The sequence below is a fragment of the Anarhichas minor genome, unplaced genomic scaffold (genome assembly GCF_050575085.1).
Source record: "Anarhichas minor isolate MPS153535 unplaced genomic scaffold, ASM5057508v1 ptg000030l, whole genome shotgun sequence".
Classification (NCBI taxonomy): Eukaryota; Metazoa; Chordata; class Actinopteri; order Perciformes; family Anarhichadidae; genus Anarhichas; species Anarhichas minor.
In genome coordinates this window covers 3023767-3165695 of record NW_027466476.1, presented here as the reverse complement: position 1 = coordinate 3165695, position 141929 = coordinate 3023767, and the positions used below count along the sequence as shown (strand labels likewise).

The 141929-nt window shown below is 41.9% G+C and overlaps 10 protein-coding genes across 32 annotated transcripts in view; 7 read left to right on the top strand and 3 right to left on the bottom strand.

The window, feature by feature from the left end:
• The window catches only part of syn1 (synapsin I), an 11221-nt gene extending 5732 nt beyond the window's left edge, over positions 1-5489 (bottom strand). For 4 of the 5 annotated variants that reach the window (XM_076104720.1, XM_076104715.1, XM_076104718.1 and 1 more), the window contains exons 1-11: positions 5250-5489; positions 4519-4988; positions 3420-3477; positions 2426-2517; positions 2104-2260; positions 1897-1986; positions 1306-1368; positions 1068-1210; positions 891-965; positions 698-800; positions 471-608 (exon numbers count right to left, since the gene is read on the bottom strand). In XM_076104720.1, the coding sequence (XP_075960835.1) occupies positions 471-608; positions 698-800; positions 891-965; positions 1068-1210; positions 1306-1368; positions 1897-1986; positions 2104-2260; positions 2426-2517; positions 3420-3477; positions 4519-4880 (1281 nt within the window). In that variant the 5' untranslated portion in view covers positions 4881-4988; positions 5250-5489. Of the gene's footprint in view, positions 1-470; positions 609-697; positions 801-890; positions 966-1067; positions 1211-1305; positions 1369-1896; positions 1987-2103; positions 2261-2425; positions 2518-3419; positions 3478-4518 lie in introns of all 5 variants that reach the window. The other variant, XM_076104717.1, reaches the window with a different exon arrangement.
• vgll4l (vestigial like 4 like) lies at positions 4313-15100 on the top strand. 8 transcript variants are annotated; one of them, XM_076104723.1, is made up of 7 exons: positions 4331-4871; positions 5178-5282; positions 8243-11468; positions 13095-13218; positions 13326-13560; positions 14073-14154; positions 14304-15100. In XM_076104723.1, the coding sequence occupies exons 3-7, from the start codon at positions 11402-11404 to the stop codon at positions 14603-14605; spliced, it is 810 nt and encodes a 269-aa protein (XP_075960838.1). In that variant the 5' UTR covers positions 4331-4871; positions 5178-5282; positions 8243-11401; the 3' UTR covers positions 14606-15100. The 8 variants fall into 8 exon arrangements, 4 of the variants coding, with proteins under 4 accessions (XP_075960838.1, XP_075960839.1, XP_075960837.1 ...); XM_076104724.1 differs by lacking the exon at positions 5178-5282; XM_076104722.1 differs by having other exon boundaries at positions 4331-5282.
• Positions 15101-19110: 4010 nt separating this feature from the next.
• On the top strand, positions 19111-25422 carry slc20a1a (solute carrier family 20 member 1a). The gene is made up of 11 exons (XM_076104371.1): positions 19111-19270; positions 20189-20838; positions 20979-21119; positions 21214-21299; positions 21726-21822; positions 23159-23278; positions 23528-23737; positions 23892-24363; positions 24444-24629; positions 24717-24801; positions 24893-25422. The coding sequence occupies exons 2-11, from the start codon at positions 20490-20492 to the stop codon at positions 25046-25048; spliced, it is 1902 nt and encodes a 633-aa protein (XP_075960486.1). The 5' UTR covers positions 19111-19270; positions 20189-20489; the 3' UTR covers positions 25049-25422.
• Positions 25423-26815: 1393 nt separating this feature from the next.
• Positions 26816-60903, top strand: dtx1 (deltex 1, E3 ubiquitin ligase). Of its 12 annotated transcripts, none has more exons than XM_076104945.1 (11): positions 31900-33729; positions 34698-34830; positions 40737-40891; positions 47841-48588; positions 54406-54467; positions 54767-54928; positions 57260-57321; positions 57476-57634; positions 58595-58756; positions 60088-60177; positions 60423-60903. In XM_076104945.1, the coding sequence occupies exons 3-11, from the start codon at positions 40825-40827 to the stop codon at positions 60645-60647; spliced, it is 1737 nt and encodes a 578-aa protein (XP_075961060.1). In that variant the 5' UTR covers positions 31900-33729; positions 34698-34830; positions 40737-40824; the 3' UTR covers positions 60648-60903. The 12 variants fall into 12 exon arrangements, with proteins under 12 accessions (XP_075961055.1, XP_075961060.1, XP_075961061.1 ...); XM_076104948.1 differs by lacking the exon at positions 40737-40891 and adding an exon at positions 35801-35958 and having other exon boundaries at positions 31901-33729; XM_076104940.1 differs by lacking the exons at positions 31900-33729; positions 34698-34830; positions 40737-40891 and adding exons at positions 26816-27295; positions 27738-28376.
• Positions 60904-68017: 7114 nt separating this feature from the next.
• Positions 68018-81824, bottom strand: rasal1 (RAS protein activator like 1). Its single transcript, XM_076104666.1, has 21 exons — positions 81726-81824; positions 81377-81433; positions 80013-80126; positions 79558-79619; positions 78215-78344; positions 77580-77661; positions 77277-77417; positions 77010-77101; positions 76011-76128; positions 75716-75869; positions 74472-74536; positions 74055-74167; positions 73249-73441; positions 72971-73108; positions 71808-71952; positions 71058-71230; positions 69971-70108; positions 69377-69512; positions 68645-68765; positions 68405-68481; positions 68018-68270 (listed from the first exon to the last, which is right to left on the bottom strand). Exons 1-21 carry the CDS (start codon positions 81788-81790, stop codon positions 68122-68124), a joined length of 2463 nt encoding a protein of 820 aa, XP_075960781.1. The 5' UTR covers positions 81791-81824; the 3' UTR covers positions 68018-68121.
• Positions 81825-82359: 535 nt separating this feature from the next.
• dgcr6 (DiGeorge syndrome critical region gene 6) lies at positions 82360-84587 on the top strand. The gene is made up of 5 exons (XM_076104494.1): positions 82360-82693; positions 82827-82987; positions 83192-83292; positions 83371-83511; positions 83672-84587. Exons 1-5 carry the CDS (start codon positions 82590-82592, stop codon positions 83747-83749), a joined length of 585 nt encoding a protein of 194 aa, XP_075960609.1. The 5' UTR covers positions 82360-82589; the 3' UTR covers positions 83750-84587.
• Positions 84588-86360: 1773 nt separating this feature from the next.
• On the top strand, positions 86361-91289 carry slc7a4 (solute carrier family 7 member 4). The gene is made up of 4 exons (XM_076104695.1): positions 86361-87342; positions 87482-88188; positions 88453-88561; positions 91072-91289. Exons 1-4 carry the CDS (start codon positions 86361-86363, stop codon positions 91287-91289), a joined length of 2016 nt encoding a protein of 671 aa, XP_075960810.1.
• A 6773-nt stretch (positions 91290-98062) lies between these two features.
• ccdc157 (coiled-coil domain containing 157) lies at positions 98063-98314 on the bottom strand. The gene has a single exon (XM_076104270.1). It carries the CDS (start codon positions 98312-98314, stop codon positions 98063-98065), a length of 252 nt encoding a protein of 83 aa, XP_075960385.1.
• A 115-nt stretch (positions 98315-98429) lies between these two features.
• On the top strand, positions 98430-103403 carry sf3a1 (splicing factor 3a, subunit 1). The gene is made up of 16 exons (XM_076104452.1): positions 98430-98491; positions 98616-98698; positions 99333-99442; positions 99532-99733; positions 99823-100074; positions 100167-100241; positions 100333-100483; positions 100578-100774; positions 100958-101075; positions 101162-101469; positions 101567-101809; positions 101893-102094; positions 102234-102388; positions 102681-102782; positions 102878-102949; positions 103040-103403. Exons 2-16 carry the CDS (start codon positions 98651-98653, stop codon positions 103139-103141), a joined length of 2337 nt encoding a protein of 778 aa, XP_075960567.1. The 5' UTR covers positions 98430-98491; positions 98616-98650; the 3' UTR covers positions 103142-103403.
• Positions 103404-103554: 151 nt separating this feature from the next.
• LOC142964229 (TBC1 domain family member 10A-like) lies at positions 103555-112781 on the top strand. The gene is made up of 9 exons (XM_076104453.1): positions 103555-104348; positions 105738-105837; positions 107057-107164; positions 107349-107455; positions 107547-107661; positions 108200-108265; positions 108855-109044; positions 109138-109292; positions 110084-112781. Exons 1-9 carry the CDS (start codon positions 104167-104169, stop codon positions 110747-110749), a joined length of 1689 nt encoding a protein of 562 aa, XP_075960568.1. The 5' UTR covers positions 103555-104166; the 3' UTR covers positions 110750-112781.
• Positions 112782-141929: the final 29148 nt, after the last annotated feature.

Genomic DNA, 141929 nt, shown 5'->3' with positions numbered 1-141929 from the left:
TTAGAGCCAGAATGCTTATTATTTCATTATTCTTAAAACGCAATTCTTAAATTTTTATAACATGTCCAGGGTCTTCACTATGCTGTCTTTTACAACGGTTCCACCAATGTATGGTTCCACCAATTACCTGGAGTTTGGTCAAGGTACACCTGCACGCTTAAAGGTCCTTGCTTTGATATTTAAAGGCTTGCATGGCTAGGCACCACATACACGTGGACATGAATGTGTTTCACTATGTATTTACTCATTATCGGTTTCTCATAGTCTGTATACAGTATGTATGCAGTATATACAGTGCATTGTATATATGTTATCTCATAAGTTTCTGATGTTCTTAGAAACCTCGTGTGTAACTGTGCACGCTAAATAAAAACAGATCTGACTTGACATATATTACTAATAAAAGTGTGAAAAATAAAGACAGGTAAGAGATTTCTGGATCAAAAAAAGAGTATCTGTGGTTTGAGCACCTGTGCAGGCTGCCCTGCTGTGGAAGAGCTCAAAGTGCGTGGAACAGCCTGGTTCATCTTAGAAATCACCAGCTCTGCAATCTGAACACGATCCTCGTCTTGCTGGTCTCCAATCAGCGGCATCGAACAGTCATCAACCTAAAAATCCACACATGATGGATTTAATAGATTTCCCTCATGGTCACAGACAAATATTCCATTGATATGATTTGTCTGCCTTTTAGTACCTCTATAATGTAGTCCATGCCATCTTTACCGTGTAGAGCCTCCACAGCACAGATATCCAACCCTCCAAAGATGTCAGCACAAGAGTCCACCCACAATCTGTACCTGTAATAACATGTTAAACAGATCTATAATAGTACAGGGAGACATTATAGGATTCACCATCTCATCTCCTCTGCATTTATGAGCTCTTACTTGTCTGACATGGCCACCTGCTCAAGCATAGATGAGCCAGTGTTGGTTTTCCAGTTGCCAGAAATTGATGTTCTCCTGTTTATTAGAATTGTTTTAATTATTTTGCTGTTCAACCACTTTCATTTGATATAATAATGTACCGGTGAGTTGGCTCTCTGGCAGTAATCTGAAACTCACATGTAAGCTTTGTAATGGTTGCCGATCTTCTGGATGCGGACATCATACTTTGCATCAATGAAGGGCTCGGATGTGGCATAAGTCTTGGTCAGTGCCACAACACTGGCAATATCTTGAAAATCATATTGATTGTCCACTTTCACCTGGAGTGGCAAAGGTCAACATATAAATATACTGGCATATATTGGTCCAAGAAATATTGTGTTCACACTGAATTGAGTAAACACTCCAGTACTACCTTTCCCATTCCTGAGTGAGCATGGCCCATCTTTACCACTACAGGAAAGCGGGGGGAGGTAATCTGTAACAAGAGAATCATCACATACTCAGACTTATCATAAATTAGCTTCATCATTCATCCCTCTAATCACTAAAACACCATTTTTTAATGCATTTCTGTCAAACAGAAGTGACACACAGCACACCTCCTCTATTTCTGCAGGAGATTCGGATTCATAGTGATGGCTTGAAAGCCAGCCCAGTACTGTCAGCCTGTGACAGCAGGGGTGGAGATGCCTGCTCTGCAGCAACAGACTCGGTATAACTGTAATGTCACTGACTTGGCAGACGAATAATCAGAAACTCTGCATCTACCAGTTACGGACACTCCCCAGAAAATTAGATCGGTCTCAGCTGGTACATGAGATGGGATATTGACATGAAAGTAAATGACCCTCCTAAAATGTGAAGTGGGCCGTGCAAAGGGATGACCTGTTTGTGTGTGAGTCTGTGTGTGTCTCCTTAATGCGTCAGCATTAAGACATACCCATCAGCCCAAGTGGAAAGGGGGGAGGAGAGAGAGAAGGAGAGCAGATGGCAAAGAACTTACCATTTCCTTGTGGTTTGGGTAGTAAACCTGCTCGATCAGGGGGAACTCCTCTGAGCCTAGTTGCTTGGAGATTCTAGACATCTGAGCAAACTAAAATGGACAGAAATGTTTAGGAGAGAGCATTTGTACTCCAAAAAAAAGTTTCATATGTCTATGCAGATGAAATTGTGTTATATGGGTTCAAACTAATTGATGAACAATACTTGCCACCCATGGTTTGTCACAGAAATTGTAGACAGAGTGCAAAGAGTTAACACTTGGCACTCCAGCATACTGCAGTCCAATCACTATGTTCCGGTGGTCTCCATTCTTGTCCATGCTGAAGGCATGTTGTCTGATCAGCACAAAGTCTGGCTTTAAGGATCTGGGTGAGAGGACATTAGCAAAATATTAAACTGCATCGCAAGACAAACTGAACAGTCATGAGGCACTTCCATTCATGGTAGTGGATTTTCAGCAGATTTCAACAGTAAATTTGCAGCAGCACTTTCAAACTTTCTTAACTAGAAATGTTTTGCAGAGTACTTACTTAGTAACCTTATGCCCATTCCTGATTGCATCAATGTCCACATTGTAAGTGCCTGTGGAATTCACCACCAGGCTGATTTCAGAGAATTCTGCCTAAAAAAAAAAGAATTAAAATCATGATCACAGCAGCAGGACAGTGCATGACATATCAGATCGGATGGCAGACTTCATCTGAAGCGTGTTTCTACCTGTTAATAAGAGGCCACGGGGGAAATAATGGAAATGCCAGAGCAACATGAAGTAGAGGGACAAAAATAAAAATGTCTCAGGCAGTGGAAAAGATTTAATAACCATCAGGGTGTCCTCTAAGTGTTGTTGGGTGGATTACAATATAAGTAGTTAATAATATAATAATAATAATAACACATATTTTTACAAGGCTACTCATTACTATTGTTACGTTCCCCTTTTCACAGATTTACCAAAATGACTAGACCACACAAACAACTCATTTATTTCTATAAGAGATTACAGTAAAAACATTTTCTCTTAATCAGACTTCAAGAGAACAGTGTGGGAATGAATAAAGCAGCCCCCTCTCCTATCAATACTCTGGGACATTTATCATTCTAAGGGCTCTCTATGAACACCGTAATAGCACCCATTGTACTGGATGATTCATCTGTTATTTACTGAAGAAACCACAAATGATGTTATGTTAGTATCAGGCCTGTTGTTGATCAGTTTACCCAATATGCAAGTTGACATATTAGTAAGATTTACCCAACAAAATGACTCACCAAAGGACTTAGAGATGTCACTGCCTCAGAAAATAAAGATATCAAACCAAAATAGGATCAAAGGGAAGACAAATGATGCATAATATGGGCAGGGTTATGTAACATCCCTCCAACTGAAGTTCACAGTTTAGTCATGAGGCTAAAGCTGTTTTATTTCAACTAGTCCAGTTATTTTATAAGTTCCCTGTCCTCCTAATAAGGAGTAAAGATTGACACAAACACAGAGTACGGAAAATAGTTGTGTGTAAAACCTACCTGTTCTACCTTGATGTCAAATTCACTGTGGACCTTTCTTCCTCTGAAGACCTTTACCCTGCATGTGAAATGAAGATTTCAGTCCAATTGTTGTTTGTATTCAGACACAAAACAATAATTTAATTTTGCTAATTTCTCCTGTAATTGACAGATGACACTTTCTCCAGCATTTGCAGAACATTTCAGAACTGACCAATGGAAGAGTTATGTCAAATACATAAATAAAGCTGAATTCAATGGAACTAAATGCTATTTCTCCACAGATAAAGTAATAGGTTAGTGGCAGTATGTTATATGCTGGTATGACTGTAACTGCTGGCAGTCATCAGGATTAAACAAAAAGGTAAAGCTAAATTAAGATTCTTAAATGACATTATTTTACTACCTGATGCACAAGGAGATATGAATTGGACATAAGGACATTAATACTGGACCTAGCCTTTTACATCCACCTTATGAAGTATGAATACCCACATATCCTGCATGTGGTGACAGAGTGTGAGAACCACAGGGCCTCTGTACTGTAGCATGGAAGGGTTCTGATGTGATGATACACAGATATGCATAGTTTATTGTCACCCTAGGGTGTCATTTTGGGACAACAGTGCAGTGTTTTATCACCTTTGCTGTGTGTGCAAATCTCCAACAAGCATGCATTACGCACACTGGTGAGGAGGCTTGACTAACCTGATGCAGGCATTTTTCTTGTGCACAATTTGCTCTTACATCCACTCCACTTGAAAATGCCTGCATCATCATTGTGGCATTATAGCCCATCCCTGCATCGGCCATGCAGATATGGCCATAAGCATTTTATTGGCAGAATGCAATCTACACCAGCAACAGCTTATCGTCAATTGAAAATGGCTCCTCTGCCTTCAGTCGGTTGCGCGTTTGCCATGGTGCACTATCGGTACACAAACGCGTTTGCACGGTGTTTCAGGTCTGAGCAAAGCCAACGGCTGTTACACGTGGTATATCTCAATGCACTGGGTGAATCATATGACCTTCTAGATGTTAGGCCACTGCAACCCACAGTCTGCCACACATTTTGGTCTAGACGATGAGGCACCACGCAGGCAATAAGCACTGCTCTTACCAGTCGGTCTGCTGATCGTCGATAACCAGGAGGATCTTGGCACTGCTGGAGACTCCTGCCCGGTCAGCTGCCTCAGATAAGGTAGCAGCCGCCGCAGCTGTGGTCTGTTTAACAGCATTTGATATGGATGAGAAGAAGCCGGAGCCTCCACCTCCAGGCTGTTGCTGCTGCTGCGGCTGCTGCTGCGGCTGAGGCTGAGGCTGCGGCTGCGGCTGGCTGGTGGACTGCCGCCGCTCCGTCGGGCCGGGCGACACTGCGGGGCTTTCCTGCGGCTGGTCGGGGCGTTGGAGATCGGTCATGTAGCCATTGGGCAGGTTGGACATGAAATTGCTGTCCGAGAGTCGTCGACGCAGGTAGTTCATGATGGAGACTTTCTATAGTGACGGAGAGAGGTGTCCAAATATCCTCCAACTGGATGCGACTTGCAGCTTGGCGTTCAGTAACAAAACAGGGGCGGGGATCAATGTTACCTAAAGAGAAACAAGTCGTGTAATATCTATTGGGTGCAGATTTGTAATATCTAATTACAACAGTAAGGAATCGTGACTGTAAAGCTTGATGAATTAGCTAAGGTTAAGCAATCACACAGCCTATTGATAATAGCGGAACAAAATAAGGCTCTATAAATAAAATAATGAATACTATTTACATTTATATAGGATGGATTGTGTAAATAAACCCCACCCATCAAAGCAACCACTACTGTCATAACAAGGCACGATGAAGCCTACCTGGGAGTGTATCCAACCTGATCCGCCCCGAGGGTGAGTTGATGATGCCTAATTATTATCTCTCACAGGAAACCTAAATATAGGCTACTCTCATGTCCTCTGTGCAGTCGGAAAAACGGTGCATCGGGCTTGAACATGTGAAATGAACGCTACAGTCCTTCCAGCATCACCGCCGTTCTCCCTGTCCGTACTCTACCCTCAAGCCCTAGTTTTTTCCGTCTGCCCTGCGTCACTCCCAGTCATCCTGAAGGAAAGTGGCCTGCAAGGCTGCACGAGAGTCAAGTTAGGCAGTGTGCGAAACACGACTTCCGGATGTTGCTTTCAATTTATTTTTTACTTTATAGGTTTTACACCGCCTACGATGAATTCTATAAGAAGAGTATACATCTTGACATTGTAATTCAAAGGTAACACATTATTCATTTTGACACGTTTTTATTACACATAGGGACATCTATTTCTCTTTTGTGAATCAATTTGCCATAACCACTTGATTCTGTAACTTAATATTGTTCTCTCAGCAACGTGTTGAAACGATGACGGGAAATCAACAGATGTTTTAAATAGTTGTTTAAGTCATGTTAGTAAACCAACATGTATGGGTACAGCTTCGGAACGTGATGATGTGTTGCCTTCGTATGTTTTATGTCATTGTAAACTAAATATTCGGGGGCATATAGGTCGTGCAAAACTATAATAAGTCATGTCAGGCTTTGGTAAAAAAAAAAAAATGAAAGAGTCGTTTTGCAGTTTTGACGTTGACCAAACGGTTAATGATTTAAATGAATCGAATCAATGCGTAAATTGAAGTGGAAATAATTTGCAGTTGCACCCATCAAAGAGTGGCAGCTGAAATCACTCAAATGTCTTGCAAATGTTTAAGTCTTTTAAGCTATTAAAAGGAATTTTAATTAACTTCCTGTATTGTTCAGCCTGTGATTGTCTGACTTGACGCAGCTCTCTGTTGGGATATGATGGTGGTGCTGAAGAGAGTGTCAAGGGCGTAGCTCTGTCAGACATTAGCACGCTGTGACTCCACGGGGTGCTTATGGGTGTTGATGTGATATTGCATTCTGTTGTGTTCAATAATGCATCAGTGGCACACTTACTGTTTAGATTTCAGGGCGCTGACACAGTGTGTTACTTTTGATTTTCAGAAGACTCGATACAGATTGAGAGATGCGCCATCTGTTGGTGACACCCAGGCGTCAGTGATCAACACAGACCCCCAGGGAGTCCCAAACCTCTATGGAAACGGTGTGGTGATGACTGAACCATGTTAACAGTGGACACAGACACACAGTGCATTTTAATCAGTTGAATAATGCCTGGTCGAGGTAGATATTACTGACAAAATAGTTCTGCTTACTTAGTTGACTATAATAAAAGACACTCGGTAAAGAAAAAAAAAGTTAACCTCTATTTAAAAGAATGAGTGAGGAGGAACCATCCACAAAGCCAGGAGAAACTGGACAGAACTCGGTCGCACTCGTCGATTACACATGTGCAGTTGACCACTGAAGACAGGTGTTGCATGAGGCGGAATGGCGAATGCTCAAAGCGGGAAGAAAGCGCTGCTCTATTATTTCCTCTGGCTATATATTTAGTAAACTTTGTTGATGCCATATTCTCTATCTGTTAATTAGGGTTTGGAGAATAACTTTATGTCTTTGAGCTAGACCTTCAAGTACGCTGTGTAAAACCCCGCTACAATAAGTGTAAGTTTAGCAACAACTTGAGTTTCAGCTAAAGTAGCGTGCTTATCAGAATCAGAATCAGCTTTATTGGCCATGTATTTGTACACATACAAGGAATTTGACCCCGGTTTTCACTTAATCTCAACGTACATACACAAGTTTACAAACAAGAAAAATATTCAAAATAAAACAAGGACAACAAAAAAAGTAGAACAGATGTAAGTATACACTTTTAACGACTATGTACAATATAAATATAAATATATATCCAAAGTGTATATATATATATATATGGACATAAACCTATACAACAACAATGACAGTGGAATTGAGGTGATAGTGCAAATGGAATGAAGAAGCTGTTCCTGTGTCTGGTGGTTTTGCCGTGCAGTGCTCTGTAGCGCCTACCAGAGGGGAGGAGTTGGAACAGCTTGTGTCCCGGGTGTGATGGGTCTGCAGTGATCTTTCCTGCTCGTTTCCTGACTCTGGAGGTGAACAAGTCCAGGATGGAGGGCAGGCTGGAACCAATAATTCTCTCTGCAGACCTGAGTGTCTGCCTGTAGGTCGGGAGAAGATGAACCAGACAATGATCAGAGAGTCCCAAAGCTGCACGGGGGACTGAGCGATATGCGTCCTTTATGATAGCAGTGGTCCAGTGTGTTTTTGTCCCTGGTGCTACACTTAATATGTTGTCTATTTAGGCAGTTCTTTGCTGAGGTTTGCTCTGTTGAAGTCCCCAAGAACAATGAGCAGGGAGTCTGGGTGTTTGTGCTCCATCCTGCTCAGCCAGGTGTTGGAAGGTGTTAGTGAATCAGGGTTAACACCTAACATTTCTATTTCACTTCGTGTTGTGATGCTACTGCTTCAACCCGTTGCTCTCAGGCCCATCTACCTTCTGTTGTATTTACATTTTTGATTTCATTGTTCCATTCAAATATCATCCTTATATGTAAATACCAGCCCTTTTCAAAATAATCTGTATTGTGTATTATTAGCTGTTGCAACCATTCAGTGAATGAAATGTTGAATCAATCAATCAATAAATGCAGTATTTACTCACTCTGCAGCATCTTCTTTTACTTGATTATCTAATAATATCAGAATCTAGATTCCTCTTAGTGGCTGTTTCTCTTCAATGCTCCAATTGATTGATTTTGTGGAGCCTTGTTTTGCTGTGAGGCACAAATACAACCATTATTTGTTCTACCATAGAAATGCAAAGTAACATTTGACATGCAAATGTGGTTTTAATGCTGCTATTGTCGATGTCTCACACCTCCATGGGGATCCTGACAGTGATTGCCGAAGACAATGTGGCCTCTCCTCACTCGCTGCACCTGGAGTCTACAGCTAATCGTTTTGGATGGAACAATGGTGATGGATGACCTTGAAAGTCTTCCGCATACCATGTGCCTACTCTTTGGAGTTATTTACGCCCTGAATTTGGAGTACCCTCAACAACTGAGGTACACCTTTGAGTTTATTCAAAGAGTGCTTCACTTGGACAGAAATCCCTAAAACCTAAAATACAATCACTCAAAAATCTACTGATGCAGTGAGTGACTGTCTTCACGATGTGAATGGTATGTGACATGCTGGCTCAGGCCTGAGACCTTTACCCTTCCATCTCCAATGGACTAGTGCATACTAGTATGGAAAAGTGATGTTTTTTTTGTCTAGTTGGACTAGACTACATTGGTTTATCTGTTATTTGTTACACACCATAATCAAAAGAGATATTAAGAACAGGGCAGTTCACCATTTTTCATCAGTGTGATGAAAGGCATTTTGATTTTAAAAAAGTTGTGGAAGTTCATGTCAAGATTAAGACATATTGCGGGTAATGGTATGTTATTTTTCTTTACTAATTTGGTAGCTTGGTTGCCAGAAGTTCAGTTAATTCTAGTATTTGAATATAAAAAACTGACAAAAGCCTAAAATACATTTATTGTCTTTTTTATGTAAAAAAAAAATGAAAATGCTTTCCCTTTTTAAGGCAGCAGTTGATAACTTTAAAAACAACTTTGCCATATAAACGTAAACTGTCACTGTATCACTGTGGAATCTTGCAAATGCCGGAGCACTGAAACGAGAGGAATCTGTTTTTTCAGTCTGTCTGTCTCTTTCCTTGTACTAATGTTAGGATATGGAGACAGTTTGTGCAAATATGTTAAAAGGTTGTTTTTGAAAAAGTTACCTTCTGCTGCTCTAAACTGTTACACACGACTAACTAAACTGTGAACAATAGTCTGCATTCCAAAAAAATGCATTTTCGTTTCAAATGTTTACATCATAAGGGGGGACATTAGATCTGTTGTACTACAATTTCATAACGTAATTTGGCAACATGTTCAGCGTTTTGAGCACTAAGTTTGAAGTTAACAAAATGCCTGAGGACTAAAAGTCAAAAAGACATTTGTTGTTCTTATAAATAAACTCTGTCTTCCATTATGGTTTGGGTTTATTCATTTATTTATGAAAATGCTTCAGTTTTGCTGCTGTGTATATACAGTAATGGAACACCTCACTCAAAGAGCAGAAAATTATCAATATTATTATTACAACAATGTCATAATTATATCATTATGTAGTATATGAGCATATTGTAATATGCATTACAATATCCATAGTGTCTATGTTTGTCCTGTTATTACCTCGTACTTTCAGAACCAATTTGATTAGAGAAAAACTATCAGGGTTATAATTAATAATTTATAGAAATGAATGTACTACTATACACTGAATTATTAACGGAGAACTGATGTTCATTTTGAGCAACTCCTTGCATTACATACATGTTGCAGTGTAAACGCTTGAGTCTTCTCAAAGATCTACTCGAGCAATTGTAGTTTCTAATATGGGAGAATTGTATTATCTTGTTTTAGCAGCTGGTTTAGACAGAGCAGATAACTATTGCCTGTGTATTGAAACAAAATACACTAAGAATACAGTAATAGTTCAAAAGTACACTAATATGCAACTGAATAAAGTAAAATGAAGACTATTCAGACTCGAAACAGGTTTGTCTGTGCTGCACTATGATAATCATCTCTCTAGGGTGGCACAATTAATTAATTTTAATTTGATCAAAATTGCAGTATGGCCAAAATTGCAGTAGGTGTGTGTCAAATATCGTTGTGCTGCAGAGGTGTCCTGGCCTACACCTTATATTCAAGACTTCAGAAAAAAAATTGAGGCATACATGAAAATGAATGCTGCAAAACTAGAAAAACAGTCAATCAGATTCCATGCATTTTTAAAATGTTTACACTACATTGCGGTCATTGGGAATGGATCAGTGAGCAAACATGTTTTTCAGGACTAGTACATCATTATCATAAACAAGTTTTTTGATGGTATGCAGTAACATAGTGCAGGTTTTGATGGCATGTTGTTGCAGTGTACTGACGTAGGGGGGCAGTGTGGAGCTTACATTTAGTTCAATACAACACATTTCATGTACGTAGTCACAGTCAGCCCTTTATACGTGCAGCCCTTCTTTAGCAGCTGCTATCACCCTGTCGGGACAATCAGTATAATCAGTATTAAATGGATTGAAACAGGCTAATATATACCAGGGAGGGGCTGAGGATACTTTGTATTGGTTCTAATACACTAATGTCCAAATAAACCGATTATGATTGATATGTTTGCATATATCAACATATGAATCACACTCTTAATGATTTTCCTGCAGATGACTACCAATGCCAGACAGTGTCTGAATGAGTGGCCTCCAAAGACTTTCTACCAGGGCCAAACTCCTCAGGCGAGATTGTTCTCATGGCAGCGGCATTCTCAGGACTTAGGAGTCTTTGTCTGGCCATTAACAAAAGCCTTTGGATTACTGGTGAGGCAGGCTCACAGTACAGCTGCATGCGTGTATGGGCAGGTCAGTGGAATGACTGGAGCTCCGGTGGGCTAAGAGCTCGAAAAAATGCAGTTTGGTGAGATTGCAGATCAGGGGGAGGGGGGGGGGGGGGGGGGGAAGGGGAGTGGGACAGGTGGTGATGCCATGGAGGGAAACAAAAGGCACATTTCCATTTCCTCAGGGAGAAACCTAAAAAGTTGTGTAAAAAGGTGATTAATGACCAAAAGAGGTGTATTATTGTACAAAATAAAGTGTTGAATAACGCAAACGCTTCTCTAATCAGTGTGGATTCTGTGGTGCCATGACATTTAGCAGCTACACTTTCTACCTTTGAGAGTGAACTATACCTGTGAGCTCATTCTGCCTGTAGGGCAATAACAACCCTGGGTGAATGAGGGCCTCTGATTGGCCTCTGCAGCAGCCAATCTGAATGCAAGGAATGGGTCACAGGGAAGCCACTGCACCTATCTGCACTCACCTGATACTTTACCTGTCGGAGCTCAGTCTGAGTCCTGAGTCCTGTAAGCTCCAGCAGACAAGTTGTTCCTCGCTGTTTGGCTTCACTCAGACAAAGACAAGGAGCCATGGCTGTGGCTAATTTCCAATACATTACCCGGATGAGCAGTGGCTTCAAGGTCTACATTCTAGAAGGTGAGCATGATTACCTTTCATTGCCTCACGTTGATTGATGAGAGTGAATATTTGTGTTACCTTGATCAGTCGAATCAAGTCAGTGTGTGTTATGCTTTAACATTTTTGTAGATAACATTTTTGTTTATATGTTTAGATCTTGTGTCATTTCAAAACCATATGTGTTTATTACAGTGGCAGTTACCTTTGTCGTTGACATGGTACTAATGTAGATACAGTTTCAAATACAAATAATTAGATGTGATGGCAGTCACATGGAAGACAAACACTAACAGCTACATTTTAAAATATATTTTGTGAAATATGCTTTTTGGTATATTATCATACAGCGTGTTTGTCATAAAGAAAAGATAAGTGGGTTTCTTAAAGGGAATCTACTTGAAGTAAATAATAAAGGAATCCCTATTCATACTTAATTACTTACGTTCAAGGTCTTCAAGGTTGAACCGAGATTTTGTAAATCGTGTTACTTTGCTGTCTTTCTGTAAACACAGAAAAAACAGAAGGTCAGGCAGCATATTCCCTCCGCAAACAGGGAATAAATATCCATGCCCGAGGCACTAGAAAATCAGCATAGGTGTGGTTGTACCTGCCCCTCCACAATGGCAGCCTGTGTGAAAACACTAGAAAATGTGGATTGGAGCAAGCACTTAACGTGTGAAGACAGGGGACAACTTTCACTGTCTTACTATTCAAAAAACACAATCACCTCATTGTTTGATTTCAATAGATGTTATGTGACTCATTTAAGCACTGAGTGGTTGATTTGACTACAGTTCAAGGAGCTCTGAAGTACTCCCACATCAATGTGGATTTTCAAGTGCTAACTGAGCATACAGTCAAACAATGGGCCACAGTCTAGTTATGCCGCCTTTACAATTTCAAACAATGTGTTTTATTTTGACTGGATGACTTTTGAACACGTGAGCTTACTGCTGTGAGACAGGAGCCAGAAGAGATAGAACGTAACTCCTGTTTTTTTTCATTTAATAAATGACGATCCCTCCTTTATAAAAAACATGGAAAATATTTTGTGGGTTTAACTTGCAACAGTGCATTTTTCCCATCCAACACATCAATGACATCATCAGCGTCTTGTCAATGTGTTTCAACTTGTGTAAACGCAAAAATCCAGTATGTGTGTGTTCACTTTGATGGACCTTTCACAAATGGGTGCCGCCCAAATCAGGGTCCTTAAAGACTCAAAAGCTTTCAGATGTGTGTCACTGCATCACAACAAAACCTGTTGATTGTGCCCTTTGAGCTGTGTGATGATAGGGCTGACTGCCAATATTATGCAGAAAAACAACATTTACCGTTAGCACTGAATCAGCTGTGTAGTGTTGTAACCCTCACTGATCTGGTAGTTCGAGTTCTACAACTTAACGGAGTTTACAATTAATGGCGGCCTGGAAAAATATTTTCCCACGAATAGTAGTAGTCATGCAGGTTTGATCAAAACAAGCAGTTAGTCATTACCACTCACCCTTTGTCACTGTCGTAAAATCACCATTTCCAGGAAATGGCCATTAGTTTGTTTTACATTTTGAACTGGCAAATAATCCATAGCCAAAACACATTTTAAAGCCTCTTATTCTAATTCTGCACTTTCATTTTCTTTTTCAGGTCAGCCCCACCTCAGGAGCGAAGACAGATACAGACATATCGCAAATGATCGCGCCCGAGTCCCCACAGTGCTTCCAGTCAAACGCAAGCGAAGCCACGAGAGAGGTCTCACATTGGAGGAAAGGTTGGTATATTCATGTTTACAAAAGTGATTCAATATTAGAATTATGATTCCTTAAATTCAAATGGTGTCAAAGAGATGTAGCATTTCCTAATGAATAAATGTTTTAGGCGAGAGCGGGTCCTGAGCAGAAGCAGTGGCAAAGCTGCCCAGAGAGCAGCACCAGTGGTGTTCAACAGGCCACAGAGTCCCACATCTACCTGGAGTCCGACACCCAGCCCTCTGCCCACCCACATGTACTACGCACCAGTCATGGATGAACCACTCGCCCTCATCAAGAAACCAAGAAAAGACCCTGAATGCACAGAGGAAAAGACTAAAAGCTCTGCTCCCCCTCAGATCCAGGTAATTTTACCAAAACAAGTGCTGCTTGTGTGCTCGATGTGCTTCTGTCAAAGGTCATGGATATTTGGGCTGCCGTATAGCTTCTGAAAATGTGCAGTCCCTTAGTAATGCCGGTGTAGCTCCAGGCTACCCACAGCAGTGGCACATCTCCCATCTGTAGTCAGTGAATAAAACTACACAGGCATGCTACTCCCAAGAGTGTTCGCAGGCCTGAGCTTGTCCGAGCTATGCAATCCAGCCGGATTCAGGAAGAAAATGTGAGCAATGGCGGGAGGAATTCCATCAACAAGACCAAACAGACTGCTCTCTCTTTGACCTGCATATGCCACCACACTGGCATATGCAGTTTTCAAATGATTCTGTTTTCAAATTCAACTTTGTACACTATTTTGTTGTCATGGGATGAAGTGCACAGATGATAGTAAGACGAAAAAAAGAAGCAGAGCTGCTGTGTTATATTTGCAGAAATACATTGTCTTTTCATTTGATTAATGATCCATCTTCTTTTTCAGATGCGTCCTTCTGTGATCACCTGCGTTTCCTCATCGACGAACCCCTCTTGCAGATCTGAGATCCACAGGAGCCCCACATCAGGTGAGTTTCATAATCTTGTGAATGAGCTCATGCACCAGACGGTCACTCCCTGATCGTCACACATGCTTCATAATATAGATATCCACTCACTTTCCCTGACTCACAGATGTGTGTATTTAACATTGTTATTCATCCCTTTGCCTGTCCAGTGATTTCCAGACGCAAATATGACCATGTCGTTGAGGAGCATTTCCAGAGGAGCCTCGGAGTGAACTACCAGAAAGCTCGCTCCCAGCAGCTCTCCATCAGCGTGTCTGTCGATGACCACTTTGCCAAGGCTTTGGGAGACAAGTGGCTGCAGATCAAATCCAAGTCTTCCTCCTGTTCTTCCACACCTCCCAGCAGCCCAAGTGTCACTCACTCCCCCACTTACAGCCACAGCCCGAATCAGTCCCGCAAAGAGTCCACCAGCAGGTCATCGTCGACTTCCAGCCGCTGGTCTGTCAATTAAATCAGAAACAACCTCTGATATGGGAGGAAACTGTGACTTTTTACTTTTCACTGCGTGCAGCTCTGCTTGTCGCGCAATGGAAATGCCAGTGCTCGTGTTTGCGAGCCAGCAGATTCAGTGCTGTCACGTTGGACCTCTGTGTCCAAATGTAAGACACATTGATGCAGACGAATGTAGCAATAGTTGGGATGTCCGTGTTTTATTACATTTCTACCTTCTGCTTGTCGATAGCATCTGAATACCTGAGATACTGCTGATGGTGATAAGGGATGATTGAAAAATCAGCCAAATAATCCTTAACATTTCTTTGATTTTGTGACGTTTTTTTTTTAATGCCGTCTGAATGCCACAATTTCGTTGTATTATATTTATGTTGTGATAACACTTGGGTTCCTTATAGTCTAAATGACTTGCCTATCTGCTGTATAATATGCTTATCAGCTGTATACAAACATTTAAAAAAAGACTTTGAAAAAATAAAAATGTTAAAGATTCTTTAGTAGCATTGTGTGTTTTCTCGTTTGTAAATAACAATCCAAAAATTGAATAACAAATTCAACCTTTCATATTTTTATTGGACTCTTCAGAGGGAGAAACTACTTCTCAAAATGAATAAAACTCCTTTTAAACTTGTAGGGCATGGCCTAGAGGACACCTTGTAAGAACTGGGCAGGGTGGTGTACCAGACAACCTCATTTCAGTTGTGAGTCAGTGTGTCTCCAACACGTCCGGCGCAGACACAGCATTTACACATAGAGCTGTTGCCACACGCTGAGTGTAAATTAAATGGAGGTATGAGCAACACTTTTGGGACTTTTTCTGGGAAGTTTGAGGGAATGTAGGGTGCATGTACCAGCAGGCACCAGGCCTTGTGTTCTGACATTCCTGTCTCCTGAGAAAATGACTTTGTAAGATCCTACAGATCCTGTTTGGCAAGGGATAGGAGGGAGGGAAGAGGGGAAGGAAGGGTTGGGCTAATATAGGCCTGAGCATGAGAACCAGTCAAGCTCTTCAGTTACTTATTTGCATGTTCTATCTTGCCTAACTTTAATTATGATAAGCCACATAAAAAAATCCAACCCTTCTGTCTTTGAAATTACAGGTTTGGCCATTTTAAACAAGTGGAAATTACCTAAATGTTCTGACAGGTTTAGCACATTGGGAAAAATGTTGTAAATCAGGAAGCAGAATGAGGGAAAGTATAAATGAAGTGTGTTTTTACATTAGAATAGTTAAGGTAAACCATTAAAAGTGTGTAAGCAAATGCCACTGGGTGGTTTAAGTTCAGACATATGGACAAAAACGCTTACAATCTGTACAGTAACATTACGTTTACATCAAACAGATCTTGAAGCAAGTCCAGTCAAACAGAAGACCAAACTGCTGGTTATAGACTGGTATTTCCACATGGAGTATATTCTTTATCCAGCGTAACCTGAACAGGGGCATTGATGCCATCTAGAGGCGCTTAGGATCATGCAACATGACCAATGTTCTCATGTTGCATTATGAAGAGCACAGACAACTAAAACCAGCCACAGCTCTGCTGGTCAACTTGTTGAGTGAGAAAAGTCACGTGACAGAGAGACCTTTAGAAGCTTGAGAGAAAACACCTTGCTCAGCGTACCACTAGGAGGCAACTGCATGACAGGTTTTTACAACTGCATGTCACTCTTGATCAACATTGATTATGTTTCTCATCAAAAATAAAGTTTGTGTCTGGCCTTGATAAACAAATAAAAATCTATGGTCTAACTCTGTGAGTTTATATTAGTAATTATTTGTGTACCGTTTTAAGTTTGAAGGATTTTATCTTTAATTTCAGAATATATTTTAGATTCCTCTATATGTTTATAGTTATACCCTGTATTTGATGTACTAACTAAGCCACAGTTATATGCAAGCTTGCTGTATGAGATAAATGAAATGTGTTTAGTTACAGTATTGGGCACTGTGGTTTAGCACAAGTGAGAGTTCAAATGATATGACACAACATGGCCATGAGAATGTTAAGAGAAAAAACTTCTCAAGCTGCTGCAACACAAATGCACATTGTTGTTTGAGGCAACAATACAAGATAATTACAATACCGAATACCTCAAACATGACAGAAAACAACATTTAACTCAATTTCACTGTGGCAGTAGTAATTAAGGACGCACCACTGTACAAAAGATCTCTGGGAAAGTTCTTGCACTTTGTCTGGTCTGTCAAAAGTTAGATCACTGTCAACACAGCATGAAGCATTTTGTAAATAGTTAAAATTGCAGCTCTAATCTCATGAGAACATGATTGTGTGGAATGATGTGTTTCTGTTGTGGAGGAGTGTATGATTCAATTTCAAGGTTCTTGTTTTAAGCCATTTATTTAAATGATCAAAGATAGCATTCTGGGATTATTGTTTAAATGATGATTGTTCGGTTTCAGACTGCTGGGTGTTCTCATTTCAAAAACTGGCATCTTTATTCAACCTACAATAGCAAGTGAATGTGATATGAAATGCGCCTGTTCAAATTGGGTGCTAAGAGTGGGGGAAATAAACACTTAAAGATAAAACAAAACACCCATTCAACTGGAAAAACTGCTGCAAGAATCTGCTGTAAAGCCTTTGCAAATTCCATTTTGTTATTCAAAAATAAACTTGATGTGTTTGTTATTCATTTGACAATAGAACAAAACCCTAACATGACAACATGTATTTATATAAGACAAGCAGGCAAAAGTTGCCAATGTTTATTAGTATAAAAGTTCTTACCAAATTTTCTATATCTGATACCTTGCAATCAAATAGGGCCTTGAATAATGATTCAGTTTTGATTATCTGGTATTTGGCTTGATTTTAAAAAGCACATGGAGCCCCATGTATCATAATACGTATTTTTAAGCTTATTCAAAGCAACTAAAGAAACCGCCTTAACAAGTAAATTGGACCAAGTTGTAGGTGGATAATGGACATCTATACACAATGCTCGTAGCTGATTGCAGCATTTATTTTTGTGGGTGAATATGTGCATTTACCATGTGACACTCAATGTGAGTAGTGTTGTATAGTACCGGTATGATTACATGTATATGGGTATGCACAACTATGTATGGGCATGCCCATAGAGAGTCCAATGTAGATTTGTTTCCCCCTTGTGTGTATGTTTCTCACTTTACTGTTTTGTTATGTATTATATTTGTGTATTTTTGGTATCTCAGAGCTGGCAGGGATGGGTCTAGGGATATTAATTATATGTTAAAAAACATTGAACAAGTGATAACATAAATGTCTAATAATCTAAATATCTATAAAGATATTTGCCACTTGACAAAATGCTACAGAAAATTTGAAACTGTTGTTTCCAACATCAGTTTACCAACATGAAATGGCGTGGTTATAAGTGCTCATTGTCACCTTTTAACATGATCTGAAGCATATATAAATAGCATGTGGTGGTGCAGGTTAAACTGTGCTGACTGCGTCTGTCACCTTCCTTTCAGTACATGTGTGAGTCACTTCCCTTTGCACTTGCTCCATGCTTTGGAGAGGTCAAAATATTCCACACAGGTAGCATTTGTGCACACGGGTTGACTTGTCAGATGTCACAAAGCCTAACTACATAATCTGCAGGAACTAAATAAATGAGTAATGAAGAGGAACCCATCAGCAGATTTGGAGGCAGTGTAGCATTTCAAAAAAGAGTCAATTTTGCTGATGTTGGAAGCGGCCTCACAGTTTTGTGGAGTTTCTCAGTAAAGTGACAGGTGAATGGTGAATAACAGGTAAATCAGTAACATAGTTTGAGACTGTTGTTTCACATACTGCTTAGCTACACTTGCCAAATGAGCTATCCATACTACAGGTGATTCTCCATCGCCTACACCTTAGTTCAGTGTGATCAATATGTGGCAAAGTACATTTTTCTGTGGTGAGAATTCTTTAACATTGACATCGCGACATGCAGAGAGAGAGAGACATCTAGTGTATAAGCTCAATAATAGCATGTATGTATGTCGTTGATATTATTTGTCTCAATAAAATAAAAATAAAATATATAAATACAGTAAAAAAGAGACTCCTTTTTAAAACCTTATATTAGGTGTGGCCAATAGGTGGCACCAGAGTGGAGGCCAGAGTGGGTCGGCAGTCGCACATGCACATTGTCTTTCTTATTTGTATTTACACGAAATAAGTAGAACTATACATAGTATCCAATTCTGTAAATATTACACATAATGTTACAATAATAAACCTTGATTACCATAAACACACTGCAGCCTGAAATGTAGTTTCTTTCGGAACAAGAATATTTAAGCAAAACAATAGACATCTGTGTGTCTCCATGGTGGTGAGGAAAAACACAAATAGGGATTTGGGGCTCATATGCAGTCAAGCAACGCAATCAAAGACAACTGTAATTATTCCTCCCTGCCAACAAACAAGCTAAACATTAGCTTTAGGCAACAGCGGTCTCATGACCGGTTCGGAAAAGGCGTGTACTCAACCAGCTCAATATATAAACCGACCTCCAACAGGAGCCTGCAAACGTTACAGACTGCGGTCCTCCAACAGTAAATATCATCCTTTCAATTTGCACAAGGCTGTTCCTCACCTCGCAACAGCACACACCAAGTGCGTTGGCCCAAAACACGCAGCGGAAAACTTTCAGTTTGGTCACATATGTAAGTATTTGACTTTATTTTCTCTCGCGTTGCTTCTTCTGTTTCTCTCCTGTAATGTCGCTCCATTTGAATTATTATGCAATGTCAGTTTAGAAGATTAACATACCGCTATTTTCTATACCGGTGTTAAATTTGTTCAAAATGAAGAAATACGCCTATTACTTGCAGCTTTTTGAATTTTTAAGTTGATTTCTTTGTGATTGTACAACGCACCTGGCATTTTAGAAGCTACTAAAATGTTGCGACGCTCATTGTGAACCTGTTTATTGTTGCTACACGGACACATTTAAGTCATTAAAGTCAAATAATTACTGCATTAGCTTTCATGACATTCACGGATTTCATTTGATTTAGCTATATTTTAACAATAGCAAATCCTAGAACATCCTACACTGTTGTACTACAGCCCTACGTCCAACATCATTCAAATGATGACAATACTCATAACAATGGGTACCAGATTTACTTCAACAACCCTTAAAGTATGAGAGCATTCTTTAGTATACGGTGGGAAATGGATACTTGTAAAAAAATGTACATTGCATAATTTAGGCTTCTGTTTTGTCATAAAAATAATTTTGTTATATACCCACACTTCATCTCATGTTATAATTGACTCAGGTCTCTATTACCTCCTGTTCAGACAGATAGGTTTACAGTAATGTTATGCTCTAGAGCAATTTGATGCCTTTAATTAATGTGGCTCACCCTAATGATTTACTACTGATATAAAACACTTTCTCATATCCACTTCCCTTTGCCACAACGTAATAAATCATCCCTGCAGAACAAAATGATATACGCTGTTTGGTCTTGTCAGCTATTTTGGTTCTTGTTAATATGTAACTCAACTTTGTTTTTGAACCAGTAAATAAGGAGCATTAACAACTAACTTGGGTATTTGATGTGCTTTTGCAGTGCGTATCATCAGAGGCTCGCTGCCACAATGGACGTCTCTCTCGTCTCTATAAGCTGTCATTTTATGATGAAGCCTACACACAAACCCTACATACCTAGCTAGCAATACATTTTGATTTCTTCCCATTAGTACTATTGGAAGTAAACTAAGGGGAAAGAAACTCAGGGTATTCCATTTTTGTGGTAGAAATTTATTTATAAACACATATTACCTCATACGTCACCATTAAACCACAATCCATTGGTTTGGATTAACTCTAATTTAAACTCTAATTTTAATTAAATTGAATTTCAAGTAGTGATGGATACAACGACACTAGCAACCCTGGCTGCTGCCACTACAATAGCTCTGGCCTCCCAGTCCACCATGTCAGGCTACTTGTGGCTGCTGGTGTTAGGCTTCATCATAGCCTTCATCCTGGCTTTCTCTGTGGGGGCCAATGATGTGGCAAACTCCTTCGGTACTGCAGTGGGCTCCGGAGTGGTCACCTTGCGTCAGGCCTGCATCCTGGCTACTGTCTTTGAGACGTTGGGCTCGGTGCTGCTGGGGGCCAAAGTCAGCGAGACCATCCGAAACGGCATCATTGACGTCCAGATGTACAACGGCTCTGAACACGTCCTGATGGCAGGATCGATAAGTGCAATGTTTGGTAAGCACTCATATGTATGTGACATAGACATTTCTTTTTAACTTGCTGGAATGGTGCAGTGAAAGTAAAGCAGAGCACATATAAGACAGATATATTTTCAGATTGTGAGAACAGGCCTTGCTCATGTTTTTGTCCTACAGGCTCCGCTGTGTGGCAGCTGGTTGCATCTTTCCTGAAGCTCCCCATTTCTGGAACCCACTGCATTGTTGGAGCAACAATTGGCTTCTCCATGGTAGCCAGAGGTCACCAAGGGGTAAAATGGATGGAGCTACTGCGCATTGGTGAATATATGTTGTTGTTGTCGCCCATATATTTAATCAAGTATCTGCTTAATGTGAAATACAAGTGTCGCTAAAATGTCTTTCCTTTCCAAAGTGGCATCCTGGTTCCTGTCACCTATGCTGTCAGGCATCATGTCAGGAATTCTCTTCTATTTTGTTCGCAAATTCATTCTGAGCAAGGTAAGCCTAACGTTACTGTACCACTAGCCAGTGTACATGGTTGAAATGTGTTATCTGAAGCCATCAATGGTGGAGGAAGAGTTAATATCCTTTACATAAGTTAAAGTACCAGAAGCACAATATGAAAATAAGTAAAAGTCCTTCATTCAAAATGATACTTGCATGCACGTACATTGGCACTATTATCATAATGTATTTTAGTATTACAAATGAAAGTTCTTATTCTGCAGAAATCAGTCTCCGGAGACATTATTAGATGTTTAATACTGATGGGTCAGTGCTCAGGCAGCATTTACATACTGTTAGGTAGTTTAATCCAGTGGTTCCCAACCTAAGAGCCGAGCCCCAACCAAAGGAGTTTAGAGGGGAAATGTCTCTTTGTTGGAACTACTAACAACTCCTGGGCTCATACATCGATTTCCACAGGCTGACCCTGTACCCAACGGCCTCAGAGCTCTTCCCATCTTCTACGCCATCACTATGGGCACCAACCTCTTCTCCATCATGTTTACAGGAGCACCAAGTGAGTACAACGTCCACATGCTACACCCACGCTTCTTTTGATTCACACAGCAGCTGTTGAAATCGCTGGAGCAACATGAGGTCTGAGTAAATGTCACAGGAGACACAGAGGAGAGTTGATGACAGTCTTCTTAGGACAAAGTAGGTGACAAACAAAGAAGAAACATTAGATTTTAAAAACTGTAGATCTTTTTTGTTTTGGTCATTTTGGACCTTATTTCATCCACCAAAAACACGTCTACCCTGGCATTTCTTTGTGATGCACTGTTCTCTTTAAAATAACACCATGTGATAAAACAGTCGGACCCTAATTAAGACAGAATTGCAGAACACTGAAGCCACCAAACACCACAAGAATAAAGTAAAACCAGTTAAATGGAACTTTGAGAAAGAAACAACTTATTAAATGGACGATTTCCACTCCTTTTTGTTTCATTTGCAGGATTGAACTTATCAAGAAGTCAACTGGCCTGGGCCCTTCACTGAAGGCTGCAGGCCGGTGTATGTGGGTCACGAGATATAACACCATAACTCCTGCAATGCAAACTTACAGAGTAATACAGCAGAGTGCGCACACACACACACACACACACACACACACACACACACACACACATGTTCCAGCCAACATTTTGTTTCTGATACAGAGATACAGAAATACATTATTTTATGTAAATCAACAATGTTTGTGGTCATCATGGCTTCACATATATGTTGATAATGAAAGCCCCTTCCTTTACCGTGTGGCTTCTTGTTTGTTGTTTACCTGCTGTTGTCTACATGAGCAAACAGGTAAGTTGTGTCTGTGAGGGAAAATTCAATATTGTCATACTAACCTTCCTTAAGCCATCTAATTCTAGCAGTTACAACAACGGCAATTAAGCTATTCTGTGTAAGCATTGAAAGAATAGTATAGTGAGCATATAATCACTTGATTGCAAGGCTGCTCTTTTGGACACTATCTGCTTGGAGGAGTGTGTACTCTTGCTGATACTGTTGTCTGTAAGAGCATACTGATACTACTACTACATACTGAGGTCGTTGAGACATTTTGACCACAACTCTTGAGACAGGAACGGTTACTTTGGAAAACATATCACTTTTTTTTTTCCTGGAACAATAACATGATACCATATGTATTATGTCAGAGATGTTACAATGTCTCTAAATGTAGGCTAAACATTATAGGAATGTGTAAGTAGGCTACTAACAGATTCTTTTCTCACTGTTTTGAAAGGCTCAGCATCGGTTGTGAATAAATGAAAGAAGCAATTCAGTTTCTGTTTCACCTTATCTGAGACAGAGTTCTCTCTAATGTTCCTGTCTCGCGTAAACAGTGTTGGGTTTTGACGGAGTGCCATGGTGGGGTACACTGTGCATTGCGCTGGGCTGTGGCTTCATCACAGCCTTGGTCGTTTGGTTCGTTGTCTGTCCATACCTGAAGAAGAAAATCGAACGTGAGTTAATCTTACTCTTTATCTTGCACTTTAGCAAAACAAATGTTTTTTGCTCTGTAATGAAAAATGTAGTTATTTTGGCTGAAATTGCACACCAAATTCTTGAGCAGCTAGGAACAATGAAAATAGATTTAATGGTTAATAGGATATTTTGAAGTTAAACTTTTTGTCTTGCACAAACAAGCTTGTATAAGCCTTGCCTGAAATGTGTGTCACTTGATCTCAGTTGAACACTGTCATGTAATTCAGGAGAAACAGCCGCTGCTCCCTGTGAAACTCCACTAATGGAGAAGAACTCCAGCAAACGTGCGCCAGCAGAGCAGCCCTCAACACCTCGTGACCCTAAACACCAGACTCCACCAGCAGACAGTGAGAAGGTGGCTTTCAAACTTGGAGGCTCAGAGGAAGCCGACTTGGACAACAATGACATGGAAACCAAAGACTTGGATTTCAGTAATGGTGAGAAATGAATGGCTTGAAATGAATGACCTAATTTACGCTTTATTCGTATTAATTGTAAATGTCAAAATATTGACCTCACTGGTTATATAACTACAAGTAATTCTGACTAAGTTCACCAATTAAATTACAATATTTTTTTTAATTTTCATAGGTCTAAATGGCACTGTTGGCCCCATGATGATCACTGATCCTCACAGTGGACGGTCCCACACGATCCACAAAGATTCTGGCCTTTACAAAGACCTGCTACACAAGCTTCATGTGACTAAGGTCGGTGACTGCATTGGTGACAGTGATACAGAGGAGCGACCCATTAGGAGGAACAACAGCTACACCTCCTACACCATGGCAATTTATGGCATTCAAGGAGATCCTAAACACAAGGACCAGGATGGTGAGCTGCAAGGAAGACCGAGGGTGGGCAGTTACAGCAGCTACAGCTCAGCAGTGACCAATGGAAGTGCAGTTCAGGAAGAGAGCGTGACTCAGGAAGCTGGCAGGGGCATCGCTCTGGAAGAGGATGAGCTGGAGGTCGACCAACCAGCCGTCTCCTTGCTTTTCCAGTTCCTGCAGATACTCACAGCGTGCTTTGGCTCTTTTGCTCACGGAGGGAACGATGTCAGGTAGGCAAGGGGGGTTTTCTCCTGAGGAATTTATGTATGTGCTGTTTCTGAGTTGTTACATAAGCCATTTCTATCACTAGCAATGCGATTGGTCCACTGGTGGCCCTCTGGCTTGTGTATGAGAGCGGCTCTGTGGTGTCCAGCGCACCTACCCCCATTTGGTTGCTTCTTTACGGCGGAGTGGGCATCTGCGCTGGACTCTGGGTATGGGGACGTAGAGTGATGCAAACCCTCGGCAAAGACCTTACACCCATTACACCCTCCAGGTATGCCACACATTTATATCCTATAACAACTAAAATTCTAATATATTTGATAGTCTAAGCGTACTAACATATTTTCTTCCAATTTAGTGGATTCAGCATTGAGCTAGCGTCAGCACTCACAGTTGTTGTGGCATCCAATGTTGGTCTTCCTGTCAGCACAACCCACTGCAAGGTAACGATACTCAAAAGTAGGTTCCAATTTGAGCCTGTGTTAACACAGTATTGCATATTCATGAACCCAATGTGTTTTTATATTGACACAGGTGGGATCTGTGGTGGCTGTAGGATGGCTGCGCTCCAGGAAATCGGTTGACTGGCGTCTGTTCAGGAACATCTTCATCGCTTGGTTTGTTACGGTTCCTATCTCTGGGCTGATCAGTGCTGCCATCATGGCGCTCTTCATTTATGTAGTTCTGTGAGCCTCACACTGCCCAGCTACGCTGGGACTCCAACTGACGGACTGCAACCAACAGTTTTTGTTTGACTGACTTATTAAACTGTGCCAACAAACATGTTCCAGTTGATTTCTTTTAATGATGTTTATAATATAATTCAAAGTGTTTTTCGAGGTCAAGCCAATGATGTTATCTCATATAGAATATGTCCATGAATGATGTAGGATCTAATAACACTGTTCAAATATCCTATGATTTTGTATATTCCAATGTATATTTGTATAATAGCAATATGTAATAAAAATCAAATAATTCAATTTTCACTGACAAAGAACAAACAGTTGTATTCTATGTTTGCGTATTTGGATGTGATTAAACAACCCGTTGCTTGATTTTAAGGAATTATTAATTTCAATGTATTTTACTCCATTTTCTCCATTTTTGCATATTTTCTTAAATTCCCCTTTTAATGTACTTTCTCAGCCTCACACTTTTTTGTAAAACACACTACTGTGTATGTGCGTGTGCTAAAAATGCCTAAAAATTAGGCTACCCATTATGTAGACTGGCTTCAGGATAATGTATATGTAAGCAGCACTGATGTAGCTGGCAAAGGTGCAGTTACTTTTATTTACTTTAAATACTGCCAAATTAATTCGTAAAAATACATCATCAACCAGTCGCTCTGCAAAAATACCTCTCAAATTATTCCACAAAGTTGGACACTAACTTTAGAGTTTAGTTTCCTGCAGAAGGTTTACTAACACCAAACGGCCACACGGTGGTGCTCTTCTCCAGATAATTGATGCCGTTGGTAGGATTTGAAGTGGATGAGCCTTCGCCATCGTGGTCTCTCCCAGATTCATCAGAAAGATTTGATCTTTCTTGCCCAAATGTAGCCTAAGCAAACCTACATGCACTGGGGGGAGTTCCTTTGATTTTGCACCTGTCGTGCAGAGTAGTATACGATATGAAGCTAGCAAGTGAACCTGGCTTAAGCCAATTTAAAAGCATGCCCTGCAATTTAACAAAGGGGAATACTTCATTAAAATACTTCTATTCTGTACAGTTCATATTCTGTCCCAGTCCACATTCACTGAATATAAGTGTGAGCAGTGACCTTTATCATAAAACACACATATCCAAAGCTATTATCCGAGGGTCTTTCTGTCTGCTGAGGATTGCCAAAAAAATCTTTTTTTCTACCAATTGCAGATACATTATTTTGCCAGCAGATGGGACTGTGTTATCACCAGCAAAAATATCCATATCATTCAACCATGAAATCTTCTTTACAATTTTGATTCAGACATTTCCACCTCTCTGCTTACTTTCGAAAGCATCTAACCAAATAATCTGCATCTGCATATTAAAAATCTCCATCATCCATATGTAGGTTTTATTGTTGTTCACAGTTCTTAAGAAAGGTTGTATTATTATGTAGCAAATAAATCAGCACCCTCATTTCAATGAAGAAGAGTCAAATAAGGCATCAGAAGACCAATAATAGACCACCAATAAAAACAAATGCTTTTGTTTTTCATCCTTTTTACTATTTGGAAGCCGTATCAACACCAAAAATAAATATGTCTGTATATCTAATCTTTACCCGTTAAAGACTAACATGTCTGTGTGGGAGTCAGATTTCTCCCTGACCATTTAGTAAGATGGAAATGTTTGGGGGATGAGTGTGGGTTTTTTACTTCTTCTTTCTCACTAAGTGAAATCATGTGTCAGCAGGGGCTTTATTTTGAAACCAGATAGCGGAAGTTGTATCGTTATGTTTTGACGTAATTGACACCAAGGGGGATTTCAACGGCGACCCATACAGGTGCTTCTGGACATTTGTGCGTAATTTGCGGACGGCATGAAAATGCGTGTTTACGATGTTAATGCATGCTGTTTGGCGTAACAGGCAGAAATGCGCGTCTACAGCGGAATGGCTCTGCACCTCACACACTGACAACCGTGCAACTGGGGCATGCATTGACTTTAACCCAGCAGACCAACAAGCTGGTGTGTAGTCTGTAGCAGATCCACGGCCAAACGACGTCTTGGTTTTCTGCAATACCACCATTGGAGCTGTAGGAGGTGGACTTTAAGGATAAGAGAAAACGTACAAATCCCTGATGTGAAAAGGCAGGTGCGTTTTAGAGATTCGCACCTCGTTTTTTTTTTTTCTTTTGCAATCGGATTTTCGACCCGGAGCCTGTGATATGCAGCCTATACCTGACAGATGTGTGGTACCAGCACCACAACTGCAGCCTACAGGTCTGTATCGCCCGAATCAATTTGTGCGTGTTGTGCATGCTATACGAAAAACAATTCAGTATGAGCCGTAAGATTAAATCCCATGATAAATCATAGAAGCAACAAAGACAATGTCCCTGGCTTTGCATTTACTGCACCTGAACAGCTTTCTATGTGCAAAATGTCAGAGTGGTATTCTGCCTGCTGGGATTATGATAGCATCTGGCTGTTTATGTGCACCGCTCTGTCCCCGCTACACCAATCTGATGACAATCACAATTATTTTTGCTGCTGAAACAGCTCATATACATTTGTCACTGCAATTTAAACAGTGTAAACAGATTTGCCAAGAGGCACAGGCCACTAATGGGCACAGCAATGAGCTTCTCTGAAACAGTGCTTGACTGGGATAAATCACATCATTTGTTTACCGGTGTGTTTCTGTTCCTGTGCTTTTGTTTAGAGTGTGTCTCCTCTCTACCTGCTGCTGATCTGCTGTGGTCGGCTGTGAAGCACTGAAGGCTGCCACAGCTGCAAATCTCACCATCATCGTCGTCAACGTCTGCCACTTCAAACACCACAAGACACCAGAGGACAGCTAGGCTGCTTTTGGCTGATCAAAGAGCCAGCAGTCACAAAGCACCTGTAGACGATGACTCCAGCAGAGCTGCTCGCGTGAAAGCAGCATGAGATAATTGAGGAGTACAATACTAATCGCTGATTCAAGCTCTTTCTGTCTGGCGCTGATGAAACTGTTCCAGTGTGTCAGTTGACTGGCAGGGTGGCAGTGCTGTTGTAGCCCTGGACGTAGCCAGCAGCTGAAGCGCAGACACCTCAAAGGAGATGGCTCGTCCAGGATCAGGGTTGCTGCTGCCCGGCAACGGGCTGGGATACCCCCCTCAGAACCTGGCCAGGGTGGTGGTCTGGGAGTGGCTGAATGAACATGGGCGCTGGAGGCCCTACAGTGCAGCGGTTTGCCACCATATTGAGAATGTACTGAAGGGGGACGCCCGGGGAACTGTAGTGCTGGGGCAGGTGGATGCCCAGCTCTCTTCATACATCATCGACCTGCAGTCCATGCACCAGTTTCGACAGGACACAGGTAAGAGGCGTGGCAATATCCTGTCTATGCACAAAGATGTCAACGAATGGACAGATGATGTGGGTGGTTGGGATGATTACCCAGTACCTCTAACATCTGAAAGAGTTAAATAAATGAATCATGTTTGGCTGTCGTCACCACAAATAATGTCATATGATCACATTGGGGACCGATTACAACAGAGCCAGCCTTGATGTGGTTTCAACACAAATGTTATGTAACTTTCAGGGGTATAAATAAGTCCTGAATGTCCCATCTGCTTTGGGACTCGTGTACGTAGATGAGCCAAGAAGTGTTGCAACAAACGGGACATAAAGATGATGTTTAGCAATGATTTATTCAGTCGGGAGTGTCTTTATGCGGCTGCTGGAATGCCACAACCTTCCCAAAGGTCACCATGTTGGAGGGGCTGTGCATTCATCGGGCAAATGAGTGCTGTAGCTCGGCGCTTCTCACGCTTCTCATCTGATTGTATTCATCAGCTGTGTTGTCATTCAGATGTGAGCATGGCAATCACAATAGTGGTCGGTGATAAAGTCCCTGGACACAGTTACTGTATGAGACTAACCAATAATTCACCCTCATTTATTACACTCCACATGGAAAAAATGTATTTTAAAAATATAACTGTATATTAAAAAAAACTGCTAATATCAGCAATATTCCACTATACCTAAACTACTGAGTGGCTAATCAAAGAGTTTATACGTTAAATGTGGGTTCTGCAGGAGAGCGTGGGACCAACATAGACTGGAGATTAATTACCTCTGTCCATAACAGTAGTATAACCTTTGCTTTGTTGACTGTAATTCTCTCTAATGACTGCTGCCTTTTTAAAGAAGACCAGATGTTTGTGTGCTGTGCTCCACCAAGGCTCAACACACTCTCTGTGTCCTGCTCTGTGTGTGCAATCACCTTCCTGCTCTCCCAGCGTTAGAGGCAAAGATATGGGGAAAGTTTTAGACATCTAGTAGAAGCAGCAGTGGACAAATATCAGCTGCCTGAATTATTGTTCTAGTCTGATTCAGCTACACATCACCGTGTTAGAGTCAGATATCAATCACGGTGACTCCTGTGTTAGATGCTCTAGGAACAGGTCGCGTCAACAATAAAAAAAACAACGTGTCATCAACTCATTGATGTGAAGCATGAGCAGTAAAACTCTCACTGTAAGTCAGAGACGAGTCTCTTATTTGAAGGCATTTACAACATTAGTGCATATCAAGAGGCACAGGGAGATATACACATGGGACATACAGAAGGTGACCTCACTGTGCATAAATCTGCATTATTTCACCTTCCATTAATTAGCAAATCTTCATCACATTTGCATTAATACATATTTGTAGATTTAGATTTAGCCAGTGTTATTCAGAACCCAGAATAATAACAAATACAGCTCACATTTGTAAACGTCCTTGGAGAAGCTCCGTCTGGCCTGATCATGGTTACAAATTAAATGTTTCTCTAAATATATAAAAACTGCAAAAATACCAACAACTGTAATACGTTTTAGTTACGTGTGTTTTGATGATAACCAAACTCCACAGATGGGCGTTGCAAGCTAGCTCAGGCTGTACATTCTGTGGTATGTGACACTGGGCGAAGACATGTTTGTCCTTTAGAAATAGATATTTACATCAAAATAACGTTTTAAAAGATCTCTAATGGATAGACGTTTTACATTTTTTGATTTAAAAAAAAAAAAAAAATAAATAAAAAAAACTTGAATTATCCTTTTCTGATATCACTTGTGATACCAATGTTGTTACATTCATGCTGGACAGGACACTTGTGTTGACGCATTTAAAGGTACATTTCATTACGTTTTATTATTAAATCATCAAAAGAAATCCCAACATGTAGACAATAGGCAAGTATTATGTATTCTTTGATCCCTGCAATATTTATAGAAGGGCTACATAAAAAATCAAAGCCAGATGTGAAGGCTACTGATGCATGGAAAGGGCCTGGAACCCTATATGAAAGTATATTGATGGAACACTAAATGTATTGGCTATTTACAGCTTGATATAGCAGCATTTTTCTATTCTTTATGAAGAAATAGAGTTGTTTAGAATGCTGAATATGAGAGTGTTAGTATTTCTTCATGACTGCCAGGAGAGTTTTAGTATAGTGTAAGAGGATTTCTGCTCTTGGTGTTGGTGTCTTCCCCTCGGTAGAACATAAGACAGAGCAGCACATGTGTCTGGGGTTGACTGGCTGCGAGATGAGCCACTGAGCCATTTGTCAGACATTACCATTACCATGAGCAAACCTCTACCCGGCCACAGCCATCGACCCGAGCTCCCATGAGGCCTAGCTTCCAGGCTGTAGTGATGTTGTTACACTGCTGCTTACACAAAGGGCCCCAGTGAGTTTGTGGATTGTGATGCATCTGTTTCGCATCGGATGTTTGCTATATTTGCAGCTCAGCACGTCACCCATAGCCACTTGCTCTGTTGCAGGCTTATGGAGTGTCCCTGTGTGGAACCCCATTTTGTCTCAGAGCCAGTGATGTCGTCCTCTGAGGCTTTCTTTTTGGCAAAAGCTGGAAAGAGAGTCGAGTGTTCTTGGTGTCCCCTGTGTGTTTATATATCCTTGTTTCTTTACATCTGTGAGTTTGCTGATGATGGTGCACTCTGCCCGCTGTGGTGTTTGTGTGCTGTCCCTGCAGGCTGTGTGGGGGTGCCGTGCTCCCCCTGTGGGTTTTGGGAGGAGCTCCTGTGGGTGGGAACCAGGCAGAGTTACTCCGACTAATGAGACAACAGCTATAGTTTATCTCCATGGCTCCCTCTAATCAGAGTATCATTACCACAACGCACGCACCAAAGGCGATGCGGCAGGGCCTATCTCCGTGGAGAGCAGCCTAAACACAATCTGTATTTCGTTGGTATTGAAAAACACAGGGTATAAGGTTCATAATACAACTTCTGGTGAAGAACACCAGTCTGTGGCGAAATCCTGAACCCCAGTGCTTTATATATATATACAGTACGACTGAAGGCTTAGAGGCTTATATATAGTGTGGATGAATATCTGGCTGAAGGCAGGGAGAGGATTGGCTGCCAGCCAAAGAGGATCGATCCGTTCTCCTCCCCAGAGGGGCTTTGATCCTCTAAACACTGCTGTGGACTGATCCCCTTTCACTACACCCACTCCCATAGCAAAACACATGGGCTTATCTGCCATCTCCATCATATACCAACACTTGTGGCCTGTCTGATGGATTTCACACTGCAGCTATGGCTTCTGCTGCCTAGCTTTTAAGCATTTACCTCTTCTGTGTTTTCCCTGAAGATGGAGAGGTGGCGACAAGCAGAGAGACAAGCAAGTGTGCATTCATAGAAGATAACTAAATCAGGGATCTAACTTCAGCACCATTCAAAACTTGAATGTTATTCTTAAATACTGAGATATCCTGTTGGTTACTGTCATTGTGCTTTAGCCACGTTACCGCAAGAGGAATTGACTTTTGTTGTGAGTCTAGTCAAGTCAGTTTATATATATTTGCATTTTATAAACAACCAGCAGTTGACCAAAGTGCTTTACACAGTAAAAAGGAGACACAATGACAAAAAGACATTTTGACATGTTTTGAGCACATAAAAAACATCCAAAAGACACAACAGAGGGGAAATGACTCACTTACCAGGTAATGTTAACATAATGAATTACTTAATTGATGTACAGGTGCAAGGCAGCTACTATAAACATCACTTCACTTCCGATGGCTACACCGGCAGTTAATCAGCTGGCGGTCGACTTGTTTCACAGTTGCTTGTCCCATCTTTCATTTACGTGCTCTCCACGTTATTCCCTGACCCGATATGTTACGGTGTCGTGATTTGAATCGCATTATGGGATGTTGAGTGATTGCAGCTTGTTCTACTGACCCTGAGTGCAGGTTTAAAAAGCTTATGTTTGTCCACGCTATGCTGGCCTGTTGGAAAGAGGGGAAACATTTCTTTGATCTCTCTTCGTAGGCTATACGGGGATATATGACGTGTAGCAGCGCACCACAGAAGTTGACTTTTCGTCTCCTAGCAACGCCGGCCCGCAGATGTCATTCAACCGCTGCCAAGGGAAACTCCCACCAGGCCCCAAGCATATTTTTATGTCCAAAAAATCCTCATCCTCATTGGAAAAATGAAAAAAAAAACATATAGCTGCAGTATCTTTATAGTTACGTACATCTTTTTCTACACAAAACAAAATTTCAATTCAACTTAAAATCCTAGAGACAGAATGTAGTGTGCAATTTATGTCTTATTTTATTGTGTTTGGGTTCCCGGAGTTACAAGGGCCATTACAGTTGCTTCGGTGCGCATTGAGATGGCCCATGTGTGACTGCAGAGATAACCCCTATCAGCGGCTGTTGGCTGCTGTGTTGCCGGAGCGGGGCTTTGTTTGTTTTGCTTCCACAGGCGTGAGAACCTCCTCTCCTCTGGCCCACTTCCCTCTGCTGACAGCCGTTCCTGACTAATTACATTGAAAACCACCAGAAAACAAAGAAGAGACGGTCACGTTCTCATGTCTGCTTTGTGTTAAACTGACAAACCACAGTGGTTGTGATACTGCCTGGAAACTTGCAGAGCATATGAAATGCTGCAGGTTGTCGAAGACGGCCGTGCTTTTAGGTTTTCTTCTTTAATGTAGTTTAGCATGTAGTAAATGTGTGTGGGAACTGTTTTGGTGGTCTGTGGGAGGAAGCTGTAAAAAGGATTCCCGCTATGTACGTGCGAAAGGTCAGGTGCTGTATGCATCAGCTCTGACTGTGAAATCCCACTTGCGTCAGAAGAAAGCAGAATGAGCAAAGAGTGGAGCCCGGAGGCTCTTCAGAACAGAGACGTCAAGAAACAACACTATTAGTACAAACCAGACGGAATCAGGCGCTTTTATATGTGTCTACAAGTGGAGCACATGTCATCAGCAGCACGGGGATGTTTGCTGACACATTGAGTTATTTAGCTCTGCTCTTCTATGGCTTAGACATTTAGGACTGCTGTGTGCAGTTATACTTGATCCAAAGAGGTAGTGCGTACAGTACACTATAGATAGCAATACATTCTCAGCAAGTCACCTATCGACCTCATCCAAAGTCATGTGGACTAAAGATAAACAGACACGACATATAATGACTAAGTTCTTTTTCTCCTCGAGCTTTTTTTGTAATTGGCGTAGTTAGTCAGTGAAGGTCTTTGACAGGATCAAAAGGGTCACGCCGGTGCTAAGGTGTCACTGTACACAGGGGTCCTTTAGACACCAACCAGCTGGCTGGATTCCACTTGGATGTCGGCAGGAAAGGCACTGGAGCGGCGCTGTAGAGAGGGAGGAGGGGGAGTTAACAGAGGTGAGGAGAGAAGGGGAACTGAGGGCGAGGTGGAGCGTTTTCCTGATGGAAAGTGACAGTCAGGGTGGAGGGAGGGATAATAACACTGAAAAGACCCTCAGCTGTGCACATTCCCCTGCACTTTCACTCTCACACACATGCAGCGGTTTGTCTCGTTGCTGTGAAGTCTCTCACCCAGTGCCTCAAAGTGTGCTTATTTTAATTGGAAATGAATCCGGCCTTTTAGTATTTTCTCAATAGAATATGAAGGACAGAGGCAGATGTCTGTCACAAGCTACTAGAGTCCAAAGTAATGTACATGGTCAGCAGCCAACACAAGAAATACTATACAAGATTCTTTGCTTGTACTGACACAAATTGGAGGAAATGTTACTCAAACAATGACTGTATGGAGCTAAAAAGCAAGCAGCAGCAAAATAACATATATAACTTATTTAGGCCTACAACAAAAAAACATTTTCATTAATTGTTCAATCTGTCAATTCTTTTTTTCAGATTTTTACCATTTAGTCTGTGAGAAAATAGGGAAAAATGTCCACTTCAATTTCCGAAAGCCTATCTGATGTTTTGAATTTACTTGTTTTGTTTCAAACAACATTTCAAAACCCCAAAATATTCAATTTACAGTATATCAAACACACAAAAGGAGCAAATCTTCACATTTTAGAAGCTTGTAAGAGAAAATGTTGTGTTCATTAATGAATCAAATAATTATTTCAGCACTTATTAAATACTTAATTTCTTCCTTTTAAAGTCAGGCTGCTATTCAGTCTTCAGAGCCGCCTTTGTTGCCAGGGTTGTAGTGCTTTGGTGTGCTCTGTCCATGTCCTTATTGCGTTACAGTGATGAGCAGGCTGTGCAGCCTCCAGCGTTGGTAGCAGAAGCCTCTCTCAACATCTCCTTATATCTTCTGATCCAGCGAGTCACCTCTTTTAACTTCTAAAGTGCATCTCGCTCTCTTTTATCAGCTTCAAAGCTGCTCTCTGTGCTGCTTGCTGATCAGGCCGGTCTGGGAGGTCAGTCAGATCGTAGGCTGTCGTCTGCCTCAGCCGATCAGTCTGCTGGTGCAAGAATAGGAATGAGGCATCATCCCTAAACTGGGTAAACTATCCTCCATCTCCTGAAATGTCTTACTGTCTAGGATGTTGGATGCTGTAACAGGTGGGGTGGTCAAATTGGTCAAAATTGACAGAAGGCATAATTTGACTGAGACCAGAGCTGCATGACGCAATTCGAGCTGCCAGCATTTGCAGCGAGCAAAGTTCAGATTTCCCTTCATCATTCTATGTGAAACGCAGAAACACAGTGCTGGACTTCTTGTTTTGGTCTCAGCATTTTCACTCATTTGACAAAAAAAATGCACCCGTAGCCCACTTTATGACAAATTGCAAAAGCTGAAACTGGATGGCTTTCTAGAAAGCATCTTGGTGTTGAGGCAGTCGTCATTGTTCCAGTGTAAGCCACTGTAATGGCCCAAAAAAGATCTTCCTAAAGTCTAAACACGCAGACAGGAGTCACAGCTCTGCTATGAGCCTGTGAAAAATCAAGTAAACGACCAAGTAACTTGGAGCAAATTCTGTTGAATACCCTTTCAGTGAATATGTTCTCTCACAGACTATGCTCTCCATCTACAATACAACTTTATTTATTCCACATGGATCCATTTGGAATTAACATATTGTACACACAAAGCACGACACAGGGAAGGACATTTTTAGTTCGAAGGCCTACTTGGGCTCACTAACATGCAAGCTTTCATTTATCCTTACTAATGCCGTTTTTTAGGCATGCTTAAATCATGTCTCTAGGGATAGTGACCCCCTGACTTTGCATCTAGTTCTATTGATTGTCCAAAACGCATATTTGTCCAATACTTTGGTTTATAACTAAATATTTGCAAAATAACTACTAACAATAAATAGAATCACCAGTTGCAACCTTAATGCCCATTTGTACTGTAATTCAGTAAATGGTCTAATACTAAACGCAGCTGTGATGTCAATAGGGATAAGGCAACATGTAATAATGCTCATGGTTGGTTGCAGTTGTTTGCTCTCTGGTTTTTCTACAGAATTGCTTGCGTTCTGAATGCACAGTCAACGGCTGTTCGGTCTAATGGAAATGAGAGGAGAAAGGAATTACTATGACACAAGCAGGCGCTCAGCAGAATATCAATGGGAGTCTTTTTCTCTCACCATCCTCTCCTCTCCTTCTTTCTCCGTGTCACCTGTAAGTGCTTCTAAAGCTTGGTTCATTGTGTATTTACCAGGTGCTCCAGGCAGAGGCCTCAACAACTTCCACTGTTGCTCCTCAGAGGAGCTGCTCACACACCACCAAGCCACTTTTCCAGATATTTCATTATTAATGAGCTTGCAAACTCTCTTAGGATTTATATCATTGGGGCCTCAAGGTGAATTTCGACCAGAGTTCAATGGCAATTACTTCTACTCTGTTCTGTCCTTTTATCTGGATGCATTGAGGCAGAAAGATATTTGTTAATAAAAAAAGGTAACGAAAGTCACCACAACAATGTATTTAAGGTTGAAGTGTACTTGTTTAAGGCTAATTATTTACACTTCACATGGAAGTCTGAAACCAATTAATTTAACAAAGCGCTTCACACTTGTTACTTAAAGCAGAATCATTATTCCCGAAAAATACTCAACAAGAATTTACTGTCGGAGAAAAAGGGAAAAGCAAACTATGGAGTGAACTACTTGCACATGAGGTAAATAAAATGACCTACCCATCACCACGTCAAACAAGTCGGACTTCATCTGTGGCACAGTCAAAATTTCTGCTATTGGAGTCCTCTGATACACCAGTAAGCAGTTGCTCCACAGTGAAGCACAGTAGTTTGTTTTAGACAAAGGAAACACTACTGTAATAAAATGTATCCGAACACTGAAGACATGTGCTACCTTTCAATATAAGCTTGAAATGTAATGGGGAAGGGCAGTTTGTGTCTTCACCACAGTCTGTCGTCATCAGTTGCTAGTTTTTCTCGTCTCTTTGCTTTGTGTGATGGCTGCTGTCATGTGAGAGACGGTGCAGGAGACTGGATACAGCAGTCAGATCAGATGCAGACTACCGGGTCTCAAAATATTAACTCGAGAATTGCACTCAATATGTGAGAATTAGCAGCTCTGGAAAATGTTGCATATAGTTGGTCGTAAACAAAAAGGGGCTAAAAAAAGATTGTGTTTTTGAAAAAGAAATATATGAAAATACAAAACACTGCGCTTGGATATACTTTAAAAAAAGTTATATTACCTTGTTGTAAAATCTTAAAATGTAGTCTACCTCTTCTTATCACTGAAAAATCCAGGATTGTTGAATATGCAAAAAATCATATATTTTAAAGTTTAACTGTTGGACACAAGATGTCTGCTACTTTACTGAAAAGCCCATTCTCAGTGTTTGTGAACTGAAGATTTCATGTTTCCACATAACACAAGTTGGCCTCCAAACTTGTGCTGTCACAAAATCAGCTTGTTCGTCCAACACTTCTACGTATAAAACAAATTCTGCACACACATCATTCTGCACCTTGAAGCTGAAGCATTAGAGTGAACAACAGTCAGTGAGGAACAATAAGCAAAACGCATCTCTGAGTGGAGGGGGGCTTTGAAGGCACAAACTCTCTCTGGTCGGCTCAGAAGGTTGACAGTGGATTCCCTTAGTGACCACATTTAACACCACAGACAATACGTAACAATACTTAGAATTCTCAAAATACTACTGCAGCGTAATCTACTTCTCTGCTTTCCAGTTCTATGATCAATATGTTCCGAACTGTGATCGTTTCTCCAGAATACGGTTGAATCCACTGCCTCCAGCGGAGCTTCAGGTCTTTGAGGTAGCTCTTAGCGTGTGTCTTTTGGGTTGTGTATCACTTTAAGCCCAATTATCCCTCCATATGAGTGCAACGTGAATTTAATTTCAAAGTTGACCCTTGTCTGTTTTGAAGTAATGAAGCTTTCCCAGAAAATCATTAATGATTTATTCACCATACTTCCATATACATTATGTATGTTTCTTGCAGCTATTAGAGCCCCGAGAGCATGAAGTCGTCCGCTTGAACTGATTCTACGCCGTAAACAACCTTTCATAATGATACAATATCAGATTGACAAAAAGGAGTCTTCCCTCAATACATGGTTTGCCATAACAATATTCATATTTCAGCCGCTCTCTTTCACCTCTCTTCTTTGCAACAGAACTAATGACTTCTGAAAAGTGGATTTTTGAAGTTTCTATACAGGCTTTGACCCTCAAAGTCAATGTACCGCCGTTCCACCTCTGTAAAGCCCATCGGACTCGTGTTCGGGCTTTAAGCTCGATGAAAGCTTTTAGCGATCCAACAGCAACTTTCCAACGAGGACATGACCCCGGTTTATATTCCAGCCCCTGACATGTAGCCTCGACAAGCACAAGAATGTCCCCTGAATATTCTCTGCTCCTCTTAATAGTCAAATTTAGGAAAAGTGAACATCAGATAAATACGGCAGTAACAAATAATTGAGCTATTAATGAAAAATAATGAATGCCTCTGCATTCATTTTGAGGTATGACCACAGAGGAGTTGTGATTACACTTGTGATTCAGCAGGGAAAAGGTCTGGGCCTAATAATAAAACCTCATCGGGAAAGTAGAACATACTTAAGGAGAAGTTGTGTTTGTTATGGATAAAACATCAGTCTGGTCTGATGCCCCCTGACCTCTCACACACCGTGTCCACTTTACTGCTGATCAAATCTGACCAGTGTAGTCTGGCAGAGAGACAATTTACTGTAATGCAGCCAGACGCTTCCTCTGATAAGACCTTACTGTGTCTGACGGCCATGAAGTGGGTTATAAAAGCCTGCCTCAGCAAACTCATTTACTGCATGCTGTTCGTCTCAATGAGTCAGACTCCTTTTATTTGTCGAATGTAATATTCTGAGCAGTTTGTCTCTCTAGGTGCCTTCGAAACAGCCTTTATGTGATGATGTAATTTTGTAGAAATTGGTATCTTTGTTTTTATTTTTCTGGGTATTTTTTTGTTAATAATTATAATGATAATAAACTTCTTTTATATAGCACCCTTCAAAACACCATTACAATTTACTTTACAATAAAACAGATTTTAGTTTTTTTGTCAGAAGACTCTTAAAGATCTAATAAAAACCACAAAACCACCTACAGGTTATATGGTAGTGAGTCAGAGAAGTATGACGTCGGACTGCAGAATAAGAGATGAGATAATCGTGCAGAAACTTCTTCCTCTTTTTTAGAATCTGACCTTATGCTGCTGTCATTTGCTAAATTCAGTTTTTGCTCAGTGACGGGGCATGAGACATGCACCTCATTGAGTGCGATTAATTCACGATCCAGTCATGTAGTAGCTAGCGTTGCACGTACATGTGTTGCAGAGGTCATTTCATGACGAAGCGGATGAGCTATTCTTCATAGTCTCTTCGGACGTGTTTCGGCATCAATCAGCTTTCCACTGAGCAGGCAAAATGTTTCAACTGATGTACAGTCTGTCGTGCTGTCTGCGGTGCAAGGTCAGCTGTACAGCCATTTGATGTGTTGGGAATCATTGGCAAACATCAGAGTATTAACATTGAGCTCACATTAATATCGCAATACAAGATATTTATTTCAATACTTTATAATTTCCGATGTTGATACATGTCACGATATGGCAAAGAAACACATAAATCACAATCACTTTTAAGTAAATCTACTAGTTGTTCAAAATCAACAGTTTCCTTATCTGGCTTAGCGAAAAGGTAAAGCAGACTAAACAACACTATGCTGTCGACTTGCAACAAGTAAAATAAAAATAAATGAGTTAGATAAAGTCTCTCTGCAGTAATTATGGCATAGTAAACAGCCATGTCCACATAGCTCCCCCCCCCCCCCCCCCCCCCCACATGGAAACCTTCATTGCTTCATGTGACTTATGTCAACTGAATTCGGCTTACTGTAATGTATAATCAAAGTGGGATCATAAAATCATTCACGCAACATTCTTAATCAAAGTGGTACCCATTATTTACATACATAAAATATTCATACTTTTTATATTGAACACATATTTCCACGTGTTTGATACAACATTTTGATTTACATTGTTGATTTGGTGCATGTTATAGGCATTCCGTTTTTTTAATCTATGTTGTGCAGTATTGTTTGGTAGCGCTGTGTTCAAATTGGACTGATACCAGAATAAGAAAGCTCTGTAGCACCCAGGCATAAGAAGTCATCATCTGGCAGCTGTCGGGGATGGGAGGAGATAAAATGCACGCGGGATAAGCAGGCAAGAATCCCCCCAAAAATAGCCAATATCATACCTCAGAAGGAGACTTTGAAATGTTGTCAAAAGCTGAAAAGCGACCAAATATGCTGTCACAGTTTTAATTTTTTTTTTCAGATTGCAAGCCAGATCTGCTGTTGTTACTTAAAAAATGGACATTGCAGGATTTTGTTTTCCATCTGTGGAGTGACTCCTCTCTGCTAACAAGAAGCCTGTTTCACTGTGACCCTGACACTGCTCCTTAACAGTGCTGGCCTGTGTCATGTGTAGCCAAGGCTGCAAGTGTGTGTGTGCATGTGTGTGTGTGTGGGTGTAATAACCGTGCCTGGAGCTGTGCCTTCCACTCCCTTGCACTGGTGCCGACACGCTTGGTGCTGACACGCTAACGAGGCTCCTGCTGGACATGATGAGGTTGAAGTGGTGTGAAGTGGAACTCACACAGGCACACTCGCCTCTTCAGCGTGTACCACTTTTTGTGTTCTCACACACTGTCACGTGGACTGATTATACACACAAAGTGAGTCAGAGAGCATCCTTGGCAGAGCTGAAGCTCCTCAGCTGAGGACATCCACAGTGTCAGAAGGTTGTTTCAGGGTCTGTTGCTTCACTGCAGTACAGGAGCTGGCAGGTGGACAGGACTAGAACTTCATTTTCTCAAGATTGTCTTAATGCACCCTTTTTTTGTTTTTTTTTGTTACCCCAGTAACTGCAAACTCTGCACAAGTGTACGGTAACTGGCCAGCTCCCCGGGCCGGGCTGTGGGAGAGTTTGGAGAGTTGAAGGGGCTGAGGATGAGGACGGTTGCCGTGGGAGTTAAGCCACTTTTCCTCACCACTTTGTCTTGCTGGCAGCAAAACGGTATTACCGGGGCCTGTTTTACTGCAGTGTTCACTTTCTAAGCTTGGGCAGAAGTGAGACATCCTCTTTTTTATTGTTATTTGGCAGAAAACATCCACTCATCACATGCTTTGTTCTGTAGCTACTCCCTCCCTCCTTTCTCACATAACATTTCTTCTTTTTTTTTTCTCCCTCCTCCCCTTTGCCTGGCCCTTCTTCTTCATCCCTATCCACCCCCTTCATCTTCATTCTCTCCTCCCTGTGTCCCCTCCTTTCCAATCTCCTTTTCTGTTTCTTTCTCTTCACATTTCTTTCCTTTCCTTCTCCTCCCTCCCTTCCTCTCTCCTTCATCAGTGTCTCCCCCTGCCTCCCGACCAGCGGCAGCTCCCCCGCTTTTGTCCATCCATCACTTTTGTCGACAAAGAGGACGCTTAAGGGAATCCAAGTCGCTTTTCACTAGTATAGCTCATTATAAAGAACTGCATTCTGGGAAAATGAAAGTGTCATCTCAGTATAGAAAATGAGCTTTAGTGTGATTTTGTGAGAGAGGAGCAGGGGAGCTGCGATATTGTAACGTATAATGCTGTTACAGCAGCTTAATGCCAGACTGTCATCCTCATTGTTATGGTCTTTGATCTCTGGTATTTGTTAATGAGCAGATAATGCTCTTACAGATCTCTCAGACTTTGATGTACAGGTATGACAACGCCTTTTGAGCAGGAGAGTTTTTACATCTAAAAGCCTCAGGGATACAAGCGTTAAATGAGAAGTTCACCTCTTATCATATTCATATGCTCCAGCATCAGGTCTTTGTGAACCAGATGTTTTCTCTCAGTCTGTGATGCATTTTTAACCTCTGCAGTATTCTGTCTCTTCATTGGGTGTATTGTTTGTGAAGGCCTTTTTGGGAGATGAAAGTCCTTTTTTCAAGCTGTTCTCTGGGGTTTATGTAAAAACATCAAACGAGCCTCAATTATTTTATTTCCCCCCCATACTGTAGAATTTATTAGCATTTTAATCATGTGTTCACTATTCATATGTAGGTTATTATTAGGGCTGTATTGATTATAGTTCATGGTCTGTGCCTGCGCTGAAGCTTTGCTGCTTTGTAGGTGTTTGTTTGAACAAAACTTGATTAACTGTTAAACTATTTCCGCTGACTGAAACATCTGAAACATGTGCACCAAATGATGTTTTGACAGAAGAGGGCTTAATTTGGATACTTTATTTATTGTATTGTGAAGCTGGGGAGGAGGTGCAGCCAAGATGGCTTTATAATACTGAGAAATTCTTCAAAAAGACAAAGCGGAGATTCAGGCTGAAAACGGCCTTTCATTACAACAGAGAAGAGGGCTGCCTTCATGTCTTGTTTAATGGACCAGTGAGACAATGAAATGTAATCCAGGTAGTCAAGTTTGAGTAACAGATTCATTTGAAACACGTTTAAAGGCTTATCATTTGCCAAAAAATTGCAAAATAGTTTGTAATATACAGTCTATGATTGATATCAGTATTCAGGCTATAATCCATCCAGTAGTTGTTGAGATATTTCAGTCTGGACCGACTTGTGAACAGAAATGAGCTGCTTTCAATGAACACATGGGCACCTGACTACTGTTTTAAGACGGACTCAAAAAAGTGTCACGCAAAAGGAAATCCCATCCTTGGATAATGTAAAACTGTTTTTTTTTTTTTTTTACTATTTACTGTATACCATTATTACATTTGTGATGCATGCATTTTAGTTGTACTCTTTCTCCTTCACCTATGTCGTCGCGGTAGCTATGCTTCCCAGAATTGCTTTCAACAGGCATTCAGTCTGCTTTATGTCGCTTGAGAGAGTTCAGTGACAACATAACAAACAATATAAAATGTTTTCTGGTAAAGTAGAAGTGAGAGTAGCGTAAGAACAATGCTGTGGTATACTGTGCATTGTTCAATTAACAAAAAGCCACTGAAAAGGGAGTTGTGTTTCACACAAGTAACAAGCTGTGATCGCAGCTCTGTGGCTAGAACTCAAATAGGAACTGATGTTCCTGTCTCTGATGTGATGAATCTCTCGTGAATGGTGAGAATCGTTGCAGATAAGCGAGTCTTAAAAGAAGCTCTTACATTTTCTGTTGTTTCACCTCATTCGTCACTTCAAATTTGGGCTAATGGAGATTTAAATCAAAACTGTTCTTTGCATTGCAGCTGTCTTGCAAACATACATCTCTTTGTATAATTGTCTGTGACAAACAAAGAAAATGTCAGTTTTGTTGCAGATCCATAAAGATGGGGAACTTATTAGAGACGTATTCAGTAAAAAATTGTCAAAATTTAAGCAGCAGAGCTTAAGATATCCTGACTTTTATTGGTGAAACTCTTAAAACAATGAACAATCCTGCATTTCCCATAATGCATCTGAATAGCATTTCTCTGTGGGTATTTTTTCACTACGGTTGGATAGTTTTCTCTGTTCTGTATAAGCAGCGTCCCTTCTCCGTCAGAGGTCTGCCTGTTCTCCAGCAGAGACCATAGATTAGCAAGCTCTAAATACCTTTCAGACAGCATTGAGCCATATGATGCTGGATCTGTTACTGGCCTCGCTCCTTCTGTAGTTAAGAAGAAAAATGCGGCACTATGTTTTAATAGGCTCAACACTGCCCTGGGGAAATTGATGAGGCTTGCCAATTATAAGGATATATATTTTAGAGCTTGACCCGGTCGCTTCTCGTCTGCCGTTCCTCTCCCACGGCGGCAGCGCAGGGAAGAGTATTAACTACAAGGTGATGTGGGCCCTAACTCAGTGATGCAGAATTCTGCTCTCTGTCCAGGTGTCGGGCATTGTGTGAGAGCGGGATGGGGTCCAGTGAGTGACAGAGTGGAAAATGTGAAGAATGGCTCAGGGAGACAGAGCTGGTGAGGAGCCATGGAGAGAGCGAGGGGAAAGCTGGCGTCAGCAGCAGATGAGTGAGCGGAGTAAGAGTTGACTCTGATGGCGCTGTGCTCAGGGAAAGGAATAGTAGGAATGTTCACATACAGGAAACATCCCACCCCCCCACCCCCCCCCCCCCCCACCCCCCTGGTCCACCTCTCACTTCTTCCAGCCCGAGGGACGGCTTCCATGACAACAAAACCTTAGTGTTTCTATGACAACAAAGCCTGAATCTCATGCATTTTGCAGCAGCTGTTCAGGCATTACCTGTGTAACACATCAGCTGCACGTCACTGACACTTTACATTACGAGTCTTTCCATCACACCTCTAACATAACACCAGACAAATCATAACACCTCTGTGTGACCACAGAGGTGTTAGTGGGAGAGGAACACACACATCAATAATCTCAGTGACAGATTTAGGATTTACTGCTCACTCTGTGCAGGGAAGCCGTTTTACTCCCTAGATGAGTTCTAGCTGGAGAGAAGTGGATTTGGTCCCTCGATGTTAATGACACATTGCTGCCCCTATTTTCTTATCAGTTATTTGGTTATTCACGAGCAGCATTCAAGAGTAGATACAAATAATTAAATATAACAAAAATGTGAAAACACACAAAAGAAAATGGCTGGTGTTGTGCTCTAAAGTTAAATTACATATGCAGGCCACACTATATCTTTAAAAAAAAATAAACTGCATTAGTTAACAGTTCTGATAAACGCATCCACCAAAATGAACTACAAAGCATCAGATTGCCAATCTGCTATCTTTCCCTCCAGCAGGCCTCTGAGGGCAGTCAAGGATGTTACAGTTTAATGTTGCATATCCTTCCATTTAAAAGAGTGATACAGACAGGCCTTCCTTCACTTCCAGAGGAAAACAAAACTATCAAGGACAGAGACTGGCTCTGCTACACTGCAGCTAGTTTTTTCCACCTGCTAAGATGTGAGAAGGCAGCCAAGCTCACCCTGAACCCACCTGGCCCTGTGTGACAGCGGGGTTAGAGTCCCACTGCGAGGCCTGACGGGACCGTACATCACACAGCTTCAGCTCATCCGAGGGGAACCTCGCTGCTGTTGGGTTAGGACAGCTGGTGGACATCGTGGGAGAGAGGACAAGGGAAGTGAGGGGAGGGCAGGAAAGATGGCCGCCGAAGGCACACAGGGTCAGACAGGAAGTGGCCACTCTCGCTTGGTTTCCTGCTAGGAAGAGCGTAAAGGGTCACAGGGAAGACATGAACAACTCAGTCCTGGCTTTTTAGCAGAGGCAGGTACAGCAGTGAATTACAGCAGAATGGGAGGCGGTGTGCAGATTCAGGCACTATGTTTTTAATGAAACTTCCCACATGAGGCCCCAGGACTCCTGTGTTGTTGTGGCCTCTGCTTTTCCTCTCAAGTTCCCTGTTCAGTGGCCTGTACAGTCTCTGCATAAAATGCAAATATTTACAGAATAGTTCTGGGTTGTTTGAATTTATTGTTTATAGTTTGGGCCACTTGGTAACAATGGTGTTGTACTTTGTCTGACCTGTCTGATCGTCCGACTTCTTGCAGCAATGTCTTTGTGTTTCCAGATCTCAAGGATTGTTTTAGTGAGTTGGAATATATAACTGACAAAGGATGGCCAAATCTACTGAAATATGTTGTAATAAACTCAAATTATCCTATTCCAAGATACAGAAAATAGTTCAGAGTCCTATATCATTTGAGCATTTACCTTTTATGCTCGGTCTGTGACAGGCCCAGTTTGTGCTCTGCATGTCTTACATTCGAGATGTAAGGTTCAAAATCTTTTTTTATTGTGCAACAAATGTGGTTTTTATCCAGATGGCTACATGAGTGTTTGAGGATTTTGGAAATACTTTCAGAGCAGATGTAAGTCCTGTAAAATTACCTTCTAGGGTTTTCAATAAATCGCCGGGTGTTTATTTGACTGGGTGCTCAAACATAATGGTAATAAATGAGTCACAAACAGGGGGTCGGTCTGTGAATGCTGAGCAAAGCTCTGTCCTCACTTTAACTACAGTGAAGAAATCTGACTGCCCAACAACCATCCCTCCGAGCCCACTAAACTGTTTATAGAAAATCTTTCAGCTGAGCACATTTCATGCATCAGCCCCATCAGAGCTCTCATGAACAATTACCAGTACTAATAGGCTTTCAAGGAGAGATACTGTTTATCTCTCCTCGCCAAAGTTGTTTGTACAAAGATTTAAAAATTGATGCCTGGGAATAACATGTTCAAACATTTATGAAGCTTGTGTTAAACATTACCACTGAGCAAGACTGTGTAGAGCTTTGCCACTATATTGATCGTGGCCAGAAACACTCATGTTGAAAGTGTCGGACCTAATGCACCCTTCAGGAGTCGCAGTGATAAAAGGCTCAGACGTGTGGCAAGCCTTCCACCACTATGTTAAAAGTACAGAGAAAATGACTTACTTTCAGGAAATCAATGAGTGTTTTATTCTGAAATCCATTAAGGGAAATCATTATAATATTCATTGTGGTCCTTTTGCAAAAAAAGCAAGCCGTGAGCAGGCATGCCAGAAAAAGTTGTGCATGGCTGACCGAGTGAAGACGTAAGAGACACAGGCAGCTGGCTCACTGAGCAGTCATTTGTGTGCGTGTGTGTGACGTGTGTGTGTGTGTGTGTGTGTGCGTGTGATTCTCAGAAGCTCCAAATGAAATTAGCCGTCAAGCCGAGTCCTTTAGCAGCAGTCTGCAGCAGAGATTCAAGGTCAGAGTGGCTGATTCTGCTGATGCATTTTATTCTCCGGAGCCAGCACCAGGCTGCCGGATGAGGGGTTACCGCTGCCCACCAACCGCTCTACTCATTCCCACATCCATTCATCCTCTGCACGCACTCCTATCCCTCCATTATCACCCTGGTCCTCCCTGGCAGGGGAGTGTGCATTTACCCGTTCAATTAGGTGGGGGAAGAAGGAGGTCGGAGTGCCTGGATACCCTTGCCGACGTGCAGCGGGGAGATGGATAGGCTAAGGCGTCCTGATTTCCCATGTGACTACAGTAATTGTGTTATAATGGAGGTGGGAGCTGAGTGGCCATCAGCAGAGGTACAATGCTACTGGCTAGGTGTCCCCTTATTTCCTGTCACCATACAGAACAGTAGACTGTGCACATAGACAGCAAGGGATTATGGGTATGATGTCTGCATCCCTGAAAGCCCATGCATGCAGTGGTGCAGACAGTCAGAGCTTCTTGATGTAAGGGATTTTACTGGCATGTGCACCGCAGCTTGTTACAATTGATGTTTGTATCTTGAGCCACCGACTGAAACAGAAGCAGCATTGAAACTGCATCTTTCCTCTGCAGGCTAATGCCACCAGAGATTAATCTATTTATTTATTTTGCTAGTTATCACTTACACAATTATTCATTCACTTCATTAATTGTCAAATATAATGGCAATTTCTCTGCTGAAGTGAATTTCAATGTCATGGATATGTGAAAAGCATCCATTGTTCTGCATTTGTAGAGCTGTACCCAGAAAATATCTCATATTTTTAACTGACGGATAAATCCAGTAATTCAAATAAATTAAAGGGGCACTCACATTTACACATTAAGTTCAATTTATTATTTTAGCTTGAGACTTGCATTTTTATAGAAATGTAAACTGGAGATGTTGTGTATGAAAGATTTTGGAGGGAGAGGAGGTCTAATGAAAGACCAGTTGCTATCCAGTTGCATTCAAATGTAGCTTGACCCACAATACAGACTAAAAGTCAATTCCTTATTTTAATCTGTCTCTTGTAAGTCCCCTAACCATGGAAGAGACTAAATAAATTGCTGGAGTAAACTTTAAATGACACTTTTAATAAACATTCAAGCAGCTTTCAAAATGAGAACCGTTTTATATGGACAAATCAGTTATTTGACTTGAATCGTTGAAGTCACCAGAGATATCTTCTCAGTATCTCGTCACCCCTTTTTGTCCTGCCCACCTTAGACATGCATAGCTGACCATATACAATGCTTTTTTTGTGATCGTCCTCACGTTCCCCCTCTCGTCTGTCCTTTGCTTTCAGGCACCATGAGACCAGCGCAGAGGAACTTTTACGAGCCGTCGTCTGCTCCGGGGAAAGGCGTGGTGTGGGAGTGGGAGAACGACAACGGCTCGTGGACGCCGTATGATATGGAGATCTGTGTGACCATCCAGAACGCCTACGAGAAGCAGCACCCCTGGCTTGACCTGACCTCTCTGGGCTTCTGCTACCTCATCGACTTCAACAGCATGTGTCAGACCAACAGGCAAAGCCAGCGCAAGCGACGCCTGCGGAGACGCATGGACCTGGCCTATCCTCTCATCATGGGTTCCATCCCTAAGTCGCAGTCGTGGCCCGTGGGAGCCAGCTCTGGCCAGCCCTGCTCCTGCCAGCAGTGCATCCTGGTCAACAGTACGAGAGCCGCCTCTAATGCTATTCTGGCCTCCCAGCGGCGGAAGCTCTACGGAGGGACAGCAGGAAACCCGGGCGCCACAGGAACCCTCGCTGTAGTGCGGCAGAGCAACACCTTTGCTGGAACCTCCCTCTGGTCACCGACATCCGCCTCCTCCGGCCCCAACAACATTAACATAAGTATGGGAGGTGGGCAAGCCAAAGCTGAACAGGTGCAGTTGCCGCTGTCCTCTGCCAACTTCCCCTGTTCCCCCATGATGCCATCTCCTTCATCCGCCCATGGCCACCACGCCCTCACCATCAACGGACAGAACAACCTGAACCGGCCGGGCACCCAGCGCATTTCCATGGGCACTGCCAGAGGAGCCATCCCACCAGGGTAATGATGTTTGCAAACACAATCATTCACACTTGTTGTAGCACGTGCATAATGCTCGCATTCTGTTGAACTTACAGCTCAGCTGAGGCAGTTGGAACATATAAAAAGCAAAGAAACGATCTAGATGTCTGCTTGTCTGCTTCACAATGCTTCAGCCTGAGTGTGTCTGGTGTATTGTGCTCTGTCAGTTTCTGTCTTCCTCCACCTCTTTCTCAATTTCTCTGCTGATTTATGACTAGTCGCGTTAAAATGCTGATCAATGGATCTGCAGAAGAAGCCTTGGGTCCAGTTGATTTTACTGACGAAGAACTCTTTTCTTTCATATGTGTGTCTGCCATGGTTACTGCTCTATAATGAGCTTATGTTGGCCCTGAAAGGCGTGAAATACTGCAGCTCTTCTGGATCATTCTGGTGCCTCTGCTTTGAACTACTTTGTTACTATGACTCTACGCCGTAGTTGTTGTGTCATGGGATGGGAAAAAAAACGTTGCATGTGGAGTATCTGGATCTTTGTGTGTGTTTTATGGTGCGGGTGTATGTATGCACGGTCAGGCATGTGAAGCGGGTTCTGGTGTAGCTGTGGAAACCTATTTGCCATGGAGGCAGAGCTCCACTGGGGAAGAATGAATAATGGATCAAGGAAAAATGGGAGCTTCAGCTGAGCGCTCTGACCTCAGAGCGATTCAGCGAAAGGAGCTGAGGAAAAGAAGTGTGTGTAGCATTGTAACCAATACTTCAGTCTCCTATCCTGCTTTATTTTACTAAAATAAACCCTCTCCTGATCTAATTTGATTCCACTTTGTTCTTACCACTCATGGGGAGAGACATACTTACTGAATGTTTGAATAATACCGTCCTTCAACCAGGCACACGTGCTTTCACTTTCTGTGCCCTATTTCTGTGACACTGAAAGGAAACGTATATGGTTTTTGCTCAGACCATGACCTTGTTTTATACAGCAAGCAGGTGGGAAATGATGCATCTCTGTGCAGAGATATGTGACGGAGAAAACCAGCATGGGGCGACCTTCCGTCTGTAGTTTAAGAATTCAGTGAAAGCTCGGGTGAGCGTGGAGTTGTGGATGAAATGTGACTCTTTCACCTCGCAGCACCAAAGGTTTTTGCAGAGAGAGCGAGAGAGAGGAAAGACAGGAGGTGAGGTGGAGTGCGTCGGTTCCCAGGCGAGTGGCTCGACATACAGGATGATTGTGGTTAACATACACACAGCAGGACATGAAAGCTCACACATGCACACAAACCTGAAATGTGTATTCACTCGCAGATTCTCACGAGCATGCTACAGACTGATAACGGAGGAACCCACGAAGAATGTAGAACATCAGATCTGTTTCTCTCACACACCCACACCCTAATATAAGTGGTGCTGGGTGTGAGGAAGATGTTTGGCACGATGTGGCTTGTTTACATGAGTTTATGTTGCTGCTTTACGTGCATAATCATCCTTATGATTACAAGTGTATATCTACCACATTAATATATACATTTACATTTAAAAATACTCTTGCATATGACTGATTTCATCTGTCTATAAGCTAGCACAGCACAGTATATGTCATTGAAGGGGCTGCAGTAAAAGTGTGAGTGTGTGTGTGTGGAGGAGGGGTATCTGTCTTGCGTCCACAAATATTAGAACTAACACCATCTGCTGGTTTTTAACTTATTACTGGGTTGAAACAGCCCACTGTATCACCACCTGCATTCAAATGTTATCATGGCCATGTGTCTTACTTACTTAGACTTGGCTCCACTGTCAAACACAAAAGTAGGGCTGCAATTTAAGATTTATTTTCATTGGATAAGCAGCAAAGTTTCACACGTTAGCAGACAAAATAAATGTATGATTACATGGAGTGATGAGAAGTGATAGTATTGAATACGTTGAGGTAGAATGAACACAGAAAGAACGTCACAAGATCTCTGGGGAAGTTTGTCATGTCTTTTTTTTTTGTCAGCCAAACCACTTCCTCTTATGCACTTTCCCCATGCACTCTGGTATTTAACTGAGTTAAGACATGCGCTGCATTTTCTTCAGACAAAAGGAATACGTGTGTGTGTGTTTGCATGTGCATGCTGCCGTTGGCTGCGTTGACGAGCTCCACTCTGCTTGTGGTCAGACTGCTCGTCTGAGTTTTGGCTGGAGGGCTGTGTGTGGAGTGCAGAGATCATTATCCCATAGTGGGCTGCTGCACCGCTCTGCTCTGGTGCTCACCATGAGATATAAATTAATATTGAAATGAATGAATAAATCATGAGCGCTTATATGGACCAAACTGATGCAATTTGGAAATTCTTGGTGTCAGTATTGCTTATTTTCAGGGCATTTCAGGTACATTGTGCCCCCCTCTCCATCAGTGTAGCAGGCGTAGGGCTGCCGCTACTCACATCAATATGCAATTAAGCACTCCTGGAGTTCTCTCACGGCAACCTTTCTCTCACTGTCTTTATGGTGCATAATGAACAGATGAGAAGATATTAGTCCTCCATCAGCACTTTCTTAACCAGGCCTAATGTGGTCTCTCTATTTGGGGAATCGCATCGCTCTCGGTCTGATTAGGTCCTCGAGGCAGGCTGGAGCTTCCCCCTAGGAAAGGAAGCACGAGACATTAGAGGGACAGCGACCCTTGTGCCTTGACCTGACAGGGGCCATATATAATGTGGTGTTAATGGGTTAGGTATGTTGGGGCTGGATTTATCACTTAATTGCATCGGTTTTAGGTCAGAAATGACAGCATTTGACATGAAAAATACTGCCATAAGAATTTTTTCTTCCTCTCTTCAGTTGTACACTACTGTCCTCCCTCTAAGGTTTGAGTGTAGCTTGGCTCAATGGACAGAAGGGAGCGAAGTAGTGAAACTACAGGAGGAAGAGACAAATTAGGCGTAAGAAATGCAGAGGTGACTAGGTCCAGTCTGGTTCGCTGAAGGTGCGTTGTCAAAACTTGAGTGCTGGAACAACAGTGTTGTGGTGGAAAGGCCAAAGGTCTGCTCTTGTTTACACTGACGGGTGAGTTATAATTGCTCGTGAGATGTGAATACGAGCCATCACAGCCTTTTGTTCAGGATCACTGGATACTCTCGGCATTGACTGTTTTTTGCATAAAAATGACAGATTAATTACAATGGATTTGGATGTACTCCCAATGGTGATGATGGTGTTTTTAGACAAATATGATGTGAGAAAGGGAGAGGAATAAACAGCAAGAGGGAAGAGTTAAACCCTTGAAATCATCCAGCATTAGGGATTGTCAGCAGAGTGTGAGGAGGTGGCGTGTGTCTTAAACCCCAGCGCTCCAGGTGCAGCCAGGACAGACGGGGTCAGCGCCTCCATTTTTATTTTTTTTTTAAAGTCAAGAGAAAAGAGCTTCGTAGCGCGCAGAAGGAGATAACGGGTGGCAGCTGCTGCACAAATTCTACAGGTCAACTGGCTGGTAATAAGCAGCCTTGTATTCGAGCAATATCTGCAGTGCATATATAGGTAATCATACAGTTTACATAAATAGTGAAGTACAGCGCGATGGGAAATTGATTGCAGGATGAAGATCTCTCTGTCTCTGGAAAAATAAACTATGAACATTGGAGATACATGGGATGTATTTTTTCTTTAGGTTTAGAAGATAATGATCATCAGTAGCTGCTGCTGGTTGTGCTGGTTGTGCAATCACACAGTGTGCAGCTGTTTCATCAACATTGCATATTTATTATGCAATACACTCTGTGGCTGATGGCGAGATCTTTGGAAAGCAATAAAGATGAAAAGGATTCCTAATTAATGTTATGCTATATGGATCCCTGACAGATCCTCTGTACTGCATGCTTACAGGAGTGTTGAGGTTGTGCAGACGGCACACATTGAGACGGTGTTGAGGGTTCTCATGGTGTGCCGTCTCATCCCCTCTTCTCCTAATGAAAATGATTTGCTTGATGACAGTGCTCTCACTGAACAAGCCAAATTATACATGCACTCATAAAGGGGGGGGGCGTCCTGTTCATGTTGTTTTGATTTGATTTCGGGCTAAGTGCATGTTTAAATGAAGGAGGAACTCTCCCACCGGGCAGCACCTAAATTGGTTTCATTGCGTATCACATTCTACTTTAGCCAATCACTCTACTTTTGATATTCATGTTTGACATGGTGTTTGTCGCTTCCTCCGCCTTAAACATTTTCCTCAGCAGGGAAGACAAACAGAGTAGCTGATACTGGTACTTTTATTGAGTGACGAGCAGCTGAATGACGAAGTATCGACCGGTTAGTTTTTGTTACAGGCAGCGACTGCAGCAGGTGAGTTCACCCGTTAATTCCTCGGCTGCGGTCGAAGGTGCAAAATCACTCGCTGTAGTCGTAGCTTCAAACAAAATCCTGCATCTTAAATAAAACCTGTTCCAGTTCCACACCCCTGACACACACAACAGGAGTCAGCTGATGGTTCACTGATGCGAGACACAATGTGCTGCAAGTCCCTGCCAGTGCTGCGATTTGACACATCAGCCTCACCCAGGCCTCGCGTCCTTTTCTGTTATTGCACTCAGCTTATTGAAGGGCTTCCCCTGGCACAGGAACAGAGGCTCTCGCTAATATGAAAGCAGTCTCTCGAAGCAAATTTGTGAAATGCCTGAGAGCTGCTGGGCCAAAGATCTCAGTCCCTTCATGGTCAAAGAGCAGGGAGATTTAGAAGTACATGTGCAGAAGTGTATGTGTGTGTGTGGTTGATAAACTGAGATAAACAACCAGGGGCTCCCTCAGCAGTGCCCTATTTACACCTGTTCATTTCATGTAACTCTTCTAGGTCTGGGCAGAATGTTTCTGGTTTAGTTCATTATAGATTTAACCACTAGTAGTGCTGTGGAGCTTTTTTTTTTAATGATTGTTTCTTTTTTATTTTTTTGCAAGCAATATAACGATGCACATAACTTTACAGAAGCACAAGCCAGCGAGGGACACAATGCACATTGCTGCTAGAACTATAATGCAAATCTGTGGTGGGATGAAGATGGTAACAGAATAAAAATATGTAAATGATGGCCTTTGTATCCTGAAGCTTAGATTTGACTTGATTTGCTGGGCCTGTCTCACATCTGGTGCAATTTAGTTGTTGCTTCTTTGTTGAATTTTAATGTGAACAAGATATCGATGCAATTGCATTTTTAATGAACCCAACATTTCCATCAAATGACTTAACTTACTTTGATTATTGTTACTTGAGTTGTCACACTGAGGCTTACTTTTAGCCGGAGGAAAGGAGCTCTGCTGCTCTGTGGTCCTTTCTGTGTGATGCTGGTTGAATTGAGGTTTTGAAAAGAGACTCACTGACTTGCATGCTCATATTAATGCCTCAAGTGCTTTTGTCCACTTTGCTCCACAGATCTGGAAGAGTGCACAAGTCAACTGTCTTTGTCGTCTGTGTTCGCCATGAACTCCACCCTCTCCAAATGTCATCCTGAATCAGGCTCTGCTGCAGTGCTTTGCACATGAGTCAAACTGTCTCAAACCATTGCAGTTGTCTCTGTCTCTGTGGTGAAGCACATGTGACATTTTAACTTGAGTGTTTTTTGTGGCATGTAGGGCAGAGAGAGCTGCAATGGTGCACAATCAGAACAATTAACTGCTGATTTTGGAGGTTACAGGTCCATTTTAAGAATGTGAAAAATATAGATTTTTTTAATAAGAATGGACTGGCACGGCATGAAACATGACCCTAAGTTAATGTATAATGTGAGCTAGTCACTTTTTGTGGCCATGAGGTACTTTTGGAAAAACACCAGTCCAGAAAGTCTTTTTTTTTTTTTTTTTTCGTTGTAGGGTTCCTGCCCTCCCAGTAAAGAACCTGACTGGATCTGGACCTGTGCACCCAGCGCTAGCAGGTTAGTCAACATTTACTGTGTACCATCTACTCAGAAAATCACTAAAACAAGTGATTTTTGTGGTCAAACTTATTGATCTTGAAAGACATTTACAATCAGTGCTTTTACCACTCTTCTCTCTCTCTCTGTGTGTGTGTGTGTGTGTGTGTGTGTGTGTGTGTGTGTGTGTGTGTGTGTGTGTGTGTGTGTGTGTGTGTGTGTGTGTGTGTGTGTGTGTGTGTGTGTGTGTGTGTGTGTGTGTGTGTGTGTGTGTGTGTGTGTGTGTGTGTGTGTGTGTGTGTGCTGTCCATATGTATCAGGTATGACAGGTATCCTGATGTGCGCTGCAGGTCTGCCGGTTTGCCTGACTCGGGCCCCCAAGCCCATACTGCACCCACCACCCATCAACAAGAGCGACATGAAGCCTGTGCAAGGGATCAATGGCATGCGCCGCAAAACCAAGAAAAAGCACCTGAGGAGAGGTAAGATGGAGGAAATCAAGGAGTAAATGCTTCCATTGTATGTTCATAGTGTGTTAGTGAATACATTCGAAATGCTCTGAGGAGAGGAATAGACCAAGCTTTGCAGGATTCCCCCATATCGGCTGTCTGTAAGTCTGTTTAGCATGCAAACAAAACCAAAGCTGTTTGTTATTGTGATCATAATTGTTCATTAAAAGCTCAGTGAGGGTGATACAATAAATCTAACCTCACCCAAGGTTGCTGATGATTAGTTAGGAAAAGCACTGCTTTACCTTTCAAAAAGCTCCTATAAAATGTAATGATGATGTTTGCTAGTTCATATTTATGAGCCCATGCAGTAAAAGTGTTACTGTAACAATTGTATCGGTGTTGCACGACTGAGGCAGTCGACAGGAAAGTAATTAACCAGGGACCGTTGTTCTGAGCTGGTTTGAGAGGGGATCTGGTGTTTAGTTGGACGGCGTTGTGCTTGAATTAGTAAGTGCTGGTCGATGGAAGCCGTGGAAACCGATGGCCTCCCAAGGGAGCCTTCGTCCTAATTGACCAGTGAGGCTGTTGGGCTTCCATCCCTGCACTGTGGTTGTCCTCTTCAAGCCTCCAGAGCAGATGATGCAGCAACGCTTTATTTTACGGGTCCCATAGTTTCCTAGAATTTACCAGGAAGGACGTGATATGTGACTGTAAATTTATAAGAAGGTTTCTGCAGAGGATTATGTCTCCAATTACAACGATAAATGAATAATCTCTAAATACTAAGGGTGGTTTTTATGGAGCCGTTCTTTCATGGAATCTCCTCTGAAAATCAATAACTTCTGATAGACTCAGCCAAACACCTTCTCACTCCCAACTCGTCAAATACAGACGCTTGCTCAGTGGCCACAAGCTGTGACGCTGCAGGTACCCCTCTAGTGTCAGTTTTGGACGTGTCAGGGAAGGCGTGTGTGGTTCCACTAGTTACAGGCATAGTGTCCTTTTCAAAATAAACTTCCATTTCCACAAGAAATTAGGGCGAGGCAACAAAACCATTTAGTTAGGTTTTGGAAAAGAGCGTTGTTGACGTCAACTTAACTAACTAACTAATGTCATGTGACTAGCAGGTGACAAACGAGTCACGTGATTATCGACTTATGAGACAAAATGTCAACGTTTACGCTTATTTCACACGGGACACGGACAGTGGTCTCCTGTCGTGTGTTTGTTTGACCAATACATCTCCACCACTCCCGCACACCAAGTGTATACTATCTCGCTCTTTATACCACGTCAGTTGCTCTGAGCATCTTATCATGAAGTGGGTGGGTATACATTGCCGTTATTTGAAAGTGCAGTGGGTTAGTTAGACCGGGTTGACTCCACACAACCAACCAACTCAACGAGGCTTTAACATTACTTAGTCCCAGTGATAGCTTGAGCTAAATGCTAACGTCAGCATGCCTTATAAAGACCGACAATGCCGTCCCTGAAGCCATGCTGCCGGCCTTTCGTTCAATAGAATCTATTAGGAAATTGTGGGCCTTTTTAAAATGTAACCCTATATGTGGAGTCTGAGTGTGAACACAGACATACTGGAGAGTTGTGAGGGGAATGGAGATGTGGTTTTTCTCGTGCAAGGAGATTTGGGCTTATCCTTCTCTGCTTTCTGTACAGAAAAAAAGGTCAGAGTGGCTTTTGTTCCAGCTAATGAAGCCATCAAATAGCAATAGCAATTGAGTCTCCTCTGTCTTTCTCCTCCTTTTTTTTCTCTCCTCCCACTTTTCACAGCTCTCTGCCTCCCCTAGCCTTTATACCTTAACATTCTTTTTTGGCTCAGTCTGTCTCTCTCCGCTGCTCTCCCTCCCTCTGTTCCCTGGCTGTCCCTCAAATGAACAAACAAAGGCTCCGGGGGAAAGGAGGTTGCCTGTAAGCGTATTAGGGGTGTAAGCTGTGGGTGTGCTCTCAGCCATGCTAGCCTGGTTTGCACACAGGGATTATCAGAGAGTGTGGGGAAGGCTGAGTTGTTATGTGCCAGTTTGAAGGTGACCTCCTCTTCAACATCACAGACATGTATACTACAGTCACATGCACACTCACACTCTCATCAGAAAATAAAGGGCTTCAGTCAAGCTCAGGCCAGAGCAACTGCTGAAACAGATGAAAGTTTTTCATCCATCAAGCTGTTATAGCCGCTATAGTTGTTATTCTCTTGTGTTCAAATAACAAGCAAATGCCATCCAGCGGTCCATCATGCCCCTTTTCATATTTACTTGTGGTATGTGGGTGTAAGTAAGTGGCAAGATTGTTTTTTTTCTCCAGTGGTCATCTCATCTCTCTTGCGCTTTTTTCTATGACAAGGCAAAAACCCAGAGGATGTGGTGCGAAGATACACAGAGAAGATTAAAGTGGTGCCAGATGAGGTAAGAAAAACCCGCACACACAGAACACTTAAAAGTTTTGTGCCCACCAAGCGACTGGCTCTGTGACCGTTTGATCCCCTAACTAAGTGCGGGAGTCTCATAAATACATAGTCATGTAGAATGGCAGCTGAAGTATTTTGCTTGGCTTTTCCAGGACTGTACCATCTGCATGGAGAGGCTGGTCATGTCATCAGGCTATGAAGGCATCCTGCAGCACAAAGGCATCAAGCCAGAACTGGTGGGCAAACTTGGCAAGTGTGGGCACATGTACCATCTGCTGTGCCTGGTGGCCATGTACAACAATGGCAATAAGGTGGGTAAAAGCTTGTGAGCCAGACGATGTTATGATGTCACTCTAGGCTCAAATTATAAACTTGTGATGTCTAACCAGATTGAGTGGGAGTGGCAGATGATCAGGCTTCAATATTGTTGTACGCAGATGGGGATCTTATGCAGTCATATCAGTCGTGACAGCAAGACTTTGTAAAATGATTATACATTCTGCTCACTTCATTCAGTTCAGTATTCTTGCATGAAATACAAATGTGCTGCTTGCTAATGCAGAAGAGGCAACTACAAGTTTTGTAGTAAATTTTAATTGTCCAACATGTTTGCAAACAGTTGCCTATTTACACATCCAGTAGATGCAGAGCAACATTGGCATGCATTTGGGTCTGTGTTTCTAGCAACGTGATACATCTCTTCGCTAGCTGTGGTTTGGTTTCTCTCACAAATGTCTTTTCTCTTGTTGCTAACTTTATCTGTCTGCTGTTTGGTGCCGGACAGTTTGCATACAGTGGATTTTTCTTTTAGGTTTTAGGTTACACCAGTGACAGTGAACCAAAACAACACATTTGTCTTTTGTAAAACCAAAACAATGAGCTGGAACATTTCTTAGATCTTAGGGGAACTTGTGTGATAATTCTCTGTGGGTTCATCACCACAAGTGAACCCTTTCACATTATAAATATGTCATTTGAACGTCATTGATATTAAAATATTGATAAGTGAAGCTTTACATGTTTGCTTTAACACTACAACCTTAATGTCATTCATGGCTATTGTTTTGCAAAGAGGGCAGAAAGCTTAGAGACAGATAACTCAAAATGCAAATAAAACCAAAATCTACATGGCTACATAACACTTTAGCTGAAAAGATTATTTTTTATTTTTGGTGAACTGACCCTTTTAAAGCAATATGACACTAAGCAATGCATGTCAATATCATTGCATTGTGTTATTAATATATACATTTATTCTTTCTTCCATCCAGGATGGCAGTCTTCAGTGTCCAACATGCAAAACCATCTACGGGGAGAAAACAGGCACCCAGCCTCCTGGGAAGATGGAGTATCATGTCATCCCCCACTGCCTGCCCGGCTACCCGGACTCCAAGACCATCCGCATCGTCTACGACATTCCTGCTGGGATCCAGGTCAGAACTGTGTTGCTTCACTAAATCCACCGTGCTACCTTTGTGCCCTGATCCACTGTGTGTGCTCTCTAAATCCGTGCCCTTTCTTCAACTGCTGCTTATCCGCTTTAGTTTGAAGGACGGTTATCAGTGCAGGAAGGTGAGGTGTTGTGGCTATGTAAGTCACTGAGGAAACAGCATTCTTAAAGAACACACAGTAGTTGTGGGCAGTGATAGACTCTTTACCACCATGTATTCATTTGCAGGGGTTTTGTAATTAATTTATCATTTAGTATACAGTATATACTAAATAAATAGATTCTTTAAAATGAAAATAAAACCGATCCAATGAAGGTCATTTTGAATTTACCTCCCTTTTACAGTGGAAAGGAGAGCATTGGGTTGGTGAGATGAAAAGGTTGCATATTTCATCCTGACTGCTGAGAGGAGCTTTAATAGAGTCAATAAACTGACCTTTTTCCACCAGATGAACAGGCTTAATGCCCCAAGGGACAGAGAATACTGTGGGTGACCTGACCACTCAGGTCAACATAGCAGCACTATTGCTAGGGAACTGTAGCTCCACTGCCTCTCTTTCTCCTCTCGCTCCACACTCTAAACATTCCGATGGGCAAGTCTGTAATGGACTTAATGGACAACAGCAAAAATAACATTAGAAATAACAGTCACCAAATGAATGAGGATCATCACAGAAACAAACCAAGTCAATACATCACTCTACATGTATAAAGTCAGTATCTTTCTGCTGCTTTGCACTCAGATTGGTTTGTTGGTCCATCTCATCACGTCCATCATGGACTCCCCATTTGAATAAAACAGCATGGCAATCCAACATTATAATCTGCCTAATTAGCGTGTCTAATAAAAACAGGAAAAAAACCTGCTCTGGAAATGCAGTTTCTTGTTTGCGACACAATTTTAAACCAGAAATAAGGAACATTATGGGACCAATTTTTCACGACAAGACAACTGTAACTACTTTAATTCCTTAATTATAATCTGGTGGGGGCACACAAATAGTTGCCCAGCAGATTTCGATAGTTACCAGTGCTACTTCTACCCCCCTTCAGATGCCAATGTAGATGTATTAGGATGTTAGCTTTTTTTCATATTGGAGCTCTGAGAGCAACTCTCTAAAAAATGATATTTAAAGAGATAATTGGATATTTACAGTAGCATATCTCAAATTATTGTTTACAAAAGGCCATTGTTGGCATCGTGAACAATAAAGCTCGCTCTCAGGCTGCTGCTGACATTTCCTACACGATTAAGTCCTAATTGGAAGAGAAGGAGTTATAACGCTTGTTTTTGCTCTCAACATTTTTCACCAGACCAATGAGCACCCCAACCCCGGGAAGAAGTTCAGTGCAAGAGGGTTCCCTCGTCACTGCTACCTCCCTGACAATGAGAAAGGCAGGAAGGTAAGAAAGCCATGATCTAACAGTAAAAAGCTTACTGTGTTGAGTGAATCCCAGTGCACCTTGATGCAAAGAATGGGAAAGCTTTCCTGCTCTTTCTGCAATCTGTGCTTGTATTTAGCTTTACTAAAACTTAAAATGACTTGTGTAACCCTGGTTTTCTGAGAAGCATAACAATGTCTCTCATGTTATAAAAGAGGAATGACATTATAATTATATGAAGAATTATTATACTTTTGTCTCTCCAGGTCCTGAAGCTGCTCATCATGGCCTGGGACCGACGCCTCATCTTCACCATCGGCACGTCCAGCACCACCGGCGAGTCGGACACGGTGGTGTGGAACGAGATTCACCACAAGACGGAATTCGGATCCAACCTGACCGGCCATGGCTACCCCGACCCCAACTACCTGGACAACGTCCTGACAGAGCTGTCGGCCCAGGGGGTCGGTGAGGACAACTTGAAGGACTGATAGCGGCTGAGCTGATTCACAGGATCACAACCCAACACGCCCCGCCATCTCCCAGAGAACAGGACACTGCATGACGGGCCAACAAGTAGCCGACAACTCTTTACTCCCCACAAACAAAAATATCCTGCAGAAGTGGTGGCACAAGAGCAATGGACGCAAATTAAATGACGTGGTTATGGTCAATATTTTGATTTGTATAACCTAAGGTTCCCCCCCCCCCTGCTGTCTCTTGATCCAGAATACAAAGACAAGGTGAGATTTCTGTCTTGGTAAATTGTATTTAACCCCTTTTAGATTCAAACTGAAGCTGTTCCTCTGCACTTGATGAGGGCTCATATTTGTAAATGGGCCCATATTTGTAAATGCTGAACTCCAGAATGCATGGCCCAGACTAACGCTGCATAATGAAGGTTGGGCAAATATCTACAATCGGGTAAGGTGTCAGTTTCTTGCTTGATATTGTGAGGTGAGATTTTAAGAGAATTTTAGCATTTTGAATAATCCAAATGAATTGATTATTTGCGTCCCTCCTTTTCTCTAATAATTAATTATTGGTGACAGTAAAGTGGTGAAACTTGGTTTTGTGATTTGAAGGAGAGGATTTTAGCTTTTTTTGTGATGTGTCCGTTATGTTGCACTGGGCATCTCTGACATTTTCCACTTCTAAAACCTTCGGTCAGTTCTCTAAAATGGAAGTGTGTTCTGTCGTGCACGAAGTAGATTCCAGAGAGATAAAGGCTATGAAATACTAGTGTTTGGTAATAAACGTATGTTGTATTGTCAACCTTGTGACCCGTCTATGAGAGGACGCATGAAATAAATGAATCAAGCATCTTACCAGTCAGTTTGATGCTAGTTGTGAGGTGTTGTGACTTGACAGGCTGAGGTTGTGAAGAGGGATTTGCTATGCTCCAAGGTTAAACTCATTTGTTTTGTTGACACACACATGACGCCGACCTCTGTGAATATGAAGCCTGCATTATTTTTCTCCCTGTTGGAGACAAATCCTGGCCTCTTTACAATCCATCATTCTGACCATACACAAGAGGTGAGTGTGTGAGGGCAGGCTCTGTGGCATTAATATGCTGGCTTGAGGTCCTTTAGGAGAAAAGCTGAACACGCTTCTAGCAGATGGACGTTTCTCTTTCAAACACCAACAGTGTTGGTCCCTTGGAGATCCACACGTCTCTTGAGAACTTGTTTTCTGCTGGGCAGTACACGGGGATCCACTGCTTGTACAGCGAGCAGGGAAACGTCTTATTCTTTGCGTCAGCTCATTCAGAGTTGTAACAGACGATCCTTAAGTATACCCCCCACTTTCCTTCCCCTCCCCTCCCGAACAACAGCAGAGCACTTCTGTATGTACCTTCTTCTAGTATGTAGTTCTCATGCTTTTTTCCTACGCTCCCCTGTTTCCACCTTCAGATTTTATGCCCATGGGGTGAAGACTGTTTGAACATCCTTGGAGGAGGTCTTGGAGCTGTTTCTACGCTCTGAGATAAAAGACAACCCAGTGCTGCATAATTCTCCATTAATATATCTGATCAGTTTTAATGAGAGCGGGTGTTGATGTAAGGTTTACCGTGTGGGCACCCAGCTGTGAGCTTAGTTTTGGAGTGAATCGTAGTCTTCCATAGCACTTTGAGGCAACGGTTTGGTTCAATCAGTCATTCGATTTTTTGGAAAATATAAAATTGCAACTAAATCTGTCTATTTTTAAGTTGTTTATAAACCGGCTTGCGATGCTTTGAAAAATAGGCCTATCTATGATATACATTTGCAGATGTGATATATCTTTAAATTCAAGCTCAATTTGAGTCGATGGCGTAAGTTTAATTTATTTTTATACTCTTCTATATAGTAAATATAAAGATGGCCCACATATCTATACACAGGCACATGTTAACATCAATACATAAAATCTGGCAAAGATGAATTTGTCAGTATGTCAGGGACTGTTGAAATATGTACGACATGTTATGGACGTCTTATATTACAAGTAGTCTTAGCGTATGCTGCTCTCGTTACCTTAATGTAGAATCTGTGTAGTTGATCCCCTGTGGGACTCTAATAAATACAGTAAATGTGTCCTTATTATTGGTGGGGGAGCTTTAGCAGCATGAAGATGTCCGTTCCCCCCAAATGGGCCATTTCTCTTTTTCTACTTGTCCAGAAATGAGAATGGATGCAGTCAGCGATCTCTGTTCAGTTTGATGGTGAAAACTGCACGCCTGGGTTAAATAGATGCTATTTCTTGAGGTTTGTTTTAAGTTAGCTGGAACAACAGATTGGAGCGGTTGACCTAAGTAAGTTGTCAATCAAAGTACACTTACATTTTTAAAAGGCCCTGAAAACACAATACAGTTTTCTCCCAAAGTTAACAGTTTTGTTATTTTACACGACATTGTTTTTGGTTTGCGTGTCTTTGCATTTATGTTCATACACAAAGCAAAGTGTGTTTTCGCCTGGCATTATTCGCACAGATTCAGTATATCTATATATAATATATATATTTATTTTTTTTCAGGGGCTTTCAATTACTTTTCTGTGTTAAACTTCAACTTTCTGGCAAAGGCTTCAACAAACTACTTAAAAATATTTGTAAGTGTGATTTTGGACCCAGGTGTTAAAAACAAATATTGTTTGGCGTTTTCCATCTCAAGCTCTCTCCTTCACAACCTTTTTGACTCCCTTTATAATACGGGACAGCAAGAGAGAATGCTTCCAACCTATCAGGGAATTTTTTTTCCACGTTGAGAGAAGTTTAATTAACCAGAGGAATCCAAATGTTTGCTTCTTCGACTTTTCCTTTCCATGTGTTGGCCTTGTAGTATGAGTGATTGCAGGCCCTTAAGACTTTTCAGGTGTGTACAGACTTATATGGGATTGATGAATAAAACATGGTATGGTATTGGTCTGATTGAGAGAGATGGTGTATATGCAATTTACTATTTTTAAGATCTTATACATGATTTTTGTGTAGCAAGAAGGCATTTTTTTGTTTTAGATGACAATGGATGTTTTCTTTATGGGGTACCGACTGTACCTCATGGATTCTAAAACAAAGGGGTTGCGATCCGAAGATCACATTCTGTGTACTAGAAAACATATATTTTTGATGTCTTTTTTTTAATGACGATTGTCTCTAAAAGAATTATTACACAACATTGCTGTATAACTCTGATTAAGATTCATACCATACTACTTTCCATTTGATCAGAAGTGGAATAAGGGGTGGAATCACTTTAATCCTAACGTATGAAGTCTACAGTTGTACTCTCTCGTATAGTATCGACTGCAAACTGTACTTCTCTTTCTAAATGATACCTTAACATTTTGTGTGGATATACTGTGTGCTTGTATCTCTTCTGTGCGAGTGTGTGTGAATGTGTGCCAAGTGCATCTTATACAAATCTTAGGTTCATGTCCTTTAAAGATACAGTAATGTTCTCCGAGAGGTGCATGTTAACCAACTGTGAGCAAGTTTATTGACGATGCATATATGAAGGCCAATCAATGTCACAAAAAGGCAAGCACAAATGACATCCAACTCATGCTTGGAGGGCGAGGAGCATCCCCTGGTGCATGACTTCTATCACTGCTCTTCTGCTCGCTAAGATTTCACCTGCTTGTGAGTGTTTTTTTCTTTTTGACAGTAGGTGGGCGGAGCCAGTCACCATTGTATCACTGAATTTAATTGGTTACAATCATCGTCTTTGGATTGGCCGCATATCACTCCCGACACAAACGCTAGGTGGCGGTGTAAAGGCGGGTTTCAATCCGCCACTAAACCGTATTCCACTAGGTCTAAAACGCGCGCACGTGGATCTCATTTGTGCTCACGGATTTGACATTTATTTGCCTTCGTATGCAAAGCTTTTTGCATACGAAACATCATAGCTTCTTTAGAGATATCACCCAGGTCTCCTGGTGATTTAGCACTGTGGTTTTGCATCTTACTCCAGTTAGTTAGAAAGGTTTGTTCCTCTATCGTGTTTGATTTAAGGGGACGAGGCAGCGTTTGGCTCCTCTCCTCACTCTTTTGACCACATGTAAAACACAAGATAGTTTTACATCCGAAGTACCCATTTTAATTGACATTTTCAAAATCATGATTTTTGTGGTTTAATTTCTCTTAGGCGGTCTCTACATATTGCTATTTAAAATGGTTCGTAAAGAGAAACTGAGATCAACCAAAAGCAAGATATAGAGAGACATTGATTAAACTATAAAGGGCTTCTTAATCTATCGGTCTTTCTTGAATTGTGATGACCTTGTTGCATGTTTGTGTGTTTCTTGTGGAAAAATAAATGTGCCCTGGTCTGGGGTAGTTTGTTTGACCTTTTGTCATCTTGGCTCCAACCCTTATTTTTCCCTCCACTTGGTGGCATGTCCTCCATTGAACTCCACCATTTCCTTCTGCCCAGGCAGCTCTGTGCTGTACTCATTATATGGTTATAAATGAGCTTTGCTGGAGCTGTGGAGTGCAGCAGAAATAGTTCTCAATGGCAGTCAATTTGCATTACCCTCATTTTCTGTAACTATATGTTGTTGCTGTGGTTGGCGCATATATAGACAGGCCTTTCACCGAGGGAGATCAGCTTACCGTTTAAAACACCCCTCTTTCGTCAGGCCCTTACCCATCAGTTCAGGTTTCACTCTTCTCCTTTTTCCTCCTCCATGCATTGCTCACCTCTCATGCCTAATGAGAGAGCTAGAAGCAAGGGCGTAATTTCATAAGGCAGTTTTGGACCACTTTACTTTTTACAGTCTGAACACTAATGATATATGTGTGGGGGGTGGAACTAGACCAATAAGATCTTCTACCACTCAAGGGACTGATTATTTATAGATTAAGGGCTGATTGATTGAATTTTTCCACAACTGCATCTGGCAGGAAGATGGTTGGAAACAAGTGGTGGGTGAGTGTCTTTCTTCTTGAGGCAATTCATAGGCTACACCTATTGTCAGCATATCTGCTATTCTTAAAAATGATCTTTCTATAAATTTGTTAATGTGATACAGTTGGCCACAAAGTTTGACTATTATTCCTATAATTGTAGGCAGATGCCAGAATCCAGTGTCACAGAAATAGGTAATTTAGTGATTCCTAAAAACAGACTTTCATACAAGCTTAATTGTATTAAAATGATTAATTAATTAACGACAAAAGGATACGGGAATGAAATAAAATGATTAATAAAAAGTGCAAATATCCAGGCTGGTTTCAATGTGTGCAACATGGTTCAACTTGAAATGAATGCAGCTTTAACTCTCATGACTTTATATTATTTGATCCATCATTGAGACGGTTGCAGGAGGACTGGTGTTTACACGGCCCATGGGACTTATGGAAGAGTCCTCAGGTTTGTCCTAATCCTGCGTATATTTGTCATTTTCTTCATGAACATTTAGCAATTCTCCACTTTCCATCATTGTTGTTGCCGTCGTCTTCTCTGCGATTTTTGTGAAATTGCAATGCCAACTTTTAGGTGCAGACTGCCACCTACCGTACTGGATTATGTAGAACAGGATCTAGTTTACATTATTCTGTCTTTCCAGTATCAATGAGATAAATATGACTATACATTCTTTAAAGGTGTTTTATTATTGTTGTTGTATGCTTTTTCTTTAACTGCCAGTTGTGTTGCATGGTAAGACAGGTGGTTTAATTTGTCATATACTTGTGGATATTCAGCCTCAACGGATGAGGCTGACGATCTGGAAAGAAGAGGAACATATACAGACTGCTGAATGAAGTCATTGTAAAGTTTTTAAAAAAGTCATTAAAAAGTCATAGTATAGTATGTCATAATAAAATATATCATATAAAAGTGATTGAATGGTATCTCTAAAAAAAGGAATAGTATAGTATGTTGACAATTAACAGTATATGTCATAAAAATATATAACATAATATATTATTTCACAAAAAGGCAAATGTATAGTATGTCAAACAAAATTTCATAAAAATCCTATTGTATGTCAAATCTTGTATGCTCAAAGAAATTGCATTATGATTATTGCTGCCTCCTTGACTTTAATTCTACCCAAGTTAACTTAATAAATATATAAGGTGTCATTTTTGTTTTTCAGGTGGGAAAAAATGCCACCAGACATATTAGCTGACATAATAGTTTACTGAACAATGCAGTTGCGTTTACTTCACATTAAAAATCCACTTGGAACAAACCATCATGGTGTATTTGCAAAATAAAGTACAGGCAGTAGTGTTTTCTCTTCTTTTTTCAGAATAAAAGCCCTCATTCAGGGAGTATCAAGTTCTTAAGTGACGTCTGAAGTTTACTCTAGTTGAAGAATGTAGAAAATTGATTGTCATGTCTGGCATGTGTACTAAGTGTTACATCTAAAGACAGGAAGAGTGTTTACGCCACTCATAAATATCCACAGTTCTTCCTCTAAAAGAAAGACAGACACTACACTAGCTGTGCCAGAATATAATGGAAACAGCTCCACAGACAGGACGGCCTATTGAGGCTGTCTGGGAGATCACAGATTTGATTTCTATCACACTCACTTACCGTCTATTTAAGGGAAAGACACTGAACACTACTGCTCTATGGGAAACGGCCTTACAACATGCCTGTGTACAGTTCATGTGTCCCACAGATATGTAGAGAGAATTGCGTGATTTGAGTGCTTCAAAAAGCATTTTAAAAACAAATTTGGCCTCTCAAACATATCCTGACACCTGTGAGCCAAATATTGTGGCACAAAAATCGAAAGAAACTGTAAACGTATCAAATGGGAACATCTCACATGATTGTTACTTCTATTGTCTCAATTATATGTATGGACATACAATTGTTAACATGTAGATATTATCCTTATGACTTTAGGAATGGCTACATCAAATGTTAGGACTTTTTAAATATGCAAATTACATCAGAACCAAACATTTAAGTTGACTGGCCATAGCACCGAAACAAAAGCACATTGTTTTGTATAAAGGGACCAAAGCAACAATTACATTAATATTATTTCTGCTCATTGTACAGGCAGCATTATACTGTGGCATGTGCGCCAGTATTTCAAAAACTCATGGTGCTATGATCTATAACGTTAATGTGACTGCTACATTGCGACCATGGTGATAAATTGCCTCAATAAAATACAAAACGTTGATGAAAGCAATATCAAAACACCTTCAGGTACTGTAGATTACACTACAACAAGCTTTTTGCATAAAAATGTGACCCTGACTGAGGTCCTGTACAGTATCTCAAAATATAAAAGCTTCTTTTCACATTTCACAACAAGTGTATGTAGGCCATGCAAGAGATTGTCAAATCATGCTTCAAAGACCCTCGCCCCCCCCCCCCTTTGTCGTCAGGTATCATAATCTCTCCCCGGCGTTGTTGAAGTCAGTGGCACTCAGAGAATACAAAAGATTCAAAGTGGCAGGATTCCCTTTTTACAGGCATTAGTAGTGGGATCCAAGTCTGTGTCGAGTCTAGGGATTCAGAATAACACTGGTGCCGTCCTCTTTTTCTCTGCACTGGAAGGTGGCATGAGCCTGCTCCAGATCCTCTATCACCACCAACAGCCGGGCAGCAACGCTCTGACCTGGCTTCACCAGCTGAACATTGCATTCTGCACCATCTGTGAGGCAGAAAGTGTACAATGCTATCCAACAGAAATAGATCATCTTGATGACAACACAAGGCCATCCACATTCATACAAGTCCCTCCACCATGGCAGAAAATGTAGAGTTTAGATGGAGCTGCAGCCTCACCTGGGTGAATGTCAGAGTTGATCGGTTCTCTATTGCTGGATGTCTGATCAGCGTCTGGCATCTCTACATATTTTTTCCTGAAATATATATCAGAAATATGAATCTTATGATCACTGACTATTCTCCAAAAGCAGTTTTTTCTTTGCAGGGCAATGCATTCCTGTGTTGCAACATTGACCTCTAGTGTGCAGTAAATGAACTGCATGCTGGAAATGTTTACAGACTGTTTCCTCCACCGACCTGAGTTTGTCTCTGCCCTGGAGAAGCTGCTTGAATATGGTCTGTGTCTCTACATCAGGATCCAGCGGGTCACTCCAGTCACCCAGTGTCACAGCTGAGTGGGTTCTACTGCAGCCTATAACTGAGAGCCAGCCTTTCATTGAACAGTGGTGCTCCTCACAACAGGTAAACATTGCATATCATTCAACTTGCTAATTTGACGGCGGTCTCATGGTAATACAAGTTTGTACATTTTTAATGCTAATAGTCCTGGTGGCACTCAAACCCCAGCACACAATATTACCCTCGGAACACATGTTGTATAAACAATAACTGATGAAACATTTCTGTTGCTCAGGACTCTGAAAACCCACACAAGAAATGTAATCAGATGTAGCTTTCAGACGGTGACTAAATGTAATTGGTCAGAGAAAATTGCATTATGATTCTCAGAGCTTGTTCTCCACTGATGCAACAAAAACATGGCAGCTACAAATTGAGGGTTTATTCATTAAATACGAATCAGCAGGAGCTCATTTGCTCTTTGAAGCCATCATCAAGCAAATTGACCGGGAGTGAAATAACGTATGTCGACGGTCAACAATGCTGAGATTATGTTAATTCCTGATGCTCCTTCTGGGGGAGTGGTAGGTGTAATTCAAAAGTAGTTTACATAGATACATTACATCCTGAGTCCCAATAGAAGGATTTAGAAGTTTGTGCAGCTATAAGAAGTAATGAAAGCAGGATTACCAGCACGGTCCGCCTGCAGGCAGCAGGTCCACTTGCCACTGCGATGAGCCCCTGGGTGGAAAGAGGGCAGCATGCGCTCATTGTAGATGCTGACTTTCCTGATTGCCGACAGCCACTGGTTCAGCTCATTGACATTCTACATAGACACAAATATACCATGAGGTGGTCTATTAAAGTCATTCTGAAATCAAAGCAGGAAAAATGTTGCAATGCAAAAGTAATCAACTAATAATCCTTGAAGTATTACAGTAAATGGTAAATTAAATTACATGTTTTGTGTTTACAATCTATATATATATATATATGCCTTATTAAACGAACAATTAAATATGGATTCATCAATTTGTTTATTTGATTTGGACAGAGCATGTTAATGAACATCAGTGTAAAAATACAAGCTGTAAACATGCCAGAGTTAGGAAGAATGCTATACCATAGTCAGCTTAATTGTCTTTGATCTAAACGTTTCTATAAGAAAGCCAAATGTCAAGAAAGTGGTGGAAACAGCGCCAATCCAAGAAAAAGCATTTTCATGGCAAACTGAAAAAGGTCAAGAACTTTTTTGGTGACTGACTGGTGTCAGTACCAAAGCACCTTGCACTGGATGTACATGGTGTGCAGCTGTCCGTCGTGGTCCTGGGTGATGACCTGCATTACATTCTGCTGCTGAAAGGCATTCTCATCCACCCTCTCCACGGCACACACACAAAGAATAGGGATTGAGGAGCGCACCTGCAACAATTTAGCCACAAACCACAACACCAATAAACAGAAGTATGCAGGCTGTTCAGGATGGATCATGCTTTTGCATCAGGCGTCTACACTGAGGTTTAAGTGAGATAACATTTGATCACAGAGCAAATTATCGGAGCAGTGTCTTATACTGAGATCCTTTGCACGCTTAGATTTTAGATTAGGATGAACCATTTGAGACAAGGAGGAAGTGCAGATGAAATCAGCATCGCAGGAAAGGCCACTTTAAAGTGTAAATCAGCCACTTCCAGTGGGAGCTCGCTTCACTGAGATTGGAGTGGTTCAACATTGAGTAGAGGGGCCAGGACATTGTCTACAATCTGATTTGCAATGTTAGCATGAATATCCACAGCCTTCAATTACCCCGCGCCTTTATTCCAGTCACACAAAGCCGAGACTGGCTCAAAGAGAGGGCTTTTTACTGGGCTAGAGAGAGCCTGCTCCCCTCTCCGTCTCCCTCTCTCTCTCTCTGTCTCTGGCTGGTGAATGAGAGGAGATCATTATCACAAGGTTAGGCACCACATGGTAATATTACTAATGATGTTCTCACAAGGAGATCAACATGAATACAATAAAGTGAGCTGGGGATGACTGAAATGTTTCCTCTTTTTATGAGCCAAGTTGATAAACGTCCTTAAAAGGGTAGACGCAGTGATTAATTCATCCTCAGAGGGCATATCAGCTTCTTATATAGGATGATTCACTTTCACATGACTTTGATTCAAAGTGAGTGATTCTCTCTGGCAGACATCACTTGTGTTTTGGCCCAGATGTCACAGGAGAAGACAGATTCAAGAACAGTACTAAGCTACATAGCAAACAGATGAAAACTTGAAACAATGGCTGGTTGCCAAAATGGCTAGTAAAGTAGATAAAGATATGTAAATATAAACAATATAGAGCTATAACCTACTGGTTCAGTACTAACCTGCCAATCAGCCGTCTTGGCGTAGGACAGTGTCTCACTAGTCAACCAGAAGTAGCGTTTCTTAAAGGCAAAGCGGGATAGCAGTTGTGGTCCCTCTGCCTTGTGTTTGTGGAGGTACCCCTCTTTAACTGTGACCGAGGGCATGAATACAGCCCTCTGTGGCACCTCAGACACTGCAGAATGAAGTTGAAATAGTTTTAAACAGAGAATGTAAAGAAGCACATGTTTTAGCGTGTTCAAGTCTTCATTTTCTATCATTTGTCATTGTTGGTGCCTCAGCCTCCTTCATCACCACATGAAGGACAGCTTCAAAGAGGCATAACAAGCCTCTTTTTTTCTGTCCAACAAATCCACCTGAAGAGCATTAAATGTCAAACTGGCCTTTAAGAGAAAAGAGTAGGTGTGGTGTGCAGGAGGCGGCTGAAACATGATATATCAGAGGGGGAAGAAGTTTCACAACAACAGCCTCGCTGACACACGACAGTAAGAAAGCAGGCCAGAACATGTTGGGTAACCAGTGTGGCGTGTACAAACGCCTTCTCACTCCAGCTCCCTGCCAGCTCATTAATTATGTCATTTCTTTTCTAGTCTTTCAGCTAGTTATGAATATTTCACCACTACAGTATTGTTTTGCTTAATCCTGATATCAGCTGGTGCTCACTAGCAGCTGGCCGGTGGCTGATTAGCTCAACAGCATGACCTGCTTTCCTTTTAAGTTTAGCGGTGTGTGTTTACTATTGTCATCCTTACCAATGTCATGATCTATGTCAATCAACTTGTCCAGGAAGTCTTTGACAGAAGCCACACTGCGTAGGATGATGGGATGAAGAGGCGCCATCCACTGCTCCTTTCCGTGACCCAGCTGAAGGCCCAAGTTCCCGACGCTTTGCAATGCCTGGTGACCGCAAAGACACAATTTCCACTCAACATTCACATCTTCCACATCAAATCCCCAGTAACTGACAGAACTCAGCGTGAGTGACTGCATATCTCAAAGTCGGAGATCAAAAGGGTCCCTGAGGGCAAGCATGCTGAGAGGCCCTTTGTCCGGCCCACACCTGTCCTAGGGCGAGGAGGAAGTCCCTCTCTACACCTCTCTCTGATGCTGGGCTTTGAACCGCAGTCTGGTCGTGGCACACACAGAGGTAAAAATAGCATGTTCTCTTTCTCTGTAGAGGACCCATGGCAACAGCACTTCAGCACCATGGACAGCAACCACAAAACCCACACGTGGGAGAACAACAAGTTTTCACTTTTCTTCTAAAATGACACCCCGGTTTATAATGACATCGAGGGTGTTTATGAAAGAGACAGTCGGGGGTCCCTTTCTTTCAAAATCATGGGGAGTTCTGTTCCGATGGTTTAATTTGATTTATTTCCACATAAAACAGGACGTTTGAGTGGGTCTACTGTTTAAACTTCATGGCAAACAATGGCATGGCACTACTGCATACTTGGTGTAGTTGGTAAAGCAATCCACAGATTCCAGCCTCTGGGACATAAAAAACGTGTTTTACAAAAAGGAAACCTATATTTATAGGTTATCAATAACATTTCCAGGAAGTGCAGTTTTTATATTGACATAAAACTAAAAGTTACTTTGGGCAGACATTGCCGACTTAGCATTATGTAATTACCTCACAAGGTGAAAAGCAAGGAACGGCTGAGTGCTTTTCCTGCTCTTATTGGGCATCATGCCACACAAAAGCACTGCTGCCTGCACATATAGTATAAACATTGCACGTTGCATTCCTGCTTCATATTTATTTGCTTAACACTTGCAAATTAAAATTCCTCAACGTTGCCAGACAGCATGTGTCCTCGCATCCTGTTTACTTTTTCAGACAAGTGTGATGTCTGGAATAATTTAGCCATAACAGTGTGTGTACGTTTGTCTGCATTGTGAATTGTACCTTGGCCAGCAGCAGCAGCGTTCTGCTTGTACGTGTATCAGCGTGCTGATCCCTCAGCTGGAACAGTTTAGGTGTGAGGATTGCAGGAGCGAAAAAACGCAGGAAAAAGAATCCACTGATGGCCAGATACTTCACATCCTGTAAAAATGATATTAACAGCTGTAATGGTAATGCATAAATGATTAAATGTCAAACAAACAAGCTCCACGGAGTTATTAAAATGCCTTGAAGAGGTGTTTCCAGCTGTTTTTCTTCTGTGTGTTTTGCTCCAGACTGACCTCATTCTCAGGTTCAGCAAATTGCTCCTCTACTCTCTTGTGTAGCTGTTTGAAGGCCACTCTCATGACAGGAGGACACTGATCGACTGAGCCCACGATTGATTCGATGATGCTGGTTAAGTAGCTCTGCAGCATCTCCACACTGCTGTCCCGCACCTCTGCCTCTGACACTGCACCTTTAAATGAAATTCGTCTTCACAGAGGAGGACAGATAGCGTAAATGACTGAATCCCTGTGTCAGAAAACTATAGAGTATACACAAGCCTAAGACACAGCACCAGCTGTTTTGCGTATGGATTTCTTTAAAATATAGTCAAGTTTACAAAGCCTCTTATCATATAACTGATAGCCCCTCTGTTCCTGATTATGTCATTACATGTGAGAGCATGCTATGCGATTGAGAGCTGAATTGAAGATGTCGGAAGAGACGGTAGACAGTAGACAACGAGTGGAAACAACAAACAAGGTGATGGCAGGTAAATCTACTGCAGACAGACGGCACATTAGATCCTCGATAGACATCTCAGGGGGCTCATAGCAGTTGCCAAGCAACAGCCTCCCCCCTTTTTACATTCCTTTTTTTTCCCATTTTCTCACATTGATGTCTTCCTCTCTGGGGTGAAGTGTAAAGGAAGTGGGCAGTCTCCTGTGGCAGCTTTTCCCTTTTAACCATTTTAACACAGATTGTGAAGTACATGCATGAACATACAACCATCGCGTATCATTTGTGGCTTAAGACAAGCGTCCAAAGCAGATCTGGACTGTTTTTAGGTCAGAATAAAACAATAAATCATGGTTTGCGTTACCTTGTGCGGTTCAGATCGATCTTACATGGGTCCAGCTCAATGTACTTCTTCTCATCAAAGATGCGGTTGATGATGGGCTTCAGCACCTCGTGGAGATACAGCATGCCAACAGCCTGACAGCAAAACAATACCATATGTTAAATACATCTCATTTGCATCTGTGATACAGGGATTGTTTTGTAAATGTGTAAATCTGCATAATGCAAAGAGCAAACAAGGTAGAGTATGATGCAGCAAGGGGACCATAAGACATGTAACTAACCCAGTAGATGTATTTAATAGAGATAGGAAATGTTAAGGAAGAAAGTAGCAAAAGATTAGAAATAATTAATTGTCAGATCATGCTTTGACTCAAAGTAGCAACAGAAAAATCAATCACTTAAATTACTAAATAAAACAATAGATACATCAATGCACCTTCATGAACTGTTCCATGGCCTTGGAGGCGAGGGAGTTGGAGCGAAATAAAGTGTTTGGATCAGCTATGAGAGCAAGACAGAAGAGAGATGGATTCGGTTTTCAGAAAATAATAGCATAATTTAACATGTCCCCATAGCTTTTGATAAATATAATTTAAAAAACAACACGGCTGACCATGAACCACAATGTCCCTGGTTTACATCTGGCAGGGACCTTTGTTGAACGTCATTCTCCATCTCCCTCATTTCCAGTCAACTCTCTACTGTTGTCTGTCCACTGTATTAAAAGCTTCCAATGTGTGTAATAAAGCAACATTAAAGCTTTCACAGAGACCCTCATCAGGCACATAATCAACTCGACGTAAATCTCTGAGAGTGCTTTATTAAATTTAACTGAAAGCTATTAATACAGTGCGTGGATCCTTTGTCTGTTTCTGCCCTCAATTCAGGCTTTTGGTCTCACGTGTTCATGCTTTTTTTTCTTCTATTTATCGGCTAAGAATTGATCTTCTTTAGAAACACAGAGCCCAGTGTCACAACAGAGGGAAGACTGACCTTGCTGCAGCATTACTTAAATCCTTCAATGTGGCGATACGTAAATATCCACAGTGACGGGACTGGGTTGCCAGGTAAAATATTTTGGTTTTAAAGATCAGAACGTGTGGAGAAATGTGGGTTTTTGAACATGTTCCTTTTCTCTAACCCGGCGCCCAATTGTAATGTCTGGCTGCTTGCGACATCTATTCTTGACCAAGCAGTTACAGTTCGGATCATGTGGAGTTGCTATGGTAACATGGGCACTATGCTTATTATCTCAAACTACACCAACTAAACCGAACCCGCAGACCAGAGCACGGCTCTGTGTGAGTTAGCAATGGGGATGTGGTGCGGAGGCAAAAACATGACTAATACAGACAACAGAGAAGCCATGAAAAGAATGTTGGGCGAGTAAATAATTGGCAGCAGGGTATAAAACATAGTGCTGTTAGACTTGAGCTGCCCACACATAGATAACAAATGTTCAGAGACCTTGATGTCAATTCAGAGTTTAAATAGATGCATCCCTCAGAAGGTTTCTCTGACTAATACAAACACTGACTAATAGAGATAAACTTGTGTATGTGTGTTTATTATGTAATCACGGTTGGTACATGCTAAATGTTTTGAACTAATATCTCTGCATATCTGCCATTTCCGTCGGTAAAGGTTCGGACTGACAGTGATCTAACAGTTTAATCTTACTGGTGTTGTTGACCTCTCGCGTGTTGAGGTAATCCAGGAAGGGCACCACCAGGCCCTGGCCCAGGTAGATCTTCACCAGGGTCATCGCCACATCCTGTCGGCTCTCAACCGTGTTCACCTCCTCCAGCATGGTCAGTGCACTGCTATCCTCCACCTGCGGAGAAGAGAACTCAGGTCATGAACCACTACTAACACGTACAAGGAGTTTTTCTGTTGCCTGAAATCCAACACAGATTTAGTGAATTGTGGTGGAGTCAAATGCATTACACTACTAAACAAAAACAGTGATCCCGACCTCTGTAGGGGAGATGACTGACTCCACCAGAAGGTGAATGAGGGGCTGATAGTACACAGACGGCAAGATCCGGTCCTCCACCAAACGCACCTTCAGACGCAGCGCTCCCAGCTTGCCACTGGCAACAGAGGACAATACCACAGAACCAAAAAAATAGAGAGATTTTCAGCACACTTTGATCTTATCATGAGGTAGGCTCCCATTAAATAATATCATGGAAAAGAAAGCGGGAAAAGTGTCTATGACAGCAACCAGAATATTATCTGGAAAAGAAACATCCATGAACTCCTGGACTACTTATTGTTCTGTGAGTGAGGACAACCAAGGACACTTGCACTTGTCATTTACACTGTTTTTGCAAAGTACTTTGTACGTAAGAAGTGTGTGAAATCCATAAAAACTGATTCAACTGTTTACGTATAATTGCATATAATTCCTAAACGATCTTAGAAAATGTCAATATTCTTGTAAGGTGTAACACCGATAATATCAAATCAATAGTAAACAGTGACACTGAGGGTTTGTTAAATGTCTGGTACAATATTATAACAGGCTTTCTAAAAACAACGTTACGGTGTCCTTGCGGTCAAGAAAACTCTCAAAGAAGTAGTTTTAACATTCCATAGGGGATATTTTTTGCTATTACTGCTCTTTTTTTTAGGTGAAAGTAGATCTCTAACCAGCTTCTACTCCGCAGTATATTCCCCTTTAACTCTGAGTCATTTCCTATTGAACCTCTTTGATACTATTTATTTTGGCAGTTCACTCAGCTTTCTTTGTTCTCAAATTATCTCAAAGAAGAGAGATCTGGTTATACACCTGTGCTAGTTCATTAAAATGCATGGAAGAAAGCACGGAGGGGAACAAATACCTTTCTTGAGTGCATTTTAACACACTGATTGCTGTTCAATTTGCATCTTAAAGAGGAAATGCTTGTCTTAGTTATGCAAACACACAAAGTCACCACACTGGACAAACAAGCAGGCCCATAATCCTCACCCAGCATCAACCTCATTGTTTCCCAAGGGAAGCAAACGAAACCAGCTCTCTAACGAAGGTGTCTTGTTCAAACAAGCAAAAGGGATTTCCACCTGTGAAAAGAAAGAATAAACAAGGAGACAATATCAGACAGGAAAAACAACTTTAAACTTCATGCATATTTTGGTGGGAAAATACTGTGCTTCCAGGAGAAGCATATTGTGTAGTGATCACAACATGAAATCTATAAGAAAAAGATGCCATACTACATAATTATTGCATCCTCACCTTTCCCAGAAAGTCATTTTTGCCCACCATGTCCCAGTCCCAGACCTCCACAGTGACAGTTCCCTCCTCACTCAGCTCCTCTGGATCTAACTCCAGCTCCAGTGTTTCTCCCCAGTGAGGGAAACGGGTCTTCTTGATAATCTAAAACCCAGAGGGTCGGGGTGTTAGGAGTTCCTAAAACCTTACATGTGTACACTAATATGAAATGAAATGACAACCAAACACCCATCAATTACAACAGCAGAACATGTATCTCTGGCTCGTCTGAAACCAATACTGCACATGCACGCACGTAGAGCTCACCGAGGTCTCTGCACTGTGGTTGTTGAAAATAACTCTTGCAAAAGGATCAGAGGTTCCAGAAATATCTCTTGGAGCCAAGTCTCTGCGGGCATCACCAGAACAAAAGACAACAGAACTGATCAATGCATTTGAAATACTCAACAAAACTCCTATTACCTGTTCTGCAAATTGAATTGGTAAGCAAAGAAAAACAGCTAAAACGTTCCACTCGACCTTATTTCTTCAAACTCGATTCACATTCATCTGAGCATGTTTGAATAACAGAGTGTCAAGCTCTGATTGACATGCTCATTAGTGCCCTGCCTGGGAGGAAGAGATTGTAGCCTGGGACGCACAGATGGGGCAGTGAGGGGTGTGATAGTGGCAGTATGACTCAGGAGGAGAGTGTGGAGGCCTGCGGGTCGATGCTGATTCGATTTCAGCACAGAAACACTGATGGCATTGCCGGGTCTTCAGCTACAGCAATGTAACTTCTGACTAATTAACAGTGTAATCATTTTTAAACTACATAGATATGTGATAGTTTCACCACTTGCATGTGAATGTTTAGGCCATGGCTGTCCATTGTTATCTCTAAATGAGAAATGATTTCCCCTCACAGCAGAGGCAGGATTTAAAGCACACACTGATGTTACCTGGCTTCAATGACTTGACATCGCAGGCTGATCTTCTCTGTGTCTTTCAGTAGCTCCAGGCTCAGGTGGATTTCTCCCTGGACTTCTTCATCAGGGTCGACCCTCGTCAGGTTCATCCAGCTGTCTAGTCCTGACCATAGAGGCATTATTCATTAAAACAACACTCCTCTCAAAGCATCAAACATTAAGAGAGGATAAAAAACAGAAAAACTAAGTATGCAAATCATATTTTTCTAATGAATCAACTAATTGCTTCAGGACTAATGTCAATTGATCACTTAAATGATCACCAAAAAAATAATATGAAACAATTTTGTTTATTTAAACGTTTCAAAGCAAACAATGCCGAACATTCCCTTGTTAATCTTCTCGATTAAGATTAACTTTATCTTATCTTTGTTTTATTCAATATTAAACTTTAAGTATTTTTTAGAATTTAGATTGTCGATGGGGGGGAAAACAAACAATTTGATGATATAACCTAATTAATTAACTAATTGTTAATCTTTATGTTTTTGAGTAATAACATATGTTTTGCAAAAATGTCTATAATGCCGTAGGCATGCACGTGAATTATGTGATATTGTTTTGTCAGTCATGTCATATTCACTGCATTCTGTTTTATTATTTCAGAAATATCACACATAAACGAGGGTACAACGTGAAGGACAGACTGGAGGAATATTCCTGTGAGTGACTAACTGACTCAGTGTATCGCCATGTAGAGATGAATCACGCGAGTGAAGGCCATGCCAGGTGGCTCTGAGGAGAGACGCATCGATATGCAGCAAACATTCCCCGGTAAACACTTTGAACAATCGAATAAAACTGCAACTTCATCACGACATACGATATTTGAAATGCCGTGTGTCGGGCCAGGACAGTGCAGAAAGTGCTTGGGTGCATGTGGAGGCAAACAGTGCGACTCATTTCTTGAATGTGAAAGCGTCTATGAGAGAGCCAGACGTTAAATGGTTTGAAGCCATTTGAAATGCTTTGGCTGTTCTCCTCATTTCACAGCGCTGCGGGCTTCCTCACAAAAGGAAGGTTTGTGATGCACAATGAAAATAAACCCAGTTTACGCAGACAAGCACCGGGATAGTCGTCATAACAACGCATGCATCAATGTGAGCGATCATTTTATAGCCTGTGAGTTACACAGTTCAACTCAACTCTTAAAATAAATGTAAGCAAATCACAAGAAATGTGCGACAGAGCACTGAGAAACATTCCCAGAGACTCCGTCTAAAAGAGGCATGTCTCCTCACCTTGGGTCATGGGAAGCCATGTGTGTTTAACCTATGAGCTTGCACCCATCCTGTAACAGATTTGTTCAGTCATACCTTTAGCTTGAGATCCAATGGCTTCTTTGCTCAGAGTTATCTTTCCGATGACATCATCATGGCTGTAGAAAGAAGGAAACATTGAAAGAAAAAAGAGATTATCAAATGTAATCAATTGAAAACGCTTTCAAAGTTGTTTGATCTTGGTCGAGGTAAACGAGGTGAATTTGAAGAGACTGATTAGAGTGCTGGTGGTCACGAGAAGAGGAGGAAAAAAAACCTTTAATCACTCAATCTGGGCGACCATCTGCCTGATGATGTTTGTTTATTCAAAGCTCGGAGTCTTTTTTCCCAAAACGTTTAAACTATATGAGGTCCATGTTGGCTCAATCATGAGGCAAGTTAAGCAAACAATCGTGGCTTGAAGGACTACAAATCATCTGGCAAACTCCGTCAGTCAAGAGCAGTGGTTGGATGTGGAATCATTTTGATACAGCTTTGTATGACAGTGTTACCCAATTGTGTCTTCGTCCATGACATGAAAGGAGAGGGAATGGAACCCCATCGGGAGGTGCAGTGTGTACTCTTCCCCCCAGAAAGGACTGAGGTTCTTCCACACTGTGGCAGTCCTGAAGAGAGAGGTTTCACATGGGTGCTTATTAGACCTTATACGCAGAAACACATCACATGAATGTATGCAACAATAGAGACCAGTAGAGTGACGGCAGGAGTCCGTACCGGAGGGTAGACAGATCACATGCTTTTTCCAGTAATATGTAAAAGAAATACTGGGGTTTTGGACCGCAGGATGATTTATGGATGAGGATAAAAGAAAAAAACACGTGTGCCTTTTCAGACTTTTATCTTTTATCATTGGTTCTCCTATTATCGGTAATGTGTCCATAACACTAAGTACCAAAAGTTGGCACTGAATGTTTGCTCAGATATTATTATTGAGGTACTATTTAGATTATTATTTTGCCAATATTAGACCATCTAAATAAAAACGGATTTTAAAGAAAAACAGGTGTATATTATTGAAAGAAAGGTATTGACAAAAATCTATATTTCGGTATCTATACCAAACATACATCATATTGTTAATAGGTTCAAAGGATTTCAAAGAATACCCTATAAAAGGGAAAATCTTTTATCAGTATCAACCTTTCTATTTCTAAGAGTGTACTGTACCCACCACAATCTACCAGCCACATCATGAACATCTCACTGAGGAGTCAATTGGCCAGTAACACTATCAGATAATTAGTGAGTGTCGGCAGTGAATCATTGCGCTGTTTGCTGTAACATGCCAGATGGAACAATAGCCATTGCATTCACCCCATGTTTGTTCTTTCACACGTCAGACATTTTCTTTCTCTCAAATAAATCTGGATTGCTGTCAAATTGCACCACTTGGAAATATCGCACTGTACTACATCTGTACTTTCCCCACTCAAACTGAGAACACCTCTGAACCAGCTTCCAGCATTCTCCTTGGTTACACCATGAGCTCACTGCAATAATTGATGCACCCTCTCCATGGTTACCTGCGGGTGTTTTAAAGGCCGGACCAGTATCAGGTTCTCTGCATTGCATGAGCCACGCTGTGGGCACCACCACCTTGATCATACACTCTGCACTGGCTTACATGTGCAGAGAGTGGAACTGCAAATATTCCAACTGTGATGATAGATGAGCACTTTGACTGTAGGCAATAGACATTCTCTGTCGCTATATATATATATAATATATATATATATATATATATATATATATATATATATATATATATATATTATATTATATATATATATATAAAACAATATACTTTCCATGCACATATATTGCAGATCTTCATTTATAATCAGAGAGAACTCACCTGGCCACAACTTCATTGTCAACTTTTACAATGCAGTATGGATCACTGGTTCCGGAGCTTAAGATGACAATAAAAAGACATGACAACATGAGACATATTAGGATGGTAAATTTTGCCGGTTGGTAAACTTAATCAGTTGTAAGTATGCTGAGGTCAATTCGAGCAGACAGACCAGACTCACCTCAAATTCCTTCAATTAACATAATTCACAGGAGACAACGTCCCAGAAATTGGCGTTTCAAATCTAAGATGAATTTTCTCTGATCTGAGCTATTAAACCGTGTTGAGACTAGATACATTATAAGACATCATACTTGACAGAAACACATGCCATTCAGATATTACTTACACGTCTTTGGCCGGGAGGTTCCTGCCCTCGACAATTCGAAAATAAAGAGATGTATTTTTGGCCATTTTAGTCGAGGAAGCTAATAATCCAATTTATCCTGTTCCCATTCGGTCTTATAAATAGTGCTCTTCCCCTCCGCAAGTGAGTTTTCTTCATTTCATGGCACCTTTGGGCGCGTGACGCCGCACAGCCCACCAGTAGCGCGCGACAGAGGCGCGCATGCAGCCCCAGTCAGTCCAGCAGGTCGAGCACAGAGGGTCACTCAGTGTGGGCAGCTGAACTGTGTTCAGGCGATGCGTCCGTCTTATATCTGCTCTTCTTTTAAACGAGCCAAATGAACCCGTCATGAAATGTCCACTCTGAAATAAACATGATCGAATAAGCTGCGGTCACAACAGCACAAGACATTATTTGTTGTCATATCTGACATTGCTCACTATCTGTTTGTAATTGACGTTATTGTGTTGTTGTTTTTTTAGCGCTTTCGTGCTAATTTATAATGTCCGTAAAACGTATGGTGATAGCTGTTGAGCAGGTCCTCAGGAGCCTCCCTTCTGTGATTCAATGCGCCACCTGGCGAACACATTAAGCTACTGCACGCGCCATTACGGACAGGCATATTGACAGCCAGCAACTTGGGGTCCTTTACCCACAGCTAACAAAACAATCACTTTCCTCCAGTTAAGTTGGTTTAGTAACTTTAACTGCCGTTATCTATTACATATACAGGCTAGTCTTCAATATGACTTACCTATCTGGTTTCTGAAAACGTTTAAATATACAACGAGCCTGCTACTTCTAGCTAGCTTATCTGAATGTGTTAACCAACGTCCCGCTGCTGTGTTCATCTTTGCAGTTAAGGAGATGGATGGTTACCCCGGAGTCACTGACGGCGACTCCACTAAACATCAAGAAAGACATTACTACCTGTTATCTGAACTGCAAACACTAGTCAAAGATTTACCAAGGTAATGGTGCCTTGCCTTTCAGGCGAGACTTCCTTCACGGAATTCAAATGACTGCTTATCAGCCGTACCAGGAAATAAAGCTAGATCTTGATGATTATTTGTTGTGTGTTTTGTTTTCCTCCATGGTTTGTAGCTCCTTCCAGCAGCGGCTGTCCTACAGCACGCTGGGTGACCTGGCCCTAGCACTCATAGACGGGACGGTGTATGAGATTGTGCAAGGACTCCTAGATATTCAGCATCTCACAGAGAAAAATCTGTACAACCAGAGGCAAAAGCTGCACTGTGAACACCAAGGTTGGTGCTCTGCTCTCTTTCTTTTCGTGACTAATGGGGCCTGTTCCGAGAAGCAAGCTCGTGCCCTTTTAACCTGGATGATTGCTCATTCAAACCAGGAGTTCCTTCAGTAATATCAAACCTGCTTCTTGGAACGGGCCTTTAGTGTAAGGTTGTGTTTGCATCCCAGTGTGATGTTTGATGAATTATTTATTTTGTGTGCAGCACTCAAACAAGATCTTGTACGGAAACACAAGGATGCCATACAGTCATGCAAGTCTCACAACCTCACGCTTCTCAAATCTAACCAACAAGCAGAGCTAGAGGTAAGGCATTGAAATCTGGTGCTACGATTATTGCTACATTCTTTTTGGTTTACTAATAGTTGTGTGTTGTGTTGTCAGTCTCTGGAAATCCGTGTGCGAGAGGAGCAAAGAATGATGGATAGGAAGATTGTAGCGGAAATGGATCAAAAAGTGATAGACCAGCAGAACACCTTGGAGAAAGCAGGAGTCCCTGGATTTTTTATCACCACTAATCCTCAGGTTAAAGCCTACAAACGTCTACTCACTGTAGTTAAGATGCATACTAACACCACAAGTAGGGGAGCATAGAAAACATGCTCTTTGTGGTACAGACAAATGCCCAGCAGATGGCAATGTATGTCCTAACTAATTTCTCCTCAACTATTATGTGTTATTTCAGGAGCTGACGATGCAGATGAACCTACTCGAATTGATCCTCAAGCTTCAACAGAAGGAGTCACAATCTGGACTCCTTTGACAAGGAGGCCCAATTCTGCAATAGCCACCGACTGCATATGCTCCCGTTCCAGTAATTGTGAGATCCAACAAGTGTCGGTCAACTTGTGGCATTGATTGCTTTAACGACGTGTTCATCACTTGTTGGAAGTGTAATATTCACCATCAAAAACCGTAGGAGAAGGCTGGTTCTCGAGTGTACAAGTAAGACGTCTGCAGTCTCGGTAGAGAACAGAAGCAGGTTGTGACGACATAGATTGTAAAGCACTTAACTGACATGTCACAGATTGTGAAACTAGGAAGTTAATATGTTGCAAAACCTTTACAGATACATTGTTTACATATTTAAAGAGCATTGAGGGAGTGGGCTCTGACAGAAATTAGAGGATCAATATGTTGCTTACGGGCACAGAGACTGCTGTAACTGGGACTACTTCATGAAGGCCTCCAGAAACCTTTGACTGAAGTGTCAGGTCCAGTGTGCTGGCACGTCATTGCTTATTTATATGAACAGTATTATAATACATTTTCTACTTGTTTTACCCATATTTGTGCTACTTTTGCTTTATTGTGTATAATGTTTTTTTTATCTGTTAAGTTTGCTTTAGTTGTGTGGGCACTAGGGATGTTAACTAGATTTTGAGCTAACACCTTCACATTTACATTTATATTTCTTTAAATATCAGTGTTTGTTTAAGTTTACTGCCCACATAAATAAACAAATAATCAACAATGAACAATTTAATTATTGATAGACATATGAACAAAACCAGTTTGGATGGCAGTATTGCATATTTGTATGTGTTGATTTTCCATTGCATGAATATTTGTTTTCATAAAACAGATTAAGTCTCTCAAAATGTCTTGTGTGAATTATTTTACAGTAATATTTTTCAGTGCAGTCATTTTTGTGTCGCACTGGGTTCCAAATTATTTCACTCGGAGGCTGCGACTGCTCATCACTCAGTGACGAGCCAATTAAAACATGCGCCTGTTCGCCTATTGAGCAACCCTAGGGAACACCATGGAGGATGAACCATGCGTGCTTTTGCGTGTTGACACTGAAGACGCACCTTTTCAGGTTGAACTGGTTTGTGTTGTATTTGTTGTTTGATTTTCGAACGTTGCTCTTATTTTAGTCACTTGAACTATGGAAGTACAATTTTACTTCAAACCATTTGTATTTACTTCAGCTGATTATTTTTTGTATAATTCTCAAACGTGTTTAAATTCATAGTGAGCACCGGATCCGTATAATCGCGCATTCTGCTGTAATATGGGTGGGGCGCAGTGGGGAAGCCCTTTTACTTAAAGGTGACTGTGCCTTTAAGAAGCAGTCCAGGCGGCGCATGCAGGTTTTTTTTATTCCTCGGCGCACCTTCGGCTCCATCACCAGACGATGCACCTCGGTAACTTAAGTCAAGCCGGACCTGCAGCAGAAATGTCAGACCCTGAACAACAACGGTAAAGCAATGCTTGTATTTCTTACGTTATTACGGAGGGCTCTGTCTATGCGGTTACAGACAGAATCATGGGAAATATTCACACCTGCTCACGCACGAATGATTGCGATGTCGCTCTGCATGTTCAAAACATGCAGGAGTAGGGAAGTCTAATAGACTAACGATCTTCTTTTTGCGTCCGTTTCCATTTTGTTTTTAATTATTAATTTGGCATTCAAACAACGTTTATTCCCTTCGTCGTCTGTTCCCTCAACGGTACAGTATGTGGTCATAGATATAAAGCCTTCTGAAGATGAATAGTCTATGTAGTGTAAACGAATCTTGTAGTTTATGGCGCCGGGGGGTTATTTCTAGAAGGGAATAAAGCGTTACGTAATAATAGCAGAGGCGTCCTGTTGTCGCCATATGCCTATCGAGGGCAGGAATCGGATGTTGCACCGCCCAGACCCGGATGATGAGTACTGGATCAAACAAATGACAAGCCATAACACATTGTTTACAGTCAAACAAATAAAAAAAAATGCACTATCTACATCTCACGTCGTTACATTATTTTAAGCTTTTATCGGCGCACCGGATGACGTGGACTTGCCTTGTAGGCTACTGAGTGATGAGTGCTCAGTGTAACACGCAGGCCTCATTGCGCGTTCTAGATAAAATAGATTAACTCAAATTGGTGAACGGCCAGATAGACTATGGCATTGTTTTCTTTCTTTTTAATTATTTGCTCTGAGTAAATAAGCTTTTTTTCAAGATTACTTATAAAGCAAAATGTTACTAATATGCTGCTTTTAAAATCAGAAATGTAACTTTTGGTTCTCATGCATAAAAGATTTCGGGAGCTCCTATTCAACTAACCTATTATTTCCATTATAATGACTATCACCAACGATATACAAAACGCTTATTTCTTCATGCTGTATGTGCTTCAAACAGTAGCCTATGTCCAGCTCAAATATAAACATAAAGTGCATTAAAAGTTAAACCATCATTCTGTGTTTCTTGGCTATGCAATAGGTTTAAAACTTATAACCTGCAGTAGTTTTTCCTCATGCATTTGACAATGTTTGTCTGCTTGTGCTCTGTCTTGTAGGTCAGCTTGATAACCAGGCGATGGATCCAGTGTGATTGTTTCAACAACATCCTGTCCAGCTCTCCAACTCTGTAGCTATGGAAACTTGTCCCAGAGGCTGCACCCCAGCGGTGCGCTTTTGTCAGAAACTGAACCGACTCAAGACACTGGATGATGACATGATGGCCACGTCGCTGAAACGCTGCCTCTCCACCCTGGACCTGACTCTGTTGGGAGTCGGTGGCATGGTGGGCTCTGGGCTTTATGTCCTGACAGGAACAGTGGCTAAAGACATAGTTGGGCCTGCTATCATCGTATCCTTCATTATTGCAGGTCTTGCCTCTCTGCTGGCCGCGTTTTGTTATGCAGAGTTTGGGGCAAGCATTCCCAAAACAGGATCTGCCTACATGTTTACCTATGTATCTGTGGGAGAGGTCTGGGCCTTTCTCATTGGTTGGAATGTGATTCTGGAGAATATGATCGGTGGCGCCGCTGTGGCACGTGCCTGGAGTGGCTATCTGGACTCCATTTTTAACCACGCCATCCAGAACTTCACAGAGACACACATTATGCAGTGGAATGTGCCCTTCCTGGCCCATTACCCTGACCTCCTTGCAGCAGGGATTCTAGTAGTTGCCTCATTCTTCATTTCCTTTGGAGTTCAAGTGTCCTCTTACCTCAATCACATCTTCTCCACTATTAGCATGGTTGTCATCATTTTCATCCTGGTATTTGGCTTTATTCTGGCTGAACCAGCCAATTGGAGCGAGAAAGAAGGAGGCTTTGCACCTTTCGGGCTATCTGGAATACTGGCGGGCTCAGCTACATGCTTCTACGCATTTGTGGGCTTTGATGTAATTGCATCTTCAAGTGAGGAGGCAAAGAACCCACAGAAATCTGTTCCCATTGCCACTGCCATCTCCCTTGGATTGGCAGCTGCAGCATATATCCTGGTCTCCACAGTGCTCACACTAATGGTACCTTGGCATACGCTGGACCCAAACTCAGCTCTGGCAGATGCTTTCTTCCGCCGGGGTTACAGTTGGGCTGGAGTTATTGTGGCAATAGGTTCCATCTGTGGTGAGTGTCTATTTTCAATTTAGAAGTACAATTTAAATGGCTGTTAGACTAAGTATATTATGGTAATGCTTAATGGTTAGCAGTAGTCCTCACTGCACAATGCTATATTCTGATAATTACTCTCTGTTCCCATTTCTAGCCATGAACACTGTGCTGCTGTGTAATCTCTTCTCCCTCCCTCGGATTGTGTACGCCATGGCAGAGGATGGGTTGTTTTTCTCCATTTTCGCACAAGTCAATCCCATCACCAAAGTCCCTGTCAATGCCATATTGGTGTTTGGGATCCTCATGGCCACCATGGCTCTCGTCTTTGACCTGGAGGCATTGGTTCAGTTCTTGTCCATCGGCACCCTCCTGGCATACACCTTTGTGGCAGCGAGTGTCATTGTGCTGCGTTTCCAGCCTAAGAAAACCAGCTCCAAGGGAACCGCTTCCACATCTCCCAACCCTAGCGCTGAGCCTTCTGATGCCCCCTCAGAGTCTCAGACCATAAACGAGGACAGCGGGGAGCTGAAGCAGTACGAGTCTTTCTCTGACAAACTCCAGTTGGTAGAGAGACAGGCGTCAATAGAGCGGCGGGAGGTGGGACAGCTGAAGGCCTACTGGGAACCGTACCTGGGCAAGCTGCTGGGGGACTGTGATCCGGGCGAGGTGGTGGGTTACTGCGTGCTGACTATAATAGTGAGCTCAGTCTCCTTCTGTGCAGTGCTAGAATTTGGAACCAAACAGCTGCATCTGCCTATCTGGAGCTTCACAATGCTGCTGGTGATTTTCAGCTTAGCTTATGTTCTCAGCCTGGCACTCATATGGTTACACGAGCCACAAACCAGCAGCAAAACATTTCAGGTGAGCTCCTTTATGGTTTTTGCAACTATTGCATAACTCTATGTTTAAAATAATTTTTGAATACTGCTGTCTTTCACTTTGTTGGGTCCTCAGATAAACTTGTTTGCTCCACTGCATTCACTGTCCTGGCAGCAACACACATTTAAATTCTGCTCAACATTTAATCTCAACTAAATTGAGACATTTATTTAAAGCCAATTGTTATCGTCATGAAAACTACACCAACTATGATTGGAGTATAATTGACGTGTTATTGTTTTATAGGTACCCTTGGTTCCATTGACTCCAGCTGCCAGTATTCTCATTAATATATTCCTCATGATGAAGCTGAGCTATCTAACCTGGATTCGTTTCACCGTATGGATCGCTGTAGGTAAGAAGGCACCAGAACTCGGACAGAAAACATGCTGGCTGAAGAAAAACTTCTACTCTCCTCATTTGCATAATGCCTCAAGAACAATACTGCAATTCCAATACACGTTTTGGCTCAACTTCAAAGGCGGCAAGCAGTGGGTATACAACACCGCCCTCTAAACAAACACTGCTTTGCATTTTGTTAATCTAAATTTGCAGTTACTTAAAGGGAGCGTTATCAACAGCACACACATGAACTGAAATGAATATTATCTCAGTAGGTAGTTTGAATGCAAAGTAATCAACAGGCAGCCAGCTTCAGGTCTGAAAAGTGAAGCCAATGCCGAATTGCCTTAAACTTGCATTCTGTCTAACAGCAGGGGGCGACGCGTCAGTAACCAATTCAGAGTTTATGCTCTCAATCGCTAGTTCCAAGTCTAAATACGACATGTTCATATAGTAAATTATGATCCCATTTAGAGTAAAATAGACGACAAAGCAGGATAGGCTTTAGGGCATGGCCACTTTGTGATGACGGGTAGCTACCACGGTCAGGTAGTTGTCCGTGTTTTTGTGTTACAACTTTAACCCTTTCACATTGTGTTTTCAGTTTATGAAGGTTAATTGTAACCTTTTCGGTCGCCGAAAAATGTCTTCTTCAGTGCTTGGTTGTTCTTGGCTCCACCCTCTCGTGTCACTTGTGGTTGCAAAAAGCCGAGATGGCGATGGCCGAAAAAACTAGATGGATATGGCAAAAATTTGAGGCCTTTTTAAAACGGTAGTCCACAAATAACTGGGTGATGTCGCGGTGACTACGTCCACTTCTTATAAACAGTATGATCGTAAAACATCTGCCTCGTGAACTTAATGTGCATGAACATTACATCCTCGGAACAAACAAACATTTTCTGCCCACTAAAGACCTTTCACACCGGGGGCATTATTTTGCACGTCATTATATTTAGTTGTTTTGTTATTTTGTTGTTTTTTTAATAAATACTTTCATTCAGAATGCAAATACTACACTTTGAAACGAGGTCGATTCTTCTGAGTTTTCACACCGCGAAGAAATGCATCAAGCAATCACGTTATTTGCAATAGACTTATTTAAAATGTACACTATAGTGGACAACAACACAGAGGCTTATGTAACTTGATTACTGCTTTCAACCATGACAAAGTGAGCGCAAACCAGATCCACTCCTTCTGTTTTTAACTTTCACGAAAAAAAGCCAGAGACATATACCCTGCTTACCAGAGGGAACTCAAACTCACTCAGAGCATTTTGCTAAAAAGAAACTCAATAAAATAGCTTACAATAGTTTAGGCTATATAACAACCTCTAACCCCAGACAGGCTGCCAGACGCTGGGTCAATAGGAACCCAGTAGTTGGTAATCTGCCTGCGCAAATCTTTTCAAACCTTTTAGTGAAAAAGTGTTGCACATTTGCATCACTGTCTGTATGAGTAGTTTTGTTGCAAAATATTCGCAGGTGAGTATTTTGCATTTTCGTGTTGTCTATTTGTCAAGCCCAAGGTGTGTCAAGGGAATAGAGAAAGTGTTTACTTTCGTCAACAACCCTCAGAGAATGTAGATTAATATTAATTAATGCCCTGTCAGTGGGGATCACTGGGGAAACATGATTAGCTTAAGGCTTCTCTTGACTAGTAAGCCATTTTAAGACCACTGTCACACTGCAGCAAGTTAACGAGAAGCACACACATGGAATTTTACACTTGACAGGGTTTTAGGCTCGGCTCTCAGAACAGTTACGGGCATTTACCGGCATTAATGGCCACTAAAGACAAAACGGTAGGACTTTTACATTCGACTCAGAGTTTAGGTGGAATTCAATCCAAGTAATCAATATTACACCAAAGAGTAAATGCAAATACAAATTGATAAAAGTTCTGTATTTCATCAAGCTTGTGACTAATTGAGGGCAGACTGAACTATCTCAACAACTACTATAACAATGAAATGGATTTTCATGACGTTTTGTACACACATTTATGTCCCCTTCACTTTATCAACATTGGTGATGATCTGCACATTGATAGCATCATCAACAGGTCAACATTTGCATTCCCGTCAGCCTCAGTTGTAATTTGTGTTTAGTGCTCATTAGCAAATGTTGGAATGCTAGCACACTAAACTATGATTGTTAAAGATGATACCTGCTTAACTACAGCATGTTAGCGTTGTCATTTTGAGCATGTTAGCATGCTGACACTAGCATTTACCTTGAAGCTATGCTGCCAGCATGGCTGTAGATCTTTGGTATTGTTGGTATAACAAAATGTAGTCAAAGCTTTTATAAACCATTTATGGGTTTTTCAAACACAAATATTGATTTTAAATCAAATCAAATATGAAAGCCATCAACATTTCACAAAATGAGAACACAACCCAAAACTGATATATCCAACGTTGAGACATTTTTTCTCACTACACATCTGTGTGCAGCATTCTTGACTATAATTTAGAGTCATTATGGTTACAAATGTTTCATGTTGTCCCTTTCCCAGGTCTCTTTGTGTATTTTGGCTATGGAATCTGGCACAGTAAGGAGGGAATTCGGGAGATGCAGCCCAAAGACACGGCCGCCCGGTACGTGGTGCTACCCAGCGGCAGCCTGGTAGAGACGGTGCAGTCTGTCCAGCCCGATGGACAATTGGACACCTCGGCGCACCACATCAACCCCTCCACTGCCTCGACAGCTGAGGAGTACGCAGGAAATAGATGATGTGTGACCTAACATCGTCATTACTACTGCCTGGTATTGTCTGTTGTCTCCCACTCATGGGCTTTACTATTTCTAGTGTTCTCTCTGTATCTCACTCCCGTTAGCGTGTGACTGGTCTGCCACAGTCTATACTCATTGCTCTCCAAATGTAAGCACACCACAGGATGGGATGCACGCTCTCTGCTTGTTGTGAAGCCTATTTGTATATCTTGTAATACTCGAATGTACAGTAGGGAGCTTTATTACTGTCCTGTAAGATCCTAGCATCAAAGTTGTTATATCCTCTTTTCTTGCAACCTTGCCAGTTTGTCAAAATACACATGGTTATAGGTTCTATATGGTGCTTGCTTTGTGACAAATGTGTAGTTAAAGGTACTAAAATCAAACAAAAATATATTCAGAGCATTTACAAAGCAGCCAGCTCATGGCTGCCGCTCTTCTCTGCGCTCATACACCACCCCCTCAAGGCAAACACTGTTTGCTTTGTCAGTACTGCCGTCGCCATGTTGAGAGCCGTGAGGAAACAATAGATACGCTCTGAATGTCATATGTAGAACCTTTAAACTCGGTCGATGAATTATTTTTTTTTTTTTAAATGCTATCACAGATCTGGAGCTGGAAAATCATTTTGAGCATATTAAGCAATCATACGTTGCATGTTTTTGTTCTTTAGCCAAGCAGAGGTATGCTTTTGTGAGTTTACATTTTTGCCTTTTTCTCACATTCTCCCGCAAACCTCAGGAGAAACTACAAGCTCTAATAATTTGGATCCTCTTAGTCCATCTCCTCCTTTTGGCACTCATAGACTGCCCCAAGAAAAGTGGTTTCTGGCAAGTTATTTAATCCCGTATTCTAAAATATGTATTTCATTTTCTATTATTGCTGTATACAGATCTCATTAGCTTCAATTTTTCTGAGTTGTCATTATCCTTTTTGTATGTCAGGGTATCTGTGTTATATGTTTTGCATGTACCTCTATTAGTCTTCATCAGTAATTTGTGTTCACTTTTTTAGTGGCTGATAACACTTCAGTGCTTTAGTTAATCTCATACATCTCATCCCATGATCCTGTTCTTTTCTGTGTCACTGATCTTGCACTTGTCCAGTCTTTTCTCACACACGTTTAAACAGCAGCCCTTTACCCTTTCTCCCTGTTGGTATGAGATTATACAAATGTATAGATTATTGAGCCTTTATTTGATTGTGTTTTCCTGAGAGATAATTTGATTATTGAATATATATGTAAGGCAAGCACAAACCTTCTGAATGAAAATCTTCACACAGGGTTGAATATTGGCAGGCAGGCAGACTTTGGTTATGTTAAACCTGGAATGTGTTCCATCTCTCTGAGGCCTCTGTAATCCCAGCAGATTTGCATCAGTCCCTGTCTGCAGTTTGACCTAGATTAGAGAAAGGCACACATGTGAGAACGCTCATATTATATAGATAGCATTCCCATAGTCTACACTTGTAAACAACAGTGTCAATAAGGGAAGGCTTTATTTAGTTTTTTACAGAGGTAAATGTACTTAAAAAGATTCAAATGAATTTAATGTTTTCATTCATTTCAATTTGTGTTTGCATGTGTTGCATAAGAAACCGATGGCCTTAAACCTGCAGTAATCAATGCAGACTAATTCCCAAAGTTGAAGTTATCAGTCTTTATGATTTAGTTGTTAAATTTGTCTGTTAGATCAAAAACAACTCTTACATTGGACTTTCATGCTTTGTAATTAGTAAACCTAAACACAAACATGGAAGACAAGGAGTCATTTTGGCATTCCTCGAATTTTGTACAACTTTGCACACTGAAAACTATTGTCTGGTAATTTTTTGTTTCACAGTTATGCTTTGGATGTCGGGGCCAGTAACAGATATTGACACTGTGGTGCTTTTGTAAGCTAAACGTTCTGTCACTTCTTTCTCTTTCTGTTTTGTGCAGGGAGCACAGTTATAAATGATCCAATTCTTTTCTTACTTCTGAATTGTATTGTACTCTGTACTTGCACACAAGTTCTCAAATATTTCTGTTATAGTGTAGGTCTGTATAAAATGCAAAAGACTGTGTTATAAATGCAAAATAAATGTTTTGAAACGGCATATACAAAAATATAAATACTGGACTAAAATTGTGGATAAAATACACTATAATTAGCAGATTACATAAACAGCGTGTTGTGCATAGAATTTCTAGAATGACAGGATAGTCAGTTATTTGCATGGTGGTCGTGACCTGCCAAACTGTCTGGGAAGTTTGACAGAATGTCTATATTATATATATATTAATATATAATACTAGACATTCTGTCATACATGCAGGGATGTCTAGTATTATATCTAAGCAGGTCTGTAGTACACTCAACCACCTGTAAATAGTCTGATCCATGGCCATTTAGGCATTTCTATACATGGCTTGCTGCTAAATACTTAACCCAAATTGTTGCTAATGTGTAACCATTTATTGATTTAAAATGTTCGATACATGAATTGTTTCTTTTATTGTTATCAAAAATGTAGCATAACTTATTTTGTACAATTAGTAATCAAGCCTCCTGCTGCTTAGAAAAAAACATCTAACAAGAAATAGAAACATTTATCAATTCTTGATTGTACACATTACATTTTCTTGCAACTTACATTAAGAGACATTTTTTCCATAAACTTATGGACAATTTTTTTTAAAGCAGATAAAAGCTTCAATAAATATAGGTTATGGTGTTAACAGTCCAGTACAAAAACAATTCTCTCTTCATTACTGAACTTTATTTAAAAGACACGACTGCTCTGGATTAACTTGACTAAATGCCATAGTTGATCTGAACTAATCGCTTTGTCAGCTTCCATTGCATGCTTGATGACACAGCTATATATTTAACCCCATTTAAGGATTAACCCTCGGGTCATTGGCTGTCTTTTAAGTGAGTGAAATGATAGATCAGGTGTTCATTCAGGTGATAAAATATTCGTGAGAAATCAGAGTGTTGGTATCACTAGTAATGTTAATCAGGTGTTTGCAGTTAGTTACTAATACTTAAATTTTCACTATCTGTCAGGTTTATTTAATACAAGAACAAATAGAGGATATGTTTGACTTTAACTGCTCTGACACAATAACGTTAAGTCTCTTGGGCTCCCTATTAGGCTCAGATTACACAATTGAGCTAAGAGCATCTCAAATTACCACCGCAGAGCAAGCCTCATGCCGTGTGGTGCAAACACCAAAACGACGAGAGAGGAAACATGACCCCATATACAGTATGTGTGGTCTTGATCTCGGAGCACTAATGAGGACTAACTGACTGAAATAAAGGTCTGTGGTGATTCAGCAGAGCGTGAATCCTGTGAGCACTTGCATTTCCATGGAAACATCCTACTCTGAACCCTCATCAGATAGCACTTAAAAATCCATCAACACATCTGTGTCATTGTTTGTGTCCCACTCAAGGTTGTACAAACTGCCCATCTACTCAGAGCCAAGTGCATCATCTGCTGTGAACGCCACCCTATCAGATACATCCAGCATATCATATATCCAGACATTCAACAGACATGAATACCCTATTAAAAATAACAGTGCTCCGTACATATGTCCACAATTAGTTTTATATATACAGTGTATGTATTCAACTTAACATAATGACAAATGTAGTGGCTGCAGTGGTAATCCATTGTCATAACTTGTAATGTCATTGAAAATTACAAAATAATTAGTGTTAGTGTGCTATAATGTACAATAAGACATCATGACGTATTAATGTAATGTGCCTTTTTATGAGCTTTGTAGTCGTTGTCCTTTCTCACTCCAGCTTCAAGAGCGTCTTCTTTTTTACTGTGTTTATGCATTCAGGGTCAAATTTTTTTCCTCTGATTTGAGCTTCTGGAGTGAGAGAGAAGAGAACCATTGCGTGTTTTTGTTTGGCTTTTAGCAGCAGTGGCGTCCATGTTGAGGTGGAGGGTTTGATGGTGAAGTTGCAGGGAAGAAGGGGAGGCGGAGGCAGTGGACACACGATCCTCTGACCCGGCTGACTCTAGACCACTTTCCCCACGTCTTGCTTCCCTCCTTCTGTTATCGTATTCCAGCCCTGCTGCACTGCTGCTCTGCCTGTGGTACAGAGGAGAAATAAGGCCATACCCAAAACACAGCGGGATGGTTAATCATTTATTTAAAAAATGATGCATAATGCCACATGTGTTCCAAAGTAACATGTTATCAAATCAAACTCACAATGGACTCTTTTGCATTTGTGTCAGGTGATTTTTTTGCTCTTCAACAGATGTCTGCTGAGGTGAGGCTCCCTGTTGATAAAAATATACAGTCTAATGCAAATTTCAACATCCACAAAACCAACATGTAGCAGATGAATGAGAGTTAATGTGTAATACACACCAATTCACATATGTTCATCCACTTACCCTGGTGGCATTATGTTGTGCTCTTTGCCTCAGTTTCACAAGGCTGGTGTACAGGGTTGTGTTTTCTTGCTCCAGAATTTTTATGCGCAAGTTATTTGCCTGCAATTGTTGCTCCACATTTCCTGTACCTAGAAACATACAATGAACAACATTTAAACACTTAAAACATGACTGCACGACTAAAAAAAGAAGCAGTTGGGAAATAAATGACTGGATACATGTTTGTGTGCATTCCAAAGAAAAGGGTAGCTGTCTGGTGCTCGAGAGGAGTGTAAACAGTACTGAGCGAGTTTTATTTACATTCAATTAGGCTGTCAGCCAGTGGATGACTCATGCAAAATGTTAATATTGTATAGACAAATATTGCATCACTGTCATACTCTTTGGTTGGGCCTGAGGGCTGAGCTCTGGGAAAGCCACCAACAGCCTCTCTCTCTCCTTCAAAGCTTGCACATACTCCTTTAGCTCTGCCACACTGTTCTTTAGCTCGCATGTGTATGTTTCCCGGGTCTGCTTCTCCTTTTGGAACTCCAAACACAGGTCCTGTTGGAAAGAAGCATCACAGCATAAACCACTAGGTTAAAAAGTCTTTATTATGAAATGTAAAGATGCACTCAAGAACTCCAATATACCTGCTGCTGAGCAAATTGGGCCTGCATTTGATCCTTCTCCTCTGTCATCTGTTGCAGCTGATTGTGAAGGTCAATCTGTCTCTCCTCCCTCTCCAACAACTGCCTCTGCAGCTCTTCACACTCTTCGTCGAGACCATCAACTCTCTCTAACAAAGACTTTTGCTTTGCCTGCATTGACTAGATGCACACACACACAAAGAACTGTATAGACCAATTTAAATACCGTCACGGACTCAAGCTAAAAATAATTAGTAAGTGATGTCACTGACCTCTTGCTGACGACAAGCGCTGTGGTACTTGGCATTCTCTTTGTCAAGATGAAGTTGAGTTTCAGAGATTTGACTCTCTAACTGATGGATCCTTTGCTGTAGTTTGCAACAGGCCTCTTCCTCTATGTGCAAGGTCCTCAATTTATCCTGCAGCACATTCGATTCTCGTTCTACCGCATAATAAAATGATCCATCAAACAACAGCATACAAGGTTATTTTAAGTAAGTAAGAGAAATGTATTTTGTTGTCTTAGTACCTGTACCTGAATATTATGTCCTTACCAAGTGCCTGTAATGCATCACGCTGCACTGCTACTTTCTCTTTCAGTCCGGAATTACTCTCCTCCAAGCACAATGTTTCTGTTACAAAAATATTAAAGATATAGTATCTGATTGCAATGAGTTCCCATCATATTCATTTTTGACGTTTACGCACCTCTCTTGAGTTGTCGTTGCTCCTTTTGCAGCCTTTGCTCTGTTTCTTTCATGGATCTTTGTGCTTTCCTCAGTGAAAACTCCAGCTGGACTGTGTTCACTTGGTGTTTTTCCATCTCTTCCTTGAACTCCTTCCGTTTACCTTCCAGCTGAGACCTGAATCTCTCCCGCTCAGCTTCTGCCTCTGCTAGTCTATCTTTAAGAGGCTCCACAGTACCCCGCACATCTACAAGATGTTTTTCCAGCCGGCGCATGTCTCTTAGCTGCTCATTGGCCCACTGGGCGACATCGCCTGCTGTCATATGTCCCAGCTCCAGGGTGTCTTCCACAGCTACTGAGAGTGGCTGCAGCGATGAGGGCAGGCTCTCACTCTGAAGCAGTTCCACCAAGGCATGCCCTGTTTTTATCAAAGTAGATTGCACTTGGTGGCATGCACTGCAAGGAACAAGGGATGATTCAACAGTCTGGCAGCTTACGTTGTGGCTGTAAACTTTAGGATAGCACGGGGTGTTGTTGGTAGCACTGGGAGGTACATGATTCTGTGGCAAAAACTTAAAGGAGCTTGTTGAAGACCAAGAAGATAAGGAATGTCTGCTTGTGCTCATTTGGGGGGAGACCGGTGACACTGTCTCTGTCCCATCAGAGTCAAATGGCTTTGCTTTTGTTTGTTTCTTGATGTCTTTGTATGTCCCCTAAAATAAAAAAGAAAGCATAAAAAGTAAAGAGATCTGTCCATTCTCTATTGGTATACTTTTTACATGTTTATTTTCATTTAAATAAATCAATGTCCCTACCTTTAGGTTGGCAAACTGAACAAAATTACTCCAATAGTTTCTGACAACAAGACCGACTGACAGACCTCTGTGCTGGGTTTGTTCTCTCCTGTGGCTGCACCTAATCTGCTCAACATACGCATTGAAGCTTTGTAGAAGAAGCAGTAGTCTTCAGCGAAAGGAGAGAGAAAAGGCAAGTTATGTTTCAGTAAATATTCAATAAATAACTATTTGTTAATTTGATGTGTGTATTACCTGTCAATCACCAGCTCCAATAACACAATGTGGGAGTGTTGATTGAATGCATCCTTCCCATCCACAAAGTCATATCGCTCCAGTAGAGTTCCCATGTCCAGGTGACAGGAGAGTTTATCGGGGAACTTCCACGAGGAAAAGCGGACCGGTCCAGTTCTGGAGAAGACGTCCAGAATCGCACCTTGAAGGTCGACGACGTCTCTTCGGAGGCTTTCGATGCAGTCCTGACGACCCAAGAACTGACTCATATCTGACAAGATAGCTTATGTTTGTTTCTGTCCGACACAGCAATGAGGGCGAGGATGTGTAGCTTGTTGGCATCACATCTCCTCGGCAACCTGCAAAAGTACTACAACTCCCATAATGCTTTGCGGCGTGTGTCCGGAAGTAATACGTCTCTATTGGGTCAACAAAAGCGCGAGGCAGTACGTGTTCCAACTACAGCAAATTTAGACTTTAAGTTGTTATAGATTGCGTTTCTAGCTAAATATATAGTATAATCGGTGTATGTTAAATACATAACTCTTTTTGTTGGTTTGGTGTTTGCAGGTTACTTCCAGTTTTCCCCAAAAAAAGACTTCGCCATGCCGCCTGGGCCTGTTCAAATCGTTCAGCCGGAGCCCAACAACAAGGTGACGAGTTAGCTCATGCTAGCAATGTAGCTGGCATACTGTTTGTGAGTGGGGGAACTGGTGAACAATTAACTTTTTGCTGTGAAATTTGTCAATGAACGTGAATTGCAGAGTAGGTAACGTTGACGTCTATTTTGGATAATCGCCACAAGGCGTAACTCCTGTTAGCTTGGAGTTAGCTTTCAGGGTCAATTCACGCACATCGCTAACGTTAGCTTTAACTAAAACGCAATTTTACGTTTTGAAACAATTGTACGTTAGCCCCTGAAACTTTCAACTTTTACAGCGACATCTGCATTGTCTACAGTAACCCGAAAAGTATTTTGTAGAAGGGATATTATGTTGGCTGTGCATTTTTCAAATGTTATTCATACTGAAATGTGCCGCAAGTTAAATGTTCCTCTATTTATTGGGGTGGGGACATAATGACCAACAGATAGTTCAAAACATCTGCTAATTAAACTTAAATCCGTATGCATGGCATGACGCTACAAGCGGTAAGGGAGGTTAATGTTATGCAAGTTGGGTGAAGGTTGAAGCTATTGTGTTGGTAGTGAGTGATAGTTAATAGGATTCTTATATTTTTTTATCTTGCATATTACAAATGCCTAACAAATATGAATTATGCCAACAGAATGAGGCTCCAGTAGAAGAAACCCCAGCTACTAAACCCATCGTTGGTATCATTTATCCACCTCCTGAGGTTCGAAACATCGTTGACAAGACAGCCAGCTTTGTTGCCAGGTTGGTAACTCCACGTGTGTCTTTTATACAGCTGCAGTCTTCAATGGATTGTATGTCTATGACTAAACAAATTCCTTGTCATTGAACAGGAATGGACCAGAGTTTGAAGCAAGAATCCGTCAGAATGAAATCAACAATCCAAAGTTTAATTTCCTCAACCCAAATGACCCGTACCATGCCTACTACCGTCACAAAGTCAATGAATTTAAGGAGGGCAAAGGACAGGAACCATCTGCAGCCGTGCCCAAGGTTATGCAGCAGGCCATGCTGCAAGCTCAACAGCTTCAGAAAGTAAGACACAGCATTTTAATCTGCGTGGTTTTTTTCATGTCCTTTTTAATGGATATTTGTTACTAATGTACCTTTGTAATTGTCATTAGGCGCAGGTGATTCAAGAGACGGTTGTCCCCAAAGAACCACCTCCTGAGTACGAGTTCATTGCGGATCCTCCATCAATCTCAGCATTTGATCTCGATGTTGTCAAACTCACTGCCCAGTTTGTTGCTCGCAATGGCCGCCAGTTTCTTACTCAGCTTATGCAGAAAGAACAGAGGAACTACCAGTTTGACTTTCTGCGGCCACAGCACAGCCTTTTCAACTACTTCACCAAACTGGTTGAGCAGTACACAAAGGTGACCGCACAAATTGATCCTCTGATATTACCGTTATTGTATGTTTGGGAGGGGATGCTAAACTCTGTTTTGATTTGTCTCACAACGTGTAGATTCTGATCCCTCCCAAAGGCCTTCTGGCCAAGCTGAAGAGAGAGGCTGAGAATCCCAGAGAGGTTATGGACCAGGTAATCCCCTTAAACTGTGACTGTTTCTCAGAGTAAGCACTTAATAGCACGTTGCACATGTTAAGCAGCTGTCTTTCTGCACAACCATCAGGTGAAGTACCGTGTTGAGTGGGCAAAGTTCCAGGAGCGCGAGAGAAAGAAGGAGGAGGAGGAAAGGGAGAAAGAACGTGTGGCGTATGCCCAAATTGACTGGCATGACTTTGTAGTGGTTGAGACGGTGGATTTCCAGCCCAACGAACAAGGTAATATATCCACAATTATTATAATTATTAAACATGTAACCCCCTAAATGTAGCTAGAATAATTTATGTTTACTGGCATCTCTATTTCCCCCAGGCCACTTCCCCCCACCTACCACACCAGAGGAGCTTGGCGCTCGCATCCTCATCCAAGAGCGCTATGAGAAGTATGGCGAGAGTGAGGAGGTGGAGATGGAGGTTGAGAGTGAGGATGACGACGATGAGCGGGAGGTCCGGGCCGAAGGCCAGCCCTCACAGCCTGATCAAGACACACAAGTGCAGGACATGGATGAGGTAAGAAATTATGAAGAAATGAATCCTTGTAAACTGTTGATCCTTGACCAATCGCAGGCTGCCCCCATTTCATTTTCATCCAGCTAAATACTTGTGTTTTCTGACCCTCTGCTTAAAAAATTAATAAAAAATAAGTGCTGGTAACATCATATTATTATATCCACCCCCTCCTGCTTTCTTTAGGGATCTGATGATGACGATGATGGCATGAAGGCTCCATTGCCACCAGACAACCCTATGCCACCCCCACTGCCCCCGACTCCAGACCAGGTCATCATTCGCAAAGACTACGATCCCAAAGGTAACGCATGCTCCCTTAGATGAGGGAATACCAATTGCATAACAAGCTGTACAGTGTGTTGATCTCAAGCCATCTTTTCCTTACAGCTTCCAAGCCTCCACCCTCAATCATAACTCCAGATGAGTACCTCATCTCACCAATTACTGGTGAGAAGATCCAAGCCAGCAAAATGCAAGAGCACATGCGTATTGGTCTGCTGGATCCGCGCTGGCTGGAACAAAGGGACCGCAGCATCAGGGAGAGACAGACCGAAGATGAGGTCTACGCTCCTGGTTTGGATATCGAGAGTAGCTTGAAACAACTGGCTGAGAGGCGAACAGATATCTTTGGTGTGGAAGAGACAGCCATCGGTAAGAAGATCGGTGAAGAAGAAATCCAGAAGCCAGAGGAGAAGGTGGGTACAGTCATGGGTTTATATTACACAGTAAGGGGTTACAGGAATTCCTGAGGTTCTGAGTCAGTACGTTTTTTTTCTCTTTCCATGTTACCAGGTTACTTGGGATGGCCACTCGGGAAGCATGGCTCGTACCCAGCAGGCGGCTCAGGCCAACATCACCCTGCAAGAGCAGATCGAAGCCATTCACAAGGCCAAAGGACTGGTGGGAGAGGACGACACCAAGGAGAAAATTGGCCCAAGCAAGCCGAGTGATATTCATCACCAGCCTCCCATGCCCTCCCAAATGGGTATGCCTAAACCCAGTCACCAAATGATGATGCCTCGCCCACCCCACTCTGTAAGTAACTTAAAAAAACAGTTTATTTGTAATTCAATTTAATTCTAAAACTAATACCTCACTAATGTGTTGATTGTAAACAGATGGGATCAGTGCGCACCACTCTCCTGTCTGCTGTACCTGTAATTCCAAGACCTATGGCTCCTGTGGTGCGCCTTGCTTCAGGACAAGTTATAGCCTCAATGCCTCCCATGATTCCTGCTCCCCGCATCAATGTGGTCCCCATGCAGCCATCGGGACCTCACATTATGGCCCCCAGACCACCTCCCATGGTTGTTCCAACTGGTAAGATGACGGTTTCCGTACACTTATCCCTGACATTCAAAATAAATATGCAAATATTTGGGACATTAAGGGAACCCTTTCCCACATAGGCCTCCTCATTATCATTTTAAATTGAAATAACTGTTTTTTTTTCTTTCAGCATTTGTCCCTGCCCCTCCAGTACCACAACCCCCGAGCTCTGCTCCTGCACAACCATCCCACCCACCGCCACCTCATGATGATGAGCCAGTCAACAAGAAGATGAAGACCGAGGACAACCTTATGCCAGAGGAGGAGTTCCTTCGCAGAAATAAGGTTTGTTAGAGCAGTGAAATGTTGTTTGTTTATTTCTAATAGTTAATGGTGAAATCTGCGATCTGCGTTTAGACAGAATTCAAAATACAGGATTCAAACTTTTTATTAGAGACAAATATAGGCAGGGGTTTAAATATACAGATTACAGAGGAACAACCAAATCAAAGTGATGAATATATAAGTAAAGTAGGTCTAGGTATATGTTCAATATTCCTAGATTTCATTGATAAACCAATCTCTTTATTACAGATAGTCTTAGCTTAAACCATGATGTCTTTTTTTTCCTCTCCAGGGTCCCGTGGCAGTTAAAGTACAGGTACCCAACATGCAGGACAAGACCGAATGGAAGCTGAATGGCCAAGTGCTGAATTTCACTGTCCCGCTCACAGATCAGGTTTGCAAATGGTGGCTTATTGTTTCCGTGTTTTTAAGTGTAAGCCAGTGCACCAACTGCATTCTTATGGATCTGCAAATGCAATGTCTCCACAGGTGTCTGTTATTAAAGTCAAAATCCATGAAGCTACGGGCATGCCAGCAGGGAAACAGAAGTTACAGTTTGAGGTAAACTGTTATTTTAATCTTACGTTTCCTTTTTTAACCTTTTTAATCTGACTTCTAGAATAATACATTGTATTTCTTTGTTCCTTTTAGGGCATTTTCATTAAAGATTCCAACTCCCTGGCTTATTACAACATGAGCAACGGCGCGGTCATTCACCTGGCACTGAAGGAGAGAGGCGGAAGAAAGAAGTGAGCCATGCAGCAAGAAGAAATATTTTACATGTGAATGTGTTTTTCACTCACTCTTGTCATGTAATTTTAGTTTAATGACAATTTTCAAAAATTATAATGTGGTTGTGGTCTTTTTCTTAATTGTCCCCTCAGAATGCTAAATGAGTTGTACTGTACTGGCTTCACACTATTGGTTCAGCTCTTGATTTCTTCATGATGATATACAGTATATAGTAACTTGTAACAACGTGTAGAGACACATAATGCTAAATAAAGGAATAAAAAAAAAAAATTTACTTTTTGTTGCTTCATGGTGTGTAAGGTTAGCAACTAGTTAATGTGATTAATGCAGGCCACGTGCTCTGATGCACCATCATTAGTGATGTAGACTAAATACAACAGTGAATGGTTAGTCTAGACTAAAATGGTGGTTTACTTGGACATTTAAGATTATATGAAGTGCATGTGGCCTAGCGTATTGTTTTTCCAGACACTAGATTTACTTTCTAAGGCAGCCACTAGGGGTACCCGTACCAACCCCGGACTGAAGACTTGGTCGAGACTAAATCTGTCCGGCTCACTGGATGACAGGACAGCGAGTCAAGACGTCCTGATAAACTAGTTTGTTTACCATCCAGCATAGTTAGTTCATGTCTAACTATGAAATACAAGCTGACAATACCGGGTTAGTCTGTTAAAGGTAGGATCGTCATAACAATAGTTGTGGATTGTGTTGAGCACTAGCTTTTTAAGGCTAACTTTACGTTAGCAGCCCACCATTAGCTAGCTAATGTTAAATCAGAATAAGCGTTAAAGTTTACCTCGCTAGCTTAACTCTTAACCTATTTGATGCCTGACGGTTAAAAGCATAACAGTTATAGACGGAACAGTAGTTGGGGGAAGTTTTAACTCGCGTCCAAGAATCATGGCGTCGATGCGGTTGAGCTCGACAACATATCCAGAGGAACAGGTCTGACTTTGGGCTGTCAACATTAGCTCCGCTGACGTTAGCTATCCTGGCTAGCCAGCTAGCTCTCTCTCGCTACCATGGCCAGAATAGAGAACGGCCGTCAATCGTTGGACACGATGAGCATCCGGACTATCGGCAGCAGTCGCATGGACGATGAAACCTCGTTGGGATCAGACTCGGAGATCAACGGATTCACCAGCGACAGACAAACCGATAAATATGGATTCATTGGTGGGGCACAGCAGCACACGGAGGAATCGTAAGTTTCTCTCAACTCCTGCCAGTGACGTCTCATCTAAATTACATAAAAACTGCAAACTAGATTATGTTTTATTCCACTTCAGCTAAAGTGCAGACAATGGTCAAAATGTAGCAGTTAATCTACCTGTGATTACACCCCACACATTATGCTAGTTCGTGTCTTCTGCACGACAGAGCTCGCGACCAGCTGCGTGGCACAATGTCCTGTTTATGCCCAGTGTTTGCCTCACCCAATATGACAAATATAAAAGCTGGAGGCAAGCAGATTAAGACAACATGTAGCATGTTTTTAATCATCATTCCGTCATGTAAACTACTTTTTCATAGATATTTTACTTATTTTCGTGTGTAGGAAAAGCTTGAAGAAACAATTCACACCATGCTGTTTTGTTATTTGATTGCCTTTGAAACAAGTTGCACTTGTTTTTTTGTGTTTTTCCTAAGAAGGCCTCTCTTTCTTCCCTTTTTCACTGGGGGCCTTAAACCCACAGCACTGAAATAGTGGAAGGAGTGAGTGTAAGTTGTGCCAAGCACTGGTTGGCTGGGAGCTTCCTGTTTTCTGGAGTTTTGGCAGACTTGGAGCCACAGTTCTGGTGCCCCGTTACTGGAGGGCCTCTTTTGGCTCACCGTTTTATAGGTGGTCACAAATCCAGGCTTTAACTTACACTGTGTGGCAGTGATTTGAAGGTAACTCATCATTGCTTAAGGTCTTTAGAAGCTGAAGCTGGAGAATAACATATTGTTGTACTGATCCCCAACATATAGCCTACAACCTTTCTTTTTTTTTTTTTAACTGTAAGAGGGCTTTCCCAAGTTTGACAAAGCTGTCTTTGAAGACGTTTGAACCCTACGATTACAGGCTTGTGTTGATGAGATAATGACATACCCGAGTAAAGCATCAGACCTCATTCATAATGTAGGTTAGACTTGCCTACGTTTTCTTTTTCTGCTTGAGAATGTTATGTGCGGTCCCTTAAGTTTTTTTTGAAGTTAAATTGCATCACAAAACAGTCAAATCCTGCAGATCTTTGAGGTCTAACAGGCTTTGCCATTAAATTGACTCGATCTGAGTTTGTGTCTTTTATAGTCTCCTCAAAACAAGGTGCGTAGCTTACTGACTGCATACGAGCAATGGCCACCCATGCAGATCTGATGATACACTCAGAAAGATGAACTGGGGATTTGTTTTGTTTGTTTTTGTCACACCCTCCCAACACACCGCCTATTTACGTTCGGCCAATTCAAATGTTTATTTCAGACTTTCCTTTATTTGAAATTACACTGGCTTTTTCCTCAGCTGTTGTTCAGTCTCATTTGGTTTAATGTTGAATTAATGTGACAAAATATGAACTTTATCTTCCCTTCCTTTCCTCCATTGCGTCCCCAGAGCTCAGGATTTAGACCCACAGGTGCTCAGGCAAAGGGAGGTGAAGTGGCTGGACATGCTCAGCCACTGGGATAAGTGGATGATCAAGAGATTCAATAAGGTCAGCACCAAGTATTCACGCAATAACACAAAATGTCAAATGTCACGTTTGTATGTTTCGTAGCCATGTGGTTAGGCCAGACCTGAGTTTGTGCTTTTGTTTTTTTTGTTTTAAAACCTTTTTTGAAAGCCAATATCTCAGCTTTACACCCATTGTGTCCATGCTGCAAAACTATCAATCCTGAGTAGTTTGTATACATGACACATTATTAGCAGCTTCACTTGCCTAGCTGGTTCTGTGTGAAGCACTCAGAAATTCAGCACAGAGCCGCAATTTCACCTTGTTTCCATGAGTCAGCAGCAGGGCAGGACACAACCCATCCCTTTAACGCCCCATGTGACAAATTGACAGTCTCAGATTCAGGGCGGGGCCGTGGTGACCTCCTCTGAGACAGACTACCATGTAATAAAGGTGCCGTGAGGATAAAATATAGCTGTACTTAAATGCATGGGACAGTTTTTCCTCACAGGAAGAAGAAACGGTGTGTTTGAGCTGCGAGACCCTGTCAAATACCTGACTAGGTCAGAGTGTCTGATCCCTTATTGTGCTCTCTTCGTTCGTAATAATGTTACAGCTCACCCTCCTTGGGGGAAGTGTGCAAGCTTCATATCAGAATAAAAAAACAATAGAATCCAGAAATTGTAATGCAACTCAAACCAACACCAGTGTTCGTTCAACCAATCTATTGCGTCAAAGGTGGCCTGTGACTCTATATGACAGATTATAGCTTCACTGCTACTTTGACACCCTGCCCAAGTTATGCTTGAGGTATTCTAAGAAATGTATTTGTGCACCACTGTACACAGTAAGTACGTTACATAGATTGGGTCTATTAAGGCCACTACATTCCTCCTCAGATACAATGCCAAGCAAAGAAACGAGGAAGTATCTCGGTAGAATTTCTGTAATTACAATGTGCATGAATGGCAGATCTAACGGGTCTTTGATCAAATAGAAGCTACAAATACTTTTCCAGTTAATCTTGGTAAATGTTGTCAATAGGCATTTTTCACAGCAGACGGTGAGCTGTTACTCGGTGTCTTAAACAGATAACTCGCGTGTATTCAAGAAAAGGAACCGATAACAAGTGATGGGTCCAGTGCTTTTCCCACAGACTGTGCATACAGCACCAGCCTTTCTTGACTTGTGACAAGCCATTGTCACACTAGTTTCCTTCTCTATGCTGCTTTATTTGGTGATTTGTTTCTCTGTGGCTCAGGTGAGGCTGCGGTGCCAGAAAGGAATCCCTCCTGCTCTCCGAGGCCGTGCATGGCTCTACCTGTCGGGAGGCAAGGTGAAGAAAGAGCAGAACCAAGGAAAGTTTCAGGTCAGAGAGTTTTCTGTTTCACTTCCATCTGTGCAGCTTCATCTATGCTGTACTTGGGCTCTCTTCTTGTTTAAATTTCTTTAGAAATTGCTACTGAAACTGTGGGTTACGTCTTTGGTTGAGAACCCTGAATTGTTCGTGTGTAATAAAGAGATCTCACTGTGTCCTCTGTGTGTGTCGTCAGGAGCTGGATAGCCAGCCTGGAGACCCCAAATGGGTAGATGTGATCGAGAAAGACCTCCATCGACAGTTTCCTTTCCATGAGATGTTTGTGTCTCGGGGAGGACACGGGTACGCTGTCTGAACATGATGTGACATTACAGACTGGGATTGATGCCACGGTCCTGTTTTGATTGAGTATTGGTGTTTTGACGCTCCGCAGGCAGCAGGACCTGTTCCGTGTGCTTAAGGCCTACACTCTGTACAGACCAGAGGAGGGATACTGCCAGGCTCAGGCCCCCATCGCTGCTGTGTTGCTTATGCACATGCCTGCTGAGGTACATCCCTCCACCACAGACGCCGTATAAACTACTGTGTACTGAAGTTTATTTGTTGTAAGGCTTGTTAATATCTTGGTCTTTGAAAGAAAAATCCAACCCGTGAATAGAAATCACACGTTGTTTTTTTTAATTACATTTTACAGCTCTGTCTTAATTTATGACCTTAGACGAGTCTATTTTAATCTGAACAGCACAGAGACGGACTGTACAGATGATGTCATCTGGAGATAAATCTTGGCGCTGCTCAAGAGACTGAATAATAGTTAGAACATCATGACTCTAGTCATGGTGACCTTTTTGGGCTGTAGATGTAGGTTTTCTAATTCACAGCCATAAAACTCAGATAAATGTCTGTAAAATTGTGCAAACCCCGGACATGTATGTTATGCCACGTATCCAAAGTGCTTTATTATAAGTGGCTAGATAAGTTAACATTTCCAGTATGAGCCTGCTTTCCTTGTGAGCATGCAGAAATGTCCTGTGAAACTAACGCTTCTACTGGGTTTCCTGACGTCATCTGTATTTGTTTCCACAGGATGCCTTCTGGGGGCTGGTCCAAATCTGTGAGAAGTACCTTCCTGGCTACTACAGTCCTGGCCTGGTAAGATTGAGACACATACAAGCATGCACGATGACATCACCAGGTGTTGAGAGAGAGAGAGAGAGAGAGAGAGAGAGAGAGAGAGAGAGAGAGAGAGAGAGAGAGAGAGAGAGAGAGAGAGAGAGAGAGAGAGAGAGAGAGAGAGAGAGAGAGAGAGAGAGAGAGAGAGAGAGAGAGAGAGAGAGAGAGAGAGAGAGAGAGAGAGAGAGAGATCATCTGACTTTGCGTGTAACTATAACCCAGATTAACATTTTGTTGTTGCAGTGGTCACAGTGTGAGTGTCATAACTCGCTGATGAAACCAATAGGCGTTGTCAGTCTTGTCAGACCATAATTTATGATTGCATCACAACACAAGTAAACAATCTTGCGTGATACATTTTTCCTGTTGATTACTGTTCAGCGTTATTGTGTTCTTACTATGTAATTCATTTAAACTGGAAACAAGACTTATTAATTGTGTTTCCAGCAACATGACGCATTTGGACTGCTTGAATATCTACATGCGTATCAGGTTTCAGCCCCGACAATAGAGAGTACAATGGCTTTTGTTTTCCCTGTTAATGCTTTCCTACCTGTGTCTCTTTCAGGAAGCTATACAGTTAGATGGAGAGATCCTGTTTGCTCTGCTGCGACGCGTCTCCCCACTAGCCTTCCGCCATCTGGAGAAACACAAGATTGACCCCATCCTCTACATGACGGAGTGGTTTATGTGTGCCTTCTCCAGGACGCTGCCCTGGGCCTCTGTGCTGCGTGTCTGGGACATGTTCCTCTGTGACGGTAACGACGGCTCGTAGCACTGTCGTTGCAGTGAGACCAGATGTTGTAGGTAGAACTTCTTCACACTGGTCCTGACTCTTCTCCCTCTCCCAGGAGTGAAGATAATCCTTCGTGTGGGTTTGGTGCTTCTGAAGTGCATGCTGGGGAGCCGGGAGAAGCTGAAGGCCTGCCAGGGCCAGTATGAAACCATGGAGCTTCTCAGGGCCATAGAGCCTCGATACATGCAGGAGGGCTTCCTGGTCCGAGAGGTAACAGCAGAGGGGCAGCAACATGGTGCCCTGACGAGGGAGACGAGTCTTAAACCAGAATGCATGTGTGCAAGTGCCTTGTTGGGAAACATTCACCCTGCTTAATTGTCCATGCATGAAATTCTCAACCTCCACCAGGTGCAGGAGGAGTTAAATTAGTTGAATATATCAAAATACTGAAAGAATTATGTCACACAAGGGCTGGTCTATATAGGCTGGGCCATGCATATTGTTTTCTTCAGTTGTTGTGGGTCTATTCACTCATATAAACAACCTAAATACAGTAAGTGTTGTCGATTAGTTCATCGATGATATTTTGCCTTATATTTTGTCCATTTTTGTTAACGTCGTCTACTACAGAGTCACATTCCACTGCCATAATCATTTAAAGATGTGGAGTGTTGTGGCGGTCATGAACACTGGGTGCTCAGAAATGCAGCCATGGAAACAGTAGAGACTCTTGAGAGCGTGAATTGAAGTGATACAGAGACAAATTGACCCGAGCGCTGGCTGCTCAGTGTCTGGTTCCTGTGCCAAGCTCTCTGTCCAGGCTAACAATACCACCTCTTATACGAAGGCTTGTCTTGTCTGTGGGTGACCATGCAGCCTTGAGGCCCTTTGGCATTTACTGAAAAAGTTCACATTTTTAACACGTGGAAGGAACTGTATTGCTGTATTTTCCAGCAAATAGGCTGGTCTTTTCCCCACACAGTTCCTTTGAAAATGATTTATACATTGAACATGAAATTGACTCCAGCTATGACCTAATGATGTGTCTTTTCCTGTCGCAGATTCTGGAGGTGCCGGTGACGGCGCGAGACGTGGAAAGGGAGAACCACACCCAGCTGAAGCGCTGGAAGAAGAGCCGCGGAGAGCTGAATTTCAAATCCCCCCCGAGGATGCACGGCGCTCGAATCATCATGTTGTCCGAGCCGCTAAGACGCCAGGACCTGCAGCAGAACCCCACCATTGTACTTGAGGTGCCTCCGCCCACCCCGCGGCTCAAGAAGAAGGAAAAGAAAATCAGCATGAAGAAGAGGAGCAGCATTAAGAAATCCCAGCCTATTGTGGAGATCCCTAATCCATACTCTCTTCTCAGTGACGTTCCACCGCCCCCTTCAGATCCACCAGCTCCTCCTCCAGTCAGCAACGAGACTGTGCCGGAGACTGTGCCACAGACTGTGCCACAGACTGTGCCGGAGACTGTGCCACAGACTGTGCCAGAATCTGTGCCACAGACTGTGCCTGAGACTGTGCCACAGACTGTGCCGGAGACTGTGCCGGAGACTGTGCCGGAGACTGTGCCGGAGACTGTGCCGGAGACTGTGCCGGAGACTGAAACAGACCCATCTCATCAGCAGCAAGCGCCTCCTACAGACCTTCCCTGTGCCAAAGAATCTCCTCTTAAGCGATCCACACAAAGCCTTAGCAGCACAGAGCAGGATACATACCTGTAGCTCTACAGCAGTCAGCGTGTGTGTGTGTGTGTGTGTGTGTGTGTGTGTCAACGGAGCACCAGCACCCTTCAGCCAACGACCAGCCAGCCTTGCCAAGGTCTATTATTCTAATGTTGGACTGTTTAGTATTCATTTATTCATTTTAGACACCGTTTTGCCTATTACATTACTGTGATACACTAAAGCATCATGGCGACGTGTACAACTACTTTGATGCTTAGGCCATTTCTTCATGTGAAGCTGATGTTAACTCCTGTTGATGCCTGATGCTGTTATACAGACCTTAAGTATTCTGTCTGCAAGAGAGACGTGTTACTGAGTCATTGGGAGCAAAGTCATGTCGTCATAGCGGTGTGGTTTCAAGTTTAAAATGGGACTTAAAGAACAATGAGGGGCCGCAGCTGATGCAGCTTTTCTATACATTTCCACTCAACACTATTGAATTCATTAGTCGTACTGTGCAGAAGGCGGATGTAAATTGTCCAACTCCATGCTTTTCAACTTCTTAAGCCATTATCTTTCACTCAGCGTTTTGTTCACTAGAGGGCAGCCTGGCAGAGGTTTCCGCTGTTACATTCCCCGTTGGTCACAGCAGGGATAGGATTCCTTTAAGGATTCACTAACTTTGGGAGGTACAACTCTGAGATTGAGCTTCTGTTTTTGTGTTGTTGTTTTTTTTTTCCAGTAAGGGAGCTTGTGCATTTCATGTTTTTTGTTCTTAAATTTGAATTGACCCATGAGATCGAGTCACACGACACTGTGTTCATGCACGTCTTTTCCTACGACCCTTATTTAACGGACAGTTTAAACAGGACGTTTGTTGTTTGTGCATACCCTGCTAGTGCACAAATGGTCACTTTGTTGTTGTTTTTTTGGTTTTTCAGAGTCTGTAGAACATATGTGATTTAACTCCCAATATTCACTGTGCCAGGCACTTGCAGACACTTTAGAGCAGCGGTAACTCCCGTTACTCTGGCAGCAGAGAGGAGCACACTGGACATTCCTCACTGGATGACACATTCCTGCCTTGTTAAAAGCTTATCAGTCTGAAAGCTGTCTCTTGCCAAATGCAATTCTGTATAATGTGTGTATTTGTGCATGCGTTTCCTGTGACAGCGAGCGAGTGCAAATCACCTAATTGTGCTGACCTTCCTCTTGGCTTTGCTCAAATATCCAGTTAGAGCCAAGAAGATCTTGTGCGTGTTGGGTCTGTTTTTTTTTTTAAATATATATATATTATGCTAGAAGTTCCAAAGCAGAACAAGACTGTTGTTTTGAGATGACGTACAAACGCTACGTGTGACCAGGCGTGCTCTGTTTGAACAGTCAAGAGGGAGCAAATGATTTCAACATGTCTTTGGGATATTTGTAGCATTTCTCTTTTTGAAAACCTGGCTCTTTTGTTTGCGAACTATGCAGACATGCAGGGGTGGTGAGGCTTTTCTCTTTTCCATTTATTTTCAAAGCATATTGGACAATCCTTTTTTTGTGACGGTCCAAGTCTGTTTTCTAACTTTCATCACAATGATACAAAGTAAAGGGAGTTTTGACAAGCTTGAGCGCACATGTGTAAGATGTGTTTTTGTATATGATTAATATAAAGAAAAGTCTGCTAAGCAATGCACGTGTTGGGTCAGTTATAACAAGCAGAGTGGTTTAACACATTTACAAGCAGCCACTTGCCTGTATGCAGTAGTTTTTCTTTAGTTGCTTGTATTACACACCTCACATTTTGCTGATGTTATATTTTTATTTAATGCTCATTGTGTAGATACATGTAAAATAACAATTTGTTTTGTAATGAAATCTATTTTTCAATGTATAATGCTGTATTTTATGCAGCAGTTACATAAACCGAGGACACATCTCTAAATATTTTGAGGTGTAGGACAATGTTACTCTAAAGATGGATTGGTATTATTTTATCATTCACATTAGGATTATTAAAGAGATGCTTGACAACCATGGGGCAGTGTGCATCATCATGAGTTTAAACTTTACAAATAAATCTTTGTTTAAAGCCATCATAAAACCTTTTCTTATTTTGCCTGTTTTAATTGATGACCATACGTTGGTTATATATTTAGTTTTTACCACCAGATGGAGCTCCAGAGTTATCCCTCTGAGTTAAGCAGTGGTTTATGTGCATGGTGCTGTGGCACCCTGGGGCGTCGTAACAAAGGGCCTGCGGTTCCCTGAGAAGAAGATAAATCACGGTTTTAAAACTTGTGTAAGACGTGCAGTAAGTTCACAGCTACGGTCGGTGACAGCTTTACCTTCAAACAAATCTCCAGAAATACATTTAAACAATTAGCATACTCAATTTCTTTTTTGATGTTTGTTCATATTGTTTATATCAGAATCAGCTTTATTGGCCATGTTTGCAAATACTTACAAGGAATTTAGCTCCGGTTTCTCTGTTGCTCTCAACGTACATACACAGAAATAGACAAACGGAAAACAAGGACAACAAAATAGAGCAAAGGTAAGCATAAACATTTAACTGCTATGTACACATATAAATATATATAAGTATATATATGATCATAAAACACAATGAAATGGAGATAAAAGTGCAACGGTGCAGAGTACAAGGATGCTTGAATAAATATGGAAAGATTATCACAGGATACTTTATGTAAATGAGGTGGAATATATATATATGTTATATATATATATTACAGCACAGAGCAACATTTATGGTTAAAACCGCTTATTTTATTTCTGAGAATAACCTAATATTAATTAATACAGTAAATGGACTGCATTTATATTGTGTTTTATTTAGAGCACTTTACAATTTTCCTCTCCTTCATCCTTTCACACACATCGATGTCAGCGAGCTACCACGCAAGGTGCTGGCCTGGCCGTCTGGAGCACATATTGACACATATTCTACATCACTGTTATTTGTTACGTTAGGTTTTTAACTTAAATTATTATAACTACACACATGCATACTTGCACAGGTGCTGTGTGTGTGTGTGGGCATGGGGGTGCCATGATTTATAGGAATAGTTTAACATTTGGGGAAATGTGGTTATTTGTTGTCTTGCTGAAAGTTAGAGGAGAAGATTGACTCTTGGCCACCTCTATGAAGCTGCAGCCAGTTAGCTTAGCACAAAGACTAGGAATGCCAGTCTAATTGACATGTGATATCTTGGTTGTTTAATGTATTCAAAAGAAATAGGATATGTGCTGGAAAATGTTTTGGTCTTACTAAGTGGGCTTTAGAGGTGCTGATGGATCTGTTCCCATTTCCAGTCTTTATATTAAGCTAAGCTAACTGGCTGCTTGCCCCCCTGTAGCTACATATTTAGCATAAGTATGAGAGTGATATCAATCTTCTCATATAACTCTGCAAAAAAAAAAAAATAAATTGATTCAGTATATTTCCCAAAGATGTGAAACCTTTCCTTGAAACAAATTTAAACAGTGGTTACCAAAGTGGGGTCTGGGATTTCAGAGCTTTCTAAATACATGATGATTAGTTAAATTTCTCTACCATTGTTAGTATAATGATGGAATTTAGACTCTGCAGTGTCTTTTACTTTGTAATTCTGCGCTGTCAAATCTATCACCTCAGATTGTACAACATCTTATCAAATGGGAGTCTATGGTCTGGTATATATTGCAAATGAAAAAAAGATAGTGAAGCCACTGTAGGAGTGTATCTAGTCATGACACAAATATTTGACCTTTCTACTCTTAAGGCTATTTCTTCAGCTACAACACGTTCCCCCCGCCCCCCGCCCAAAGAGGTCATTCCTGGTCTCTCTCCTCGTTTTGACTAATAACAGGTTGCTATTCTTTTCTTAATTCATTGTTTGAACTGCCGACTGCCTCCTTTCTCCACCTTGAGGTGTGGGATATTTTAAGGTTTTTGCCTCAGGCTTGAAAGAGTTCATTGCAAATCGCTACCTTGATGACCTCAGAAAGCCCGCTAACTGGTTTCTAATCGTCCAGCAAGGCGTGAGCTGCAGCTGTTGACCTCTGGTCACAAGGGACTCAGAGTGATTACAAGAGACGGCAGCCAGTTGCACATGATGTGGGAATAATTGTCTTTACAATTACCATTTGTTCTATATGATCAGTCTAACTGCAGGTAGGTCAGGTGTGTGTACATATGATTAAAATCTCACTTGAAAAACAATACCTGTCAATAACTAATAATCATACTTACCCATTCTGTCATTCTACCAAGCCATTATGGACCATTATGGGATCTGTTGATGTTTGCTCACACGAGGCACAGCAACAGTTAATGGTCTAGGTCTCAGAGGAATGCATGCACCGTCACGCTTTCCCTCTTTGCATCGGACACCTGGCCCTCTTTCAGTGCCACCGTGCCATTTACATCTCAAAGGGGGACAACCAAGAAGGCTCTCTCTGTGCTCCCTTCCTTACTCCAGAAATGATCTGATTTATCTCTTCATCAACGGAAATATATGCCCTTGGAGGGCCATCCCACCCGTCTCATCCCCAGCTAACCGAGATGGCAGAGGGAGCAGTAAAAAGAAAGACTTGTGATCCTCCGTGTGATCCCAGACCCAACGGACCCCTGTCACAGTGCTTGATTCATGTGATGCGGGTGACTTTCTCTCTGCTCCCGGGCTCAATGTGTTAAGGCGCAGAGGGGGTGGATGGCATAACGCAAAGCAAAGGCGCCTGTGTTCCTGAGGTATCCGATTCCCACGTTTGATGGAGCATGACAGGTTGGCTCAGGTCAAATTAAAAGGCCACAGTAACAAATATGAGGGCAGACATTTTGATCGTCTGTGCAGGTGAACTTTCCATGGCAGAATAAAAAGTTATTTATTGCACTGACGGAAAACATTAGTCCTTGTGGCATTGAGAGAGGGGGGCGTCCCTGTGCGAGAGCCAGGGTGGATAATTGAATCATCCCTGTGTTGTTCTTTCAGTGTGCACCTCTTCTGTTCATCGGCCAAAGGAAAGGAAAAAAACTCCCTTTTATCATCCGCTTGTAGCATTATGGATGACTGTGTTCTTTTCTGAATCAGACCTTTAAAGCTAATCATTTATAACTGCTCTTTATTTCTGCAGTATTGTACGTTTGTCATGAATACTACTTGCCTCCAAGTCTCTGGCGCTGCTACGACAGCTCTCTCTCCAGACACAGCTTTATAAATATTCTCCATCCTCTGGCTCTCAGCTATGTTTCACCACCCTAAACATAAACTACTGTTTCAACATTGTCAGACATTTATAACATTATTTAAGTCTGGAGCTGTGCCTGCAGACTTAGCTATTCCATCATGTAATATATAAGGCTCTGTGTACCTTGGACTAGAGTTTTGGCACCTATGCTGTTTCCACCGTATGATTTTGCTTCCATTTATAGTCTACTTATATAAATGGTTAATACTTAGCTGGTACATTCAACATAGAATAACAACTAAAAATCCTCATGGGTGCATTTAGTAATACCTTAAATGTCATCACAGTTCTCATTCATCAGAGACCATACGAAAGTTATTCAGGGCTGAACTTAATGTTTGACTTTATAAATATTTGGATTTGACCCTCCCCTTTAATAGAAAAAATGCAACAACCTCCAACCTAACTTCTCAACTTGGCCCCCGTTTTTAAGTTCAATTAATATATTAATAGAACAATCACTTTTTATAGAGCCCAAATCACACGATAGTAGTGGAATGAATTGCCAAAATAATGAAAAATAAGAAATAGTGCATTTTGTTTACAGGGGCACAGGCGGAAGTGTTTCAGCACTATAACGTTTTTGCTTCACCCAATAGTAAGTATTTTGTTGATCGTGCATTATACTATAGGGTAACAATATATTCAATTTGACCGTAGTTCTGTTATAAAGGGAAGTGAAGGTGACTGTTGGCTAAGGGAAAAAACTGTGTGCCTTCTAGAGAGATAATCTTCAATTAGTATTAACTAAAAAGATCCACATCCACTGCCTCAAAACTGACGTAGTGGTGCTACTTACAGCTAGAAAACATGATTGTTGTTCTAACTATTTTGAACCCAAAACGTGGGCATGGACAAAATAAAATAAATTGAAGGTCATCCTCCTCGTAGCTCCCCCTCCCCTTTTTCATAAAGTCCCTTAGCACAACTTAAGAAACGAGCCATTTAGTGGTTTTAGGGGGTTCAAATCACATGAAGCAACAAGGTGAGATCTAAACATGCGGGTGAGTGGTAAAAAGGTAAGTGAGGCATAGTAATTGTGTCCGCTAATCACCTGCCCGCTGCTGCGCCTACAGGGTATTTCAGATCCAAACGATGGGTGTGTGGGGGTTATGTGGGGGTGACTGCTGCACACCTGCGTGTCTGTCATACACCTTGAGGAGTTTTAGGCGTTTCATTTAATCTCCATCAGTTGCCCCCCCCCTGCACCCATCCTCCTGACCTCTTAACCCTCTACATCCCCTGGCTCAGTTTGCCAGAGGCACGCGCAATTACAGCTGTGAAGTCTTGTCAAGTGAATGAAGAATAAGCAGCAGCTACATTTTTCCTGACACTTGAAAAGTCTGTTGATTTGACTCGGGTCTTCATTCCCTGCTGATGGTAATTAAATGTTTCATATCTTTGTGTTCTGACTCAGCTATTTTTCACAAATACCCTCCATAATGAGAACAATGAAACAGCCTGAAGTTACTTGGCCCCCAATCCACAGCTGTCTGCCCATTATCGCTTCTTACCTCTCCACACCGGCTCCTGTCCTCCGCTTTTTGGGTCGCACTGATAATCAGTAATTAACAGAGCCAGGTAGAGAATTCGCTGTTAAATGGCTCTCTCTCTGGGTGATTGTTTACTTGTGTGTGTGCCTGCGGAGGCTCCTGGCCGGTGGGTGATGAGTTACAGACACAGATGGTGGGCATCAGGCAGGCTGGCTGGGGGCAGATTAGTAGCCTCCCATGTCTGAGCAGCCCCGTCCCAGCCCGCTCCCACTCCCACTGAGCCCCAGAGGACTGCCTGTCTGTAACTCTACTCGCTTTGGCAAGCCTCATGTGTTGATGGAGGCCTACCATGGGCTTATCTCGTCTCAGTCCACCATCAGTGAGCCTAGCAGGCTCGGGGCTCCCAGAGAGAAGGGGCGGGGGTGTGTGTGTGTGGGTGGAGGTGTCTGGTGGGGATGTCTGTGTGAAAACAGCCTTGTTTTGAAAAGGTAATGCTGTTGCCTTTAAGTGGCACATGTTTTGCAATTAGAAGTAACTTTACACCACTTAATGGAGCCTTATCTAAATACATACTCATTTGCACTTTTATAGCATGGCGTCTAGGTGTTTTTTTAAGCCACTAAGCCTTTGGGACTTACAGTATATGAATCATAATCAATGGTCTTTGCTGTAGACCTCTATGTGCTCATGTGTGGGATGGCTGCTGCCACATGTGCCAACACCATGGGGATGTATTGGTAATCCCCTCTTCCGCTGCATGAAAAATGCCTACAGTGCAGATTTTGCCATGATGCCATATGCATGTTGCATTGGACAGGAAGAAAAGTTCAAACAGTCCAGGTCAAAGTTCAGCCAGATGCAATGTGGACAGCACAGGAGGGGGGAAACTGGGCAGTCTGTAGGTTGGCGTTGGAGGCCTGTTTATTTTATAAACAGTGGGAGCAGATTAGTATTGGAGCCAGGCTCCCTCAGCCATATGGGGAGGATGTCCTCTGTGTTAGGAGGCTCTTAACAAGCCATTGTGTGGGACACACAGCCACTGGCATCATTTCTGGTCACCACTAATGATGAGATGATGTTATTGCCAAAACACACGTGTGGACCCAAGGATGCACGTTCTGCACCACTTCCATTCTGGGCATAATAGAGTAGTGAATGATCGTGTTAGTAGCCAAACACAAGTTTTGAGTCATTAGCAGTGTTGGCACACGGAGGCCCTCGTCACCGCTTAGCTCGGAGGTAAAAACAGGAAATGGATGGACCCCCCCCGAACCTCAGCGCCAGTCTAATGAATCCTGCTTGAAGATGTTTGTGTGTGGCTCATCTCCTGAAGACTCACAGCCCCTTCCTGCCATTGTTTGGGTTTTTTTGTGAGATGCAGTGGCAGTCGAGTCTCTTTGATGACTCCAACTGTCACCGCTCGGCTGGACTGATGGGTCTCTCTCGACACTTACTGATTTACACAAACACCCTGTTGTTTGATGGTTTAAATACTGTCCCCCAAAGCACCTAACTGTATCATGAATACATATGTTTGAGAACTGAAGGCCCCAGACACATTCTATTTGAGCATACCCATCAACCAGCATAGGATCACTGACTTCCCATCAAAATCTAAACAAAGACAACAATTCCAACACACCGGTGTCGTAATTTATCAACCTTTTAGGGGAGAAATGTTATCTTGGCTGGCTGCTGAAAACTGCTCCCGACAGAGCTGTTTGCCAGATGAACTATTTAACACTGCCAGGACACTGCAGTGCTGCTGACAAGCCTGCTGCAGGGATCCATCGCTTAAAGGGTGTGTGTGTGTGTGTGTGTGTGTGTGTGTGTGTGCACATAATCTTCTGTAGGAGCAACGTCATTAAAACTCATTGCTGATGCATCAGTGAGTCCCAACCTTTTTTTTGTCGACGTACGCCCACAGTGCTACCAGATGAGCTCAAGTGCTCCCCTCATTGACACCACTCATAGTCCAATATGTTCCTTTAAATGGATTAATGGGGTATTGTTACAATATATTTTTCACACAATTTAATTGTCAATGTTTAGGTTGCTTTGGTTGAGTTTAGATAATAATTGGAGTGGCAGAAGCTGAACATTTCATTGCTTTTAGCTAATATTTTTAACTGTTTATCGTTGCATTTAGTTAACAAATTCCACTTATCATTGCAGATAGCTAGTGAGTCCAACTGTTCATTAATTATTATTTAAACTTTTTATCCATTACATTTAGCATTACCTGACAATTTCACTTTTGTTATGTTACAGATTAACCAGGTGCAGGCAGAGAGAACTTGCGCTGGTAGTGGGAAGACTGGCTGGGCAGCAAACAAAAACCACAAAGGGATGATGGACACAGGAAAACACGAGGTTAACTGTGTTCAGACAGACACGGAAGATGTTCAACCAAACTGATATTGTGGCTGCAGCATTAGTATCTCGTAGGTAAAATGAACAATCTGGTGAAGACTGGAGTGTAGAGCTGGGGTATACATACAGCTTGATGAGTGGATGAGTCTCAGGTGTGCAGGATGATTAGCAGGCGAGATATTGAGTGCCACGCCCAGACACACACACACACACACACACACACACACACACACACACACACACACACACACACAGAGAGAGAAATGATAAACAGGGGACCAAACAAGAAACACAAAGAAGGGGTGACACAGAAACAAACTAGGAATGAAGGAGAGGCCGGACCATGAAAACCTTGATTCACTAACTGTTTCAACCATTTACTTTTAGCTCATGATTTCAGCTATTCATTCATTATATTTAAATAATTATTTAAACAGTTTATTAGCTAACTAAACTTAACAGTTACATTTAGTCAACAGTTTCAGTTGTTTCTTTCATTTCAACAATTTCAACTTTTTATTTATTAAGTTAGGGAATCACTGATTTAGAGGAATTTCTGGAGATGACGGTGATGGTGTGATGTTCTGTTAAGTGAAATGCTCTTCTTTCTCCACCAACCCTCTTTTCCTGAAATACGTTAGAGGTCAGACATGTCAAAACTCCTGGAGTTGGTAATTAAGTGTCTCAATGCCACTATAACTGTCATGAAAACAGTAATAAATTAACAATAATCTACATTTATGTCACTCTGAATGCTACTGTTGGTGTAACCTGTGACAATGATTGAAATAATCAGTAATAAGCAAGGACTGATGCTACATGTGGAGACATGTTGTAATAGTTGTGGAGTCTTAGATCTTTAGTTTCTCCTAAATCAGACATCACAGAATCCCAAGTTGTAGGCGAGGATATCCCCTCACAGCTCATGTTATATAGACCAGATGAGCAGAAACCTGAGCGCTGCCGAGCATGAACCATAAACCAACCAATAATTTTGATGTTCAGCTATGTAGATGGGGCCTCTCTAAAAGACTGGCCCTGGAGTCCAGCACTGTGAGGAAGACAGGAAGCACTTGAAAACTTCGGATACACACTGAGGAACACAAAGCGGGTTTGTTTCCCATGGAAAGAGCTTGAGTTTGGCTTTTCTGTTATTTACAATGAGCTGTGGGGATGAAACAGCAGCTCATGTCAGCACAGAGGGTGTTGTGTCTTCAGAGCTGCATGGACAAAGCCCCTTCATCACCAGGATGGGTATGATTGAGGAGGATCAGGGCACAGTGGTGGGACTTGTTAAAACTGCTGTTATGGACCACTGGCCGCAGGTTTCAGCTTTAGCCAGCGGGCTGGATCTGGTAGCTAAATATTGTTGGTTTATGCTGGATTACGACTCACAAGGGTTGCTTGTTGATACATTCTGTTACCCCAGCTATTTCTATATGTACATGAAGGCATTAGTATAGGGGTCAGCTGCAGGACAATTCCTACTCTTTATACTCCTAATCCTAAATATATACACACGTCTTACAGGTGCACGCTATAGACATAACACAGGTTTCTTATTTCAGCACAAAAAGCATCAGTTCAGATGGTGGATCAGCGAAGGATGAGACTGAAAAGCATTAATTAGTTATATTTAAGAGTAAATGCATCTTTCACTTCACCCTCACTTTTACGTAAATCGATTGTAAATTCATAGCACATTATATGAAGCAGGTACCCTCATAAGATAATAGGCTACATCATACTAAAATACATTCAAATATATAAAGAAGAAGGAAGAAAATAACTAATGATTGATTGATAGGCTGATGTGTAGTAATTATCTAATCAGTGAAACTTTATGTAGTTAATATTTGATTTGTCTTTGATACAGTAATTCCTGACTGGTGGTCATGGTTCACCCTAGTTTTAATTTATTTCTGATGTGCCACATCGGTGACTTCTTAACTTTACTGTAATGAAAATAAACAGCCTCTTCATAGGTCAAAATATCTTGGAGTCAATGAAGCCACATGAGAGCACATCTGGAGTTCGGGCTTCAGCTAAGGTTTTGTTCATGCATTAATATGAACTCATTGTGCCGTATCATAAATCTTGCTGCGGCCATGATTGCATGTGTGTGCTGACTTACATCTGCTAAGGGCCTCAGATCATGATAGATGTATGAACATGATTACTGCAGATGAGAGGAAAGCACTAATTCTTAATCACTGAGAAACACATCAACAGACGAGTGAGTCAGAGATGCTTTATTGAGTTTGTCCTGACTGAAGTTAGAAGGAGCTTTAACAAGTAGATAGAGTGCATTGCTTTTATAAATTAGCAGCTGAGCTGGGTCAAATGTGATTGCACTTTTTCAATGTACAAAGTCCTTAATTTCTGCTATCTGATCTGTGCTTTTGGATGAAGCGTATATGAGGAGGTTGGCCCTGTAAGAAGGATGCATGAGGGAGTGGGGTCCTGAGAAAGAGGAGTTATGCCGTGATAGCGTGCAGGCTTCGCCGGCCATGGAGATTAGAGTGGAGAAGAGAGAGCAAACAGGCACTGGCAGCGATAACAGCAGGAAGGATAATAAAGAAGAAGGTGTTTCCTGTGAGTGTCCCCTCAGGAAAAGTCCTCTTCCATCCACTACTGTGGGTTTATGGTGGACTAGATGCAGGCTAAATCCTCGGTCGCCATCTTGAACTGATTTGCCGTAAGCTTGCGAATCAAATAAAACTTTACTGATCTTTGCTATCACAGGAAGGGAGGGGGTTGCAGTCCATTCAAAGTACATACTGTATACACAGATGAACATGCAAGCTTATATATATGCACATATAAGCTCTCCAGATCCTATTGTGTATGCTATCCTTTACTCCAGTCAAGACAAACAATGGTCTTGGCTCCTAACACTGACTCGGATGGCTGCTGTCCCTCTCCTGATGCTATCAGCTATTGTCCTGATGTTCCGCTCATCTGGCTCTGAAGATGAACTCATCTGTGATTCAGCTTCGGCCTCTCCAGATGTCACAGGTGCTCTCAATTTCATCTTAAATTAGATGCTCAACCACGTTTCTTCTAACGTCTGTGAACCCCCATCACAGAGAAACGTCACCACCAATAGTATTTAAAATTTCAGCCACGACCGGAGTGTGCTGGAGAAAGCTTTGTTCGGCGGGGCTGTGTTTCCAAGCTGTTGGTTCCAGTTGAAAGAGCTGCTGGGAACCAAAGCATCTCCCAGCTGACTTTTAATCACACTCACCAAGGCACTGGCTCAGTCACAGAGAGTAGTAGGCCTGTAATTAGATGACAATGGGCCCCTCTCTGGTGAAACATATTGATGGCTGACTGGTGGCCACAGAATTATCGATCAAAGACATAAGCACAGGAAGAGTAGGGGGAGCACCAGGCCTGGTATAGACGTTGGGCTGTGTGGACAACAGTGAGATCTTACAGACCCATATCTAACAAAGGCCTGCTGTGAATAATTATATCTCACAGAGAATTTGCCACCCAGGAAAAGCTGGAAGAAAGAAGTTTAATAGTAAAGGTCCTTTGAGATGAGATGAAGATTAGATGTGATGGAACTGATGGTACAGAACCAAAAGTAAGCTGTTAATGCTGAATATTACATCCATCAATAGGCCTACTGTTGCTACACCAATCAGGCTTTCTGTTCTTGCAAAGCAAATCATTGAGTTTACAATGAATTTGTGGCAAATTTACCGCTCGAAATTCACATTCATATTTGCAACAATATGGGTATTAACGTTACCCTCATGTTTTAGTTTAAAACGTCCTCTCCGGCTGACTTTATGTTTCAAGCTCGCTCATTTTAAAACAAGAATCTTGTGAAAACAGTCTTGAATAGAAATGTGATGGCCACACACAATATAATGCTGGAAGTTAAAGCTGCATGTTCCAGGTGAAAAGTTAGAGCATCTTCACCAGTTAATGGTGCATGTTCTAGTGTTGTAGTTTTTTCCAAATTAAGATAGAATGAGTTTGGCTGGAGTTGCTGTAACTTAATGCAACTTTGCCAAATCTAATGAAAAGTTGGACAGAGGTGTTACGTTACCCTTTCACTGAGTTGGGAAATACTACATAATGAAGGGACTAGTCGCAATGTAAATTGTAACTCCATAAAATAAAGTAGTATAAAAATGCTCCTTGGAAGTAATGTGTGTTTAGGTTATTACTGGAGAAAGATACCGTAGTTAGGCGTACATGTTAACATTTGCAGCTTACGTCAGAGCAGACAAACACACAGTTTGATCCAAATGTTTTGGATGAGCTAAAAGAAGACACCCTCCAAACTCTTTGTATCTTGCTACAGACTAACTTCTGCATGTGGAGAAATCCAAAGATTGACAGTGTCATTGTTGCCAAGCTGGAAAATCTCTGTTTTGAGTTTATTGAATGGTCAGCTGACCGATCAATTTTCAGAGATGTATAAGCTGTGGTCAGTAGTAATTAACTTGAGTTCCTTCTTGCAAAAGATTAACTGCAGGGATAAATAAGCAATAACATTTAGCTATGTTATCTGATACTTGAAGGGATTTACTAAATTGGTCACAGTTAAGTGCCCTTTAACTATTATAAATCCTACTTAGAGTTACATCAACATGAACTCTGACCTGTCAAGCAAAATTTCATCAGTTACCACACACAGGCCAGAATGTATAAAAAACAGTAGCTCATTCAAGTATGAATAATCCAGTGTTGGTTGGGTGAATCCAGCGGCGGCTGCAGCACACGTGTGTTAGTGCTTTGTAATGAGGCCTGGACCCAGTGAGGTGGATGCGGTCCAGCTGGAGCTCCAGCTCTCTCCTCCCCTGGCCTGCCTGCTGCTTCAGTTATCACACTGATGTCATGGGAGAGGCTGTGGTGTTCAGACCGGGAGGCCCTCCTCAGTTCTGAGTGGGAGTGAATATGTCACCGTTTGCAGATAATTGAGTGGGGGAGAAAAATAAATACGCATCAAGACTCTTTCTCTCAGCCCTGCTTCCAGATTCATTCATTCAGTATTCATAAAAATTCAAATGATTAAGGTTATAAAAGTATTATTAACTAATATTTTTGTTGCTACATTCCCCTGAATCATTCTGTAACATTCCCTCAGGATATCTTGAGAGAGCTGTAGATTATGTCTTTGCATGAATTGCATCATACGGGAGCTGATTATGTGCATCTGGTGGTGTGCTCTCAGCTGAAAGTGTAATAATGAATGGCTGTCTGCAATACAGCTCTGTTCTGCAGATCTCAGGAAGTCATAGGAACTGGGAATCCACTCGGTGTGACGACAGGAGCAGCCTGTCCAGCTGCTCACACTGTACTCTGTTGATTACTCCTCTGTTTGGAGCGTCAGTTTACAGTAGTAACTTTTTTCAAGGTTCTGGAAGAGACTTTATGGCTCTTCTGATTCAGACCGTGACTAATACGGCGTTTTTTCAGGAGAGGAGCTAACAATCTTTGGCAAAGAGAGAGAGTTTTTTTCCAAAGAGACTGGCAACACAGAGACCCAGCATCTCGCGTGAAAGGCTTTTGAAGTGTCCCTGCTTTCACCTCCCACACTGGGATACATACACTGTATCCCCTCTCATACATGCTGACGCAATTAACCCCCGGTAATTCCCCTGCTTTATAAAATACTTGTTTTGGTTGATGCACGCTGTCTGCACGCCTCGTGCCTGTGGATAAAAGCCAGTGGTTTCTTCTTTTTCTGCTTTCATGTGGGAAAAGCTTGTGCCTGTAACGTCCGACCTCTGGCTTCAGCGTATTGGGACCATTACTCATGCATTGTGTTATGCGTTTTGCTCATGAATGGTATCACCTTATGAATGTACACTCACATACTAGTGGTTTACACATCCCTCCCCTGCATCCTCTTATCCTTGAGGTATTTTTGAGTCATCTAAAAACCATCACCACCCACCACATTTATTTTAACCTTTGTTGAAACCTTGTTGTTTTTCATCTATATTGGCAAAAGATGGTTGACAACAACAAATAATTATTTTCATTATTTGTCAATCTGCAGATTAATAGTGAAAAATGCCCATTATACTGTACATTTCTGAAGTGACCCCTTTACAGTACTATATGCCTTGTTTTCATCCAACCACCACTTTAACCCCCCCCCCCCTGTCCACACACACACACACACACACACACACACACACACACACACACACACACACAATCCTCCCATGAGAGAAGCTTTAACCAGATAACTTTTGAAAGTTTTGACTGAATGACTGAAACGATAAATCGATCATAAAATACTGATGGATACATTTTCGGTCGATCTAATAATTTTGTCGGCTCCAATTAAAACAGACATAATGCACAACTCAGGTTTCTGTCCTGGCTGTTGGGTAATGATACTACAGTTTCTCCTTCACCCTGCTGTGTCTCGCCTCTCTTCCTCTCTATTGCTGCTCCCATTTTCTCCTTATGAAAACAGGAAGAGGGTGTGTTTGGAGAGCCAGAGCCTGAGGAGTCAAGCCGTTCACCAATGACTGACCGTAGCCTTTGTGTGTGTGTGTGTGTACGCATGCCAGGATAATTGCTTTCAGGGAGCCACTAAATGCCTTTCCCTTGTTTCTTCAACTCCTCAGAGATCTGCAGTATTTGCTTTGGGCATTGTGCCCCAAAGGTAACATCTTAAGCCTTGTGGAGGTGACATGAAACATGCTGCTGCATGTGAGCCTTGCACACATGACCGTATTACCAATCACATGCAAAGTGTGAGCAAATATCTGCATGCTCACATGGACATTTTTCACTTGTTAGACATCATTTAGCACACTGTAGTTTAATTCCCTGTCTTAACAGGTGCTTTCCTCTGGTCTAGCAGGGGCTTCTGCACTGTTGGGATGTGCAGGCAGGGAACCAGCCTGGCAAAGCCCGATCTGGTGGGGATTAGAGGTGAGCTGTGCCTCGCCCGTTCCCCTCCCAGCAGGAGCTGTCATGTCGGCAGTTGCATCCTTCTGCTGAGCTTCGCTCCCATTGGGTGTAGGTCAGGGGCCAGCGTCAGGTCACACCGCTGGCTTCTGCAGCTCTTACTGAGCATGCCCTCCTCTTACACAATCTACGACAGCCAGCGTATGCGATCTGACAACCCACGCCTGAGCAACAAAAGAAAAGAGGAAGACTGAGGCTGAGGGCATTCTCTGCATGTACAGTGCTGTTGGACCGTATTAGTCTGGTCCTTTAATTTAATATGGAATGTTTTTAGCTCAATATTTTGTTTTGTGATTCTGAGCAATTTACCTGCAAATATTACAAATTACATTGAGCATCTTGGAGTTGTTTGCTTGATATCAGACAGAACGGTCAACTCAAACTCAGTGGAGCAGGCAGATTAAAAAGTCTGGAACCAGACAAAGTAGTTGCTACAAAGTTGTACAACATTTCCAAGGAACATAAGTTGTTTTATCACAGAAAATTTACTTTGTACCAACAGCAGTTTGTGTTTAAATGACCTAGCTTGGTAAATAATTGCATGCTGGTGGTATTTTGTCTGATAAGATTTTCCGTGGTGAAAAGTCAGCAGGCCTCCCTCCTTTTCTGCCCCATGGAGTTTGTTAGCTGTGGAATTTGGAGGGTCTGTCCACAAACAATCCAGGTCAGATACATGCTGAAGTGGAATGAGAGATATGTGGAAACTCTCTCTTTGAGTTATGCACATGGGGCAGAGATGTAAGGAGAAGGAGAGGAGTCAATGTGCAAGATGAGAACATATCTGAGGGTTGATTTACAGTATTTTCTGATCATTTATGATTATGATCCATTTGTTTTCGCACACTTCCTCCAAACAGTACGTGGATCATTGAAATTTCTTTGACAAATATTGTACTTTTTTTTTTTTGCATTTGTGTGTAATTTAATGCTTCATATCCAATTGTACAGATGGCTGTAGTGAGAATGAGTTGATCTGCTGGGGCAGCTGTCTGTAATTTCAGAGGCTCTCAGTCATGACAGACAGCAGCTGGATGGCAGAAAGGAAATCTCAGTGTCTGCCTTTGAGACTTGCTGTATCTGATCTAAAGAGGAGTCTGCCTGGCGTAGCGTCTCCGGAACAATAACAGCAGCGGTGGCCAAGCTATTAGTAGAACCGTCCCCGCCTGGACCAAGTGCTGCCTGCTCCTCCTCTACTATACTTACAATGCAATGAATGATTCCAAGCCTGCCTCTCATTTCCACCTTTAGCAGTGCAGCTTGGAGTTCCTCTTTCCCTTTTTCCTCTGCCAGAACAGCAACATGTTTCCTCTGAAGCCCGTGGTGGCCTCTGTCCCTCCTCTGCAGCTCAATAACTCCAAGAAGTCCAAGTTCCTCCAACATACTGGGTCACATGTTTGACCCATATTCCGCCTGTATTCCTGCCAGACGGTAAAAGAGGATGATGAGGTTTTAGCTCTTAACATGCAGAAGGCAATTAACCCAAGGCTGGAGCCTGAGAAAATGTATCCTGCCATCCTCAGAGGACCTTTTACTGAGGTTTCTCTGGCAATGTTGGTTGGTAAGCCCACCACTTTAGTCCAGACTGCAATATCTTCATAACTATTTGGTGGATTGCCATAACATTTTGTACAGACATGTATGGTCCCCAGAGGCAGAATCCTAATGACTTAAGTGATCACCTTGCTTTTTCTGTAGCACAACCAGCAAGTCAAAGTTTTCACTTGTCCTGTGAAAAATTTCAATATCTTTCTATCAAGACATTCCCATCAGCCTCAGCTTTACTTTGTGTCGACTGCTAAACATGCTAACATGCTAAACTACGATGGTGAACATTGTCAAGACAATACCTGCTAAACCAGCCAGTCAGTTTTGTCATTTTGTGCGTGTTAGCATGCTGATGCTAGTCTTTAGAGGCCTCAAAGTAGAGCCTCACAGAGCTGTTAGCATGGCTGTATTGCTTGTTTATAATTTGTTTGTTTTTATTGAATATCTTCCACTCTCTAATTTGTCCTTTGACTGATGTTTTGGCGCTGTCCCCATCATTTTAATTTATCTTGTTTTGTCACTCCCTCAAAGGTCAGAGGTCAAACCTGAGTAATGGAATCTGTTGCCTGTAGTGATTGCAGTGCAGACCTGTTGACCTGGGCATTGTCTACGTCAGCCTCAGGTTCAATAGCCTGACAGGTTGAGGTGAGTACGGTCAGTGGTGTTCGGTCACTTACTGCTCTCTGAGGAATGTTACATCCGCACAAGCGCATGCCTGGAAGGGGCCCTAAAAAGCAAAGTCTTAAGTCAAAGTGTGGCATAAATTTGACTAAATTCTTTTGCATGATGTGGTCAATTATGTCGTTGGAGTTGTAATACAAAGGAATTTGGAAGTAACCTACAGCATGTCTGTATTATAAACAGTAATATTTGCTGATTTAGATAGTGTTGAAAGAATAAGCATAAAAGGAAAACATTGGTCTTTCTTATGTACGCAAGCACAATTTATGACCTCTGGGATTTCTTTTTGGGAGGGAAGTTCCTCCAGTCCTGAGACAGCAGCACTGATAGCCCGACCAGCCGACCCGAGCTCTGGTGCTCACTTGTTAAATTAAATCTTTCCTGTTTGTATCCCCATGCCTTGAACTGTTCCCAATAAGGGTTTCTCCCTGTTTTTATCAATGGCACTTCCAGAGTGCCAACACAGGAGCAAAGTTTCATTCACATGCAAGGTCAGGCCGTTTTTGACATCAATCCACAAACAATGTCCAACACAATAGACCAGCTATAACACAGGTTCTACGGCTCAGGAGTTTACAGAGCTGCCTTCCAATTAACCAGCTGACCACAAGAAAGTTCAATCTCCAGACGTTGTGTGGTTTCCTCTGCCTGATCTCCTGTTTACACTTTACACTGGAGGCCAAAGAAAGTGATGGGGACGGGGGACAAACAGGCCTCAACACAGCAGGGGTCATGCGCGGCAGCCTGTTTTTAGACTTGAGTCATCCTGCTATTGTGGGTGCTTTACCCAAGGGTGTTACATAGGTCTACAGAGGAAGAAACCAAGCACACTACTGCACAGAGCAATCAGCGCCTGCAGACAGGAGCTGATGAAGGATCACGTCTGCAAATAAGAAAGAAAGCCCCTCTGACCTCTGTGAGCCTGGAGGCAGCCGCTCTACACTGTAAAACATTTCCAGTAAGACAGTTAATATAATGTGGGATATTCAGAACACACGCGCATGGGTGACTTTCAGTGGATATTTAGATTATTTGATCGAAGCTGACCTATTAGATTGTTGAAAATTGAGATAAGAGTCACTTGGAGAGCTGTCAAATTATATCTCGGCTGAGTTCCAACATTGTTTATTGTGTGCACTTCCAAATTTGAATGAGTGAGTGCCAATTGATGGGTGTATCTGGCCGCGCTGTCCAGGGTGGAGAGGCAAGATGTGGACCTATTGTAAACTTTTGTCTTGTTTATGGGAGGCTGGTCTGGTCTAGGAGACAGCTTTGACCAGTGCCCTCCTCTCTGCTCCAAGGAGGTCTGACTGATGGATGGGCTCTAATCAGCAGCAGACAGACCTGCCACAGGAAACATCTCCCCAGCACGTTTACGGAAACCAACACTTCTCCAGAGACCTGCTGAAAGCCACTGAGGGAGAGGGGGAGGGAGCCGAAAAACAATTGGATTCTCCCTCATTTTCTTTAAGGAAAATCAGCAGACTGTCCACTGTTTACTGACCAGAATATTATTACAGGCCTGCTGCCAAATAGCACCATTGAACAATACAGCAGCACAGAGCTTGATTAACTTGGAAACTATTGACAAAAACTTATTTTGAGAGTGAGTGAACTATTGATTTCCCACTGCATTCTGTGTAGAATTACAGAAAAAAGCTCTTCAAGCAATAGTTCAACATTTTGGTAGAGCTTATTTGTTTTTTTGCCAAGAATTAGATGAGAAGATTGATACCATCCGCGTAATGTCTGTACAAAAAATCATGAAGATTAGCTTAGCACAAATACTGGAAACAGGGGTAGATGGCTAACGTCAGCCTGGCAATAACCTGTCAATTAGTGAGTTTTAGAGGGGTAGAGGGTTGATTTTGTTACTGCTGGACAGAGCTAGCTAGCTGTTTCCCCTGTTTCCACACTTTATGCTCAGCTAAGCCAACCACCTGCTGGCTGTAGCTTCAACTCTCTGCAAGAAAGCAAATACTTGCATTAGCCTATCCACAATCTCTAACTTTTCAACTCAATCTGATAGAGGTAATGCACCTAACAGGTCCATTATCAATGCCATTTTAATCAAAGCAGGAGGTGCTAATGCATTATGCAGGGAGGATGTTGAAGCCAAGATAAGGATCACTGAGAGGCTGAGTGTGCTTCTCTATTTATACGTACAGTAGTGCATAAATATCATAGCAAGACGTTTCCTGCCTTCATGTTGACTTGCTCTTGTCACAAAATTATAACCGGAGAAATACGTATGTAACTTTAAGTAAGTTTTAAGTCTGTCTTTTCCGCTAAGCCCCTCCTCCTCATGATTGTCTACAAGAAGCACCTGACCTGTCGGATTTTTTTATGTGCTTTGTGTCCTGGCCAAAGGGCTTTTCTACATCTGACAGGTGAGACTTCCCTCCTGCATGACAAATCCCCCCCCCCCCCGCGCATGTCAGGAGGAGCAAGGCGATGACTCGCCATTCGCTTTACGTATGAATAGGCCGATCAGTCTGCCATGTTGGAATGCTGAGAGCTGTTTGCCTTTTGGGCCCGTGAAAGCCTGTCACTCCGTATTGTGGTAGCAGAGATTATCTCTGAAAAGAGCCTGGGTGTCCTCCTCTCTCTTCCTTCTTCTCAAACTCTCTGACCTTGATCTTGCTGACAAGCAGCATTCTGCCCTATGCATGGACCCATACAGTCACACTTGCACAGGTGTGAGGGGGAGAAACTCCCTCCCTTTAATCATGGTGGTTTCCGTGTGACCCCAATTAAAAAGTTTCCATTTTCCATCATAACTGAATTTTGTAATTAGGTGGTTTGTTCAGTCACACATCACCTGTATTTCCATCACAGTTTTGCGTATATGTGTTGTAAAGTCAGCGAAGGAAAGGTAGGAGAGCAGGTTTGGGCTTGCCCTCTCAGTCCTAATCCTACAGGCCCTCAGGGCTGTACCCACCTCAACACTCAGTTTCCATGATACTCGTGAATACAGGTACATAAGTTCCTCCAGGTTCGGCTCCATTTACAAATGAAATACCTTAAACTTTTACTAAAGTGCAACAGAAAGTGTAATCTTTCGGGACTAACCTGCAGAGCAAGGGTCACCCACAAGGGCAACCCTCGTTGATAAAGGCGTACCCATCTAAACAAAGACCAACAAAGGCAGGAAGGGCTGAGCCATTGAACCCTACACCCATAGCATCAATGGTATGTATAGTGTCAGTGCAGTATGATGGGTATGTTTTTCCTGTTTCAGTATTCCCTCTCAGGGGATTCTCACTCTGAGAGCAAAGACTTGGGGTCTGCAGGGCAATGTAAACACTCTCAAATCACGGCTCTGATGTGGCTATTGTGACATCAGAAATGGAAAGGTGTGATTGTTGTGGTAGGCCATTGTCACACACTTGTTGCAAATAAAGGAAGACATTGGATAAACACAAGAGGGAGGGTCCTGGTTTTTAGCATAATGGTGCACACGTTTGAAAAATAACATTCCCCAAAGAATTCATGAACTTAAGCGAGATGTTTCAGATGCTAACTGTCACACCTCCACACGCAACCCAACTGCTGCATGACGTGGAAAGTCTCGTCAGGATACCAGATTTGGAAGAGTCAGAGTTGATAACGTGGTTCTAGACTCTTCAAGTGTTAACCGCATTGAGGCACGGTAATATATGCAATTAGTTGCAGAAAAAACATTATTGAAACTCAGCCAATGTTGCTCTGCTGTTTTGTGAATGTGCCTGGCTGTCTCAGTTGGAAAGAAGAGATCATATATCAAGATGGTTCTTCCAGATTGCTCCACAGTATTACTGCCATATGGAAGCCATGCATATGACGAAGTAGCTGCAAAGACTTGTAAGGAGACATGAGATCAAATCACATTTCATATCTAGGTCAGCATTAGCCACAGCTATTCCTTACACTGTACTATACACTTCTTATTAATGCTCAGTATCACATCTTGATACTGTATATGGACAACTACTCAATATAGGGAAGGGTGTCACATTTGAGTGATGTTTAACTAAATGCTGTGCAGTGTTTTTTGTGGTGGTTAGCAGTAGATTAAAGAGGAGACACTGTTAAGGCGGGAGGGATGTGGTTTGCAGCTGTTTGTTTCAGCTAAATCAAAGTGTAGGGTGCAAACATTTGGCTTCATAAGCCACCACATATGCTGGCATCATGGCCACCCTGACACCCAGCTCATAGAACAACCTGGTAGCTCAAAGGATCCGGCTGCATGCTGTATTATGAGCATGGATCGTTTTAGAGTTGAAAAAGGTCTTCTTAAAGTTAGAAGTGTCTTTTTTATTCATTTAAATGCAAGAGGTCCTAAATCCCTCAGCTGTGTTTCAAACCCCTAAATCCTTGGAGCGAGATGAAGTGCAACAACATGTGTTGAGTTTCGAGTATTGGGATCAACCCATTTTGAAAGCTTAAATAGTCCAGGGCTTTGTCCAAATATTTTCTTAGAGTCCCGGCTTCTTTTTGGAGGCACTTAGCCTTCCCACACTGGGCTCAGAAGAGTGGCACATGTCTTTGACGTTGACTTTAGGCCTGTTTTGGGATCGTTAAAGGCCAATTTGTCAGCATTCAACACAGGGCAGACAGTGAGATGTGTTTCAAGGGGCCTCACATCTGGACCTTTTGTGTTTTAACAGGGTCCCGCTTCCTCTTTTAGAAACCTGAAGTACATGTATAATGGGAAGGCCACGTTCCACAGCCAGTTGGTCTCGTTTCATTAGCACGCTTTGGCCACGGACTCTTACTCAAATACAAACTATGCCTAATGGCCCAATCCTACCTTTCTTCCCTCAGTCACATACTATGATAATAATCATCAGTTGTAATGAGTTAATGTAATTATCAGCTGCTCCTGAAGGGAAAAGAAACGTATTATTGTGGGGAAAGCCTTGTAGAGTTTAACATGAGTTGTACAGTAAGCAGAGATGGAGAGACGGGCAAGACGAGACCAAGGTCTGGCCTGGCAATCAATCACTTTGAGGGCAGCTTGATTAAAGGAAATGGACGGAGTGGAAACTTTGAATGTGTTTTCAGTGGTGTTTTCGGCCTGTCTGGGTGATAGCAACAGCAAAACAGATGCTGAAACAATTAGGGCAAGTTGGAGGATGTTTTTACTCCCACTCTGAGCCCCCTCCCCTCCCCTCCTTGTGATTGCACATCAAAGTTGTCGACAGACTGTTAAAGTTGATTTTATTGTTTGACTCCTTAAAGCAGTTGTTAGTTTTTAAAGGAGCCGTAGCTTCTAGCTGCAGACCAGTTGAGAGCACAGACAGCCTAAAAAAAGACCTGCAAAGGCACAGTGTGGAGTGGCGGGATCTACTCAGGCACAAATGCAGTTTCAAGTCGTACAATTGGTTTCATGATGGTACGATTGTCCTTCATTTTAAGTTATATATATGTACTTGGTGTTCCGAGAAACAATTTTCAGTTTGAGACTATATCGCTATTACTGAACAGCAACTAGTGTTAATGACAAGGTAATGGCACATTACATGTGTCTGCATTTCCCAAGATTATCCTAATTTAGTTGCTTTGAATTTCCTTTATAAATCACGTTTCCATTCAAATGTAAAGCAAATTTTAACAGAATTTCAAGAATATCTGCAAAATAAAATGCAATTTAATGCAGGTTTCCATCCACAACAGTTATGTGAATATAAGGAGATGTGCGCTTCAAGATAAACTGTTGGTGGCGTTTTGTATTAATTTGAGAAACTTGACAGTCTCCTCATTGAACAAATGAGGAGGCTCTGAAAAAGTTGTTTACATTTTTTCTGTTGGATGAAAACAAAGTTTAAAGTCACCGAATAATAATAAAAAACCATTAGTGCCAGATCCACATACTCTTTTAAATGAAATTAATCCGAAGTGTTAATACTTTTATGTGATAGACTTAGCAAACGCATTTTTCTCTCTACCAGTGCATAAAGACTGTTCAATTCGGTGGGGAAAAGTACACTTACACTAGGATTCCTCAAGGATATAGTGAAAGTCCAACCATATTTTCTCAAGTAATGGCATCTAATCTAGCTACATTTGAACCACCACAAGGAAGTCAAATCCTACTTTATGTAGACGATATTTTGATATGTTCAAAAACTCAAGAGATATGCAAAGAAGATACTCTTGCACTACTAAAATCCCTTTGTGAGCAGGGACATAAAGTAAGCAAAAACAAACTGCAACTGTGGAAAGAAAAAGTAAAATACTTAGGCTATGATCTATCTAAAAATGGCCGATCACTCGATGAGAAAAGGAAAGAAGCCATTTTGAAGGCACCAAAACTGCAAACAAAGAGACAAATTATGTCATTTTTAGGAATGACTAATTTCTGCAGAAGCTTGGTTCCAAATTATGCTGAGACGGTATACCCCGTATCAAAATTGATTCATGATAAGCCTAGATGCAGTACAGTTGCCGAGGAAAGTAGCAGTCTGTAAATGCACAGCACATACAACAGGAATTGACCCCATTTCCCCCACTTGGTGTCGAGTAGAATTTTTCTAACAGACACATATGAAGGAGGCCCACGATGCACACACACCCTGTGGTTTGTTTGCTCTGAACAGAAGGACAGACAGCCTCGTCTCAGAGGTGACTGATTTACAGTTTGTTGCTGTCTGTCAAACAGCTGACAGATGGGTAAACCAGTGCTGCCTCCGACACACTGTCGCCATTCTTAGATGCTTTGCAGTTTCACCAGTGGCAAGAATGCTGAGGACCACTCCTTAAGTTTGATGGGAAGGTTAACAGCTCCCATAAAAGTGTAACAGTAGAGCATACACTGTGTTGTGTTGTACCTGTGATGGCCATTGAACCTGCTAAATATCCTGTTAAAGGATATTTAGACACTGAAACCAAACGATGACTACATTGTAAATAAACGCAGCTGCTCACATTTGAAAAGGGCTTTTTAAAACTCCTGGAAAAACATTGTCATACGTGGTCCTGAAATAAGAACAAAAATGTAACACAGGGCTTGTCTGTGGACGTCATTTTGTGTGTAAATCTTTTAAGATATTAATAGTCTAGATATTCCCGACATGCTCATACTGTGTGAACCAACTTGTTTCTTATTTTAGCAGTTTTTCTAAAGGGCTCCAGTGTTTGGTTGGCCATTTAACTGCCAAAAACCTGTTTGTGCTTTTTGTGCGCTGCTGCATAGAGCACATTTGTAGTCCTTTAAATCATATAACGAGTAAATTTGGAGTAAAAAGTTAACAATTAAAGCCCACTGATTGTCTGAGATTTTAGTTTATGGTTTTGCTCACCCAGCATTTTTGTCAGGGGCTCCGTCCTGGCCTTTCTCAGTGCCAGTCAGGTCTGTGACAGCTCTTTCATTCCTGTCCTGAAGGAAATGATCATATAACAGATAAAAGTTCCGCTCAGACGTCGTGAGACTTTAAATGAAAAGTCTGCAACGCACCTGGTTTTCACATGGGCTGCTGTTTGGGACTTCTCTTTGACTTCTCATAACAGGATAGGATTTAGGTTTCCGTGTCTGTAGTTTAAAGGGAAACAGGCCAAAATATCTACTGCCTGAACAATTAAGAATAAGCATCCAGCTTTAAAGGATCAGCCAGGTTATCTTAAAAGCAGACCAGATAATTGATTTTGAATATCATGTTAACGCTCCAGTAAGATGTAACTGTGGAAGGATAGACTTATTTCCTCCTAATTGTGCGACAGGGTTTTTGTTTTGTCAGGAGATTTTGGGCCAAATGGAGTCGGATTCCTGCAGATCTCCTGGGATGATGGGAGGGCCGGGCTGGAGTCTAGCAGAGGCTGCAGATCCCAGCAGTCCCCCCGGCTCCTTAATCCCTGTCATTAACTCTACTACACAGAGAGAACTGGCCTGCCTGCCAGCCACTACCCTCTCATCAGCCCTGTCTTTTGTCCCTTTATTTCTTACCTCACATCCTCTCTTTCATTAGACTCATCTCCCGCTTCTATATTTTCTCCTGTGTTATTGTTCCGACGGTTTCTACGGGATTTCCTTCCTTATCTTCCCCCGTGAGTGCAGGTGAAACATAAATCTTAAGTGTTTCGCCTACACACTTAAAAAGAAGAATTGAACTGATAAAAACAATTCGAGAATAACTACAGTTTACCTTAAGCAGCTAGAAAATAATCTGACAGAAGCATCTCAGTTGGAGAGGACAAACGGTCCAATTATAGCACATCCTGTGGTGCTGGCCGTTTTGTCCAGTGACACACACACACACACACACACACAAATACTCACACACAGTATAGTGGGGAGAGGATGGGTCCGGGGGTGGTCCAGAGTCCTGAGAAAGGAGAGGGGAAACACCTTGTGACCCTCTTGTTCCTGACCAAGCAACTGGAGACAACAAGGATGGGCGAGAGAGCACCGCTGGGCAGCTGCCTTGATTTGGGTCAATCAGTTGTTGTTGGCTAACATTTGACATCATGATTAGCTGCTTAAATTTGATGCATTCATGAAGTGTTAAAAGCATTTTCATCAGGTTGAAAAAAAGGGCAAATTTAAACTAAGTTGAGGCTGCAATGGATGTCAAAATAATCCTGTCCTATTGTGTGTGTGTGTGTTTGAGTTTGTGTCTGTGTTTTGTTTTAATTTCTTGGCAGACGTGCAATAAGGAAAGTAGATAAGTCATAAATGAACAGTCAGACTTTTGTTTCTTGTGGCAACAACAGTAATCAGCTTGCAAACACTGCTGTAGTTTTGCTCTGGCTGGGCCATGTTTGGGTTTTGATATGGATGTCGAAACCAACTATCTCCCAGACACAGACAGCATGACTTCTGCTGCAGCTAAAGTCTCCATCCAAGGAAAACATTGCTTTGATGCACGCACATGTCCAGTTTACTTACACAAAATAAGTGTTAAAATACATAAATCTGGATGGATTTACTTCTTCATACTGCAGCCTCAGATATATAGGAAGCAACAAGCTCAACAACAGCGAGAAGCTAGTGCATGGAAGTACTCCACTGGTTTAGCATTGTCGGACTCACGATGGAGTGTCATCGTGAGTCGAGTATCAAAATCAATGCAGCAGAACCGAACATCCAGAATCCACACATTCTTCTTTCTTGTCACAAACCTACAAACCTGGCACCTACATTACCCACAATGCAACTCGACTGCAGCAGCAGAGGATTTAAAAAAAACAAAAAATGTTTTTATTGTATTTTGTTTTAGTCTTCTGAGATTTATAGCAAACTTCTTTGAGTTTTAGTGCACCATAGAGGTCATAAAGGTGCATTTGACTATATGGACAGAAATACTGTAATAATTTAATAGTAAAATAATAAGTTATTGTTGTAAATTTGCAAGTAGATTAGATCACAGTTTTGAATATCTTCAGAGTTAAGTTATTAATGTTGAAAGCATCTGTTTCATTGTAATCTGAGATGCATGATGGCATTTTAAAAAGCCCTCTAACTGCAGGTGCATTGGTCATTAGTGCTTAGAGCGACAAAAATGAAACAATGAAGCAGCTTTATCAGCTCAAACATTTCTCATGACCGGGTGGCGGTCTCTATTCAGTTCAATGCTGAAGTCAAGAGTAGGCAGATGTGGGAGAAAGATAGCTGCTTGTGACCTCGAGCTTAAGGGTTTAATTAGGCACATGCAGCACAGCACGATGCCCTCTGGAAGTTATTTACAGAACTTTCCATTTCACACTATGAAAATGTATATTATCCTTGTGCTTTCTTGTGAGATTTCTTTTTGCATTGGAAATGCAGACACGAAGAAGCAAATTGTCAAGCAGGAGTAGCAGACACACAACAGCCAGTGATCCTCAGGCAAACTTCAGTTTGACAAGATGCTCTGCCAATTAGCAAACCCCTCAGCTGGAGCAGTGCCCTCGCACATCTGAGGGTGTGGCACTGGCTCCACGGCACAGGAGTGCGATGTCGTCTGACACAGCAAAGTCGGCACTTAGCAGGCTGACGTGAAAGGTCTGCGGCTGTGGCTCACAGTTAGTTATAAGATTGGATGGAAATACAAATCGGTGTCCATTATGAGTTATTGTTATCTCTATTCCGCATAAAGTGTTTTCAGCAGGGACGGTGCGCCCTTAGGGACCAACCTTGTCTCTTTAAATGATACCACACTGTGACCCTAGACACCCTTTGGACCTGGTCCCTTGGTGCCTCAGTATGATTTGTGAGGCCTGGGGTCTGCTGTATCGGCCACAAATCAAGGAGGCGAGAGGAGGATCTGTGTGCCGCCATCAATTTTTACACTTCAAACAAACCTCAGGTCCCAGATTACACCTTCAATCACTTATCTCCACCTCTGACTAGACTGGAGCTGACATAAGTCCATTGAAAATGTCCCCCAAGTCGCCTTTCATTGACTCCAGTGAACTCAGTAAAGATGAGTATCACAAACCTCCCTCTCTTTAAAAATATCAGCTGCTACAAATCATATAATAACAGTGACTTTCCATCGTAGGGCTGCATAAGTATCCATGGTATCCCTCAACTGAAAATACAGCTGATGGTCAGAGTGAGATAGAAGCAGTCATATCCAGCAACAGGGCAATTACAGCAGATCAAAAGCATTCACAGCTGTGGCAGGGACACATGTGTGGTCCAGGCCTATAGTGAAAACCCTGTGACACAATGCAGCGATAGGTGACAAGGTAGCAATGGTGATATATGGGGTGGAAAGAAAATATGACACAAAATAAAAGCATGCCGTGACTTCTGGTCAAAACTGACATTGAATAAATTGCATCATAGCTGATGATCATCCTCCCAACCCCCGTAAAACTGACTTTAGGATCAGCAGCAGGGCTTTATCTTGGCACCTATAAAGGCTCTGATTAACAAGTGAGGAGGTCCTCTGAAGATATCAAGATGGTGGTCTAATCTGACCATCTGTTTCTTATCTACTCACCTTTATTTTTTAAATTTGCTAATTTATTTGTCTAAGGGATACCGGGTCTGCAAGCAGCAGGCGGCCAATCCTCTCCCCGGGGAATGAGGTAGAGGTGGGATCCACCTGGTGTGTGTTTGTTTGTGTGTGTGTTTGTGTGTGGTTTTCTAAGATCAAGGATCACCTACAAGCAGAATAAGCATGGTGCATTTTTCTTTTACCGAAGCCAATCTGAGGAGGATCACTGCTTTCACTTTTTTTATTTGAACTTTGAATTTTTTTGACAGACAAATACAAAATCATGTAAACATAGTAGTGCAGCAGTTGACTCTCCACGGAGAAGAACCTGGGCGTCAACGTCTCCTCGTTGTTGAAAGAAAGATAAAGCCTCCACGCTATCTTAGATTCCCCTAAACTGGCTCTATGTGCAGCACAATAACCGGTCAAACTGATAAATGTGATCCAGAGAGAACTTCCTGAAAGCCGGTGAATTTACAGTAAAATAATCCACAGTGAGGATTTATGTAGTAGTAACTCTCTGTCATCACCACTAGGAGGCCCGGTTTTGGACAGATTATCCAAAACAAAGCTGCTGTAAATAATGCTCAGCACTGCCCAGACTTGTCCACTCTTTGTTTCACTGAATTTAATTAATTTGAGTTTGCTTAGATTGGTGCCGGTCTACAAATAGCATTATTTTGTGAGCTGATGAATTCCTAGAATGCAGATTTCTATATTTCGGTTGGGTGTTAATCCTTTTCTCAACTTTTCCCATTTCTTGTAGTGGTTTGTTTTATTTTTGGACAGTTACTTATTTATATAATATACAAAATATAATTTTCTAATTTTTTTCCTTATGAGTTACACTGCATTTACTCCTAGCGCGATGCACTCTGCAGTTCAAAGAGCATGCATTAACCATACGCTCAATGAAAAGGATTTAGAAATAGACATTGTTAGCACAGTGATGGTGTCAATGTGAGGTTTCCTTGTGTTTTTGTTTCAAACCGGTGCGTTTGCTTGTCCTTTTATCATGGAAATAAATCCCCAGACTTGAGAATTGAATTCGCACATCCCTTGAGCTGCCCGCTGACGTTTAATCTTATCTTCAAACAGTTTGCAATTCACTGCCGATCTAATTACGTTGACATTCCAAGGCAACTCATCAAACTGGTAGGATCATATTTCAGATGGCAAGTCTGCAACACATTTTTAATCTGACAGTAACCTTTCGTTAATTGTCAATTTGGCGACAAAAGGAGACGAAAATGTGACCCATCCGACAGTTTGCATTTTTAACAGCCGTTTAATTGTGATTGTGATGTAAAACGAGATACGTTGAAATGTCCAGACTTGTTCCGCACACTATGAGCAACATCCACCTTTACTAACGAAGTCGCTGGTAAACTAATGCAACGCTGAAACGTTTTCATGCCGATTAAGAGATAAAAGATTTCTCAAGCGACAGCGAGGCAGAGCAGCCAACAGGTCTGCATCTGTCCGCTTTGTTTACATGATGTCATTTATTCACTCCAGTAACGGGAAAATACTGATTAAATCAACTGTTCGATGACATGATCACCATTATTATTGTTACATTATTTTTATTAGTATTATAACGTGCTCGATCGCAATTTAAAATGATGTAGGCTTTTTTTATATATATATGTTTGTTTTTTTACAACGAAACAAGTTAAGTTCTAAGTAAAAAACTTAAAAAATGCATTGACTTATCAGTTGATTGATTGATTAATGTCTCCTATTCACCAGATGCAACTTCGATCAGACCTCAGGGTGGGATCGAGTTTACAAATTCTTAATTGTGGGAAGTTACTGAACGTACTGAAGTTACGTTAATTACATTTTCTTGCAAATTCCTTATAGATGGTTATTAATTTCGCATAGTCAAAAAAACATTAGTTAGAGGGTTTCACCTGCCATATCGGGGCTCCTCGTCCTCCGGGCAGAGGGTTGGGCCCCGCCAGAAGAGGTGAGAGAGAGGAGGGGGGGGGGGGGGGCTGAGAGATGTTTTACTGGGGGAGGAGGAGGAGGAGGGGGTCGTCCTGGGAGGGA

Excerpts from the sequence above, each read along its gene's own strand:
- slc20a1a (XM_076104371.1), top strand. The coding sequence starts at position 20,490 with ATGGATACAACGACACTAGCAACCCTGGCTGCTGCCACTACAATAGCT. Across the intron at positions 21,120-21,213 it reads GATGGAGCTACTGCGCATTG|TGGCATCCTGGTTCCTGTCA; the intron begins GTGAATATATGT and ends TCCTTTCCAAAG. Across the intron at positions 24,802-24,892 it reads TCAGCACAACCCACTGCAAG|GTGGGATCTGTGGTGGCTGT; the intron begins GTAACGATACTC and ends ATATTGACACAG.
- slc7a4 (XM_076104695.1), top strand. The coding sequence starts at position 86,361 with ATGGAAACTTGTCCCAGAGGCTGCACCCCAGCGGTGCGCTTTTGTCAG. Across the intron at positions 87,343-87,481 it reads GGCAATAGGTTCCATCTGTG|CCATGAACACTGTGCTGCTG; the intron begins GTGAGTGTCTAT and ends TCCCATTTCTAG. Across the intron at positions 88,189-88,452 it reads CCAGCAGCAAAACATTTCAG|GTACCCTTGGTTCCATTGAC; the intron begins GTGAGCTCCTTT and ends ATTGTTTTATAG.
- vgll4l (XM_076104721.1), top strand. The coding sequence starts at position 6,338 with ATGCATCAGTGGCACACTTACTGTTTAGATTTCAGGGCGCTGACACAG. Across the intron at positions 13,219-13,325 it reads GGTCTCACATTGGAGGAAAG|GCGAGAGCGGGTCCTGAGCA; the intron begins GTTGGTATATTC and ends TAAATGTTTTAG. Across the intron at positions 14,155-14,303 it reads CCACAGGAGCCCCACATCAG|TGATTTCCAGACGCAAATAT; the intron begins GTGAGTTTCATA and ends TTGCCTGTCCAG.
- rasal1 (XM_076104666.1), bottom strand. The coding sequence starts at position 81,790 with ATGGCCAAAAATACATCTCTTTATTTTCGAATTGTCGAGGGCAGGAAC. Across the intron at positions 75,870-76,010 it reads CAGTCATCTCCCCTACAGAG|GTGGAGGATAGCAGTGCACT; the intron begins GTCGGGATCACT and ends TCTTCTCCGCAG. Across the intron at positions 71,231-71,807 it reads TGACATAGATCATGACATTG|TGTCTGAGGTGCCACAGAGG; the intron begins GTAAGGATGACA and ends TTCATTCTGCAG.
- sf3a1 (XM_076104452.1), top strand. The coding sequence starts at position 98,651 with ATGCCGCCTGGGCCTGTTCAAATCGTTCAGCCGGAGCCCAACAACAAG. Across the intron at positions 100,775-100,957 it reads AAGTGCAGGACATGGATGAG|GGATCTGATGATGACGATGA; the intron begins GTAAGAAATTAT and ends TGCTTTCTTTAG. Across the intron at positions 102,095-102,233 it reads TCCCATGGTTGTTCCAACTG|CATTTGTCCCTGCCCCTCCA; the intron begins GTAAGATGACGG and ends TTTTTCTTTCAG.
- LOC142964229 (XM_076104453.1), top strand. The coding sequence starts at position 104,167 with ATGGCCAGAATAGAGAACGGCCGTCAATCGTTGGACACGATGAGCATC. Across the intron at positions 104,349-105,737 it reads CAGCAGCACACGGAGGAATC|AGCTCAGGATTTAGACCCAC; the intron begins GTAAGTTTCTCT and ends TTGCGTCCCCAG. Across the intron at positions 107,165-107,348 it reads AGAACCAAGGAAAGTTTCAG|GAGCTGGATAGCCAGCCTGG; the intron begins GTCAGAGAGTTT and ends GTGTGTCGTCAG.
- dgcr6 (XM_076104494.1), top strand. The coding sequence starts at position 82,590 with ATGGATGGTTACCCCGGAGTCACTGACGGCGACTCCACTAAACATCAA. Across the intron at positions 82,988-83,191 it reads GCTGCACTGTGAACACCAAG|CACTCAAACAAGATCTTGTA; the intron begins GTTGGTGCTCTG and ends TTTTGTGTGCAG. Across the intron at positions 83,512-83,671 it reads TTATCACCACTAATCCTCAG|GAGCTGACGATGCAGATGAA; the intron begins GTTAAAGCCTAC and ends GTGTTATTTCAG.
- ccdc157 (XM_076104270.1), bottom strand. The coding sequence starts at position 98,314 with ATGAGTCAGTTCTTGGGTCGTCAGGACTGCATCGAAAGCCTCCGAAGA.
- dtx1 (XM_076104940.1), top strand. The coding sequence starts at position 28,118 with ATGGCTCGTCCAGGATCAGGGTTGCTGCTGCCCGGCAACGGGCTGGGA. Across the intron at positions 58,757-60,087 it reads ACATTCCTGCTGGGATCCAG|ACCAATGAGCACCCCAACCC; the intron begins GTCAGAACTGTG and ends ATTTTTCACCAG. Across the intron at positions 60,178-60,422 it reads ACAATGAGAAAGGCAGGAAG|GTCCTGAAGCTGCTCATCAT; the intron begins GTAAGAAAGCCA and ends TTGTCTCTCCAG.